This window comes from Anabrus simplex, chromosome 1, assembly GCF_040414725.1.
Source record: "Anabrus simplex isolate iqAnaSimp1 chromosome 1, ASM4041472v1, whole genome shotgun sequence".
Taxonomy (NCBI): Eukaryota; Metazoa; Arthropoda; class Insecta; order Orthoptera; family Tettigoniidae; genus Anabrus; species Anabrus simplex.
This window is the reverse complement of record NC_090265.1, coordinates 1,692,346,879-1,692,474,985: the sequence shown is the minus strand read 5'-3', so window position 1 is coordinate 1,692,474,985 and position 128,107 is coordinate 1,692,346,879. Positions and strand designations below refer to the sequence as shown.

The 128,107-nt window shown below is 40.8% G+C and overlaps 1 protein-coding gene across 3 annotated transcripts; it reads left to right on the top strand.

The window, feature by feature from the left end:
• The first annotated feature begins 16,321 nt into the window (after positions 1-16,321).
• On the top strand, positions 16,322-113,414 carry LOC136858690 (SET domain-containing protein SmydA-8). 3 transcript variants are annotated; one of them, XM_067138422.2, is made up of 6 exons: positions 16,328-16,583; positions 87,547-88,218; positions 92,336-92,921; positions 102,667-102,726; positions 111,143-111,327; positions 113,247-113,414. In XM_067138422.2, the coding sequence occupies exons 1-6, from the start codon at positions 16,578-16,580 to the stop codon at positions 113,364-113,366; spliced, it is 1,629 nt and encodes a 542-aa protein (XP_066994523.2). In that variant the 5' UTR covers positions 16,328-16,577; the 3' UTR covers positions 113,367-113,414. The 3 variants fall into 3 exon arrangements, with proteins under 3 accessions (XP_066994526.1, XP_066994525.2, XP_066994523.2); XM_067138425.2 differs by lacking the exon at positions 113,247-113,414 and having other exon boundaries at positions 16,322-16,583; positions 102,667-102,740; positions 111,143-111,285; XM_067138424.2 differs by lacking the exon at positions 102,667-102,726 and having other exon boundaries at positions 16,326-16,583.
• The last annotated feature ends 14,693 nt before the right edge of the window (positions 113,415-128,107 follow it).

The following is a 128,107-nucleotide window of genomic DNA, read 5'->3' as shown; positions in this document are numbered from 1 at the left end:
GCGCCTTAACCGTCTGAGCCATTCACCCCGGGACAAATATTTCTCACATAAATGCATATTTCGATCTTATTTTGACATTAGGCCATTTTTTTGATCATTTTTCGTACAAGCACCTTGTTTCAGTCACATTTGGATGGTTTGGCAGCAGTTCTAACTGTGCATTTAGAGAAATATGCAGGGGGGAAAAAAGAAACACCTTAAAGAATTTAGCAGTTGCGATTTTTAATTTGAAAAGATACTCAATTTTGGATTTTTGGGTCATATTTTATTTCTTTAAAGTCATTTTTGAGTCACATAAATTGATGTCATTTGAAATTACTTTATACGTCCCGCCCGCTGAAGCAATTCCTTTATTCATGAGACGGTGATTAACGTAATACAGTATATTTCTAATTCAGTGCCACCAGTGGAAGAAAATTAAGAACTTTTGAACTTTATCACAAAGCAATGAAAGGTTTTTAATTCGTTTAGAGATATGTTTCCTTTTCAATTTAACATTCAAAAGTTTTTCATCATCATCATCATCATCTGTTTACCCTCCAGGTTCGGTTTTTCCCTCGGACTTAGCGAGGGATCCCACCTCTACCGCCTCAAGGGCAGTGTCCTGGAGCTTCAGACTCTTGGTCGGGGGATGCAACTGGGGAGTATGACCAGTACCTCGCCCAGGTGGCCTCACCTGCTATGCTGAACAGGGGCCTTGTGGAGGGATGGGAAGATTGGAAGGGATAGGCAAGGAAGAGGGAAGGAAGCGGCCGTGGCCTTAAGTTAGGTACCATCCCGGCATTCGCCTGGAGGAGAAGTGGGAAACCACGGGAAACCACTTCCAGGATGGCTGAGGTGGGAATCGAACCCACCTCTACTGAGTTGACCTCCCGAGGCTGAGTGGACCCCGTTCCAGCCCTCGTACCACTTTTCAAATTTCGTGGCAGAGCCGGGAATCGAACCCGGGCCTCCGGGGGTGGCAGCTAATCACGCTAACCACTACACCACAGAGGCGGACTCAAAAGTTTTTACTATACCTTTATCATTCTAAAATTGTAAATATTAAAGTTGAGTTATAGTTTTCTTGAATCCTATTTTTCCTCAATATCAAACTTCCACTGCTAAATGTAAATATGTTCCGATATGTACCGACTTTCAAACATATTACGTAGTTTTCTCACAGGATTTACTTTAAAGGTCGGCTTACCGTACACAGCCTCAGATAATAATCTGTGTGATAGCTGAGCCAATGAAAATGTACTGTATTTAAATGCGTAAATTTAGACATGTCCGCCTCTGTGGTGTAGTGGTTAGCGTGATTAGCTGCCACCCCCGGAGGCCCGGGTTCGATTCCCGGCTCGGCCACGAAATTTGAAAAGTGGTACGAGGGCTGGAACGGGGTCCACTCAGCCTCGGGAGGTCAACTGAGTAGAGGTGGGTTCGATTCCCACCTCAGCCATCCTGGAAGTGGTTTTCCGTGGTTTCCCACTTCTCCTCCAGGCGAATGCCGGGATGGTACCTAACTTAAGGCCACGGCCGCTTCCTTCCCTCTTCCTTGCCTATCCCTTCCAATCTTCCCATCCCTCCACAAGGCCCCTGTTCAGCATAGCAGGTGAGGCCGCCTGGGCGAGGTACTGGTCATACTCCCCAGTTGTATCCTCGACCAAGAGTCTGAAGCTCCAGGACACTGCCCTTGAGGCGGTAGAGGTGGGATCCCTCGCTAAGTCCGAGGGAAAAACCGAACCTGGAGGGTAAACAGATGATGATGATGATGATGATGATGATGATGATGATGATGAAATTTAGACATTTCATATGAAAATGATCATAAATAATTAGTAAAGAATTTAGCCTAACGAATTTATCAGTTGTGATTTTTAATTTGAAAAGGGCTATAGATAATTTTGGATTCTGGGTCATATTTTACCGTTTTTAAGGTCATATTTGGAAGAATTTAAGGTCTTTAACTTCTTAGCCTTACTCATAAAAATTGCTCGGTTAGGGAAGCTTGATATTGAGGGAAATAGGTCAATAGTGTCTAGTGTCTAGTGATATATCCTTCAGGAGGCAGCGACCCTTCCAGAAGTGGTGGTCCAAAAGTATTGGTATGAAAGTTATTTTCTATTTCAAAAATCGTCATTTGCAATTAATTCTCTAAATGTTATTTTCATTACAAAAATCCTGGTTTGTAGTTTGTTCTCAAACCGTTCACTTTCGTAAACTTCCTGAAGATGGTTTTCCGTGTTTTCCCATTTTCACACCAGGCAAATGTTGGGGCTTTATCTTAATAAAGGCCACGGCCGCTTCGTTCCCACTCTTAGCCCTTTCCTATCCCATCGTCGCCGTAACACTTACCTGTGTCGGTGCGACGTAAAACAAAATTGTAAGAAAATAAAGAAACACGAATTTATTGTTTTCGGGAAGTCCATTTAAGGGGGGAGAGGGGTGGAAAGAAAGACTTGTAACTCTTCCGAAACTCGCAGACAGAATTAAACACGTACAGCTCCAGGATAACTCATTGACAAGGCTGCATTTATGCGAGAAATCCGGAGAAAGGCAAACCTATGTAGAACTCAAGTCAGTGCATCGCGTATTGAAAATCAAAGTCAAGCAAGCTTGTGACTTTTGAATCGCGATAGCAGCCACGACACCTCCACTTTTATATGAAATACGGATCATAGGGTCGTGAAATTTCATTTCAATAATCCCATGTTCATTTTATTATTAAGCATTGTCTAATCCACAGATATAAAATAACATGTCCTGACTGAGTGACTGACATATTCATCATCCCCGAGCCAAAACTACTGGACATAAAGAAATAAAATTTTGGGGATACATTTATATTAGAGCGTAGGTGTTCCCTAAGGGAGGATTTTTGCATATTCTGTCGCTAAGGGGGTGAAAAGGGGGGTGAAATTTTTAAATGAGCATATCTATATCTCAAAAACGTAAAAGTTTACAGACGTGAAAACTGGTATGTGGAATCTCCTTTAAAAATAAAGAAACACGTACTTTTTACTTTCGGAAAATCTCCTTAAGGGGGTGAAAAAGGAATTGAACACCTACCTTAGTGAAGATACTTATATCTCAAAAACTGAAGATGTTACAGACATGAAAATTAGTATGTTAATCTCCTTTAAAAATAAAGAAACACGATTTTTTTTGGAAAATTAAATAAATGGAGGGAGGTGAACAGGAGTGACAAGAGGGGTGAATTTTAGAAAAGACTATATATACAGTATATTTCAGAAACGTAAATTGCTACAGACGTGAAAATAGGTATTTAGAATCTCCTGGCAAAGTAAAGAAACATAAATAATTTATTTTCGGAAAATCCAATTAAGGGGAACTGGAAAAGGAGATGAATTTTAAAATGGGAATATCTACAGAATATCTCATAAACTTAACATGCTACAGACGTTAAAATTGGTACTTTTAATCTTTTAAAAATAAAGAAACATGTATTTTTTTGTTTTCCGAAAAGCTACTTAACGGGGGTAAAATGGACCGAAAATGGGGTTGAATTTTTTTGTTAGGATAGTGATAGCTCAGAAACTGAAGATGTTACAGAGGTGTAAAATGGCATTTGGAACCTCCTTTAAAAATAAAGAAATACGTATGCCTTTGCTTTTGGAAAATCCACTTAAGGGGGGGTGAAAGAATTGAAAAATTAGTTGAGTTTTTTTTTATATGAGGATACTTATACCTCAAAAACTAAAGATGTTACAGACTTGAAAATTGGTGTTTGGAATTTCCTTTAAAAAATTAAAAAATGTGTTTTTCAGAAAGTCGACTTAAAGAGGGGGGTTGAAAATATGTAAATAAAGAGTTGAATTCTGTTTATGAGGACACATATCTCAGAAACTGAAAATGTTACAGACGTGAAAGTTGGTATTTTGAATCTCTTTTAAAATAAAGAACCGGGTGAGTTGGCCGTGCGGTCAGAGGCGCACAGCTGTGAGCTTGCATCCGAGATATATGGGTTCAAACCACACTGTCGGCAGCCCTGAAGATGGTTTTCCGTGTTTTCCCATTTTCACACCAGGCAAATGTTGGGGCTTTATCTTAATAAAGGCCACGGCCGCTTCGTTCCCACTCTTAGCCCTTTCCTATCCCATCGTCGCCGTAACACTTATCTGTGTCGGTGCGACGTAAAACAAAATTGTAAGAAAATAAAGAAACACGAATTTATTGTTTTCGGGAAGTCCATTTAAGTGGGGAGAGGGGTGGAAAGAAGTGAAGAAGTTGAATTCCTTCCATGAGGATACTTATTTCTCAAAAACTGAAGATGTTACAGACGTGAAAACTGGTATTTAGTATATCATTAAAAAAACTCGTAGGCCTATCTTCTGGTTTCCGTAAAATTCACATAAGGGGGGGAAAATAATTGAAAAAGCGGGTGAATTTTTAAAATGAATACCGGTATATCTACAGTATAATTATGTCAAAACATAACATGTTACAGACGTGAAACTTGGTATTTGCAAAGTCCTTTAAAATACAGGAACATGTATTTTGTTTTCGGAAAAGGCACTTCACGGAAGTAAAAGAAGTGAAAAAAGAGTTGAATTATTTTTTATGAGAATACTTATATCTCAAAAACTGAAGATGTTACAGACTTGGAAATTGGTATTTGGGATCTCCTTCAAAATAAAGAAACATGCATTTTTTGTTTTCTGAAAATCCACTTCTGACTGTTCGCGGCTAATCTCACTTTTATATCCTGATGATGGAATACTAGAATCTTCGCGGCTCGATCAGATGGGAACATTCTTGTTTAGTGCTCCAAAAGGAGCACCGGGAACACAGACGAAGAGAAGAATAGAGGGCAGAGGCTGTCACCATGTCCTTCGGCTTGGAACTCCCAACTGACTCACTACCGTCGGATTCTAGAGCGATACTCGAGTTTTAAGCTTCTACAAAAACTGAATGAGCGCATCAATCGCTAACCTAATTGCACCAAATTGTAGCTCCATTCCTTTTTGCGTTTAACAGTGGTATACAACAATTTTTGTCTTGTGTACTTCTGCAGCTGTTGTCATCGGAATGAAAAATACCGTGTTTTCTGGCATCCTACGCACAAGCCTCGCTTTAAAACTACGTAACTTCAAAACACTTCATCCGAACCTAATTAAACTGCAACGTGTCAAAGCCTTAAGCGCCTTAAATAAGATTTCAAACTTACAAGATTTTATCACTATAGCTTGAGAAGCTGTTATCAATTTAATTTGTTTGGGATCTAAAAATCGCCCAAATATGCAGGCAAACAATATCCTAAAATAGCTAAATGTGACCCAAAAATATGACCAAACATATGTAATTCCAACGAATGAATTTCGCCACTATTTCCATTATATTAAAGATACAATTATTGCACTACTTCAAAGAATGTTCTTATAAGTTATTTTAGTTTAATTCAACCAGTCTCTATCATGAATTCATTATCAAGCATTAAACTGTGGTCAGTACCGAAGATATTTTAAATTCATTTTATAGTCTTACGGAATGGTGACAGAAACCACATCTCCGCTCCTGAAAATCAATGAAAAACGTATTAGTTAACGGAATTAATAATAATAATAATAATAATAATGTTATTTGTTTTACGTCCCACTAACTACTCTTTTACGGTTTTTGGAGACGCCGAGGTGCCGGAATTTAGTCCCGCAGGAGTTCTTTTACGTGCCAGTAAATCTACCGACACGAGGCTGACGTATTTGAGCACCTTCAAATGCCACCGGACTGAGCCAAGATCGAACCTGCCAAGTTGGGGTCAGAAGGCCAGCGCCTTAACCGTCTGAGCCACTCAGGCCAGCAGTTAACGGAATTAAGAATGTGCTGACAGTCACCATGGGCAAAAATATTTCATTAAAGTAAAATATAAATAAATAAAAAATATTTACCTCTTATTCCCCATTCATATCAGCATACTTGTGTCTATTTTTTTTGCCAGGGGCTTTACGTCGCTCCGACACAGAAAGGTCGTATGGCGACGATGGGATAGGAAAGGCCTGGGAGTTGGAAGGAAGCGGCCGTGGCCTTAATTAAGGTACAGCCCCAGCATTTGCCTGGTGTGAAAATGGGAAACCACGGAAAACCATCTTCAGGGCTGCCGATAGTGGGATTCGAACCTACTATCTCCCGGATGCAAGCTCACAGCCGCGCGCCTCAACGCGCAAGGCCAACTCGCCCGGTTATTTGTGTCTAGCAATGTCGCTATGCTGCTGGATATTAACAAGCTTTATAACACTTACTTCGTACAATTTGCAGGAGAGGATTTTTCCTTCGGTAGAGAAGCATTCCTCACCGATTTTTTTTTCCTTTTCACTATTGGCTTTACGTCGCATCGACACAAATTGGTCTTATGGCGATGATGGGATAGGAAAGGCCTAGTATTGGGAAGGATGTGGCCATGACCCTAATTAAGGTACATCCCCAGCATTCACCTGGCGTGAAAATGGGAAACCACGGAGAAATATATCCAGGGCTCCCGAATTCATTAACATCATTTCTGAATTGAACTCTTTCGCTACACTTTACCTTATCCTCAATCAATCACTACTGGTCTGTATTTAGGGCAATCGCCCAGATGGCAGATTCCATATATGTTGATTTCTTAGACGTTTCTTAAATAATTGCAAAGAAAATGGAAATGTACTGAACATCTCCCTTGGTAAATTATTTCAATCCCTAACTCCGCTTCCTATAAGCGAATATTTGTCCCGATTTGTCCTCTTGAATTCCAACTTTATTTTCATATTGCGATCCTTCCTACTTTTAAACACACCACTTAAACATATTCGTCTACTAATGTCACTCCACGCCATCTCTCCTCTGACAGCTCGGAACATACCATTTAGTCGAGCAGCTCGTCTCCTTTTTACCAAGTCTGCCCACCCCAAACTTTGCAATATTTTTGTAACCCTACTCTTTTGTCGGAAATCACCCAGAGCAAATCGAGCTGCTTTTCTTTGGAATTTTTCCAGTTCTTGAATCAAGTAATCCTGATGAGGGTCCCATACACTGGAACTATACTCTAGTATCGGTCTAACCAGAGACGTATATGCCCTCTTTTTTACATCGTTACTACAACCCCCGTCAGCTCTATCACTGTTAATGTAACTATGAGGCCTTGAAAATTGTTTTGGTTGAAAGTTTTGAGAAAGGTGAGGGGAGAAAGGTAATTTAGGCACTACCTGAAGTGGTTACGAGCAACAAGTACAAAGACAGATAAGGTGGTGGTGGTGGTGGTGGTGGTGGTGGTGGTGGTGGTGGTGGTGGTGGTAGTGATTATTGTTTTAAGAGGAAGAAAAATTAGGCAACCACCTACTATATAACACTAATCAGAGAGAAAACATGGAAAGAACCCGACACTCCGAAAAATGAAAATATTGGCCAAAGAAGACAAGGGCCACAAAGGGCGTGAAAATGAAAAAGAGCTTGCATCCGGGAGATATTGGGTTCGAGCCCCACTTCCCCCTGTGGGTGGGGCTGGTAGAATAATACCCACGGTAATCCCTGCCTGTCGTAAGAGGCAACTAGAAGGGGCCCCAGGGGCTCTGAACTTTGAAGCATGGGTTGGGGACCACGGGGCCCTCAGCTGGGTCTCGGCATTGCTTCCACTTACTTGTGCCAGGCTCCTCACTTTCAACTATCATATCCGACCTCTCTTGGTCAACTCTTGTTCTTTTCCGACCCCGACGCTATTAGGTTTGCGAGGGCTTGGGAGTCTTTCATTTTCACGTCCGTCGTGGCCCTTGTCTTTCTTTGACCAATATCTTCATTTTTCGAAGTGTCGGATCCCTTCCACCTTTCCCTCTGATTAGTGTTATATAGAGGATGGTTGCCTAGTTGTACTTCCTCTTAAAACAATAATCACCACCACCACCGAGCCCCACTGTCGGCAGCCCTGAAGATGGCTTTCAATGGTTTCCCATTTTCACACCAAGCAAATGCTGGGGCTGTACCTTAATTAAGGCCACGGCCGTTTCCTTCGCACTGCTAAGCCTCTCCTATCCCGTCGTCGCCATAAGACCTATGTGTGTCGCTGTGACGTACAACAAATTGTAAAAGAAAAATGAAAGACTCCCTAGGCCTGGCAACCTAATACCGTCGGGATCGGAAAAGAACAAGAGTTGATCAAGGGAGGTCGGACAGGATAAACGAAAGTGAGGAGCCTGGCACAAGTAAGTGAAAGCAATACCAGAACTCAGCTCAGGGCCCCGTGGTTGGCAAACCACGCTCCCACTTTGAGAGCCCCTCGAGTTCCTTTTAGTCTCTTCTTACGACAGGCAGGGGATACCGTGGGTGTTATTCTACCTCCCCCACTCACAGGGGGTAGACAGAAAAGAAGATAAGCCCTTCTAATATTTCCTTGTCTCTTAACAAGAGTGACATTCCAGTGGACGTAAATACCCGCAGCTATTCTAAAACAAGCCATGTAAACTCAGACGAGATACAATGAGCTTCAATTATTAAGCTTTGAGGCACGATCTTCAAGATTCGTCGCTATGCGACAAACATACTTACAAAAGCAGCATTGGACATCACATTCAAAGTACAGTGCATTTTTCCGTGCGAAATATAACCGAAATATGGCCTTAAAATGACCTGACTATGACCAAAACAATAAAAAATGGTAAAATATACATTTATATGCTCCATAAAATAAGACTTAATATACTCAGAAACGTGCAGTTCGTAAGTCCAACAAATACCTAAAACGGAAGACGAAAAAAGACATTTCCTGAAAATGGAATCGCCTGGTCTATAGACAACAGGCTGAACACGCCTGTAACTAAGGTTGCATCTTACTTTCTCAATTTTACTAAGAAAATGCCGAAGTCTACGCTTTCATTTGGTTTGTATAGTAAGTTTATACTGCCGTAGCTGTAAAAATCTACTCGGACTGCTTTCCTTTTCTGTTCTGATTTGTGATTATACTAAAGGATCGTTATCTAGTTTCGGAGGTCGAGTCATAAGTCTTTTTTTCTTTTCTTTTTTTTCGTGAACAGGAGACAACACGGAAAATCTAAGATATGCATTGGGAAACGTACGGTATGTACTTGCGTATGATGCCACTAGATGGTGCATGTAAACAACAGTGTGGGTCTAAGAATGCCCCCAAGTTCAGTGTGTGAGTGAGAGCGTCACAAAATGGAAGTCAACACGCAGGAGCAACGAGCGTATATTAAAATAGCAGTTCTCCGCGGCACAGTCCGGCTCCATGGCTAAATGGTTAGCGTGCTGGCTTTAGGCCACAAGGTTCCCGGTTTCGATTCCCGGCAGGGTCGGGAATTTTAACCTTAATTGGTTAATTTCGCTGGCACGGGGCTTGGTGTATGTGTCGTCTTCATCGTCATTTCATCCTCATCACGACGCGCAGGTCACCTACGGGAGTCAAATCGAAAATCTGCATCTGGCGAGCCGAACTTGTCCTCGGACACTCCCGGCTCTAAAAGCCATACGCCATTTCATTTCATTTCCGCGGCAGAAATGCACGTCACACCCACCTTATTCGCCTGATCTGAGCCCACGTGACTATGATCTAATCCCCAAAGTCAAGAATCCATTACGTGGACAACGGTTTGCTAACAAAGAAGACATCGTAACAGCATTTCGGAGAGAGGTGTCACATGTTAGCGATACACACGCAGCGAATGGTATTCAGCGCCTGCCCCACCGCTGGCAACGCACAGTGGAAACCTTGGGTGATTATTTGGAAGGTCTGTAACCAGTGGAGACCTGTCCTTTGTACATAGCCTTGTGTATTTGCTGCCCATACCATAATAAAACAATGTTTACCAATGACCTGTGTTCTGTCACTTTCCTACAAGAATCTCCTGAAGTCAGAATTTGTCTTCAGGCACTGTGCATAAGTACATGCGCTATATTTCCAAATGCATATCTTAGATTTTCCGTGTTGTCTCCTGTTCGCGAGAAAAAGAATAGTTGCCATGACTTATGACTCGACCATCGTATATTACCACTTAAAACAATAAAAAAAGAAGCCACTTTTGCTTTGCGAAAATCCAATTATCATAAATAGAATATATCCCTCGGTCATAGCCATGTATCAACGGCTGCTAATTTCAGATGACCATCAGCCATAAGACATATCCCTGCGCGGTTGCTAGGTAACATTGTTTGGCAATCCATCCATACTTTATATGACAGCCTGCACGGTTGCCAGGGTTACACTTCCGTCACACTAATTTTCGTAATGCGAATTCGTTGATGACACCCCCCCCCCAACCGCCAAACATAAGACATATGTCAAAACTAACATATTAGAGAGAGAGCGAGATTGGTTCACTCAACGCCGCAATAAGAGAGGGTGAAGTCACGCCTCCCATCGTCAGATCTGGCGTAAGCAGCCTGTACGCCAGACTGATATACGAACATAATTATAGCACTTTTGCAACTTAGTATTTCCTCATCCTTACTAGCTTAATTTCTTGAAAATGAAACAATACTACAGATGAGGCTATTTTTAGCTATTCAAATCTTCCTTCCTTTCTTTCTTTCTTTCTTTCTTTCTTTCTTTCTTTCTTTCTTTCTTTATCTGTTTACCCTCCAGGGTTGGTTTTTCCCTCGGACTCAGCGAGGTATCCACCTCTACCACCTCAAGGGCAGTATTGAACCATTCTGTTCATTACATAATAGGAGAAATTTAATGCAGGTGAAATATTGCGCAACAGGACGTCAAACATAAGGGCGTGACGCAGTATAGAACGCGGGAACTTGGAGGTGATTCCCTAGGCAGGGTGTGGCCATGCATGAATGAAACAGAAGATATGTTGGAGAAGGAAAGAGAGATAAGAATTTTGTTTTGGGAAGCACCATGCCACGCTAACAATATTCAAAGCGGGAATAGTCAGGTTCACCACATCACGGGAATCGAGTGATATCTCCTCTACCTGAAGGTTTTCCAGGATAATAAAATGATGAAAATTATCTCCAGAATTTTAGCAAGCTAATGATACGTTTAACACCGTTAATAAGTAACGAGATTAATAACTTCGCATTAATCCGACCACCGTGGGAAACTGTTTAGTGGCTGCATACCAAACTCAAGAGTCTTAGGAGGGAATTTCCCTAGCGTGGCTTCGCTTTTTGCTCCCTATAAGAGATGAGAGATGAGGGAGGAGGCAGCTCAATCGACGATAAGATTGCTGTTGGTGCGTGTCGCGAGTCTGTCTGTGTTGTTGCGCCATAAACCATTGTCTAAAACAAAGACTAAGATTACTTACGGAGTGTTGCGATGATTTCACTTTAACTGTAAATATGTGAGGAATAGTTCTCGTGAGATTAGCTTTGATTTGTTATAGTACGGTCGTGAACACTAATTAAATTACTATAAACTTCGCCAAGGCGTAGACTTCTTTGTACAATCGGGCTACAGGTCAATTTGCAGTAAGAGGTTGGTCGGCAAGTGAGCTAGTACAATCAGTGTAGCTCCACGAAACAGGCTAAGAACTTAGAGATAAGTAAGCCTTGACGCACCCCAGTACGTGTTTTATTTCTAACACTATACAAAACGATGGTGTAAATGCAGTACATTTCAATCTTGCCTAGTGTGCGCAGGAAACTGTATTTGTTTAGCGACTGTGCTGTGCGAGTTATTAACTGAACATCTCATTCCAGTAAGTGTCGTAACGAGTTCGAGGCTGAGTGCAAGAAATCTTCAGCTGGTCTTCGGGAAGACGACGTCCGAATGGAAACACCTACGCTGCTGGGAATAAGAGGATCGACCCAGGACGACATCGTCACCATGGGGCTGGAGGGGCACGGCCTAACCCTGAAGGAGTGATGAGGTGGTCACCAAACGTCAGATAGCCGGGCTGAGTGGCTCAGACGGTTAAGGCGCTGGCCTTCTAACCCCAACTTGGCAGGTTCGATCCTGGCTCAGTCCGGTGGTATTTGAAGGTGCTCAAATACGACAGCCCCGTGTCGGTAGATTTACTGGCACGTTAAAGAACTCCTGCGGGACTAAATTCCGGCACCTCGGCGTCTCCGAAGACCTTAAAAAGTAGTTAGTGGGACGTAAAGCAAATAACATTATTATTCAAACGTCAGATAAGTGAACCAGACTTGTAAGCATGTGGTAGGATTGGCGACAGTTACGCAGAAATTTAGTAATTAAGTATGTAAAATATATTAGTAGAGGAGCCCTCTTGGCAAGTAGAATACGACTTGGTCATAGCCCATCAGGCTATTTATTAAAATGGCTTTAAAATCACTAAAGTTTTTATGTACAATTTTTTTTTTTTTTTTTTTTATGTAGGGAATAGCGACGTGCGTTATATTATTTGGTGGGAAGAAGAGAGCCAGGAGTTACTTAAGGTTGTTTAGTTGAATATTAGATCAGTATATTCCTTAGTATTTGTCTTCGGGTTAAATTTTGTTGTAAGTAAGGATCATTTTACATAGTTTATCACTCTCTCTTATTTGGAAGGATAGATAGATCTGCGTAACGTAGTGTTTGTATGTTGCCCGAGTATGACTTATCTACATGTATCTATTCGATTAAATCCTGGTGAGAAATTAAAACCACGTTGTATGCAGTGCCATCAAAATCTCTGACTACGTTTCACACTGCCAAAATATGGACTCGAACCAGGGATCTAGAGGGTGTCAGACTACGCCATATGTATAGAGTGTCGTACTTTTATGAGAAATAGTACGGTATAGTACTCTGTATGAAATGAATTAGACCCGAGGCGTTCAGTTAAAGGAGCCAGATATGTAGAATGTGAATTGGTTCCTCACTTGTTATAAGAAGTTAAGTTACGGGTCATAGGTTGGTCGAGAAGACGGATATGAAGCCCCTCTTGTAATGTCGAGTCTCACCGAGCTCGATAGCTGCAGTCGTTTAAGTGCGACCAGTATCCAGTATTCGGGAGATAGTAGGTTCGAACCCCACTGTCGGCAGCCCTGAAAATGGTTTTCCGTGGTTTCCCATTTTCACACCAGGCAAATGCTGGGGCTGTACCTTAATTAAGGCCACGGATGCTTCCTTCCCACTCCTAGCCCTTTTCTGTCCCATCGTCGCCATAAGACCTATCTGTGTCGGTGCGACGTAAAGCAACTAGCAAAAAAAGGTCGAGTCTAGAGGCACAGTGAAAAGAGGTCAATGTCAGCTTTGTTTACGATTTTTTGTGCGATGGGGGCGGGGGGGGGGGGCTTTGCTGGCCAGACAGCCAGGTCAACGGCCTAAATACTCCACCCCAGGATGTCTCGGCCATTTATAAAAGCCATGGGCTGTATTGGATTCTTCCTTTCAGGCCGAGAGTTATTTGTTACAATGATTCTTTCTTTTTGTTTCTCTCTTCTTTTCCACTTGTCAATATTGATGTGTATCTTGGTACTCGTGGATTCTGATTATTAGATTATCTAGTAAGTATAAAGATTACCCAGATGATAAGAGTTCACATCCCTATGAATTTTTATATGATGTCGGGCAACATATAGCTTCAGTGTTTGGTTTATTTTAGTTGTCGATTATAACGTGCGGTATTGCTGTTTATATGTAAATATTTCCCCAAAATGTGAGAGAACCTTAGTAGTAAATCTATATCTGCGAAACGTGTTTTTATTTTGTTGATCCAATGGTGTTGTTCCCTAAAAGGTGATACATGTTTGGTTCACTAATTTGCTCATCAGCACAGCAACGTCACTTTATTTTTATCTTTGTAAATTACAGTAACGTCATTTTACTTTTATCTTTGTAAATTACATATGTAAGCCGTTTATGGCATTTTGTTTTTGCACCATGAGTGCAGTATATTATAAAAAGTTTGTGGCAACAGAAATTCATAAATTGACTATGCTTTGTCCATTAAATAGCTGAATCATTATTGAGATCCTCATTTCTTAAACTTAAATTATTAGAGTAGTATCCCTGTCCAATTATACCCTCGTCATAGAACCCAAAACGCCCATTTGCCGGTTGCAGCTAGGCTGGTGCAGTTTATTTTATGGACAGGTACCCAGGTAATTAATGTAACCTATTTTTGCTTTTAGGTATTTAGGCCCTATAGGGTATAGTATCCTGGAGCGTCAGACTTCGGGTCGCGGGATACAACTGGGGAAGGTGGACTAGTACCTCGCCCAGGCGGCTTCACCTGCTATGCTGAACAGGGGACCTTGTGGGTGATGGGAAGATTAGAAGGGATAGATAAGGAAGAGGGAAGGAAGCGGCCCTGGCCTTAAGTTAGGTACCATCCCTGCATTTTCCGGGAGAAGTGGAAAACAACGGAAAACTACTTCGAGAATGATTGAGGTGGGAATCAAACCCACCTCTACTCAGTTGACCTCACAAGGCTGAGCGGACCCCTTTCCAGACCTTATACCACTTTTCAAATTTCGTGGCAGAGCCGGCAATCGAACCCGGGCCTCTCGGGGTGGCAGCTAATTACGCTAACCACTACATCACAGAGGCGGGCTCAAATCGTCCTTATTGGAGTAAAGTGATGAAGATTGATCTATATATTTCCTTAATATGATGGTTCAAATATTATAAATATTGTAAGTTATTTATGGAGGACTATTTCTTCTATGCACCATCGACAAATGTACTCCAATCTCCACGGAGGACTTACACTACCACTCCTCCTATCGAATTGGCCTACTTGGGGCCACGCTTGTTCATCCGTCAAGCTTTGATCTTTGCCCAGTATCGCCACATCTTCTCCCTTTCTTCTTCAGAGGTTTTCCCTGAAAACTAGTGCAGTAACTACGAACTTTTTTCAGGATCTGCCCCAAAGCCTGTTTGTTTGGTAAATCTTTCAGCCTCACTTCTTTTATACTCTTCTCTCTCCGTCAGCCAGGTGTTATGGACTTGCTTATTTCGCCGGAAACTGAACAGACGGTTGTTCAGTCTGTTGAGAGGCAGTTTTCGCACATGACCATAGAAAGCTATCCTCCTTTTCCTGACGTAATAATACAGCCTTTCTATATGGGAGTAGAGTTCTAAATTGCGACGCCTCCTGTATTCCCCATCCACCATTACCAGAACTTGGGTCTTTTTGAGAATTCTTCTCTCCCTAACTTCCAGTTTTTCAGTCTATCCTTATTATTATTATAGGCTGTTACGTATTTCTCTGTGAATTAAATACGCGTCTCCACGATCTTGTATTTGCAATTAGCCCTGTGACCTCCTTTAGTTCCACACCTCTCATCTCTTCTAGTTATTCCTCTCTTTCTTTCTTAATCCGTTTAATCTCCAGGGTTAGTTTTTCCCTCGGACACAATGAGGAAACCCAACTATACCGCCTCAAGGGCCGTGTCCTGGACCGTGGGACTTTGGGTCAGGGGGATACAACTGGGGAAGGAGGAGCAGTACCTCGCCCAGGCGGCCTTACCTGCTATGCTGAACAGGGACCTTGTGGGTGATGGGAAGATTGGAAGGGATAGACAAGGAAGAGGGAAGGAAGTGGCCGTGGCCTTAAGTTAGGTACCATCCCGGAATTTACCTGGAGGAGAAGTTGGAAACCACCTAAAACCTTTTCGATGATTGCTGGGATGGGAATCGAACCCACCTCTACTCACTTTACCTCCTGAGGCTGAGCGGACCCGTTCCAAACCTCGTACCACTTTTCAAATTTCGTGGCAGAGCCGGGAATCGAACCCGGGCCTCCGGGGGTAGCAGCTAATCACGCAAACTACTACACCACAGAGGCGGATATTATTATTAAATATTATTATTATTAATTATTTTAATAATATTTTAATAATAATAATAATAAACCAAACCAAGCTCCATGGCGCCACAGCACCGAAGGGCCTTGACATACCAAGCGACCGCTGCTCAGCTCGAAAGCCTGCAGATTTTGAGGAGTCGTGTGGTCGGCCGTTAATTTTGGGTTTCTAGACCGGGCCCGCCATCTCGCCGTCAGACAGCTCCTCAATTGTATTCACGTAGGCTGAGTGGACTCCGAACCAGCCCTTAGATCCAGGCAAAAGTCCCTGACCTGGCCGGAAATCGAACCTGGGGTCTCCGGGTAAGAGGCAGGCACGCTACCCCTACACCTCGGGGTCGGCTAATAATAATAATAATTATTATTATTATTATTATTATTATTATTATTATTATTATTATTATTATTATGCGTTCACCTCCGATGCTGCAGTGTTCCCAATGTAGTCCTGTCAACAATGCGAACCCAAAGCCAGTCAGTAATAGAATCGAGGACAGGACGCTGTGGATACCCCTGACGCGCGCGCTGCTAAACACACTGGACAGCCTATTCTTTCCTCACAGAATTGGCTGGCTGCTAGCTATCCTAGAGCAGACCAGACAGAAATAGTAGCATGTCCTCGCCATGTGCCATTGAGAGTTGTGCTACACCTCTTGCTTTATTGCCTCTTCTTTTTAGTATTACCTCATTCTTCAGTTCGATCAGTTGACAACTGGTTAAATAACAAATAGAGAGATTTTTCGTGTATAAAGTATTGTCCTGCGCAGTCCTGTCTTCGACTGTCTGAGTTAGTGTATGCAATATTTATTTTTATTTTCTTTATACAAGAAACGGAGACAGTGACTTCGCGCTCCAGATTCGTGAGCTGCTCGGTTGGGCCCGTTCGACAAGATGTCCGTAAGTAAATTCTCTGAAAATGTTTCCCTATTTAGACAAATTCAAGGCGGTGAAGACTTATATGACATAGGAAAGTGTTTTCGCATGTGTTGTACTGTAGTTATTTCGTGATCCTTACGTCAGAACGCCAAGATCAGTGTAAAATACGTTAGTACGTAACGGTCCTGGCATAATCAAGAATGTTATCAGGACTGTTTTAAGATAATAGCGACCGGCGAGCCATTTTCTTATATTTTGTAAACAGAGAAACCAAACAAATGATTAAGGCTCGACAGGGGTGGGTTAGAATAACAGATATGGAAGTTGCGAGAATAATATTGCTTGTAGAAACAGGTGGGAACAATGGCAGCAGGGCGAAGATAAATTATTATTATTATTATTATTATTATTATTATTATTATTATTAACAAATACATCGCAATTGGGAAATATACCGGTGGCATTGATCACTTACAGTAGTGTGATAACAAAGGAAAGTTAAAACATAATTACTAAATAACAACAATAACAAAGAGTACAACAAGCAGCTCTCTGGAAAGAAATTATTACAAGAAATACTACTAGTTTAACAGTCTAAATCCAGCATCATCATATACAATTCCACATACAACTTAAGTATTCCCAGTGCTTAACACTACGGCTTACAATACTATAGGTTGAGCTTACTACTAGTTTTTTTTTTTTTTTTTTTTTTTTTGCTATTTGTTTTACGTCGCACCGACACAGATAGGTCTTACGGCGACGATGGGACAGGAAAGGCCTAGGAATGGGAAGGAAGTGGCCGTGGCCTTAATTAAGGTATAGCCCCAGCATTTGCCTGGTGTGAAAATGGGAAACAACGGAAAAACCATCTTCAGGGCTGCCGACAGTAGGGTTCGAACCCACTATCTCCCGGATGAGAGCTCACAGCTGCGCGCACCTAATTGCACGGCCAACTCACCCGGTACAACTAGCTTAACGTTACAAGTAATAATAAAGCAAAGTTAAAATTTAAATATCCAACAACAACAACAACAACAACAACAAGAAGAGTACAACAAGCAATTCCATCGAAAGAAAATATTACAAGAAATACTACTAGTTTAACAAAAAGGCTACGTTAGCAACAAAATCGATAGATGAAACTGTACGAATCAACTAGCTTTGATAATGGGGTCATGTGAGGCGAATGGAGGACGATAGTTTACCTACAAGAATAATGGACTCAGCCATGAAATAGGCTATACACACACACATGGCGTATGGCTTTTAGTGCCGGGAGTGTCCGAGGACAAGTTCGGCTCGCCAGATGCAGGTCTTTTGATTTGACACCCGTAGGCGACCTGCGCGTCGTGCTAAGGATGAAATGATGATGAAGACGACACATACACCCAGCCAACGTGCCAGCGAAATTAACCAATTAAGGTTAAAATTCCCGACCCTGCCGGGAATCGAACCCGGGACCCCTGTGACCAAAGGCCATCACGCTAACCATTTAGCCATGGAGCCGGACAAATAGGCTATGAAGTAAGTCGACGATGATTAGACTCATTATTTAATGATTTAATAATGATAGATATTGAAATAAGCGAGTCCACTGAACTAGTTGTAGATAGATTATGGAGACCCTCAGTTAATTCAGAGAATAAAATTGAAGACCCTAATATACATTTTAAAAGTTTACTTAAACAGATTTCTCCAGTCCGTCCGGCCGTTTACTGGACCTATTTGCTTCAATTTTGTTTTCTTCTCTCCGGAATCACGTGGCGATGAATTATCAGGCACTGATAGGTCTCTAAGTTCAATCGACTTTGAGTAATTCTAAAATCGAATCACTAAAGGACCAATCCAATAATTACAGGCGAAAGCTTTCCCTAGCCCGCAATACATACTTTACGTAGCGTATTGTACACAGGTAAGGAGCATATCTTTACGTAGAAACATCGGCAAAGCTAAACGATTAAAAGTGATGGGCGACTTTAGGCAAACCTATAGCTTCAACCAAACTTGGTACACATAAGATTTATCTGGAGAGAAATACTGTGTGGATAAGACATCCCTAGCAACCCTAGCTGCACGCGTGGCGAGGGGAGGGTGAGTGATATGTAAACATAATCGAAAACGAAAAATATTGGTGTCAAATCTATACTTGTTGGAGTAGCTGAGATGAATTGGGGATCATCATCATCATCATCATCATCATCTGTTTACCCTCCAGGTTCGGTTTTTCCCTCGGACTTAGCGAGGGATCCCACCTCTACCGCCTCAAGGGCAGTGTCCTGGAGCTTCAGACTCTGGGTCGGGGGATACAACTGGGGAGTATGACCAGTACTTCGCCCAGGCGGCCTCACCTGCTATGCTGAACAGGGGCCTTGTGGAGGGATGGGAAGATTGGAAGGGTTAGGCAAGGAAGAGGGAAGGAAGCGGCCGTGGCCTTAAGTTAGGTACCATCCCGGCATTCGCCTGGAGGAGAAGTGGGAAACCATGGAAAACCACTTCCAGGATGGCTGAGGTGGGAATCGAACCCACCTCTACTCAGTTGACCTCCCGAGGCTGAGTGGACCCCGTTCCAGCCCTCGTACCACTTTTCAAATTTCGTGGCAGAGCCGGGAATCGAATCCGGGCCTCCGGGGGTGGCAGCTAATCACGCTAACCACTACACCACAGAGGCGGACTGAATTTGGGATACTGGTCAATTCCAAGTTCAGCCTCTATCGGCATGGGGGCCAGAAGAGATGAAAAAGAAAATACCCAAAATGATCGGTATTAATATTTACTCAACAGTTTTCGGGTTCGCTAGGATGATTGGTGACAGTTCCAAAGACAATTGGAATAGTGTACAACATATCCATATAGCGACGCGTAAATACATACACAACTGACATTTCAATTATTTATTTCAAAGGATCAACTATGATGCCACTTCTTTACTCATATCATTTATATATATAAGAAAATTTAAAGGTTCAATAATACTGCTTTCAGGAATTTCCCTCTTAATTATTACAGGAGCAGATAAAGCTTCGCCTACTCTAAATCTCTGAGATCTATTTTCTAGAAATATGGCAACCCATTCAGTCAGTCTTTTTTCTAGTCCAATTGCACTCGTTTTTTTTCGGTAGTCTCCCATGATCCACCCTAACAAATGCTTTAGACAGGTCAGTCGCGATCTGTTTAGTAGTTTGTTCATTATCATTCCGCATATTTCTCTCAGCAGTCACCCTTGTATCTTGTTTCGGCAACATGACTCGTTAGAGTGATGACACAACAGTCAAATTCTTTACTGCTTACGTGGAACAGAAGTCCTTGTGGAACATAAATCTGCCCTAATACAAAGCAGCCAATGCACTGCAATCGATGGGTTACAAAAAGGCTAGGAGAATACCAGGGTTTCACGAGAAAGAAAGCAAACAGAAAATTAAAAACTTCCGACTAGAAGTGTGTATTTACACCTATTTACAATTATAACATTGTTATATGACGAGCAGCCTCCGTGGCTCAGGTAGCGCATCGGCCTCTCACCGCTCGGTTCCGTGGTTCAAATCCAGGTCACTCCATGTGAGATTTGTGCTGGACAAAGCGGAGGCGGGACAGGTTTTCTACGGGTACTCCGGTTTCCCTGTCATCCTTCATTCCAGCAACACTCGCCAATATAATTTCATTTCATCTGTCAGTCATTAATCGTTGCCCCAGGTGAGTGCGACAGGCTTCGGCAGCCATACCTGACTGGAAAACAGGTTGTAGGTTTAACATTCTTATATGACGAGGAGAGAGGTAATGGTGGTGGTGATTATCGTTTAAAGAGGAAGTGCAACAGGTCAGCCATTCTCTGTTAACACTAATCATCATCATCATCTGTTTACCCTCCAGGTTCGGTTTTTCCCTCGGACTCAGCGAGGGATCCCACCTCTACCGCCTCAAGGGCAGTGTCCTGGAGCTTCAGACTCTTGGTCAGGGATACAACTGGGGAGAACGACCAGTACCTCGCCCAGGCGGCCTCACCTGCTATGCTGAACAGGGGCCTTGTGGAGGGATGGGAAGATCGGATGGGATAGGCAAGGAAGAGGGAAGGAAGCGGCCATGGCCTTAAGTCAGGTACCATCCCGGCATTCGCCTGGAGGAGAAGTGGGAAACCACGGAAAACCACTTCCAGGATGGCTGAGGTGGGAATCGAACCCACCTCTACTCAGTTGACCTCCCGAGGCTGAGTGGACCCCGTTCCAGCCCTCGTACCACTTTTCAAATTTCGTGGTAGAGCCGGGAATCGAACCCGGACCTCCGGGGGTGGCAGCTAATCACGCTAACCACTACACCACAGAGGCGGTCGTTAACACTAATCAGGCAGGAAAAAGGAAGGGATCAGAAACTTCGTTTTTTTTTATGGCGCACTGACACAGATATATCTTATGGCGACGATGGGATAGGAAAGGCCTAGGAATTAGAAGGAAGCGGCTGTGGGCTTAATTAAGGTACAGCCCCGGCATTTGCCTGGTGTGAAAATGGGAAACCACGGACTTCAAAAACTGAAGGAATTGGCCAAAGGAAGACACAGACAAGGACCACGAAGAGCGTGAAAATGAAAGACTCCCTAAGCTCGACACCTAATACCGTTTGGGTCAGAAAAGAACAAGAATTGACCAAGAGAGGTCGGGTAGGATAGATGAAAGTGAGGAGTGGTAGTGGTAGTGATTATTGTTTTAAGAGGAAGTGCAACTAGGCAACCATCCTGTACTTAACACTAATCAGAGAGAAAAAATTGAATGGATATGGCACAACCGAGAAATGAAAGAAAGAAAGTCGAGGGCCACGAAAGGTATGAAAATGAGACTCGTTAAGATTTGCAAACCTAATACCGTCGGGGTCGGAAAAGAACAAGAGTTGACCAAGGGAGGTTGGGTAGGATAGATGTAAGTGAGGGGTCTGACACAAGTAAGTGGAAGCAATGTCAGCACTTAGTTAAGGGCCCCGTGGTCGCAAACCACACTCCCAAATTGAGAGCCTCAAGGGCCCCTTTCTGTCGCCTCCTATGACAGACAGGGTATATTGTGGGTGTTATTCTACCACCCACACCCAGAGTGGGAATGACGAGGAGATCGGATAAACATTATGAAATTAACGTTATTAACATTACTGCATCCAGTAGCAAGAAATGTTTCTAGTTTTGTTTTTGTAGGTATGAGTTTTCTTAGATGGATATCGGTACACTGGATTTTAGCCTGTACTTTTCTAATAGAAAATTTGAACAACCTTCCACTTTGTCAGCGAGGAAATGTTTTCATTTGGGTCTTCAGCTGGGAGTACTTTTGGAAGCGCATTGGTGGCTCCATCCACATTCCTTCGATCAATCCATTCCCGTATCCATTTTCTCTTGTTTTCACTTTTAATCTCCTCTTCCGCCTCTTCCAGGATAAACCTAGTTCTATTCGCCCTCTCTCTCTCGATCATCCTGCAGTAAAAATGATACGGGGTATGGCTTTTAGTGCCGGGAGTGTCCGAGGACATACAGTATTCGGCTCGCCCGGTGCAGGTCTTTTGTTTTGATGCCCGTAGGATGAAATGATGATGAACACGAAACATACACCCAGCCTCCGTGCTAGCGAATTTAACCAATGGTGGTTAAAATTATCGACTCTGCCGAGAATCGAACCCGGACCCCCCTGACCACAGGCCAGCACGCTAACCATTTAGCCATGGTGCCGGACATCCTGCACTCACACTCCCCAACAGTCGACACGTGAACAACAACTGGACCCTGTCTGAACTCAAACCACCCGCCCCCACCTACTTGCCTTGTTCTTCTTTAGTAGAGCTACTAAAAATCATTCACCACTGGACTAGTGTGAAACACCTCTTACTATCTTCCAAGCGCAAAGTTATTGGGGTGGTGGGTAGTAAACTAATGGATATTGTTCCTGCTGTCATCGACGTGATATAAACTACTCAGAGAGGAATGCCGCTACTGTCAGCGTGCACTAAGTCAAAATGACCAATGTTGTCGTGACAGTTGCTGTAGTTCAGTGGACTGTTTTTCTGACAGAATGTAGAATTATCTAAATACTAGCTTATATATCCGAGCTTCGCTACGGAATTCTACATTACATATGGAATTCTAGTGTACACGTTATGAGCAAGATTGTATTAAATTGCATAGCTCTTAACGTTACTCTAGGAACGCGTTGGGGAAGTCGCCAAACATCTTTTCTCATATGAAGACTGAGTTAGGGAATTTTCACTGTAATTGTAGACTCGCTTGCATACCATCAGTTACAATCAGGTTGGGGAGTTTTCCTTATAATGGTAGACACTCTCCACCTGCCCTTTTACATCCTCAGAAAGACTGTCTTAGTGGTTTTCCCAACTGAAATGAACATACATTACAATGACATCAGTAGGAATGGCGCGATTAAAAGCAATGCTTTCATATGATATACTCGATCAAATGAAACACCACATATTTTCTCACTTTTAACGAACAGTACTACACTGCCGATCTAACAGTCCAAAGTTCCAGAGCTGGAATGACCAAGCCGCAGACAGCCGTGATTCGTGAACACACTTCGTCTTTTATCGGCGGGGAGAGGGTCGAATAGTGGAGACTCCCAAGGCAAAAACTGTGCCCTTTTACTTATCTGCTTCCTAGAAATACCCGATGAGTAGAAAATATTAATTCACTACACTGGCGGCGGAAAAACCCCCTCTTCACTGATAATTTGGAATAAATTAAATATAGAATTATTAAAACTGAAGAGGAAGAAGCTTTTCTTAAGAAACGGCCCCTTTCTGGGATGAATTTTGAGTTATTTAGTGAAATGCGGTGCTATAATTTGGAATAGGCCTAAATTGTTATTCTAGACCAGGTCATACTACTACTACTACTACTACTACTACTACTACTACTAAGTGAACCTCTGCCTTAAGTGCACACTGCTCATTCGAAACAGCGCGTCAGAGTAGGGATCGAATAACTGGAATACCGTACTATGAAGAACCAGTGTGTTACGTACCAGCTGTATCAGAAAATGTTATGAACCAGAGGAATGGCATGCTAAAGAAGAAAGTTTTCTAACTCCCCGGCTATTTCCCGCCAATATTCAGTCAGTCTATTATACTCGATACGCAGCAATAATCCCATCTATCGGAGTTGAGAGGCAGCATAAGAGACAAATAACATCACAACAAACAATGGCCAATGTAATATTATTGTTCGTCAATGTTATGCACTTTCGATATTATAGGCCTTCACATTTAGTTTTCTTCCGACTCTGAAATACCACTCATCATAGTCGGTACGGTAAAACTGAATAAAACATAAATGATCGGAAATTGTATTCTCTCTAACTTTTGTTATCTAGTACTTTTCGATAGGACCAAAACCATAGGTATTTAAAAATTAAATTTTAGGCGCCTTCCCCTAAACTACAATTTTATCCGGGGTGAATAAAATTATTTATAGCTTAGACTGTAGTTTCTTATTCCCCGACTCTATATACCGATTTTCATTAAATTCTGTAAACCGAATTTCTCGTGGCTCGGCGTCGAAATGGACTTAGCAACAAAAATACAAATTCATGAATATCTGTGTTATGATAGCCGGTATGCTAAAAATGTATAAGACATAAATGGTCGGAAATTTAATTCTATATAACTTTGGTTATGTAGTATGTATCGATACGACCACTAATAATATAAATATTTGAGAATTATATTTTTGGCCTTCCTCTAAACTACCATTTCATTCTGCGTGAATAAAATAATTTATAGCCTAGATTGTAGTTCTCCGACTTCGTATACCATTTTTCAATGAGATAGGACCACTAATGACGTAAATATTTAAGAATTAAATTTTAGGCCTTCCCCTAAACTACCATTTCACTCAGCGAGAATAAAATTATTTATAGCCTAGATCGTAGCAACTTATTTCCTGACTTTGCCTACCAGTTTAGGACCACGAGTAATTTAAATGTTTGAAAATTAATTTTAGCCCTTCCCCTAAACTACCATTTCTATCAGCGTGAATAAAATTATTTATAGCTTAGATTGTAGCGGCTTATTCCCCTACTTTGCATACCAATTTTCATTAAATTCTCTTTATCTGTTTTCTAGTGATGCTTGTACATACATACATACATACATACATACATACATACATACATACATACATACATACATACATACATACTGACAGGCAGACAGACAGACAGACAGACATAAATTACGGAAAAGTAAAAAGTGCATTTTCTTGTTACTGTGGACACGACCGATACAGAAATACCATTCTTTTCAAATTCTGAGCATTGTACAGACAAAACTCGTATTTTATATATAGATTAAAAGAAATACACATCTGTAAATGAGTTTATAACGCATTCAAGAATAAAACATTGTAAACTTTGCAAACACTTGAAGATTTTTGCATTTTGTCTGGACATACATGGGTGACCTTCACGTCTGGATGTGGGGTGATGATATAGAGTGAAGATACCGGTGTCGGCACATAGCCTACTGCTATCGAAAAACATCAAGGGGTCTACTCAAGGCTTAACGTGGGACGAATCACCATCAACACCATCCAATGACCTCACTCCATATACTCACTGCAGAGAGATATTGCATGTTTTGCTAGTACTGTAGTTTAACGTCACACTAACACACCGAATATCCCGTGTGGGTAGGGGTGGTTGAATAACATTCTGTCGTAAGAGGCAACTAAAAGGGGTTCCAGGAGCTCTTAACTTGAGAGCATGGTTTGGTGACCACGGGGCCCTTAACTAAGTCCTGGCATTGTTTCCACTTACTTGTGCCAGGTTCCTCACCTCTCTTGGTCAACTTTTGTTCTTTTGCGACTCCTACCATATTAGGTTTCCGAGGCCTAGGAAGTTTTTCATTTTCACGCCCTTCGTGGCTCTTGTCTTGCTTTGGCCGATACCTTCATTTTTCTAAGTATCGAACCCCTTCCATTTTTTCCCTCTGATTAATATTAATTGAGGATGGTTGCCCGGTTTTAATTACTCTTAAAACAATAATCACCACTAACTCATCGACGATTTTTGGTGGCAGAAAGATGGGAAAGTGCTAGGATTGGGAAGGTAGCGGTTGTGGCCTTAATTGAGGTACAGCCCCAGTATTTGCCTGAAGTGAAAATGGGAAACCACAGAAAACCATCGTCAGAGCTGCCGACGGTGGGGTTCGAACCCACCATCTCCCGAACGCAAGCTCACAGCTATGCGACCCTAACCGGACAGCCAACTCGCTCGGTATTTGGAAATAAATTCATGCTTTTGGCACACAAGTTAGTGATTTGAAATTGTATACCACCACTTCTGCCACCCTACTAACAAACATTCTGATAGTGGATTGTTTTTCCCACCACCAGGGCACGAACCAGCTAACCAAGATCTCAGACCATATAGACTTGACGCCTGAACGATCAAGGCATCAGGCGGGCTAGGACTAAGATGATGGTTTTTGATAGAGGAAGGAATCTCAAATTTGGTGGGTGTCTGGGGGAAGTACACGTTATAAATGAATTTGTTTGTCTTGGCACCTTGCTGAGCAATACCGGCAGCTGTGAGAAGATCAGAAGAAGACTTAATTGCTCTTGGAAAACTTTCTATGGACAAGCTCCGAACGATCTGGCGAGATCGAGCATTTAGTAAAAAGACAATGAAACGTCTGGTTCTTCTTCTTTATCTATTTACACTCCAGGGTCGGTTTTTCCCGCGGACTCAGTGAGGGATCCCACCTCTACCGCCTCAAGGGTAGTGTCCGGGAGCTTCAGACTCTGGGTCGGGGTATACAACTGGGGAGGATGGCCAGTACCACGCCCAGGCGGCCTCACCTGCTATGCTCAACAGGGGACTTGCGGCGGGATGGGAAGATGGGAAGGGAGAGACAAGAAAGAGGGAAGGACGCGGCCGTGGCCTTAAGATAGGTACCATCCCGCCATTTGCCTGGAGGAGAAGTGGGAAACCACGGAAAACCACCTCCAGGGTGGCTGAGGTGGGAATCGAACCCAGCTCTACTCAGTTGACCTCCCGAGGCTGAGTGGACCCCGTTCCAGCCCTCTACCAATTTTCAAATTTCGTGGCAGAGCCGGGAATCGAATCCGGACCTCCGGGGGTGGCAGCTAATCACACTAACCACTACACCACAGAGACGGACACGTCTGGTTCATGTATTGTTATTTTCAGTCTTCTTCTACGACTGCGAATCATGGACGATGAAGACATCGAAATGTGGTGTTGGCAGAAGATATTACGAATATCTAGGACGGAGAGATCTAACTCCTCCATAAACTTAGGTCCCAAGCGACATTCAGCTCTTGTTAGATAGAGGACATTTCAGTTCTTTGGATACGTTGTAAGGAGAGAAGACAGCCTTGGAAAACAAGTTATCCAAGGAAGAGTAGTCTAAGAGGATCAGGCCACGTGCAAAAGATACCGCAAGGTGGATAGACCAGATCAAAGACGCAACTCACGCACAGTTGCCCCCCCCCTCCCCCACTCCCACTTGATGTAAAAACATTACATTTTTATTCAATTTTATCCGTCTTGAACTAGGAACTATTAAAACAAGCAAATTGTGCATGCCTTGTTGTGTTATCAGCTAATTATTTCCTTTACATTATTTCATTATTAACAAAATCATTAGCGATAATACGCACAAAATGTCATGTGTCGCGGCTAAGCGATTTGTATAGCGCCACAGCAAGTAGTGGACACATTGCATGAGCTCTGAGGAAGGGCAGCAGGGGTGTACTTTTTTGTGCCAAGATAATGGACAGAACGCGCGGCTGTGAGCTGCATCCGGGAAATAGTGGGTTCGAATCCCACTGTCGGCAACCCTTAAGATGTTTTTCCATGGTTTCCCATTTTCACACCAGGCAAATCCTGGGAATATACCTTATTTAAGCCCACGGACGCTTCTTTCCAACTCCTACTCATTTCCTATCCCATCGTCGCCATAAGACCTACCTATGTCGGTGCGACGCAAAGCCACTAGCAAAAAAAAAAAAAAAAAAAGAGATCATGGACGCTTGAGGTATGATTCACCCGCTTGCCGCGCGCATTCGTCAGTCTGGCTGTCTCTTTAGCGTCTGTTAGCTTTTTAGTGTGTGGTCAAATGCTAAACGATTTTTGAGTGTATAATCATGCCATACTTCTATTTAATTGTAATACATGGTTAATATTGTCCCTTTGTAAAAGTTTAATTGTATAGTATTGAATAGAAATCTCAAAAAACTATTTTTTTTTTTTGCTAGGGGCTTTACGTCGCACCGACACAGATAGGTCTTATGGCGACGATGGGATAGGAAAGGCCTAGGAGTTGGAAGGAAGCGGCCGTGGCCTTAATTAAGGTACAGCCCCAGCATTTGCCTGGTGTGAAAATGGGAAACCACGGAAAACCATTTTCAGGGCTGCCGATAGTGGGATTCGAACCTACTATCTCCCGGATGCAAGCTCACAGCCGCGCGCCTCTACACGCACGGCCAACTCGCCCGGTCAAAAAAACCTATTACTATTATTACATCGCTTAAGTTGTTAAACTCTCAAGCTTTACCACTCCGTTGAAATTCGCTCAGAGAGCATTAAAAACCGTACTATTTTGTAGCTTTTTTTCTTCAGTTTTTTATATTATACCCCGCCCCCCACCCCACCCCGCTATTACCCACAAACGTTTTGTTGTCTATACAGATTTTGCCCCCCCCCCACACACACACACACTTCTAATTCCCAATCACCTCTACTGCTTATGCACCTCTGCGAGTGACAATCCGGAAAGCAAAAGACCGCAGACAATGACGACTGCTGGTGAATTCTATTGAATAGAAAAGTAAAGAATATATCGCGATACTAAGACTTCAGTTGTGAGACTAAGGAGGAGGAGAAATTTTACAACTTTTCAGTCATAATAATAATAATAATAATAATAATAATAATAATAATAATAATAATAATGAAATGAAGTGGCGTGTGTCTTTTGGTGCCAGGAGTGTCCAAGGGCATGTTCGGCTAGGCAGGTGCAGGTCTTTTGATTTGTCGCCCGTAGTCGACCTGCTCGTCATGATGAAGATGAAATAAGAATGAAGACGACACATTCACCCAGCCCCCGTGCCAGCGAAATTAAACCATTGATGGTTAAAATCCTGGAATCGAACCGGGGACCCCTGTGACCAAAGGCCAGCACGCTAACCATTTAGCCATGGAGCCGGATATAATAATAATAATAATAATAATAATAATAATAATAATAATAATAATAATAATAATAATAATAATAATGGAGTAAGGGTAGCGTGCATGCCTCTTACTTAGAGAGCACTGGTTTGATTGCCTGCCAATCCAGAAATTTAAATTCTGGAGAGAGGGATAGAGCGTGGTTTACTCAGCCTCATCAACCCAAGTGAGAAGCTACCTAATACGAGAGACAGCAGACCCGGTCAAGAAAGCCAAACAATATGGCTTAGAATCTCTTCACGCTGACAACGTGGCAATCGAGTATATGCAGCTCATCTCGTTGGGCAGCCAAGACTCTAATGGGATGTTCCTCGAAGGGTTTGTTTTGTAATAATAATAATAATATTAATAATAATAATAATCATAATAATAATAATAATAATAATAATAATAATAAATACATGATTATTTTACGCGCCACAAACTACTCTTTCGGTTTCGGTAGATTCTGAGATGCCGGAATTTTGTTCCGCAGGAGTTCTTTTACGTGCCAGTAAATCTACCGACACGAGACTGGCGTATAATATCGAACCTGCCTAGTTGGGCTGAAAAGGCTAGCACTCTACAGTCTCTGAGCTACTCAACCCAGCAATAATAATAATAATAATAATAATAATAATAATAATAATAATAATAATAATAATAATAATCCGACGCTTTTTCTTCACCCTGATCGGTCGCGGATGTGATCTGTGTCGCACGTGAGAAACTAGCACAATTGTACGACCGAATGTGCTTTCTGACGCCTACTTTATGTTACTAATTGTACGTCCCGTTAACTATATTTATGGGTATAGGAGACGCGAGGTGACGGAATTTTGCACCGCAGGTGGTTTTTTTTTTTAGGTGACCGACACAAAGCTGATGAATTTGAGTGCTTACAAATACCAGCGGTCTGAGTCAGGTTCGAAGTGGTGGTGGTGGTCGTGGTGGCGGTGATTTTTGTTTTAAGAGAAAGTACAACTGGGAAACCAACCTTTATTAACACTAACGAGAGAGAGAAACAACTTGGAGGGGTACGACACTTCAAAAAATGAAGGTATCGGCCAACGAAAGGCAAGGGCCACGAAGAGCGTAAAAATGAAAGACTCCTTGGGCCTCGGGTGATTTAACACCGTCGGGGTCGGAAAAGAACAAGAGTTGAGCAAGGAACATCGGATAGGAAAGATGAAAGTCAGGAGCTTGGCACAAATAATTGGAAATAATGCCAGGACACAGCTAAGGGCCCCGTGGTCACCAACCCACGCTCCCAAGTTAAGAGCCCCTGAGGCTTCTTTTAGTCGCCTCTTACTACTGGAAGGGGATATCATGGGTGTTGTTCTACCGCCACCACCCACAGGGGTTTGTTATTATGTTTACACGAGCAGCTGATAGCAAGAGGAGGGAGGACAAAGCGAAAGCAGTGATGGATGTGCGAGTCTATTCCAGGACAGCCCATCTATAATAAGAGCAGCAGCGATAGTAGTGCTCGCGGTTATACTTGTAAACATGCCCTCATTCTGTGAGTTTTCTTTTGTGACCTTGGAGTAGTAGTAGTAGTAGTTGTTGTTGTTACTTGGAACGCCTTATCAACTGCTCCGAGTACTCGAAGTGTGCGTGACGTTTGGAACCTATAACAACAATAATAATAATAATAATAATAATAATAATAATAATAATAATAATAATAATAATAATAATAATAGCTTGCATCCGGGAGATAGTAGGTTCGAATCCCACTATCGGCAGCCCTGAAGATGATTTTCCGTGGTTTCCCATTTTCACACCAGGCAAATGCTGGGGCTGTACCTTAATTAAGGCCACGGCCGCTTCCTTCCAACTCCTAGGCCTTTCCTATCCCATCGTCGCCATAAGACCTATCTGTGTCGGTGCGACGTAAAGCCCCTAGCAAAATAATAATAATAATAATAATAATAATAATAATAATAATAATAATAATAATAATAATAATAGCTTGCATCCGGGAGATAGTAGGTTCGAATCCCACTATCGGCAGCCCTGAAGATAATTTCCGTGGTTTCCCATTTTCACACCAGGCAAATGCTGGGGCTGTACCTTAATTAAGGCCACGGGCGCTTCCTTACAACTCCTAGGCCTTTCCTATCCTATCGTCGCCATAAGACCTATCTGTGTCGGTGCGACGTAAAGCCCCTAGCAAAATAATAATAATAATAATAATAATAATAATAATAATAATAATAATAATAATAATAATAATAATAATAATAATAATGGCTCAGATGGTTGAGGCGCTTGCCCCTTCTGACCCCAACATGGAAGGTTCTATCCTGGCTCAGTACAGTGGTATTTTAAGGTGCTAAAATACGTCAGTTTCATATCAGTAGATTTACTGACACGCAAAATAACTCCTGTGGAACTAAATTCCGGCACCTCGGGGTCTCTGAAAACCTTCAGAATAGTTAGTAGGTCGTAAAACCAATAGCATTATTATTATTATTATTATTATTATTATTATTATTATTATTATTATTATTATTATTATTATAGCTGCCTCTGTGGATCAGTGGTAGAGTGTCGGCCTCCGGATCCCAAGATAGCGGGTGCAACCCCGGCAGAGGTAGTCGGATTTTTGAAGGGCGGAAAAAAAGTCCATTCGACACTCCATGTCGTACGATGTCGGCATGTAAAAGATCTCTGGTGACACATTTGGTGTTTACCCGACAAAATTCATTAAATCTCAGCCATAGACGCCCAAGAGAGTTCCGGTTTACTCGGTCTGCCATCTAGCGGGCCTAGAGTAAAATGGAACGTCGAAAATGACGAGCAGACAGCCAGATGGCGTCAAATTGAAATGTCTGCACACGGTAGCTGAGGCCATATTATTATTATTATTATTATTATTATTATTATTATTATTATTATTATTATTATTATTATTATTATGCTATTTATTTTACGTCGCTCCGACACAGATAGGTCTTATGGCGACGATGGAGCAGGAAAGTGACTTAATTAAGGTACAGCCCCAGCATTTGCCTGCTGTGGAAATGAGGAAACCACGGAAAACCATTTTCAGGGCTGCCGACAGTGGGGTTCGAACCCACTATCTCCCGGATGCAAGTTCACAGCTGCGCGCTCCTTACCGCACGGCCAACTCACCCGATTATTATTATTATTATTATTATTATTATTATTATTATTATTATTATTATTATTATTATTATTATTATCGAGATAGCTGTATGGTACGGACCACGGTTGTTTTTTTTTTTTTTCACACCAGCTATACTTTTATATTAAGGTTGCGGTCTCTTTTTTCCCAGTTCTATCCTTTCCTATCCCTTCTTCTTCTTTTCCTTCTTCTTCTACATCTGCTGCTAAGCGACATCCCGTATCATACGATTATGTGCGTCTTCAGGGCGAAGGCCAACAATTTTCTTTTCATCCTTCAGCGTGTCTTTCGAGTTTTGGTTTGCCATGAGAACGACGCGACGCCCATCGACCTGGCGGTGGTCGGCGACGCTGACAACAATGTTCTGTTCTGCGTGGACCACATGTCCGAACCACTGGACCTTCTCCCCTGCAACTTCTTTGTAAGAGACACAATGCCCATCTAGCGTCGTAGTGTGTCGTTGGGTGCCGTTGAGCAAGATGAACCTCCAGTGACCAGCAAGACATGCACATCTCCATCACGTGGAGACGGCGGTCGGCGGGCATGGTGGTTAGCCAGCATTCAGTCCATATAAAGCGGTTGCGTTGGACTTCGGTGATTGTGGTGGTGATTATTGTTTTAAGAGGAAGTACAACTGGGCAACCATCTATTAACACTATAATCAAAGAGGAAGAATGGAAGGGATCCGACACTTCGAAAAATGAAGGTATCGGTCAAAGAAACACAAGGGCCACGAAGGGCGTGAAAATAAAAGACTCCCTGGCCCTCGTAACCTAATAGTGTCATGGTCGGTATAAAGAGTTGACCAAGGGATGTCGGATAGGTTAGATGAAAGTGAGGATAGCAGTGCCCCAGGACTTAGCTAAGTGCCGCGTGGACCCACGCTCCCAAGTTAAGAGCCCCGGAGGTCCTTTTTAGTCGCCTCTTACGTCAGGCAGGGATAGCATGGATATTATTCTACCGCCCCCAGTTCAGTTGATCGTTGGTTGCAGAGCAAACTTCGGCCGACAAGTGGCCAAGGGTGGTTGTGGTCCGATAGCTCTCCATTCTGACCAAACAACCGAGCAGAGGACGGTTGACCATGGCTTTACCACGGCTCAACACCTCTGCATTTGGGAGACGGAGAAGGGCTAGTCCCCACCGTCGCTGTCCTGAGAATGTTTTCCGTGAGTTTCCATTCTCCTGCACTAAGGCGAATTAAGGGATGGTTCCTAGTACAGACCACACAGCTCCTTCACATTCTTGACACATCTCCATACCATCACAAATCTTCTGGCCGGAGAGACGGCGTCACTGTCTAAGAGACGCGCCTCCCCCTACAGGGGAGGAATGAAAACAGTTCAGTAGTAGTAGTAGTAGTAGTAGTAGTAGTAGTAGTAGTAGTAGTAGTAGTAGTAGTAGGCTTTCCAACGCAAACATGGTCGCGTTAACTCTCACCCGCACACTTAGGTGAGGTCACAGGAACCAGAAGCAAGTTGTCTTCATATTATCACCGTTTACTTTGATAGACCCTGCACTGGACATTATTTCCAGGTACTCGTGATGTTTAGACTGAAGCCAAACCGGCTGAAACGATCACACCAGGCCTGGACTTGTCGTTGCAGCTCGCCACTGGTAGTAGCCGCGAGCAAACCACATCTGCATAGAGCACCAACGTCCATAGTACATTCTGTTTCAGATCTCGCCTGATAGTGCCCATTATCAGAACACAAGGACCACGGAGGCCGTGAAAATGAAAGACAACCTAGGATTCGCAACCTAATACCGCCGGGGTCGGAAAAGATCAAAGAGTTGACCAAGGGAGGTCGGTTAGGATAGATGAAAGCGAGGAGCCTGATACAAATAAGTAGAAGCAATGCCGGGACTCAGCTAAGGGCCCCGTGGTCGCCAAACCACGCTCCAAAGTTCGGGGAACCTGGGGCCCCTTTTACTCGCCTCTTACGACAGGCAGGGGATGCCGCGTGTGTTATTCTACCGCCCCCACCCACAGGGGTTATATATAACACTAATCAGAGAAAGAAAAATGGATGGGATCCGATACTTCGAAAAACGAAGATATCGGCCAAAGGAAGACAAGGGAGGGCTTGAAAATGAAAGACTTCTTAAGCCTCGAGTGCTCTAATACCGTCGGGGTCGGAAAAGAACAAGAGTTGACCAAAGGGGGTCTGATAGAATAGATGAAAGTGAGGAGCCTGGCACAAGTAAGTGTAAGCAATGCCAGAACTCAGCTAAGGGCCCCGTGGTCGCCAACCCACGCCCCAAAGTTAAGAGCCCCTAGGGGCTAGGCAACCATCCTCATTGTAACACTACTCAAAGAGAGAAAAATGAATGGGAACTGGCACCGGAAAAATGAAGATATCGGCCAAAAGAAGACAAGGGCCACGAAGGGCGTGGAAATGAAGGACTCCTTAAGCCTTGAGTGCTCTAATAGCGTCGGGGTCGGAAAACAACAAGAGTTTTGAGCAAGGGAAATCGAACAGGATAGAATCAAGTGAAGAGCCTGATACAAGTAAGTGGAAGCAATGTCAGCACTTAGTTAAGGGTCCCGTGGTCGCAAACCACACTCCCAAATTGAGAGCCCCAGGGGCCCCTTTCTGTCGCCTCCTATGACATGCAGGGTGTTATTCTACCGCCCTCACCCACGGGGGATCCCCTCTCTGGAGTCACCGCTAATCGTCCTAACATTCTCTCTTCTTCCGTTAGAACACAACTACACCGTGCATATTTCCTCGTACGGCAATCGATTAATATTTCATTATATCCTTAATAATAATAATAATAATAATAATAATAATAATAATGTTATTTGCTTTACGTCCCACTAACTGCTTTTTAAGGTCTTCGGAGACGCCGAGGTGCCGGAATTTAGTCCCTCAGGAGTTCTTTTACGTGCCAGTAAATCTACGGACACGGGGCTGTCGTATTTGAGCACCTTCAAATACCACCGAACTGAGCCAGGATTGAACCTGCCAAGTTGGGGTCAGAAGGCCAGCGCCTTAACCGTCTGAGCCACTCAGCCCGGCTCATTATATCCTTAAGAATAACCCTATAGGTGACATTTCATATACTTCACGACCATTCTCTGGTCGTCATTATATACATATACACTGACTGACAGAGCAAATGCAACACCAAGAGGGAGTGGTCAGAACTTTATGCCAATTGCAGGGTAGACTGACGCCACTGAGGTATGCTCATGATGTGAAATGCGCCGCTGTGCTGCGCACGTAGCGAACGATAAATGGGACACGGCGTTGGCGAATGGCCCACTTCGTACCGTGATTTCTCAGCCGACAGTCATTGTAGAACGTGTTGTCGTGTGCCACAGGACACGTGTATAGCTAAGAATGCCAGGCCGCCGTCAACGGAGGCTATTCCAGCAGACAGACGACTTTATGAGGGGTATGGTGATCGGGCTGAGAAGGGCAGGTTGGTCGCTTCGTCAAATTGCAGCCGATACCCATAGGGATGTGTCCACGGTGCAGCGCCTGTGGCGAAGATGGTTGGCGCAGGGACATGTGGCACGTGCGAGGGGTCCAGGCGCAGCCCGAGTGATGTCAGCACGCGAGGATCGGCGCATCCGCCGCCAAGCGGTGGCAGGCCCGCACGCCACATCAACCGCCATTCTTCAGCATGTGCAAGACACCCTGGCTGTTCCAATATCGACCAGAACAATTTCCCGTCGATTGGTTGAAGGAGGCCTGCACTCCCGGCGTCCGCCCAGAAGACTACCATTGACTCCACAGCATAGACGTGCACGCCTGGCATGGTGCCGGGCTAGAGCGACTTGGATGAGGGAATGGCGGAACGTCGTGTTCTCCGATGAGTCACGCTTCTGTTCTGTCAGTGATAGTCACCGCAGACGAGTGTGGCGTCGGCGTGGAGAAAGGTCAAATCCGGCAGTAACTGTGGAGCGCCCTACCGCTAGACAACGCGGCATCATGGTTTCGGGCGCTATTGCGTATAATTCCACGTCACCTCTAGTGCGTATTCAAGGCACGTTAAATGCCCACCGCTACGTGCAGCATGTGCTGCGGCCGGTGGCACTCCCGTACCTTCAGGGGCTGCCCAATGCTCTGTTTCAGCAGGATAATGCCCGCCCACACACTGCTCGCATCTCCCAACAGGCTCTACGAGGTGTACAGATGCTTCCGTGGCCAGCGTACTCTCCGGATCTCTCACCAATCGAACACGTGTGGGATCTCATTGGACGCCGTTTGCAAACTCTGCCCCAGCCTCGTACGGACGACCAACTGTGGCAAATGGTTGACAGAGAATGGAGAACCATCCCTCAGGACACCATCCGCACTCTTATTGACTCTGTACCACGACGTGTTTCTGCGTGCATCGCCGCTCGCGGTGGTCCTACATCCTACTGAGTCGATGCCGTGCGCATTGTGTAACCTGCATATCGGTTTGAAATAAACATCAATTATTCGCCCGTGCCGTCTCTGTTTTTTCCCCAACTTCCATCCCTTTCGAACCACTCCCTCTTGGTGTTGCATTTGCTCCGTCAGTCAGTGTATTTGTCAGGGCGTTTTTCTGTTAGTAGTACCTCACTTGAATCTTTCAAGTCACGGTCCTGACATCATCTCCTAAACACGCACAAATACTTTCAAAAATGCCTACTACTTCAATTCTACTGATAACTGCTTGTCTAAAAATTTCGTGTGGCTATTTCTAGCCGAGTGCAGCCCTTGTAAGGCAGACCCTCCGATGAGGGTGGGCGGCATCTGCCATGTGTAGGTATATGTATGTTCAGTCCGTCAGCGATGCCGCTGGTGGGATCCTCAACAGCTCTGCCATCAGCTGTCATAGATGGCCTAGGCATCACTGAAGAGGCGTACTAGGAAAATGAGGAGTGAGATAGTTTCTCGTTGCTTTCCTCACCGAGCCAGAGTTGCTATTACATATCAGTTTGCCAAGCCCACTGAAATGCATACACCAACCGACCCTATGAGCAACGTTTTCACACCATTCATAGCAGGGACTGGCTGCATAAGGAATGACATTACGAGCATCACTCATACCTCAGTCACTTTCATATTGCCAAAGCCAAGGATAAGACAGATACAGATCAATGAAAGTAACAAAATTGCTCTAGCCTATACCAGAAGACATAGTGCACTGTAAACACTAGGTCCTGCCAGCAATGGCACCATGTGTAGGTAACTGGGTGTTATTGTAATGGAGGATAGTGTTATGTGTGGTGTGTGAGTTGCAGGGATGTTGGGGACAGCACAAACACCCAGCCCCCGGGCCATTGGAATTAACCAATGAAGGCTAAAGTCCCCGACCCGGCCGGGAATCGAACCTGGGCCTCTGAACCGAAGGCCAGTACGTTGACCATTCAGCCAACGAGTCGGACAAAACTCGTGTCCTCATCCCGAGGTGGTGCAGCTCTTTTCAGGCACACCACCAATGGAGGTGAGCTGCATGTACCATTTCAACCACACAACCTTCTGCCATTCTTAAATTTCTGGCAGTACCGGGAATCGAACCCAGGCCCCCGAGGACGGCAGCTAATAACACTAACCGTTACGCTACAGAGGCTCGGCTGAAATAAACACTATGCTGCATGGGTCAAAAACAAAAATACGCTCCCCTGTGGGAAACGTCTAAGAGGGTCAACATGGTTCGAATCTAGGCATGTGGCTCTACATATGGTAGGCCAACAACTGCGTGCATTATGCTATATGTAGTGCTGGTGATGATTGTTTTTTCATTGCTAGTTGATTTACGTCGCACCGACACAGATAGGCCTTATGGCGACGATGGGATAGGAAAGGCCTAGGAGTTGGAAAGAAGCGGCCGAGGCCTTGATTAAGGTACAGCCCCAGCATTTGCCTGGTGTGAAAATTGGGAACCACAGAAAACCATCTTCAGGGCAGCCGACACTGGGATTCTAATCCACTATCTCCAGGATGCAAGCACACAGCTGCGTGCCCCTGACCGCACGATCATCTCACCCGGTATTGTTTTAAGAGGAAGTACAACTAGGCAACCATCCTCTATATAACACAAATCAGAGAGAAAAAACAAGCGATCCGGATCGAAAAATGAAGGTATCCGTCAAAGGAAGGCAAGGGCCACGAAGGGCGTGAAAATGAAAGACTTGTGACGTACCCACTTGTCTCACAGATGTATGACAAAATTATAACGTGGCGGGTCACTTTAATATTAAAATAAATAAATGATATGTCATTGTTTCTCCATAAACAGTATCCCAAGGGCGCCAGTCTTCAAGCTTATGGCTTGAAAACAAAAGTAGACAATTAATAATAATAATAATAATAATAATAATAATAATAATAATAATACGTAATGAGACTCAAAAATCTCCCAGGGGTGAGGTGAACGGAACACAAATCATTAAGTACACTAACTTGGAATTTAAGGATCATTAATAATAATTTCATAAAATACAAATTAAAACAGCTATTTATTAAGATAAAAAAAACGTGACGTAACGTCGTCTTAACGACATCTGAACTTACGGAAGCAAAAGAAAAATTGAATGAAATTAATTTTAAAAATGAACTGTTGCGCGAAGACTTGCAGTAACTTATGCCATAAGCTCACCATATGTAGACTTTGTTGTCTTGAAGCTGATGATGTGTGGATCTCGTACCGGCTGCCTTCTCTGTTGTTGGATTCCAGTCCTACTTCTACATTTCCTGTCCTTAACACTTCCTACTGTACTCCTTACATAAAGTCGTAATGAGTCCTAATTTTAAATGCAAAACCACCATGGGTTATGTTCATGGAGAGAATAAACTTGTATTCTTCCGTATTACGGAACAGTAGCATAGCTAAATTCATAACAAAAGCTCTCCTCCCCTATACTAGTCAGAACCGGTCTCCCGTTCACTACCTCTCGTCATTGAGATAACAAGCCCCAATGAGAGTAACTTTTGAGTAGAATATACTTAGATGCGAAGTGAACTAAGTTAAAATCTTCTCCGATGTGCAGACGTAGAATCGTAGTAAGAGTGTCTTCCAAGAGTGAGAATCAGAATCAGAATGTCCGAAAACTAGTGACAATCTGCTCACGAGTAAGAATAAGAGTATGAATGTCCTCTCCAGCTCTTGTCGGTGGTATATATCGGTTCAAAAGTCTACTTCCATCAGCCATATCACATGGTCCAGTAAGATTCGAGGTCTCATCCCTTCTCCTATGTATTGCTGTGAGTCCATCACGTTGCTTCATTACGTTCATTCACATAGGCTGAACTTTCCCGCTGAAATAACGCGTCCCGAAGCGGAGTTTCAAAAGTGGGTTTTAATAATGTCTCTTCATGAGGTAGAGAGGGTAAGGTCTCTCGTAACCTAGATGACGTACTTTTCCTGGAATTGGGCTGAAATTAGCCTGCTGACTCTGGTCACCTCACAACGGCTATTGGAAAATTTACTGCAAGTTATAAATATGCATGATGTTGAAATACTTTACCCAATAATTTGTTCGTTCAGAATACGTTATAGCCGCGATACAAAGAAATGAAATGATGATTGAACTGGATGATAAAAACTCTCTCTCTCTATATATATATATATATATACATATTAATTTAAACATGACCTATCAGTGATTAAATATACACATCTTATCAATTAATTTCATAGTTCATTAATTAAAAACATGCAGTGATGTCCCAAACATCACAGACTCCCTAGGCCTCGAATGCTCTATAATACCATTGAGGTTTAAAAGAATAAGAGTCCAACAAGGGAGGTCGGATAGGATAATTGAAAGTGAGGTGCCGGGCACAAGTATGTGGAAGTATTGTCAGTACTCTGATAAGGGCCCCGTGGTCACCATACCACGCTCCTAAGTTGAGAGGCCATGGGGACCCTTTTAGTAGCCTCTTACAACAGGCAGGAGATACAGAACGATATTCCGTGATACCTGTCATGCGTTACTATGCTGTTGCTCACTCACTGAACTCTCTGGGGAAATATTCGCAACGTTAATTTACTCCCGTTTACCTAATGCACTCTCAAAATTCCTATTAATAACAATTTGTAACTGATCGAAATTGAAAAGAAATGGCTTCAGATAATAGAAACTGATGTACCCGTGCTTCGCTACGGAATTCTACATTTTCTACAGAATTCAAGGTTAGGTAGTGTACACGTTGTGAGTAAGATTGTATTAAATTGCATAGTTCTTAACGTTACCCCAGAAACACAACGGGGAAGTCACCAAGCGTCTTTTTTATGTGAAGACTGGGTTAGGGAATTTTCATTGTAATGGTAGGCCCTCTTGCCTACCATCAGTCGCAAACAAGTTGGGAATTTTCATTATAATGGCAGACTCTCAATCTCCACCTGCCTTTTTGCATCCTCAGAAAGACTGCCTTAGTTGTTTTCCCAACTGAAATCAACATAGGTCGTAAAAAAGACGCCAGTTGTTATGTCCCGATTATAAGCAATGCTATCATATGAAATACTCTATCAAATGAAAAACCACACATTTTCTCACGTTTAAAGAACAGTAGTATGCTACCGATCTGACAGTCCAAACTTCCAGAGCGGGAATTACCAGGCCGCAGACAGCCGTGAACATTCCTCTGCCATTATTCCGTTGTTCTCACTGCTCATGCCGATCAATACCTCAGAACAGGAGTTGAATAGCTGGAATTCCATGATGAACCAGTGTGTTACGTACCAGCAGTATCAGAAAATGTATGAACCGGAGGAATGTTATGCTAGAGAAGAAGTTATCTAATTCACCTGTTATTTCCCGCCTTCAGGCAGGCTGTTGTACTCGGTACGCAGCAGTAATCCCATCTATCGGAGAAGAGTGGCAGCATAAGAGACAAAGAACATCACAACAAACAATGGTCAACGTAATGTTATTGTTGATCAATTTTATGAGCTTTCTATATTGTAGGCCTTCACATGTAGTTTTCTTCCGACTCTGAAATACCACTCCATAGTCGGTACGGTAAAAACGAATAAAACATAAATGATCAGAAATTGTTTTCTCCATATATTCCGTTATGTAGTACTTTTTGATAGGACCAATAACATAGATACTGTGTTTAAAAATTAAATTATAGGCACCTTCCCCGAAACTATCATTTCACTCAGGGTGAATAAGATTGTTTATAGCTTAGAATGTAGTTTCTTACTCCTCGACTCTGTATGCTGATTTTCATTAAATTCTGTTTACCCATTTTCTCGTGGCTCAGCGTTGATATGGACTTAACAACAAAAATACAAATTCATGAATATATTTGTTATTATAGCCGGTAGGGTAAAAGTGTATGACATAAATTATCAGAAATTTAATTCTATATAACTTTAGTTATGCAGTAGACCTATTTATCGATAAGACCACTAATAACAAATATTTGAGTAGTAAATTGCTGGCCTTTCCCCTAAACTACCAATTCTCTCAGCGTAAATAAAATGATTTATAGCCCATATTGTAGTGGTTCATTCGCCGACTTTACACACCGATTTTCATTCAATTCTCTTCCGCCGTTTTCTCGTATTACATAGACTACATACATAGAAAAATGAAATGGCGTATGACTTTTAGTGCCGGGAGTGTCCGAGGACATATTCGGTTCGCCAGATGCAGGTCTTTTGAGTTGACACCCATAGGCGGCCTGCGCGTAATGATGAGGATGAAACGACGAAGACGACACATACACCCAGCCCCCGTGCTAGCGAAATTAACCAACGATGGTTAAAATTCCCGACCCTACCGGGAATCGAACCCGGGACCCCTGTGACCAAAGGCCAGCACGCTATCCATTTAGCCATGGAGCCGGACACAGGTACCCGTCGTGTTGTGTGTGCAGAATGGACTAGGCTCAACGACGCGTCAACTGGATGTTCACTCCAAATTGGAGGTGCGTGCAATGATCAGATTTCTATGCGATAAACGGCTCAATCGCAAGGACATTCATCGTGAAATCATTGCTGTATGGTGAACATGCAATTCCTCGCCCAGGTATTCTAAAGTGGTGTAAGCAATTTGACGCCGGATGCACGGATCTCACGGACGAAAATCGCGAAGGCAGCCCTGCAACGTCTAGCACCGCTGCAAATGTTGACCGTGTGGATGGGATCATCAGAGAGAATCGGCGCATAACACTGCAGGAAATTGCCAGCATGCTGAACATTTCGTACGGCAGTGTGTTCTCCATTGTTCACCAGCACCTTGGACTTCGTAGACAGACAGACAGACAGACAGACAGACAGACAGAAATTACGGAAAAGTAAAATACGCATTTCGTTGTTACTGTGGACACGACCGATACAAAAATACCATTATTTTTAAATTCTGAGCAATGTACAGACAAAACGTTTATTTTGTATATATAGCCTAGATTAATGACAGTGCCTTACGATTGGAAACTCCTAAATTGCAAATTACAAGTGAATCTTACATGACAATTACTAGCTGAATATTATTAACTTGCCAAAAACACTATTTCTACCCAAATAAAAGTAAGATATCCAGTTATAATATCCAGGAGCGTACAAACACGGGAGGACTGGGGGGGATGAATTCCCTCCCCCCCCACTCTAAATGTTGAAGTTCAGAACTTGTGATTAATTGTGGTAATCATGTAAATGAATATTTTAGGTACGGTAGCTCATTGTTTTGCTTTTAATTTGAACTACATACTTTATAACAATGTGTTGATGCTTCCATTAACAAATATAAATAAATATACAGTATATACGTTTTTCTTCTAAAAGCAAACTCCTGAACCAATGGACTTCATTTCTGCACTTAACATTTTTCGACAGTGATATTTTCCCAACAATACATCGAATACTGGAACTGTTTGCTGTCTTACTAGTAACCACTGTCACACCAAAAAGCTCTTTTTTTTATCTCCGAAATATTTAAAATCTAATTTGCAGAATATTACTGCACAGGAAAGATTGAATGTATATATACACAAAGAAAAACATGTGACAGTAGAAAATATAATCCATGAGCCAGCAAAAAATAACAAGAGACGTCTGCTATTGAAATCATCAACATTAATACAAAAGTGTCTTAATTAAATAATTGTGTAATTTTTAAAGTTTTAATTTAGTGTTTCTAAATTCACAATATACACCCAACATTACGAATTTTATCTCAAATTTTAATATTTAATATCCCCCCCCCCCACCGAAAATAATATCTGAGTGCGCCCCTGATAACATCCCTCAGCTTCCAGACGCTCTTTTTTGTTCAGCTGCACGATGTGACGCCGGGCTGTCGCTACTTCACACCCCATGCGCTCTATTCTACGTACTGTTGCGTAACATTATGCAACACATCTTGCGAGTCCTATTTCACTATGTCCACATTCCGCGGCTTTGAAATGGCGATCAGTTCTCGGTATCAGCCTGGCATTGTCCCATTGCTGATAGCGGCTAGTCTGATCCGACCTGAAGTGTTTTATCTAGCTTCCTTGACCGACTTCGACCATGCGTCGGTAGCTCTCATCTATTTTCCAAGTCGCTGGGGCGAAAACTGTGCGTGTCTATTAATGGTGGTGGTGGTTATTGTTTTTTGTTGCTAGTTGCTTTACGTCGCACCGACACAGATAGATCTTATGGCGACGATGGGACAGGAAAGGGTTAGGAGTGGGAAGGAAGCGGCCTGGTGTGAAAATGGGAAACCACGGAAAACCATTTTCAGGGCTGCCGACAGTGGGGTTCGAACCTACTATCTCCCGAATACTGGATACTGGCCGCACTTAAGCGACTGCAGCTATCGAGCTCGGTGGTTATTGTTTTAAGAGGAAGTACAACTAAGCAATCATCCTCCATATGCAGAACTATATGTCACAATCAATTATCAGTTAACATCGATCTGCGTTTTGGATAGTCGCCCAGGTGGCAGATTCCCTATCTGTTGTTTTCCTAGTCTTTTCTTTAATGATTGCAAAGAATTTAGAAATCTATTGAACATCTACCTTGGTAAATTATTCCAATCTCTAACTTCCCTACCTATAAACGAATTTTTTTTTTTTTTGCTATTGACTTTACGTCGCACCGACACGGATAGGTCTTACGGCGACGATGGGACAGACAGAGCTAGGACTGGGAAGGAAGCAGAACCATCTTCAGGGCTGCAGACAGTGGGGTTCGAACCCACTATCTACCGAATACTGGATACTGGCCGCACTTAAGCGACTGCAGCTATCGAGCTCGGTATAAACGAACATATGCCCAAGTTGTACTCTTGAATTCCAACTTTATGTTCATATTGCGATCTTTCCTATTTTTAAAAATACCACCCAAACTTATTCGTCTACAAATGTCATTCCACGCCATCTCTCAACTGACAACTCGGAACACACCATTTAGTCGAGCAGCTCGTCCCCTTTCCCCCCAAGTCTTCACAGCCCAAACTTTGCAACATTTTTGTAACACTACTCTTCTGTCGGAAATCACCCAGAAAAATTCGAGCTGCTTTTCTTTGGAGTTTCTCCAGTTCTCGAATCAATTCATACACTGAAACCTGCTATTTGCTTTACGTCGCACCGACACAGATAGATCTAATAGCGACGATGGGATAGGGAGGCCCTAGGAGTGGGAAGGAAGCGGCCGTGGCCTTAATTAAGGTACAGCCCCAGGATTTGCCTGATGTGAAAATGGGAAACCACGAGAAACAATCTTCAGGGTTGTCGAGAGTGGGGTTCGAACCCACTATTTCCCGGATGCAAGCTTACAGCTGCGCGCTCCTAACCGCTCGGCCAACTCGCCCCGTACACAGGAACCATACTCTAGTTGGGGTCTTAACAGAGACTTATATGCCCTCTCCTTTACATTCTTACTACAGCCCTTAAATACCCTCATAAACATGTGCACATATCTGTACCCTTTGTTTACAACCCTATGTATGTGATTACCCCAATGAAGATCTTCCCTTGTATTAACACCTAGGTACTTACAATGATTCCCATAACGAACTTCCGCCCCATCAACGCAGTAATTAAAACTGAGAGGCCTTTTCCTATTCGTGAAAATCACAACCTGACTTTTAAACCCGTTTATCATCATACCATTGACTGCTGTCCATCTCACAACATTGTCGAGGTCATTTTGCAGTTGCTCACAATCTTGTAACTTATTTATTACTCTGTATAGAATAACATCATCGCAAAAAGCCTTATTTCTGATTCTACGTTTTTACTCATAGCATTTACAGAGTGATTGAATGTGGCATGCATGAGCCTGTGTGTTTTTCCTATTCAAACTTCGTACTGATGCAAAAATACACGAACAATGCAGGATTCGATCCGCCATTTGGCACATTTCGTCGATTGCTAGGCGAATGTCTAACCACATCCGCTACGCTAGACTGCTGAAAGCATGCTGGTAGTACGACGAGAGCAGATTACATACGCCATCCGGTTGGGTGTTTAAGATATTAATTACTGCACTGTTACCTAGTTTTATGCATTGATTCCCCTTTTCGTTACACTCGGTCACAAGGGCACAAGGCACGAGATATTAACATAGTTACACGGTAAAATGACGTTGCTACATGATTTCGAGGCGTCGTGTTTTGAGAACGAATGACATAATATTTCGCTAGGGTTCAGAAAATGTGCTCACTGAACATTAGTACTATAGTACGCCTACAGGGGAATAGCACCCTCATAACCATGCGTACGTTAGTTGGGTTGCAGCAAACGATATTGGAAGGGGTTGCTGAATCTAACTGTATAAGAAAACATAAATGTCCAATAAGACTGCCTTCAAGAATTCCCCTCTTAATAATTACAGGATCATATAAAACTTCGCCTACTCTAATCCTCTGAGTTCTATTTTCTAGAAACATAGCCACCCATTGTGTCACTATTTTGTCTAGTCCAATATCCCTCATTTTTGCCAGTAGTCTCCCATGATCCTTCTTCTTCTTTTTCATCTGTTTACCCTCCAGGGTCGGTTTTCCCTCGGACTCAGCGAGGGATCCCACCTCTACCGCCTCAAGGGCAGTGTCCTGGAGCTTCAGACTCTGGGTAGGGGTTACAACTGAGGAGGATGACCAGTACCTCACCTACTATGCTGAACAGCGGTCTTGTGGGGGGTTGGGAAGTTTGGAAGGGATAGACAAGGAAGAGGGAAGGAAGCTCCGTAGCCTTAAGTTAAGTACCATCGCGGCATTTGCCTGGAGGAGAAGTGGGAAACCACGGAAAACCACTTCCAGGATGGCTGAGGAGGGAATCGAACACCCCTCTACTCAGTTGACCTCCAGAGGCTGAGTGGACCCCGTTTAAGCCCTCGTACCACGTTTCAAATTTCGTGGCAGAGCCGGGAATCGAACCCGGGCCTCCGGGGGTGGCAGCTAATCATACTAACCACTACAACACAGAGGAGGAACTCCCATGATCCCATGATCTATCTTATCAAATGTCTTAGACAGGTCAATCACGATACAATCCATTTGAACTCCTGCATCATACATATCTGCTATATCTTAGTGGAATCCTACAAGTTGAGCTTCAGTGGAATAACCTTTCCTAAACCCGAACTGCCTACTATCGAACCAGTTATTAATTTCGCAAACATGTCTAATATAATCAGAGAAAAAAAAGCTTTCTCAAAGCCTACATGCAACGCATGTCAAACTTGCTAGCCTGTAATTTTCAGCTTTATGTCTATCACCCTTTCCTTTATACACAGGGGCTACTATAGCAACATTCCATTCATTTGGTATAGCTCCTTCATTCGAAAAATAAAAAATAAGTACTTCAGATATGGTACTATAACTCAAACCGTTGTCTTTGGCATATTCCCCGAAATCTTAACAATTCCAGCTGGTTTTCTAGTTTTCAACTTTTTTATCTTACTGTAGATGTAGTTGTTACCATAGGTAAATGTCAATACTTCGTTGGTATTAATCACCTCCTCTATCTAGACATTAATGTTGTAACTAATAATCTTTACATACTGCTGACTGAATACTTCTGCCTTCTGAAGTTCCTCGAATACACACTCCCCTTGTTCATTTATGATTCGTGGAATGTCTTTCTTGGAAACTGTTTCTGCCTAAAAGTATCTATATATACCCTTCTATTTTTCACTAAAATTTGTACCTAATTTCACATTCCTCAACAATTGCTTTAAACCCATCCCAGAGTATGTTTACATTTTTATTTTCCACTTTCCACGGATCATAATTACTTTTTAAACTCCCTCATCCCTGTTTTATCAGCCATATGGTACTGCCTAAATAGTCCCACTTTTAAGACCTTCCTTTCTATCACATTTATTTTTAACTTCGACAAAAACAGCTTCGTGATCACTAATACCATCTATCACTTCAGTTTCTCTATTGAGCTTATTTCCTTTTTACTAGCACCACGTCCAGGATATTCTTCACTCTATTTGATTCCATCATTTTCTGAAACAGCTGTGCTTCTCGTATTAACTTATTTGCCATTTGTTGGTCGTGTTTCCTGTCGTTCCCATTACCTTCACAATTGACATTTGGTAAATTGAGATCACCCGCTACCAGGGGCGTAGCCAGGGGGGGGGGGTTACTGGGGGTTAGAACCCCCCCCCCCATTGAACTTTCACAAAAAGAAAATAAATAGAAACTGACAGTAAACAATAAACTTATTTTATGTGATCAAGATAAACTCCCTGCAATCTACTGCTTGTTGAGAGTGTTTGCCACCCTACCTTTCACCACTGCAGCCAGTGAGAGATCATTTTTAACATTAAGACGCCTTCAAACCTACCTCAGAAATACCACAAGTGAAAGTCGACTCAACGGGTTGGCTCCCTTGAACATTCACAGAGACATAGTTGTAAAACCAACAGATGTGTTAAATTTATTTTCTAGGAAGCCTCAAAAATTAGATTTTAGATTGTAAACTGAACATACCGTTTGAGATAAAACTGCTGACCTCGATCATATTGTTCTTGTTCTGTATTTTAAAATAAGAATGTTGTAGTGTATTGCAATCTGAATATCACATACAGTAATTCACTCTTGTATCGGTATCCTTATGACAGTCATGCATGCGCGTACCAGACACGCACAAGCACTTTAATTATGTTATATCTTAATTTTGTAACTGTAACCCCCCCCCCCCCCCCATTGGCCGATCCTGGCTACGCTACTGCCCGCTACAATCATATTCCTTTCCATATAGTTTCCCACATAGCTGATTATCTTATCAAATAATTCCGAATCAGCGTATGCGCCACCCTTTCCCTGTCTGTACACACCAAAACATCTAGTTGCTTATTATCTTTAGAGATAAGCTTTACGCCTAGAATTTCACGTTTGTCATCTTTACCTCTTTCGTAGCTTACAAATTCTTCTTTCACCAGAATGAATACCCCCCCCCCTCCTACCATTCATATCCTATCTCTACGATAAACACTCCAGTTCCGTGAGAAAATTTCTACATCCATTATATCCTTTCTCAGCCACGATTCAGCTCCTACTACATTGTCTGGTAAGTATACATCTCTTTACAGTACTTCTACAGTCCAACACATTTTCATGTCATCTGTACTTGACTTCGAGATCCCTGTACCCTTATCACCGATCCCTAGACTACCCCTATAACACTTCTAAACAAATTTCCTAACTTATACGTACCACTGCGCTTTGTGTAAAGGCCATCTGAGCGCAGATCTGTATCTCCTACCCACCCTTGGGATTTAGAAATCTCACTCCCATTTTCCCACATATCCACTCCATAGTCTCATTTAAATCCCCAATCACCCTCCAGTCAGTATCCCTTCTACACAGTATTCCACTGATAACAATCTGCGCTTCTTTAAACTTCACGTGGGCTGCATTTACCAGATCCCACATATCTCCAACTCTGTTGGTACTTATACCTCCGTGCCTTACGTTGTTGGTACCAATGTGAAACACTACCATCTTCTCTTTTCCCTCCTCCTCCTCTTCAACTTTCCTCAACATCTGCCTTAACTTAATTCCTGGATAACACTCTACAATGGTTCTCTTTCCTCCACACACTTTCCCCACATGTCTAACAATGGAAACTCCCATGACCAGAGCCTCAACCCTACCCACCTCATTTGATCCCCTTCACTCTTGGTCAGCCCTTTCGTGACGACTGCAGAAGCTACTTCCTCCTCCCTTTTCTCCCTCCCATGCGCCAATTTCGCCTTTCTTTTCCTATCGTACACTCTACATTTCCTGTTCGTACCTTTTCCTTTCCGGACTACCATAGTCTATTCGGTATCGGGCAAAGAAAGACAAGGGCCACGAAGGGCGTTAAAATGAAAGACTCCCTAGTCCTTGAGTGCTCTAATACCGTCGGGGTCGGAAAAGAACAAGAGTTAACCAAGGGAGGTCGTATAGGGTAGATGAATTTGAGGAGCCTGACACAAGTAAGTGAAAGCAATGCCAGGGCTCAGCTGAGGGCCCGTGATCACCAACCCATGCTCCCAAGTTGAGCCCTTGGAGTGGTGGTGGTGATTATTGTTTTAAAAGGAAGTACAACTAAGCAACCATCCTTTATATAACACTAATCTGAGAGAAAAATGGAAGGGATCCGACACTTCGAAAAATGAAGGTATCGGCCAAAGAAAGACAAGAGCCACGAAGATGGTAGTGATTATTGTTATATGAGGAAGTATAACTAGGCAACAATCCTCTATATAACACTAACGAGAGAGAAAAACGGCAGGGACCCGACACTTCGAAAAATGAAGGTATCGGCTAAAAGAAGACAAGGACCACGAAGGGCGTGAAAATGAAAGACTCCGTAGGCCTCGAGTGCTCCAATACCGTCGGGGTCGGAAAAGAACAAAAGTTGACCAAGGGAGGTCGGATCAGGTAGATGAAAGTGAAGAGCCTGGCACAAGTAAGTTGAAGCAATGCCAGAACTCAACTAAGGGCCCCGTAGTCACCAATCCACGCTCAGAGCTTTTGGGGCCCCTTTTAATCGCTTCTTACGGCAGGCAGGGGATACCGTTGGTGTTATTCTACCGCTCCCACGCACAGGTAGAGCTCAGCATGACCAACACCAGAATTATATTATCATACCTCTTCAGGATGGTAGGAAGAAGCGTGGGTTTATCGAGCCTCTTAGGTCCAATTAGGACTGTGTGAATGGAAAAGACCATCTCTACTGAATTACTTTATCGTAGTAGAAATATGTTGATGGTTTCGAATGTTGCCAAGTTGAGTTGATGTAAGTTTCTTTTTAACAGAGCTGAATTAGTGCCAAGATTTAAAACACACACAGAGAAGTAAATATCAAGAACCGTGTGCAACGAATTGAGTGAGGTAGATGCACCACGCAACTTTTGGATCCCGCGGTCATTATCAGAGGGGTTCATTTTTCGGTACCTACTACGTTTAATGAACTCCTCAGTAGTATTTCATGAAACTTGACATGTAAATAAATGAGCAGTCACCGAGCTCGATAGCTTCAGTCGCTTAAGTGCGGCCAGTATCCAGTAATCGGGAGATAGTGGGTTCGAATCCCACTGGCGGCAGCCTTGAAGATGGTTTTCCGTGGTTTCCCATTTTCACACCAGGCAAATGCTGGGGCTGTATCTTTATTAAGGCCACGGCCGCTTCCTTCCCACTCCTAGGCCTTTCCTATCCCATTGTCGCCATAAGGCCTATCTGTGTCGGTGCGACGTAAAGCAAATAGCAAAAAAAAAAAGGAGCAATCTGAATTAATTGAATTAATTAGTATTCTACTACCAAGGCAAAGTGACGGGTTAGTAATAAGTGAAATTATTCAATAGCTTTTAAACAACAACAAACGTAACTATATATTCTTTCAAAGAGAGTCTTATATACAAGACTAGCTAATGTACCCGTGCTTCGCTACAGAATTCTACTTTATATACAGAATTCTAAGTTAGGTAGTGTACACGTTGTGAGCAAGATTGTATTAAATTGCATAGCTCTTAACGTTACCCTAGAAACGCGACGGGGAAGTCACCAAACGTCTTTTCTCATATGAAAACTGGGTTAGGGAATTTTCATATTAATATAATGGTAGGTCCTCTTGCCTACAGTGGCGTACGCTGGGATCAAGACGTGGGCTTTCACTAGACTTAAGTTACCCCTTTTCGTTGGTTGGTTTAGTGAAGTCAAGCCTTCAGCGTTTTGACATGCAGCCAATAGCCAACGGAGAAGCCTGCTGTGTTGTCAAGGCTTCTTCACAAGCTACTGCCCTGGCCTCTACTACTGCCAATGCTCAACCCCTGATCAGTGGAGAAGGTAGCCTAAGGTTTAGCAAATTAAAGTCCAGCTTTGTGGCTAAATGCATAGAATGCTTGCCTTTGGTGCGATGGCCCCGGTTCAATTTTCAGAATCAACCCCCTCATACTGTTAATTCCCCTTGCTTGGGGACTGGGGTTTATGACGTCTCCGCCATTCATTTTATTCCCATTATGTCACCACCAAGCCGATACAGATGCCATGCACCATTATTATTATTATTATTATTATTATTATTATTATTTTTATTATTATTATTATTATTATTATTACCGGTACTATTAAATAGAAATGTTGAATTTTGCAGCGGTCGTACTCATCGTTCACCGGTAAATTAGCTTCCTCGGGAGATCAATGGTGGTGTCCGACCCATGATCACGGCTTCGTTTCCAACCAACAAAAGAGAACACTAAACCTGAAAAGACTGCATTTCATTTTAGGAGATCTACCAATAAAAATAAAACTGTATTGCAGCCCTGCAGTGTCTTCCTGCAAGGATGTAGAAGTAAACAGGAGTGAAATACCAGCACTCTGTTATCTATGTAATTTAAGTCAGAACTATGAGGTGAGGAAGTATATGCGATGAGTAACGCATGGTTGATAGCAGTGGCGATTCGACGAACCGAAGCCTAGCACACCTCTTCTTCCCGGTCACCGCTCCTATGTGACATACAGCAGCAAGCCATGACGGGTGAGTCGAGGGGAGAGGGACGAGAGTTTGGGCTGCGATATCACTCTCCGATGCTTTGCTCTCAGACACACGTGCGACGTTTTTTCTCACTGCTTTGAAGTTTTTTAAATGGAACAATGTGTCTGATGCTTACATTATTCTGTAATGTGCTTTAGCCTCCCATCATTCTCAATTGAGGTTTGGGCTTCACCGATAGCCTTGGTAGCCCTCAGTATACGCCACTGCTTGCCTACCATCAGTCATAATCAGGTTGGGTAGTTTTAATTATAATGGCAGACATTCACTCTCCACCTGCCTTTTTAAACTCTCAGAAAGACTGCCTTAGTGGTTTTCCCAACTGAAATGAACATTGGTCATTACAATGACGTCAGTAGGAATGACGTGATTAAAAGCAATGCTTTCTTATGAAATACTCGATCAAATGAGAAATCACACATTTTCTTACTTTTAATGAACAGTACTACGCTGTTGATCTAACATCCATAGTTCCAGAGCTGGAATGACCAAGCCGCAGACAGCCGTGATCCGTGAAACACTCTTCGTCTTGTTATGGCGGCGGGTGACGGAGGAAGTCCCAGGGCAAAAACTATGCCCTTTTACTAATTTGTTTCCTAGGAGTACCCGATGAGTCGGAAAACCTTAATTCACAACACAGCCGGCGGAAAAATCTATCTGACTTGGAGGCAAACTTTTCCTCCAAGCCAGAGGAAATCACCCCCCACCCCTCTCTCTCTCTCTTCACTGCTAATTTGGAATAAAATGAATATAGAATTTAATAAAAGTGAAGTGGAAGAAGCTTTTCTTAGAAACGACTTTTTTCAGGGTTGAATTTTGAGTTATTTATTGAATTGTGGTGCTATAATTTGGAATAGGCCTAATTTGTAATAGGGGATGCCTGGCCGAGGCGGTAAAGGCGTGCACGGTTCGCCCGGAAGGACGTAGGTTCGAATCCCCGTCAGGAAGTCGTAAAATTTAAGAAACGAGATTTCCACTTCCGGAGGTGTATGTGGTCCTGAGGTTCACTCGGCCTACACCAAAAATGAGTACCAGGTTAATTCCTGGGGGGCAAAGGCGGCCGGGCGTAGAGATTAACCACTCTACCCAATCACGTGCCAAGGGCCTTCATGGCCTGTACGGAGGTGACTCTGCTTGCTTTTTGCCTAAATTGTAATTCTAGACCAGGTCATACTACTGCTACTACTAAGTGAGCCTCTGCCTTAAGATTGCACACTGATCATTCACAACAGCGCGTCAGAGTAGGGATCGAAAAGCTGGTATACTATGATGAACCAGTGTGTTACGTACCATGAGTATCAGAAAATGTATGAACTAGAGGAATGGCACGCTAGTGAAGAAAGGTTTCTAACTCCCCAACTATTTCTCGCCAATATTCAGTCAGGCTGTTATACTCGGTACGCAGTAGTAATCCCATCTATCGGAGTTGAGTGGCAGCATAAGAGACAAAGAAAATCACAACAAACAATGGTCAATGTAATGTTATTCTCGATAAATGTTACGCGCTTTCGATATTGTAGGCCTTTACATTTAGTTTTCTTCTGACTCCGAAATACCACTCTTATCATATTTGGTACGGTAAAACTAAATACAACATATATAATCGGAAATTGTATTCTCTATAACTTTTGTTATATAGTACTTGTCGATAGGACCAATAACATAGGTATTTAGAAATTACATTTTAGGCGCCTTCCCCGAAAGTACAATTTCAACCAGGGTGAATAAAAATGTTTATAGCTTAGACTGCAGTTTCTTATCCGGCGACTCTATATACCGATTTTCATTAAATTCTGTTAACCCATTTTCTCGTGGCTCGGCGTTGATTTGGGCTTAGCAAAAAAATGCAAATTCATGAATATCTGTTTTCATAGCCGGTACGGTAAAATGTATAAGTCATAAATGATCGAAAATTTAATTCTACGTAACTTAGTATTTATCGATAGGACCACTAATAATGTAAATAATTGAGAATAAAATTTTAGGTCTTCCCCTATACCATTTCACTCAGCGTAAGAAAATGATTTACAGCCTAGATTGTAGTGGCTCATCCCCCGACTTTACATACCGATTTTCATTAAATTCTCTTCAGCCGTTTTCTCGTGATGCGTGAACATACAGACAGACGGACAGACAGACAGACAGAAATTACGGAAAATTAAAAAGTGCATTTCCGTGTTATTGTGGACATGACCGATACAGAAATACCATTATTTTCAAATTCTGAGCAATGTACAGACAAAACTCTTGTTTTATATACCAGGTGGCTCTCGAACGCCGTACTTTCTACTTATAAATACACCGCATGCACAAATGATGAATGGGATGTCTACCAACCCATTTTCACAGGGGAACTACTGCCAGCGGGCAGGTTCCGTCAGAATATGAAGATATAAGAAACGGAGTGTCGCTCGCAGCATGTTACTCAGCGCTACTGGTCTAATGCACCCTTTGCATTAATAAACATCGTTTTCGACGGCATAGTTCTAGGCTGGTGTATGGTAAAGCCGCACTATATTTGCTGTCTGCATATCGGCAATGGCTAGTGTGATCAGCAGCGGTGAATACACAGACATTATTTTAAGCTGGACAACCTGGTCGGAGTGCAACAGAAGCTCCAAACAGACGTACGCCTTCTACACACATATTTCGCCGAACAGTATTAGTTTTGTTCCATACAATCAACTCTTTTATCGAGTTGAATGTCTACACGTGTATAAATTAATAAGTTATTAGATTTCATTTACTGCATCTTTGGCGTGTCTACAAACAGTAGCGGCGTTTAGGGGGTGGGGTGAGGAGGGACAGTCGCTCCCACCCCCACTTTATACAGTAAATATGACATTTTATTCCACTTTAGCCAGATGGAACTAGGAATTATTTTTAAAAACTTATATGCTAAATCTTTCCTTTATTGTATAGCGCTCCGGCAAGCAGTGGAGACTTTGCATGTGCTGTGTGGAAAGGTAGTAGAGGTACATATTTTTTTGCAGAGGTCGTGGCCAAGGAGTTATAATTCACCCGCTTGCCGCGCGCGTACGTCAGTCGGGCAGTTTCTTTATTGTCTGTTAGTTTCTTAGTGTGTATTCAAATACTAAATGATTTTAATTGCATAATCATGCCGTGCATCTATGTAATTGTACCGGGCGAGCTGGCCGTGGGGTTACGGGAGCGCAGCTGTGAGCCTGCACTCCGGAGATAGTGGTTTCGAATCCCACTGTCGACAGCCCTGAAGATGGTTTTCCGTGGTTTCCCATTTTCATACCAGGCAAATGCTGAAGCTGTACCTTAATTAAGGCCACGGCCGCTTCCTTCCCATAAGTTCTATCTGTGTCGGTGCGACGTAAAGTCAATTGTAAAAAATATATATATTTAATTGTAATTTCAACGCGAGAGAATACCAACTTTACTTTCACCGGACTAAATTATTTCGTTTGTAATATGTTATTTTATATGTAAATGTAATTAATCTGCCCCGTGGATTATTCGTAATAATAGTTGCTTTGAGATTTTGATTCAATGCTCTATAATAACATTTTCACCAGGTCTCACAAATATACTACGGGGCATTTACTTAATAAATAACATAACAGAAAGAAATGGTTTTGGAACGTTGGTATTAGCTCCCGTTGAAATACGATTACAACTGAATATTTTTTTACAATTGGCTTTACTTCGCACCGACATAAATAGGATTTATGGCGACGATGAGACAGGAAAGGGCTACGCGTGGAAAGGAAGTGACCGTGGCCTTAAATAAGATACAGCCCCAGAACTTGCCTGGTGTGAAAATGGGAAACGACGGAAAATCATCTTCAGGGCTGCTGACAGTGGGATTCGAAACTACTACCTCCCGACTGCAAGCTCAGAGCTGGGCACCCGTAATCCCACGGCCAACTCGCCCGGTATAATTAAATAGAAGTGCGGCAGGATTATGCAATTAAAACTCATTTAGTATTTGAATACTCACTAAGAAACCAACAGACACTAAAGAGACTGCCAGACTAATGAATGCGCGCGGCAAGTGGGTGAATTATAACTCAGTGGCCACGACCTCGGTAAAAAAAAAAAAAAAATGTACCCCCACTACCCTTCCTCACAGCACATGCAAAGTCTCCATTACTTGCCGTAGTGCTATACAAATTGGTTAGCCACGACGAACAGCATTTTGTGCGTATTTCCGTCAATAGTTATGTTAATAATTAAAGAAAATAAACGAAGGAATTAGCAGATAAGATAACAAAGTTTGTACAAACAGCTTTTTTTAAAATAATTCCTAGTTCCAGCTGGCTAAAGTGGAATAAATATGTAATATTTACTCCACAAAGTAGGGGGGGGGGGCGACTGACCCTCCTCGCCCCACCCCCCTAATGGCCGCTACTGTTTGTAGACACGCCAAAGATGCAGAAAATGAAATCTAATAACTTACTAATTTATACACGTTTAGACATTGCACCCGATGGAAGAGTTGCTTGTATGAAACAAAAACTAATACTGTTCAGTGAAGTACGTGTGTAGAAGGCATGCGTATGTTCGGAGCTTTTGTTGCATTCCGACCAGATTGTCCAGATTAAAATAATGTCTGTGCTACTGATCACACTAGCCACTGCTGATATGCAGACAGCAAAGATAGTGCGGCTGTACCATACACCAGCCCAGAACTATGCGGTCGAAAACGATGTTTACTAATGCAAAGGGTGCATTAGACCGACAGTGCTGAGTAACATGCTGCGAGCGACACTCCGGTTCTTATCTCTTCATATTTTGACGGAACCTGTCCGCTGGCAGTAGTTCCACTGTGAAAAACAGTCGGTAGACATCCCATTCATCATTTGTGCATTCGGGGCTTTTGTAAGTAGAAAGTACGGCTTTCGAGAGCCACCTGCTATATATAGACTAGCTGATGTGCCCGTGTTTCACTACGGAATTCTGCATTGTATGCAGAATTCTAGGCTAGGTAGTGTACACGTTGTGACTAAGATTGTAATAAATTGTATAGCGACGGGGAAGTCACCAAACGTCTTTTCTTATGTGAAGACTGGGTTGGAGAATTTTAATTGTAACGGTAGGCCCTCTTGCCTACCATTAGTCACGATCAAGTTGGGGAGTTTTCATTTTAATGGCAGACTCTCGCTCTCCACCTGCCTTTTTACATCCTCAGGAAGATTGTCTTAATGGTTTTCCCAACTGAAATCAATATAGATCATTCCAATGACGCCAGTTGGTATGTCGCAATTAGAAGAGATGCTATCATATGAAATACTCGATCAAAAGAAAAACTACATATTTTCTCACTTTTAACGAACAGTACTACGCTGCCGATCTAATAGTCAAAGTTCCAAAGCTTGAATGACCAGGCCGCAGACAGCCGTGAGCCGTGAACCCTTCTCTGCTATTATTCCGTCAGGTGCGGACGCTGCTCATTCCAATCAGCGCCTCAGACTAGGGATCGAATAACTGGAATAGTATGATGAACCAGTGTGTTACGTACCAGCAGTATCAGAAAATGTATGAACTAGATGAACGGCATGCTAAAGAAGAAAGTTATCTAACTCCACAACTATTTCCCGCCATTATTCAGGCAGAATGTTATACTCGGTACACAGTAGTAACGCCATCTATCGGAGATGAGTGGCAGCATAAGAGACCAAGAATATCACAACAAACAATGATCAATGTAATGTTATTGTTGATCAATTTTATGAGCTTTCAGTGGCCTTCACATTTAACTTTCTTCCGACTCTGAAATAGCTCTCTTATCACGGTCGGTATGGCAAAACTGAATGAAACATAAATGATCGGAAATTGTATTCTCTATAACTTTTGTTATATAGTAACATTCGATAGGAAAAATAACATAGGAATTTAAAAGAAGCGGGCGAGTTATCCTGTGGTTAGGGGCGCGCAGCTATGAACTCGCATCCGGGAAATAGTGGGTTCGAACCCCACTGTCGGCAGCCCTGAAAATGGTTTTCCGTGGTTTCCCACTTTCACACCTGGCTGTACCCTAATTAAGGCCACGGTCGCTTCCTTCCCATTCCTAGAACTTTCCTGTCCCATCGTCACCATAAGACCTATCTGTGTCGGTGCGACGTAAAGCAAATAGCAAAAAATTAAAAAAAAATTATATTAAATTTTAGGCGCCGTCCCTTAAACTACCATTCCTTTCAGAGTGAATAACTGTTTGTAGGGTTGACTGTAGTTCCTTATTCCCCGACTCTATATACCTATTTTCCCTTTTTCTCGTGGCTCGGCGTTGATAGGGACTTAGCAACAAAAATACAAATTCATGAATATCTCTGTTATCATAGCCGGTACAGTAAAATGTATAAGACATAAGTGATTGGAAATTTAATTCTGTATAAGTTTAGTTATGTAGTACTTATCGATAAAACAATAAAAAACATAAATATTTAAGAATTCAATATTAGGTCTTCCCCTAAACTACCATTTCACTCAGCATGAATAAAATTGAATCGGTCATTGTTAGAAGGCACTAAGTCATTTTTGTAAGAATTGAGATAATTGACAAAAACTGTTTCTCTCACTTATTTGTAAAGCATAGTTGCTGTCACGTGTAAGTATCATTGCCTGCAATAATGCTGTTCTAGAGAGGTCTATTTGAACAGATTTATCCTTTTAAAAAGTGAGAAAATAGAAAAAGAAATTTATGACTTAGTTCCCTTTAACAATGAATCAGATCTTTAAACAGTAGTTAGTTCACATTTATGAAAAATATATACATTTATTTTTACCATTATAGCATATTACTATATTTTCAATGCTAGTAATACAGTAGTGGGCAAATAGAACCAAAACGTTCAGAAAGGAAGTTACAGTTTGTAATGCCTAGGTAGGTAATTGCCTAATAACCTTCTGATGATGACGCTGTGATATGTGTTAAACACTTTATTCATCATTATCGTGTTCCGTTGTTGGCCACACCAATATGTTCTTATAAAACGAAACGGCTTCCTCATCAACTTCAACATACTTGTACACTTTTTGGATATCCACAATCTTTTTCTTGTTAATGGGGACTTTCTCCAAAACATAAGCCTGAGGAATATTCATACTGAAGGTATCATATACGTGAGGTTTCGCAACGGGAAATGTGTATTTAACAAGTCCGTCAATGAATGGATATGCTTCTATAACACCTGGTTTCTCAACTGAATACCTGAATTCCTTGAATGACATGGGGGCGAAGGTGACCTTTTCACAACGAGGAGCAGTTTGAGTTTCATTAGCGATGCAGGTTTTCTTGTAGAAGGAAGGCCACCAGGCACTGAAATTTAGGATTTCAGACGATTCCACCATGTGCACAAGTACATTTGATTTACTGTTTGCCAGCAGACAACAGTATTCTTGTGGGGTATATATCCTATCAGTCTTCTTGATTTTTCTTCTGAAGATTCCAAAATCCCTATCACAAGGGAGGAAGGAATGGCCTCTCACAGGATACCGGTGAATTATATCCTTAAATCTTCCAGACTGTGTTAAACTCAGGCACATGCGAATGACAGCGTGGTTCTTATTTTGAGCTACGCAACCGTCTGAGTAAAGATGAAGTTCCGTGATTTCTGGAGTCAAGTAAGCATTAATGTAATGCATTAGAAAAGAACAAACCTCATTCGCACCTTTGTTTGCAATGCCTTCGTGATATAAGAAGAGAAAACTGGTTTCGGATTTCAAATCATGCACACAGAAGCAATAAACCCATAGCTGACGCAGATAGAAAATCTCCTGCACTGGAAGATGCGGGAGCGGTAAGTTCTCCATGAAATCAAAAACAAGCCCACCAATATGAGCGTTCATTTTGCAAGCTTCCTGTGTTTTCTTTAAAGCTCTATAAAACTTGGCACTTCGACGTTTATGAATGGCTAACTCGGAGGCGGCTGCGCGCTTCACATTCTCAGCCAAGTGTGGAGATTTCATTTTTACCTGTAGCTCTTCACATGTACTACATACGTCTATCTGTGGCCTTCCAAAGCGGAGAGCGAAGTTTTCATTATAATATTTCAGGTAGAATTTATATTTCACGTTCAAGTTTGGATGTTTCTCTCTGAAAAGATGGTACATCTGCTTCACATCTAACCTAGCATCCAAATATTTTATCTCAGAACCAGAATAGTGAGTTGATTTTACCGGAAATGTTTCAATGTGATTGTGTATGAGTTGCTCCACTTCCAATGGTGTTTTACGGGTACTTGGATGGAACCCACGCCTATCCCTTGGTGTTTCCCCTCTAAGCAGCAGACTGTTAATTCGGTATATTCTCTTTTGTGACACCGCATGAAGACTCAAGAATGCTCGCCTACATACCTCAGTTTTCTCACTTCCAACAAGAACATGATATTTGAATGCAGCTTGCCTTTCATTTGCTTTCCCATTGATATCTACTTTGCGTGGTCTGCGATGTTTCACCTGTTTTGCTTCTATTAGACGCTGCAAATGAAGATCTTGTTCGTTTTTAGTCTCAAGGTCATGAAATGCTGTAAGAATATTGATTTGGTTACACTCACTTATACGGAGGAAACATCTCTTTCGGAACCTGTAACAATACGCGAACGAGGAAAATTAATATTGGAGACTAAAATTTCCACCACACCTAGTATCTTGATATTATAATATGATGCTTTCCCTGCTCATAACCTATCAGTAAAATTAAGCTTCACCTTACTACTTACCGGCAATCTTCTCCAGTTTTCTTGACTGGCATTATTTTTCCTGTAGCTGTAACATATTCCGAACCTTTCACTCTTGCCTTCTTAACCGTATTTCTATGGTAATTACCAGTATTTATGCAACGTTTCTTGCCTTTCTTTATTCCCTCCATTATTACGTTGGGCAAACAAGCTTGTACAACACACTTCCGTGTTCTTCTGTGACAGAAGAACAACACTGCTTGCTGCCAACATAATCTGCTTCACTGTTAAATGGAACTAAGTCAATGACTTAGTTCTCTTTAACACTGAACGTTTAATTCAGCTAGTAGTTTTACAGCATACTGGACGGGCAGACTTAGTTCCTTTTAACATAGCTAGATGCGTCTACATACTTACTATACGTATCCATGGAAATCTCAATTTTGACAAAAATTGACTTAGTGCCTTCTAACAATGACCGATTCAATTATGTAGCTTATAGCGTACATTGTAGTGGTTCATTCCCCGACTTTATATACTGATTGTCATTAAATTATTTTCAGCTATTTTCTCGTGATGCGTGTACATACATATTATCCGCACACTTTATCTTGGTGCATTTGTGTACGGGGGTGAGGAGTAAGGAGGGAGCTGTCCCGGTATCGATAGTGCTGCCTGGTGCTGCCAACTGAATGAAAATGAAATCTGAATTGAATCGAGAATATGATCAATCGATATGAAATTTCTAAACCGTTATCATCTTAAGCCAACAACTATGTCACATACACATTATATAACATTATAAAACATTTCTCGATGCGAATCTTGTTCCTAGCATGAATTCTATACTTTGGCTTTGTTGTGTAAACAACAACAGTACTAGTACGTAAAGTGTACGCCAGATGTCGCACAACGATGCTTAAGCGATTCATAGTTTGTGTTTCAAAGGTTGCCAGTACGAATCTCGAAGATCGCCGAGGTCGACCGATTCAGCACTAGAGTGTAAATGCACCAAGATAAAGTGTGCGGATAATACCTACCTACATACAGACAGACAGACAGAAATTACGGAAAAGTAAAAAGTACATTTTCCTTGTTCCTGTGGACATGACCGATACAGAAATACCATTCTTTTTAATTCTGAGCAATGCACAGAAAAAAAACTCTTATTTTATACCGTATATACACAAAACACACGCAAAAAATACAAGTGCTTCTAATCCTTTAGAAATTAATGTAATCTAACGTAAGCCAACCTAATTCAACCTTTCTTAACCTAAAAGACCACGATTGAAGTTAAGCCATAATTTTTAACGAGAATAAAAGTAAAAGTAGGCCTATTAAAAATAGGCAAAATTGATAATATGGTTGTTCAGATTGACTGCAGTGAACGTAATTGGTCGGTCGGAACTAACTTCACGTTCTCGTAAATTGAAATAAATCTTATAAATGTCTAATCTAACGTATTCTATTACACCACAGATGAAAAATATTTTGTCCATGTTTCGTTGAATTTTGAAAGTCTCTTTTTCGACATAATACAACTTGTCCAAAAGATCCATTGTGAAGAATACTTTTATAACTATTTTCCGTGAATGATACATTAGAGAAGCACACAAATAAACTTAAGAACAACCAATGTTGAAGACAGATAATATGCAGCAACCACGTCGAGCACCGTGAAAAATATCTGCTTAGCAATAGTAACAAAAGCGGAAACACGTTGCTCCCAGGCGGAAGTAGATAGCGTTAGCGTAGGTCAAGCCTGTTACCATGACAACTTCCGGTAATGACGTTAGACTCTGCTTCAGGATGACCAACAAAAAAAATCCCATTTCCTTTCAAAAACATTTGAGCGAAATTTTAAATAATTTGCTCTGATTTTTAAAATTCATGGCATTTAGGGATTTTTAAAAATTCAGTCAGAATGTCGGCACATACTCAAATTCAGGACAATTCCGCTTTTTTAGGACATCCGGCAACCCTGGTCACAACTGATAAGCATTTAGGGCTGTCACCCAGGAGGCAGATTCCCAACCAATTGTTTTCTTGAATGATTTCAAAGGCATTGAAAATGTATCGAACATCTCCCTTCGAATCCATCATTTCTCTTCCTATAAACGAATATTTGCCCTAATTTGTCTTCTTAAAGATCAACTTTATCCTCATATTCCAATCTTCTCCACTTTTAAATACTCCATTCAAGCTCATTTGTCTACTAATGTCATTCCACGTCATCTCTCTAATGACTGCTCGAAATATACCGCTTAGTCAAAGAGTTCGTCTTCTTACTTCCTAGGGTTCCCAGCTAAAAGTTCGCAATATTTTCGTAATACAACTTACTCCTTTGTCGAAATTCATCCAAAACAAATCCTGCTGCTTTCTTTGGATCATTTCCAATTATCGTACCAAGTAATACTGTTGAGGTTCCCATACACCGGTGATGGTGGTGATTATTGTTTTATCTACATTACGGTGACGAAAGGACAGGAAAGGCCTAGGAGTGGAAAGGAAGCAGCCGTGGCCTTAATTAAGGTACAGCACCAGCGTTTGCCTGGTGTGACAATGGGAAACCACGGAAAACCCTCTTCAGGGTTGCCGACAGTGGGGTTCGAACCCACTATCTCCCAGATGCAAGCTCACAGCCGCGCGCCCCTAACCACACGGCCAACTCGCCCGACGATTATTGTTTTAAGAGGAAGTACGACTGGGCAACCGTCCTTTATATGACACTAATCGGAGAAAAATGGAAGGGATCCGACGCTTCTAAAAATGGAGGTATCCGCCAAAGAAAGACATGGGCCACGAAGGGCATGAAAATGAAAGACCCCCTAGCCCTTGCAACCTAATAGCGTCGCGATCTGGAAAGGACAAGAGTTGACCAAGTGTAGGTCGGATAGGATAGATGTAAGTGAGGATCCTGGCACAAGTAAGTATAATTCCAGGACACAGCTAAGGGACCCGTGATCGCCAAACTACGCTCCCCAAGGTCAGAGGTTCTGGCGCCCCTTTTAGTCGCCTCTTACGACAGGAAGGGTGTAACTTGGGTGTTATTCTTCCGCCCCCACCCACGGGGGATCCATACACTGGAACCGTACTCTAAATAATTGGGGTATTTCCAGTGACTTATACGCCCTGTCGTTTACATCCTTACCACAACCTCTAAATACCTACCCTCATAACCATATGAAGAGATCTGTAACCTTTGCTTACAAGCTATTTAATGTGATTACTCCAATGAAGATCTTTCCCCACTTGTTTCCAGTGGTCTCCAGAGGTACAGACGTGCACATTAATGGTGTCCCGACATAAACAATCAACACTGCCCCACTCCAGTACTGAAAAGAAGGGGTGAGAGTGAAGGGGTAGTGTTGAAGGCCAATCAAGTACAAACATGGGGGAAGGGAGTGAAGGGGTAGTATCGAAGGCACAATGACTCACGTCATGCATGGACTGCATGCAGACAGCCCGCTACAAGACTTCGTTGTGATCGAAATGGGCACGGTGGCGGATGTATTGAAGTACAGCATTAGGTTACCTACTCGTCCGGCCCCGCGGTATACGGGGCAACGCGTCCGGCCGCCCCGGGTTCGATTCCCGGCCGGGTCAGGGTGCTTTTATTGTAAATGATTAATATCCCTGGCCTGGGGACTGGGTATTTGTGTCATCCTTAACGTTCCTCACATTCAACACTCTACACTTCCGCAATTCCAATTACATGCAGGTTCATATAGTGTGCAAGTAGGGGCAAAAGAACTCTATAGGTCGACGCCCCGAACAAATAGCATTTTAACATAAAAAATTAAAAAGTAACCTACTCTGATAATTACAGTATTAAGAGGAAAAGGAGGTTTTTAACCGAAAAGTATTTTATACTAGTTAGGAATATATTGTAGCTGCGTTATATCGGGTATACCGATCTTTCTTCACCTCGTTCTTGCCATATTTCTATCCATCTCCAAATTGTCTTAAGACTGCATGGTATTGCTTGTGCTATTGCTTGGGGGACCATGTGAGCCTCCCACATGCCAATAATACGGCCTCGATTCACCTGTGATAGGATAGGAGCCATCTTATTACAATGTTACAGTATAACGCCGGAATACACAGACTGTGTATTCAGCACTACCTGTTCACTCCCTTCCCCTCCTTTTCAGTACTTGATTGGCCTTCAACACTATCCCTTTACTCTCTCTCCCCTCCTTTTCAGTACTGGAGTGGGGCAGTGTTGATTGTTTATGTCGGGACACCATTAATGTGCGTGCGTGTACTTTTACTCCATCGGGACTGGACACTCTAGACCAGGGCCTCTCAGGGTGCATGCGCGTGGTGCATGCACTGTGCACGGTGCAAAAGATGACTTGGCTTGGTTGACCAGAGTGCAGACCCCCCACTCCTCGATTTGGAGCAATAGCGCTTACTCTCTCTTTCCCCACGCCTCTCTCGCTCGCTCCGCCTGTCTCCCTCTGCCCCACTTGCGCCGTAGCGCTCCAAATCCGGGCTGAGTTGAGCCGAGTATAGCCGAGTAGAGCCGAGCTAAGCCGAGTAGCTAAGAGACGAAGCGTTGATCCGAGCTATACCGAGCGGCACCGATGCACAGTGCACGGAGCTCTTGCGCCTCGCTCTGCACGCGTGAGATTTTGGGCGTTTGAGAGGCCCTGCTCTAGACTTTGAACTCGAAGGGAGAGTTCGTTGAAATAAGGGGAATAACTACTGTTTCGCCTTCTATAACGCTTCTTTGTAAACCCGGTAACAATGGATATAATTTTTTAATTATTTTGTTACATTCATTTGCAAGGGTTTGGAAATGCTATGTACCTACAATGAAGACAAAGTTGGAGTTCAAGGGGACAAATTGCGGCAAATAGTTATTTATACGAAGAGGAATTAGGGAATGGAATAATTTATCAAGGGAAATGTTCGATAAATTTCCAATTTCTTTGAAATAATTTGAGAACAAACTGGATAAATACTGATAGGGAAGGAAATGTTACATTAGGAAAGGAGTCTTGTAGGAATTGGTTGAATGTTGTTCTTAGACAGTAGAAGACTGACGTTGGCAGGAGCAAGGGCATAAAAATGCAGACCAATACAAGCATGGAAGGCATTTCTTAAGAAAATAAATTTGCTCACTACAAACATTGATGTAAGAATTAGAAATATGTTTTTGAGTAATTTCGTCTGGAGCGTGACTTTGTATGGGAGTGAAACATGGACAATAACTAGGCCAGAAAGAAAGAGAATAGAAGCTTTTGAAATGTGGTGTGGCCAGTATCCAGTATTCGGGAGATAGTAGGTTCGAACCCCACTGTCGGCAGCCCTGAAGATGTTTTCCGTGGTTTCCCATTTTCACACCAGGCAAATGGTGGGGCTGTACCTTAATTAAGGCCACGGCCGCTTCCTTCCCACTCCTAGCCTTTCCCTGTCCCATCGTCGCCGTCGGTGCGACGTAAAGCAACTAGCAAAAAAAAAAAAAAAAAAATGTGGTGTTACAGAAGAAAGCTGAAGATGAAATGCGTAGATTGAATTACGAAAGAAGAGATACTGAATCGAATCGATGAGAGGAGAACGATTTAGCAAAATTTGACCAGAAGAAGAGATACCGTAGTGTGATAGTCACATCTTAAGACACCCAGGACTTTTTCAATTAATTTTCTGAGAGAAATGTACACGGTGAGAACGGTAAGGGTAGACCAAGGCATGCATGTGACGAACAGGTTAGTGTAGGATGTAGTAGTTACTTAGAAATGAAGAGGTTAGTATGGGATAGGATGGAATGTAGCGCTGCATCAAACCAGTCTGCGGATTGATGACGCAAACTACAACAATATTATCTTACCGAGTAAGTGGCAGCGTGATTTGATCATGTAGCTATCCACTCGCATTCGAATTCCACTGTCGGCAGCCCTGAAGATGGTTTTCCGTGGTTTCCTATTTTCACACCAGGCAAATGCTGGGGCTGTACCTTAATTAAGGTCATGGTTGCTACCTTCCCAATCCTATCCCTTTCCTATCCCACCGTCGCCATTAGACCCATATGTGTCGGTGCGACGTATAGCAAATTGTAACAATAAAAATAATCCTGCTTTCGAAAACAGTTTAATAATCACGTAAAGTATTGAAGAATCATATACTAATTCCAATAGATGTAACAATAATCGATTTCGTTGATCGATATTCGATTAGCAATGAAATTTTTAGGCTGAGTATAATATCTTTGTAACTGATGTGCTATTATCTTTGGACACTTCAGTAGCATTCTGAGAACCAGCGATCTAGTCATTGCTGGGAACAGTGGAAAAAGTGGTGGTGTTCAGTGTGTGTTGAGCACGCGAAGGAAGTAGGCATGTGCAGTGATGTTCTGTTAGTTTAAATAAATTACGTTGCTTACGAGAGGAGAAAACTGGGTATTTTTTTATTATCTTAACAACATAAAAACGGTGAGTGCGGCGTAATCTGTTAGCAGGTTTTTACTACGGCAGATGATCAGGTGAAATCACATTCCAAGATTTCTGTTCATCGTTAGGACGCGTGTTGTGTGCTAATTATGACCATGAAAGTGTTTTTAAAGAAAAGAAAAACAGTAAAACGGCCTTCCACACGATCTAGTAAGAATTTGGAAGAATCGGCTAAAGGTTCATCTTCTGGGAGGTTTGTTAGAACGAAATACTTTACGTTGGAGCGACTTGCCAGGGAACTGGAAACACCTCATACGGAGGTAGGTGTGCGCCATTTTATGGCAAGTTATTCATAACAACGACGAGTATCTGATCTTGTCATTATTAAGAGGGGAATCCCTCAAGGCAGTATTACTGCACCTTCACGTTTTCTTATAGGCCTATATATATGATATGAGTAAGGAACTCGAATCAGAGATAAGGCTTTTTGCGGATGATGTTATTCTGTATAGGGTAATAAATTAGTTACAAGATTGTGAACAACTGCAAAAAGACCTCGACAGTGTTGTGAGATGGACAGCAGGCAATGGTATGCTGCTAAACGGGGTTAAAATTCAGGTTGTGAGTTTCCCAAATAGGAAAAATCCTCTCAGTTTTTAGTACTGCATTGATGGGGTGAAATTTCCTTATGGGGATCACTGTAAGTACCTAGGTGTTAATATAAGGAAAGATCTTCATTGGAGTAATCACATAAATGGGATTGTAAATAAAGGGTACCTACAGATCTCTGCCCATGATTATGAGTGTGTTTAGCGGTTGCAGTAAGGATGTAAAGGAGAGGGCATATAAGTCTCCGGGTAAGACCCCAACTAGTTTATGGTTCCAGTGTATAGGACTCTCACCAGGATTACTTGATATGAGAGCTGGAAAAATCCAAAGGAAAGCAGCTCGATTTGTTCTGGGTGATTTCCGACAAAAGAGTAGCGTTACAAAAATGTTGCAAAGTTTGGGCTGGGAAGACTTGGGGGGAAAGGAGACGAGCTGCTAGACTAAGCTGTATGTTCCAAGCTGTCAGTGGAAAGATGGCGTGGAATGTCACCAGTAGACGAATAAGATTGACTGGTGTCTTTAAAAGTAGGTAAGATCACAATATGAAGATAAAGTTGGAATTCGAGAGAACAAATTGGGGAAAATATTCGTTTGTAGGTAGAGGTTTGAGGGACTGGAATAATTTACCAAGCGAGATGTTCAATAAATTTCCAAATTCTTTGCAATCATTTAAGACAAGGCTAGGGAAACAACAGATAGGGAACCTGCCACCTGGGCGACTGTCCTAAATGCAGATCTACGTTATCTGATTGATTGAGTATGAAAATGAATGCATAGGTATTGAAAAGTTTAGAGGGAAAATGCATTAAGATTGATTCATTTCAAATCTAGTATTGGTGCACCTTGCTTACATGTTCATGACCTACTCCTGGACAAAGGCTTAGGTTACCAAAGATTGAACAGCAACAGTTTGATGGTGACATAAATGATAGGTGAGTTTCTGGAGCCAGTTCAAGCGTATTAACTTAGATATCGAAAATGAGTAATGATGATAAATATCAGTACTGGCACCTGATACAGGCGTCCACAAGAGGCACTAGAGCTCGTGAGGTCGTAAATAGCTATCCTGTTACATCCAAAAGCTATGATAAGATGGCATGGCGAGTTTATAGAATAGATGAAGTTGAAAGGAACTTTTAAGTGAATTTTATGTTTGTTAACTGCCAACATTGGTTATAAAGAACGCAGTAGAAGTTAAAAGCAAGGACAGTATTGCAAAATTATATGATGAACTAAAGTCCCACCTAGAACACTAGAGTCCTCATGCAGGACATGTAATAAGCACACTGTCATGCTCTTCCCTTTAGTGGAGACATGAATCCCATAGTCAGCGAAGTAGGTTGGCTGGTGCAACCCGTGCACTGCACCTGCCTTGAAGTCAGGGGCTTCCAATTAGAAGCTCAATGAAGGTGGGGTTCCCATTCTAAATATGTATCCGTGGCAAAAATAAATCTATAACAAATTACACGTCAATCGAATATTTGTATAAGGTCATTTCTTATCATTGCTGCAATTGCATGTGAGAGGGATTTTTCGAAAAAGAACAAGAATATACTGGTGGGACAGTGTTTGAATGGGAGGGGGATTCATAGCTCGTCCGCCGCGTCATCTGTACGTGAAAAGTCACTTTGATGAGTTTTCTGAAGATCAATGACTTGGTACTGACGCAAAATCAAATTTTAAGGTGACAATACCTATGATGGATACTCTCACAACTTGACAACCAGTTTAAGAGCATGAAGCCAGCAGTGGACGCATATAGGTTAATTCAACCCTTCCTTTCAACATGGATAAGTTTTGGGGCTGTGGGTATATCTGAAAACCGACATCGTGGTAACCAGGCAACCAGTGTTCGTCATCTTCTTCCTCGCGTTATTACCGTGTGCCAGAAGACTGCCTACTATATACAGTAGGTGCAAATGGCTCCGTGTTTTCAACGAGTTTCCATTGTCTTTGACTGGCGTTCCGTTAAAGTTACAACAAAGCCCCTTGCACAAGGTAAAGTCACCAAAGACAGCAGAATTTTTCTCATAATACGTATTTTCCCAATTTTTATGACCATGAAATTGTGTGTTAAATCACCGACCATTTTGTCGGACGTAGGTCTTGATAGGTTCGATCTTGTAACATAGCATGGGAATGTTGTGTGCTCAAGACCGAATACAATATCTCAGACCATAATGCTATTATCGATTGACGGGAAAATGATGGAATTCGTGGTAGTCGTAAGGGATGTGTGATTCGCACATGGTTATGTTTGTCTACATTGTGTTATTGAAGTATAAAGTATATACACAGTCTTTAACGAATATTTCATATTGTGCTGTGTTAAGAGGTGTGCATAATTGAGTGTATTGTTGCAACGGCTGTAGCATTTTCCAAAATGGGTCGCTCGTGCTGCGTACTATCTGCGCACTTTTTAGCGATAGATTTGTGTACAGGTTTGAGGAGTAAGGAGGGAGCGCTTCCGGTTCCGTTAGTACTGCCAACTGAATGGAAATGAAATCTGAATTGAATCGATAATATGATCGATCGATATGAATTTTCTAAACCTTTGTTATTTTAAACCAACAACTGTGTCACAAACACATTATATAACATTTCTCGATGCGAATCTTATTCCTAGAGTGAATTCTATAGTTTGGCTTTGCTGTGTAAATAACAACAGTACTAGTATGTAAAGTGTACGCCAGACGTCACACGGCGATGCATAAGCGATTCATAGTTTGTGTTTTAAAGATTGCCAGTACGAATCTCGAAGATGGCCGAGGTCGACCGCTTCAACACTAGTGTGTAAATCTATCGCTAAAAAGTGCGCAGATAATACTAGGTTGTAGATTACTGCTGCAGATACTTCAATTTTTAAATTCCCTGAATATAAATCTTTAAGGGAGAAAAAGGTAAGGAATATACACCGGTAAAATTAAGTCAGGGGAAAAACTGTTTAACGTATCGAACCAAGATTTGTGGTTAGGGAATATCCCTTTCAAACAGAAAGTGGTGAGTAGGCCTATTCTAGGAAGACGAGTTAAATATTCCCAACTGCTCAGAACAAGATTTGATCAATTTTTGTTAACCTCAGAACAAACTTCTAGTTCCACTTAACGTAATATTGAAGGATGATAGCGTTCTTTTTATTAAAGTACGGTACCGTACACGATGATGATAGATTTGACGATATCATCAAGGAATGCCTATTTCGAACTGTCGAGTGCCTTGAATGTGAGGTGTTTTTTTTTTTAAGAATAGGCGTGTTACAAACGAGACCTTCTGTATAACAGTTGGGATAAGCTGTTCAATTTGGTGAGTCAGTTTACAATAAATTTTGAATATCTTTCCACCTCCAATAGGATTTAATCCTAGTGTGAATATTTTACAAGATGCCTTGATTCCTGTAGTGATATGGCTATAGTTAGATGAAGGCAAATAATATTTGCTTTGGTATGATATTGGCATTATTCTTTTCAGCTTAGGGCACGATATCCGCCAGAGTTTCTGATAGGGGTTGCTAAAATTTCTTACACGTATTCAAGAGCTTATCAATTAAATCAACGAACTAACATCATGAATATCTCATTATGTATATCTTTGATAGAATAGGTTGGTAAGAATGCTATTAAAGCTTGCTCTACATTTGACCAGGAACTCCTTATATCCCACACCTATCGAGAGGCAGAAAGTTGCCTTAGCTATGACCATTCGTGATAATATAATTTGGCATAAGAGATTTTACATAATTAATGTACTGTTATTTCTGGATGTAATATCTAAATGGTGGATCAACAGAGATGTACCAAGCCTATATGCTCACATTAACTTACTTTGAATTTTCTAACATAATTCTGTATTAATATTTCTGTAACTGCTCAGTTAGGATTGCATTAATGGATATCGTCAGATCTACCACCATCGTGTGTCTTAATGAAAGGAACGCTGTCATCCTTTCTTACTAATTATGTTAAGTGGAACCAGCTGGTTGATATATAAAATGTATCTATTGCATGTCACATTCATTACTTGTACATATGTTTTGTTATATCAGTGTTTATTCATATTTTAACCTAACTAATGCATTGTCCTACTACTACGTACATACTTTTGACATTAACCTTGAAGTTCCTGGAGGAACGTAATATAATATGCGAAACTTTCGTGTCGAAATAAAATTATTTAGATGACTCCCTAATCTTGAACAATCGGCAGCTGTTCCCGCTATGATGTCCACCATTTTGGTTTTGATATTACGGTCTGAGACAACGAGCTAGATATTGTAGTTGGTCTTGGTGTACTGCATCAGCTGCCATATTGTTGAACGCAGACCATTGTGCTACATATTTCTTTCTATTTATCGGAACTCTTTACCTCCCCTGTGGGTGGAGTGATGCATTATTTGTAATCCCTGCATTTTTAAGAGGCTGCTAAGATGGTGATGGTGATTATTGTTTCAAGAAGAAATACAACTGGGCAACCATCCTGAGAGGATACTAAGAGGGGAACGATCAAAGAATCTGTACCCACTCTCTCACCTTAAGTCCAAAAACATATCCATGGTTCTATACTTTACCGTGTAGCGAAGAAATTTGCATACGGTATATCTGTTTAGCTTCTTCTACACGAAGCGTTTGGTAGTCGCAGTTAGGGGCCCCATTTGGACCTTCTGCACCGGGGCCTCCAAGAACCCAGCTATGCCAATGGCCAGAGAGCATCCTATTGGAAAGGCTCAGAAATCCTGCCGTATCAACAGAGTCTGGCCATCAACGCGATACATACAATAACAGGAAAAAGCATTTGTTAGCTTTTCTTCCGGCTAAAGTTGAAAGTGAGTAAAGAATCTCTATGGGAAAGGCAAGTTTAAACTTACGTATCGTATGCTACGAAAGGAGAAGAAACGCGCAAAGAAATCTGCGCTTAGGAGGTACCGGTGATTATTTATTTTTAAGGGAAAGCAAATTCAAGAAGGGGCTACATTGTATATATTGTGAAAAGAACCATGAAATCAGGGAATGTTTGCAGGTCCAGGAGATGGCTTGGGAAGAGAAGCGAGATATCGTAAAGAAGAAAAACTGTTACTGCACATGTATGAGAGCAGGGAATCGACCTAGAGATTGCAAGACCAATGTAAGACGTATAGTTTGTTCCAAAAGATACTGGGCTATTAAGTGTCCTGATTTGTCCAGGCATGAGATGAGCTACAGCAATGAAGTGAATAGCAAAATATAATTTTATACAGTCACTGTTGTACTGATGAATTATTGCTCCAGATGTTACTAGCGAATATCGAATCGAATGGAAGGAAGCGAATGGCAAGAGTTTTAATAGACGCCGTTTCTCAGCTCTCTTTTATCTTGAGGAAAACTATACAATAATGATGATCTTTATTCGAGATGTCATTTGTGTAATTATTTCCAGAGAATTTCTGTGTTTTTGTTTTATGGGCGAGCAAGTAAAGGCTATGCTGTTTGCTGATGACATTGTAGTCTTGGGGAGATAATGAAGAGGAAGTACAGACGCAAGTTGATTTATGGAATGAGAAGATAAGAAATTTTGGAATGAAGATTAGTACTGCGAAAAGTAAGACTTGACTTTGATCATGACGAGAGGTAACAGAAAATCCAGGGGGGAGATAAAAATAGGAAAGGGACCTCTTGAATTAGTGAAAATTTTTAATATTTGGGCAGCATGATGTTACAAGATGGAAATTAGGATGGAGAAATGATTTAAGAGTACAGCAGTCTGCAAGTTTCTACCAGTGTGTGAGAGACATTGTATGGAACAAAGATGTGCCTATGAAGTGCAAGAAGGTTTTATACTCATGCTATTATAAACCTATACTGACCTATGCTTCAGCAACCTGGACGTTGACTAAGCGGAACAAAAGTAAGATACAAGCAGCCGAAATGAGGTTCTTGAGGAGCGTACAGGGAGAGACAAGACGAGATAGAATACGAAATAAGGAAATATGGAGAAGCGTGGGAGTGTGTAAACTTCAAGAAGAGATTGATATAGCAAATCTAAAATTGTTTGGACACATGATGAGAATCCCAAGAGAGAGAATACCAAAGAGAACTTTCATGGATACAGTGACTGCAAAGAGGCCTTAGGGGACGACATAGAATGAGATGGAGGAGCTCTGTTGCGGTCTGTATTGCAAATAGAGGAGTTGGTAGCAATAAAGTACTAGAAGAGGAGTGGCGGAAAGATCGAGTAAGGTGGAGGGCTTTCGAAAACTATCCCACCCAGAGAGTTGCTATAGTAGCCCCGGTGTATAAAGGAAAGGGTGATAGACATAAAGCTGAAAATTACAGGCCAGTAAGTTTGACATTCATTGTATGTAAGCTTTGGGAAGGCATTCTTTCGGATTATATTAGATATGTTTGTGAAATTAATAACTGGTTCGATAGAAGGCAATTCGGTTTTAGGAAAGGTTATTCCACTGAAGTTCAACTTGTAGGATTCCAGCAAGATATAGCAGATAACTTATCTTGGATTCTGGAGGTCAAATGGACTGTATCGCGATTGACCTGTCTAAAGCATTTGATAGGGTGGATCATGGGAGACTACTGGCAAAAATGAGTGCAATTGGACTAGACAAAAGAGTGACTGAATGGGTTGCTATATTTCTAGAAAATAGATCTCAGAGAGTTAGAGTAGGTGAAGCTTTATCTGACCCTGTAATAATTAAGAGGGGAATTCCTCAAGGCAGTATTATCGGACATTTATGTTATCTTATATATATATATAAATGATATGAATAAAGGAGTGGAATCGGAGGTAAGGCTTTTTGCGGATGATGTTATTCTCTATAGACTGATAAATAAGTTACAAGATTGTGAGCAACTGCAACGTGACCTCGAAAATGTTGTGAGATGGACAGCAGGCAATGGTATGTTGATAAACGGGGTTAAAAGTCAGGTTGTGAGTTTCACAAATAGGAAAAGTCCTCTCAGTTTTAATTACTGCGTTGATGGGGTGAAAGTTCCTTTTGGGGATCATTGTAAGTATCTAGGTGTTAATATAAGGAAAGATCTTCATTGGGGTAATCACATAAATGGGATTGTAAATAAAGGGTACATATCTCTGCACATGGTTATGAAGGTGTTTAGGGGTTGTAGTAAGGATGTAAAGGAGAGTGCATATAAGTCTCTGGTAAGACCTCAACTAGAGTATGGTTCCATTGTATGGGACCCTCACCAGGATTACCTGATTCAAGAACTGGAAAAAATCCAAAGAAAAGCAGATCGATTTGTTCTGGGTGATTTCCGACAAAAGAGTAGCGTTACAAAAATGTTGCAATATTTGGGTTAGGAAGAATTGAGAGAAAGAAGAAGAGCTGCTCGACTAAGTGGTATGTTCCGAGCTGTCAGCGGAGAGATGGCGTGGAATGACATTAGTAGACGAATAAGTTTGAAAGGCGTTTATAAAAGTAGAAAAGATCACAATATGAAGATAAAGTTGGAATTCAAGAGGACAAACTGGGGCAAATATTCATTTATAGGAAGGGGAGTTAGGGATTGGAATAACTTACCAAGGGAGATGTTCAATAAATTTCCAATTTCTTTGAAATCATTTAGTAAAAGGCTAGGAAAGCAACAGATAGGGAATCTGCCACCTGGGCGACTGCCCTAAATGCAGATCAGGATTGATTGATTGATTGATTGATTGATTGATTGATTGATTGATTGATTGATTGATTGATTGATTGATTGATTGATTGATTGATTGATTGATTGATTGATTGATTGATTGATTGATTGATTGATTGATTGATTGATTGATTGATTGATTGATTGATTGATTGATTGACAGAGAGAATCTAGAAAAGGGAATGAATGAAGAAGAAGATGGTGATTGTATTCAAGTGTTATCAATTTTTGTTGTATTTAGGGTGTATATTGGCTTAACTTTATTGCCCTAAGTTCCTCCATATTGGATTCTATATAATGGTTCGATAGATTAATCTGCTAAGAGTCTTATTTCTTGTTTTTTTTAAATCTTGCCCTAACTGTCACCATATTGACTTTTCTCGATTAATAGCTATGGAAACCACTATGTAGATTTGCTCTCCACTTTGCGATGCTTTACTTGCGGGAGCGATTTGTCGAACGGGCAATCTCTATCTCTTGCCCTATTGAGGTTGCTGCACGTCCGTAGCTATATAGTTGGGAACAAAACATGACGGCCTCAGTTCCTAGAAGCGAGCTGGAAGCCAGTAGTCAATCACACCCTGCACCCTGCTGAGTTAATGAGTTCTAAGCAGATCCTTGTTTGTTTTGGAGAGGCTGCCAAACCACTTTCTTCCTCACTGTCGGTAGAATTTACCCTTTCTTCGTGTAGAGTGCAGTAGCCGATTTGGCAACTCTGGCTGCAGTAGAAGTAGTAAATCCTATAAGTCGCTAATAGACACCGAGCTGCCGCTGGAGAGTAGTGGTGTGAGGCGAGGTCGTCATGATTTGTCCCCAACTATAACTTTAAATTGCTCTGCATGTGAACCCTGGGTGTTGCCAAGATAGCTAAGATAGCAACTCCATTGGCCGCTGGGACCAGAGCTTTGCTTCATGGATATCCCAGCCATCGGAGGATACTCTAATATGAGGTGTGGGGGTGGGGGGGGGGGAGGAGGAGCTACTACTAATGTGTACATGTAAGAGTGTATCCTCTTGCCACACGAAATAAATAACCTAGTGAATTCCTTGTTAGGTAGACACACATCCCAGAACGAGCAACACCACTGGTATGAGGTAAGGATTAACAATCTGACTGATGATTATCCTGCAAGTTTCACGTTCTGGATCAAGCAGTCATATGTGGTTCCTTACCGAGAATAAGATCAAGATCTTAGTTACAAGAAATGGGAATCAAAGTTACTGGTACTGAGAAGGAAGACCACCTATTGAAATTCTGATTGGAGCAAACGTGGCCGGGAAACTCTTCACTGGAAAAGACGTGTAGATCTTCACTCTGTATTTGTGGCAGTAGAAGCACAAATGGGCTGATTGGTCATGCAAACGATGCATAACAACAGGTTGACTCGTATGACCTTTGACTGCCACTGTTTTAATTAATTGTGATAAGTTGGCCGTTTTATGGAAGAAGTTATTAGAATCAGTGGGTCTCGTGAGAAGAAAACAGACTGAATTGGAAGACGACGTGATCGACTATTTGTGAGAAATTTTTGTAGAAGGCTTCAGACAGGAGATACGAGATATGCTTGACCTGGTTATACGACCATGACAATTTAGGCCTACCTGAATACAGAAACGCAGCTAAAAGAAGACTTAAGTCTACTATTGAAAAATTAATTTCTACAAATAGATTCGAAGATTACATATGACTGTGTTCCTGGAATGGGTGAAAGAAGGAGTAACTGAAGAGATCCCCGAAGAAGAAGGAGAAGAAGAAGAAGAAGAAGAAGAAGAGAGTAGCACTGGCCAAATTTTGCCTCACTGCATAAGGCCAGTGTATGATGTATTCTACAAAGCAAAGGGTTCCATTTTGCTTTATGATTTTCTGCCAGAGGGTCATATCTTGATTGAAATTATTCCCTTAGTAACGCTTGGATATCGAGAAAAATTAGGCGTTATTTCGGACATGCGGAAATCTTCCATGCTTTCTTTAATGACAAAGACCATGAATTCCTCAAGTTCCTTTGGTGGCAAGATTATCTATATATATATAAAAGTGTCCTGACTGACTGACTGACTCATCATCGCCGAGCCAAAACTACTGGACGTAAAGAAATGAAATTTTGAGGATACATTTATATTACAATTTAGGTGCTCGCTAAAGCAAGATTTTTGGATATTCCATCACTAAGGGGGTGAAAATGGGGGTGAATTTTTAAATGAATGTATCTATATCTCAAAACTTTAAAAGTTTACGGATGTAAAAATTGGTATTTAGAATCTCCTTTAAAAATAAAAAAACACGTATTTTTGTTTTTGGAAAATTCCATAAGGAGGGGTGAAAAGGTGAAAAGGGTGAAAAAGGGGTTGAATGCCTTTAATAAGGATACGGTACTTATATCTCAGAAACTGAAGACATTACAGACCTGAAAATTGGTATTTGGGATCTCATTTAAAAATAAAGAAATACATACTTTTTTTTGTTTTTGGAAAATCAAATTAATAGGGGTTAAAAGGACTGACAAATTGGAGTGAATTTTTAGACTATATCTACAGTATATCTCAGAAATGGAAAATGTTACAGACGTAAAAATTGGTATTTGGAATCTCCTATAAAAGTAAAGAAACATAGATGATTTGTTTTCGAAAACTCCACTTAAAGGGAACTAATAATAATAATAATAATAATAATAATAATAATAATAATAATAATAATAATAATAATAATAATCGTATGGCCTCAGCTACCATTTGCAGACATTTCGATTTGACGCCATCTGGCTGTCTGCTCGTCAATTTCGACGTTCCGGTTTACTCTGTCTGCCATCTAGCGGACCTAGAGTAAACCGGATCTCTCTTGGGCGTCTATGGCTGAGATTTAATTAATTTTGTCGGGTAAATACCAAATGTATCACCAGAGATCTTTTACATGCCGACATCGTACGACATGGAGTGTCGAATGGATTTTTTTCCGCCCTTCAAAAATCCGACTACCTCTGCCGGGTTTGAACCCGCTATCTTGCGATCCGGAGGCCGACACTCTACCACGGATCCACAGAGGCAGCTCAAGGGGAACTAAAAAGGAGTGAAATTTTAAAAGGAGCATGTCTACAGTATATCTCAAAAAGTTAACAGGTTCCAGAAGTGAAAAATGGTATTTTTACATCTATTAGAAATAAAGAAACATGTATTTTTTATTTTCGGAAAACCACTTGCGTAGGGGGTAAAAGTGACTGAAAATGGAGTTGACTTTATTTTAATTAGGATACTGATATCTCAAAAACTGAAGATGTTACAGACGTGAAATTTGGTATTTGGAATCTCCTCTAAAAAAATACGTATTTTTTTGTTTTCGGAAACCTATTTCAAGGGAGGCGGGATGAAAAATTAGTTGAATTATTTCCATGAAGATACTATTACCGTATCTCAAAAACGAAAGATTTTGCAGACGTGAAAATTGGTATTTGGAATCTGCTTTCAAAATAAAAAACATATTCTCGGAAAATCCAATGAAGGGGGTGAAAGAATTGAAAAATTAATTGAATTAATTGTATGAGGATACTTACATGTAATAAAAACTAAAGTTATTACAGACGTAAAAATTGGTATTTGGATCTCCTTTAAAAACAAAGAAAAACGCTTTTTGGGGTTAAATTATCTTGGGGGGAAGGCCGACGGTGGAAAGGAGTTGAATTCCTTTTATGAGGACACATAGCTTAAAAACTGAAGATGTTAGAGTAGTGATAATTGGTATTGAGAAGATCCTTTACTATTAAAGAAACAAGTATTTTTGCCGGAAAATTCATGTGAGGGAGGGAGTGTGAAAGGTTGTGAAAAAAAATTATTTCTTTTTTATAGGGATACTTATATCTCAAAAGAGAAGGGAACAGTTATGAACATTGGTATTTGGAATAAAGAAACATGTCTTCTTTTCTTTGGGGTGGGGGGGAATCAACTTAACGGTGGTGGGGTGAAAAAGGAGTTGAGACCAATTGATTTTACTGTTCATAATGTACTACTCCTTTGGAGAACTTAAAGTTAGATTACAGTAGATTCTCCTGACATATAAATAAAAATTTAAACATTTGAATTAAACGATAGGAATGAAATTGACCGTGCAGTTATTCACCTCTTTAATAAGGTCAACAAAGCACGGAAGTATCATTCGTATCGCCAGAAATCCCACGCACTTGCCTGCGCGGGACAATGGTGCTGGTCACATTGACAGCAATGACAATGGTAGCAGATGTAATTTACCGCCAAGTAGCGGTCTTGCATCTTACTGCGCGGTCCAGTTCAATAATAATAATACTAATAATAATAATAATAATAATAATAATAATAATAATAATAATAATACAAGGTGTACAACTTTGCTTCCACCGTTTGCCGATGGATGGCGACAACGGCACGTAGCAGTCGAACGAAACTGATCGCAGACGTCAGGCAGTTATCTTGGACCTCGGTCAACATAACCCCATTCAAACTTAGTCGATGTGTGTCTGCATCATAAAGTTGTTCTCGATTGAGCATGGCAGTGTACGAGCCAAATTCTCGGCATTTGCGGGAGGTGTTACTGTTTTGTTTCAATATGAAGAAAACAGCGGCTGAGTCTCATCGAATGCTCTCACGTACGTATTGTGAGGACGCTATTAGTGGAAGAACGTGTCGTGAGTGGTTTCGACGCTTCAAGAACGGTGATTTTTAACGTCGAAACCGGCATAGTCGTGGAGGAGAGAACGTTTTCGAAGATGCAGTATTGGAGACATTGCTTAGTGAAGACTCGCATCAAACTCAAGAAGAATTGGCACGATCAGTGGGAGTGACACAGCAAGCCATTTCAAAACGTCTCAAGACCATGGGCATGATTCAGAAAGAAGAAACTTGGGTCCCGTATGAGTTGAAACCAAGAGACTTTGAACGGGGACGAAAAATGGGTTCATTACGATAAACCTAAACGCAAAAATCCTGGGGATATCCCGGCTATGCTTCAACGTCGACGGCAAAACCGAATATTCACGGCTCCAAGATCATGCTCTGCATTTGGTGGGACCAGGCGTCGTGTACTATGAGGTATTAAAACCCGGTGAAACAATCACAGGTTCTCGTTATCGAAGGCAATTAATGCGTTTGAGCAGAGCATTGAAAGACAAACGGCCGCAATACAGCGAGAGGCACGATAAATTGATTTTGCAGCACGACAACGCTCGACCCCACGTTGCAAAAGAGGTCAAAACATACCTGGGTATGTTAAAATGGGACGTCCTACCCCACCCGCTGTATTCTCCAAACATTGCTCCCTCTGATTATCACCTGTTTCGAACAATGGCGCATGGCCTGGCTGACCGACACTTCCGATCTCATGAAGAAGTCACAAATTGGATCTATTCGTGGATCGCTTCAAAAGATGAACAATATTTTCGACACGGGATTCGAACACTGCCCGAGAGATGGGAAAAAGTCATGGCCAGCGATGGACACTACTTTGAATGATACATGTGTAAGTAATCTGTTTCATTAAAGCCTCCAATGTTGGGGACAAAACGGCGGAAGCAAAGTTGTACACCTTGTAATAATAATACTAATAATAATTTTCTGGACTGTAAATTTCAATATTGTAAAATATTAGTGTAATAATCACATTAGATTTAACATTTAGTTGTCATGTATTCTTATCTTAGATTTATTACATGAAGACAATTAAAACGACATACATAAAACAAAAATATTTCTTTTTCTACTGCTTTTCCCAGATCTGTGGGGTCGCGGGTGCGAGTTCTCTCGAACATGCGTAGCAGCTTCTGCTTTGTGCTTCTATCTAGCGAATAATTCTTGAACTACTACAAATGAAGTAAGATATATCTATAGACGAACCATGGATCTTTTATTTGATGTGCGTATCTATCGAGTTTTTATCGATTATGTATGATATATCGTCAAATACACTATACAGTAAAGGACCCGTTTTCACCCCTCCATATAGAGTTGGTGTGAGGAAGGGCATCCGGCCGTCGACAGATAGGCCCTGCTATATTGTTTTCGATTTTCAGCAGTGAAAATCTCAGTTGTACACTTCTATCAACGTCGGCTTGTGCATCCTGAACCAGAGCTTCGCTTGCGAAACAATGTTTCAATCAATACTGATCTGCATTTAGGGCAGTCGTCCAAGTGGCAGATTCCCTATCTGTTGTTTTCCTAGCCTTTTCCTAAATGATTTCAAAGAAATTGGATTTTTATTGAACGTCTCCCTTGGTAAGTTATTCCAATCCCTAACTCCCCTTCCTATAAATGAATAGATGCATGCAGGTTCTTGGGTATCAATTTCGATAAGAGACTAACGTTGCAGCCATATTTCAGTCAATTGAAGGTAGCTTGCTTACGTTTCTTAGCGTCATCTCATGGGGGGCTGACCGTGAGGTGCTGTTACGTTTCTGCATGGCTACGGTCCTTTTTCGTATTGGCTATGGTAATGCGGCTTATGGTTCAGCATCAAGGTCTACGCTAAACCTTTTATACAGTATTCACCATAGTCGAGTTGGCTGGCAAGGGGAATTTTCCGTACTAGGCCCATTCCAAGCCGATTCGCTGAAGCGGGAGTTCCACCTTTACTAATAAGGCGGCATCAGATACTCCTTATATACGCTGCCAAAATTCGCAAAATTCCGCAACATCCAAGCTATGAGGGCGAATCAAAAAGTAAGTTACACTAGCTAGTCGCGAGAGCACGCTGTGTGTTGTGATCGTGACCAATGCGGAGCAAGCTACGGTAACTGCTGACACGTCCAATAGGAAGGTTGGTGTGGTATCCTGTCATGTTGTGTGTGTGTAGAGTTGGCTAGACTTAATGGCGCGTCAACTGGATGTTCATTCCAAATTGGAGGTACGTGCAACGATAAGATTTCTAGGGGTTAAACGGCTCAATTTCATCGTGAAGTCACTGCTGTAGATGGTGAGCGTGCCATTTCTTGCCCAGGTATTGTAAAGTGGTGTAAGCAATTTGAAGCCGGACGCATGGATCTCACGGGCGGATATCGCGAAGTTAGGCCCGCAATGTCCAATACCGTTGCAAATATTGACAGTGTAGATGGGATCGTTCGAGAGAATCGGTGCATAACACTGCAGGAAATAGCCAGCATGCTGAACATTTCGTATGGCAGTGTGTTCTCCATTTTTCACCAGCACTTTGGATTTCGTAAACTATGTCAAAATGGGTCCCACGTCTCCTCACCGTTGTTCACAAGAGACGACGTTTCCAATCGTTACTGGCATTTTTGCGACGGTGTTCTGTGAAGAGCAACGATTTTCTGCGGCGAATCATCACAGAGGACGAAACGTGCGACCGCCACATCACCCGCGAAACAAAGAGAACATCGATGGAATGGGTGCACAAGGCCAAGGTCGAACCTTCAGCAGAAAAGGTAATGGCGACAGTGTTCTTTGACATGGAGGGTGTGGCGCACGTGGAATTTATGCCGAAAGGCATGACAATCAACTCGGCTTCATATTGTCAAACGTTGAACCGGTTGCGTGAGGCAATTAAAGAAAAGCGGTGGCGGAAATTGAGCGCCGGTGTAATTTGGTTGCACGATAACGCAACACCTCACACGACCCGTCAAACGTCCGAATTGCCGCAGCGATTCAAGTGGGAGGTATGGCAACATCCTCCATACAGTCCAGAGTTAGCGCCATGCGATTATCTTGTATTCGGTAAGCAGAAAAAGGATCTCGGTGGACGACGATTCCTAAACGAAGAGGTGAAAGCTGCTTTCTCCAGGTGGTTACATAGCGCTGGAGGTGATTTCTATGCATCCGGAATCGTAAAGCTGGTTGACTGTTCCAGGGAATGTGTACTGTCTCTTGGGGACTTGGAAAAGTGAACTTACATTGTATATTGTCTTAGCCGTGTTGCATATGTATAGGTGGTTTCATAAATGCCCATAACTTGGAAGTGCAGCTTGCTTTTCAATTCGCCCTCGCATCAATGCATCTTTAGTACCCAATACCACCAGCGGTACCAAAACGGACCGAATGCCACACGGTCGAATTGGTAGATGAAACTATATTTGCACCAGTCTATTTTTAGTACAACTTTACTGTACGCGAGTGAAAGCTGAGTGGACCCAGGCTATCTTACTCGTAAGTTAGAAGTAACAGACATGAAAATAGCGAGAATGATCGTTGATACAAACCAATGGGAACAATGGTAGAAGGGTACTTGGAATAAGGAGATAAGGCTAAGTCAGGAATGAACTTGATAGATGAAGTGGTACACATAAACTGGCTTCGGTAGTGGGGTCATAAGTGGCAGGCTCCAGGGGTTCTCAACCTGGGAGCATGGGCTGGTGACTGCAGGGAACTAGTTGAGTCTTGGTATTGCTTCCACTTACTCATGCCAGGCTCCTCACTTTCATCTATTCTATCCGACCTCCCTTGGTCAACTCTTGTTCTTTTCTGACCCCGATGGTATTAGGTTTGCGAATCCTAGGGAGTCTTTCATTTTCATGCCCTTCATGGCCCTTATCTTTCTATGGCCGATACCTTCATTTTTCAAAGTGTCGGATCCCTTCCATTTTTCTCTCTGATAAGTGTTATATAGAGGATGATTGCGTAGTTGTACTTCGTCTTAAAGCAATAATCGCCGGTCTGAGTGGCTCAGATGGTTGAGGCGCTGGCCTTCTGACCCCAACTTGGCAGGTTGGATCCTGGCTCAGTCCGGTGGTATTTGAAGGTGCTCAAATACGTCAGCCTCATGTCGGTAGATTTACTGGCACGTAAAAGAACTCCTGCGGGAATAAATTATGGCACCTCGGTGTCTCCAAAAACCGTTAAAATTAGTTAGTGGGATGTAAAGCAAATAACATTATTATTATTAAAACAATAATCACCACAACTGCCACTCATAGGGTTTGCCTGCCGAGGCGGTAAAGGGGTGCTCAGTTCATCGCCCTGTGGGTGAGGGCGGTAGAATAACACCCACTGTATCCCCTGCCTGTCATAAGAGGCGACTAAGAGGGCCTCCGGGGGCTGTGAACTTTGGAGCATGGTTTGGCGACCACAGGTCCCTTAGCTGAGTCCTCGCATTGTTTAAACTTACTTGTTCCAGGCTCCTCACTTTCTTCTAACCTATCTAACCTCACTTGGTCAACTCTTGCTTTTTTCAACCCCAATAGTATAAAGTTGTAAATCCTAGGGAGTCTTTCATTTTCACACCCTTCATGGCCCTTGTATTCCTTTGGCCAATATCTTCATTTTCTGAAGTGTCAAAGCCCTTCCATTTTTTCTCTCAGGCAGACAGACAGCACAAATGCACACATACGCATAACATAGATACAAATATATATATATGTGGACCCAGAATAGTGTGAATAGAGGATGGTTGCCTAATTGCACTTCCTCTTAAAACAATAATTACCACCACCACCACCAACACCACCACTCATGAGAGGCAAAAGGAGGAGGTTACATAGGAAAATAACGGACTCAGTCATGGAAGGTAAAAGAAGTAGATGGAGAACAAGATGATGGCAGTTAGATTCAGAGTTAGTTACAAATAGAGGATTGTGGTGGTGTTTTACAAATTCACAGAGGCTTGTAGACTAAAACCTGAATAGCGTAACAGTCCATAATGAAGATCAATCAATCAGTCACTGCTGATCTGCATTTAGGGCAGTCGCTCAGGTGGCAGATTCCCTATTTGTTGTTTTCCTAGCCTTTTCTTATATGATTTCAAAGAAATTGGAAATTTATTGAACATCTCCCTTGGTAAATCATTCCAGTCCCTAATTCCCCTTCCTATAAACAAATATTTTCCCCGGTTTGTCCTGTTGAGGGTAGAGCAATAAACAGCTCAATCTTTATAATGAAGTAGAAATGTGTTTCCTTGAATACTCTTATTGGAGGATAAGAAAAAGTAAAGCTGATAGACCGGTAAAGATGTTAATTTCGTATGTTCAGATAAGACAACAGTCTTCTTTAAGTAGCAGTTCAGCTGTCTATAGTGGTATTTAACTGGCTTGAAGGAGTGAAAGTTGAATGTGTTAAGATAACAGTCTCCTTTAAGTAGTTGTGAGAGCAAGGAAAGGTATTTGGCTATCTATAGTGGTATTTATCTTGCTTGAAGGAGCGAAAGTCGAAGGTATATTGACGTTGGTTAGAGCTTTTGGTGTAAAATCTGTAACAAGAGGTAGCGCTCCGGAGAGTGTAATCTTGTGAATTTATAACATGCAGCTTGATACTACGATTTTAACTAAGGACATTCTAATAATTTTATGTTAGACAAACACCTACATTGATATCCTCTTTTTACAATTTGTAAGATCAATCAGGATCCTGATTATTCACCTTACAGGTTTGAGTTTGAGGCTGATGATGCCCTTAAAAAGGGCAAAACATGTCCCTTGTAACTTTTTATGATGTGACAAGTGTCAGTCAGTTCAATGCTCCCATAGCAACTGATTAACACCATAACAGTCAAGAAAATAAATGAACATACACATAACGTTGTTTTTCTTCAACTAACCTTTCCATAACTGATTTACGTCTTTAGAGATGAAAGGGTAAGTGTTTATACATTTTCCATTTTTTTCTTTTTAAACCCACATTCTCTTCAAAAATACCTTTCGTAAGCATTCACTCTCCTCTTGTTACAGACTTTACACCAAAATCTCTAACCAACGTCAATATACCTTCGACTTTCGCTCCTTCAGGCAAGATAAATACGACTATAGATAGCCGAATACCTTTCCTTGCTCCCATAACTTCTTAAAGAAGACAGTTATCTTATCTTAACACATTCGACTTTTACTCTTTCAAGCCAGTTAAATACGACTATAGACAGCTGAAAAGCTACTTAAAGAAGTCTGTTGTCTTATCTTAACATACGAAATTAACATCATTAACAGACCATCAGCTTTACTTTTTCTTATCCTCCAATAGGAGTATTCAAGGAAACACATTTCTATTTCATTATGAAGATTGAGCTGTTTATTGCTCTACCCTCAACAGGTTTTGGGCGCATTGACTCAGCGCTCCGGAGAGTGTAATCAAGGAAACACATTTCTACTTCATTATAAAAATTGAGCTGTTTATTGCTCTACCCTCAACAGATTTTGGGCGCATTGACTCAGCACTCCAGAGAGTGTAATCTTGTGAATTTGTGACATGCAGCTTGATACTATGATTTTAACCAAGGACATTATAATAATTTTATGTTAGACAAACCCTACATTGATATCCTCTTTTTACGATTTGTAAGAACAATCAGAATCTTGATTATTGACCTTACAAGTTTGAGTTTGAGGCTGATGATGCCCTTAAAATGGGTGAAACATGTTCCTTGTAACTTTTTATGATAAGATTTAATTCTTAATTTACAAGATCTCTTTGTATTGAATAGGTGGATATTAAAAATAACACTTGTAACATACTTTGTATTTACATACCACTTAGTCAAGCAGCTTGTCTCCTTTCTCCCAAATCTTCCCAGTCCAAACTGTGTAACATTTTTTGAACACTACTCTTTTGTCAGAAATCACCCAGAATAAATCAAGATGCTTTTCTTGGGATTTTTCCAATTTACGAAACAAATAATCCTGGTGAGAGTCCCATACTCTGGAATCATACTCTAGCTGGGGTCTTACCAGAGACTTATATTCCCTCTCCTTTACATTCTTACTACAATCCCTAAACACCTTCATAACCATGTGCAGAGATCTGTGCTTTTTATTTACAATCCCATTTATGTGATTACCCCAGTGAAGATCTTTCGTAATATAACACCTAGGTACTTACAATGATTCCCATAAGGAACTTTCATCCCATCAATGCAGTAATTAAAACTGAGATGACTTTTCCTATTTGTGTAACTCACAACCTGACTTTTAACCTCGTTTATCATCATACTATTGCCTACTGTCCATCTCACAACATTATTGAGGTCATTTTGCAGTTGCTCACAATCTTGTGACTTATTTATTACTTTGTACAGAATAACAACATCCATAAAAGCCTTATCTCTGATTCCACTTCTTTACTCATATAATTTGTATATATAAGAAAACATAAAGGTCCAATAATAGTGCTCCTAGGAATTCTCCTCTTAATTATTACAGGGTCAGATAAAACTTTACCTACTCTAATTCTCTGAGATCCATTTTCTAGAAATATAGCCACCCATTCAGTCACTCTTTTGTCTAGTCCTATTGTACTCATTTTTGCTAGTAAGGATGTGTGTGTGTATATGTATGTATGTATAAATGGGCTTATTTCTTTTCTGGTCAAATGTATATATTATTAACATACTTATTATTTGATGGAAGGCTGTGTTCGATTCAGCTTACCCATAAAAATTTTCCGAAGTTCCCCACTGTTGATGAGCATTTGTCAGTTGATTTCCATTAACAGTTACAAATGTTTTATTTCTCTTGCAGGCACCCACTTCAGGAACATGTGCTGTATGTCAATCTCCAGCTACGCAATGCTGTTCTGGCTGCAGATGCGTGTTCTACTGCGGCAGAGATCATCAGAGACAGCATTGGAAGATGCACAAGTCTCAATGTCAAATGTACAAGATAGCTACAGATGAAACTCTAGGACGTTATCTAGTTGCTACACGAGACATCAAGCAAGGTGAAATGATATTTCAAGAAACACCCATTGTAACTGGTCCTAAGGTAGTGACATATCCTGTCTGCTTGGGATGTCTTCATCAGATGAAACCAGAAAGTGAGTGGAGGGCTTGCTCAGGCTGTAGTTGGCCTATGTGCAGCACAAAATGTGAACTATCACCCCAGCACTTGTCAGAGTGTAAACTAATGCAAGAGAAAGGTTTCCGTGCTAGTATTGATGTTCAAAAGAAGAAAGAATCAGCCTATTGCAGCATTGTCCCACTACGTTGCCTCCTCCTCAAAGACAAAAGTCCCGAGAAATACAAGACTTTAATGAGCCTCCAGTCCCATCTGGAGGAACGCCGTAACACGACACTCTACACAATTTTCAGGACAAACGTTGTAGGTTTCATCCGCACTGCACTCGGTATGGAGCATGTTGACGAAGAGACCATCCTAAAAATTGCTGCCATTTTAGACACAAATTCGTTTGAGGTGAGATAAATCTATATTGTCACATATAACAATTGTTCAGTTGAAACAAGGACTGGTGTCTAGAAACATACACTATGGCCCGGTTTATTCAACCTCAGTTAACATTTAACTGCATGTTAAGACAATTTAACAGTGAACTTAAACCAAATTAGCATTTAATCAACATTAGTTAAGAATAACAATCTGTTAAACTCTCAGTTAAATTAACTATCCAGGTTCAACCAGTTAAATTCTCTGTTAGCTTAGAATATGGCAGATGCATTTGATGCAGAACTTCTGTAACTTAAATATTTGTAATATGATAGGCCTTTTCCAGAAAGAGTTAGAAACAGAAAAGATGATTTTAATACAGTTCTTTCAGTTGCTTGATCGCACGTTACCTAACATCAATATACACAGTGAATTCGCTACAAATTTTCTTTCAAGTACTACTATTACCTTAAAGCAAGGATCCATTAGTTTGCTTACTTTTTATAATACTGTAGGTATATACAGTACTTTGAAATAATTTCCAAAAGAATAGAAATTTGAATTACACATTCCCTTCTCAGATTTTTCCATGTTGGTCTATAAAGCATCAGAAAATTCATGATCAAGACAAAAGAACTATAAAAAATGTTGACTTCAAGCACCTTGGTTTACAACTGTATTCAAACAAAAGCGCATTGGAGTGTGCTCAGAAACTGCATGGTTCTGCCACTACCTTCTAGATTCTCACTGATTGTGTTCTTCTGAGAGTTAACACCATGTCAGCTAACAGTCCCTGGGAAATGTTTGGATAAATGCAAGAATTTTAACATGCTGCTAATGTTTAACTCTATGTTGACAAACAGTGTGTTAGTGTTCTTTTAACTGAGATGAATAAAGCAGGCCTACATGTATTAGACAACATACACTATATCAAAAAGACAGGCATAGGAAAGGATCAAACAAGGGTCAAATCAAGTCATATGTAGAGACAGAGAGAGAGGAACAAGACAGGAACACACAATACGACAAACACAATGGCACATCAGTGTGGGAAGAGAGAGCAACAAAAATAGAAGACAAGAGGAAACCTGGAAACACAAAAGGCCAAGCACAAGCTCCACATCTGCGTACACTGCCATCTTCCAATATGCAGGCTCTCTCCTTATCAGCCACAGGTCCTCTACCCTCAATGAGCTCGTTTCTGCTTCCGGAGAGTGGCCATCAACACTCATAATATCCCATTTGGACCTTTTTCTCCTTTCATGTTTATCCTTTGTCCTAATCTTTTACCAGCTGTATTCATCTTTGTTAACATTGATGCTTTCAAGGCCCGCACTTACCCACACTAAACACTATACAGGAAGCTGTAGGAATACATAAAAATCCTAGCAATTTCGACAGAGGCACTGGCTATCAATTTAGTAATACATGGTTGTCAGCCAGTAAGGATTTACGTAGGTAGTTCCCTTTCCTATCTTTTCTATATTGTTATTTTGTTTTGGTGGTTTTTAAATTTGTATGTTCATCATTACCAGATGGTTCATTCCAAGAAGCTAGATGTTTGTGTTGTCATACTTTCAAACGTATGTACATCAGTTATGCCCCCTTTCCACAATGTCTCACATCATTATTCATCCTCTGGTTTTCTTCACAAACTTTCTTTTCCATTCTTCAGCTTTCTATTCTACCCTGGCAATTTAATTTATTTTAATAGTTTCTATTTATTTCTTCTACCACATTCATCCCAGATTCGTCTATGCCCTCTATGTCACTTCTCATGCACACACGGTGTGATAGAACATCTTAATTGGAGCTTTTTTTAATGCTATTTATTCAGGGTGTCGACCTAGAAAGACCTTTTGCCCCTACTTTGCACCATATGTTATGAACATGCGTGTATTTGGAAATTGCGGAAGTGTCAAGTGTTGAATGTGAGGAAAGGAACATTAAGGACGACACAAACACCCAGTCCCCAGACCACTGACCCGGGAATCAAACCCAGGGCCGCCGGGCGACAGGCAGACATGTTGCCCCCTACACCATGGGGCCAGACTTAATTGGAGCTTAATGTTGTCGTCAGTTCCTGCTTGGAGCGCTGTGCCACCATACAGCGAACCACCTGGTGACAAATGAGTGTACCACTACAGCCCAGCGGTAATGCATTCTTAAATTAAAACCATCATTTTGTAGAAGTCTTCCTCATGAACAGTTAATATTTCCTTCTGAAGACGCAGAGCAAAGTTCTCTGCAAAACGTAGAGTTCTTTTTTTCTTTTTTTTTCTCTACATCGCGCCGACACAGGTAGGCCCTAGGTCTTATGGCGACGATAGGACAGGAAAGGCCTAGGAATGGGAAGGAAGTGGCCATGGCCTTAATTAAGGTACAGACCCAGCATTTGCCTGGTGTGAAAATGGGAAACCACGGAAAACCATCTTCAGGGCTGTCGAGAGTAGGGTTCGAACCCACTATCTCCCTGATGAGAGCTCACGCTGCGCGCTCCTAACTGCACAGCCAGCTCGCCCGGTACGTAGAGTTTCACCTTGTTTTCTTGACACAGCACAAGCTCAAAAGCCCATATCATGTCTGTATTCATCTTTGTTTTATGTTTCTTCCCTTTTCCCATAACTATCCAGCTTTCTTCTTATCTTACATTTCCAACATCATGACTGAGGATCTATCAGGATGACCCCTCAGTGAGTGCTATCATTATGTTGCTTGGCTATTGGCTAAGACAAAGTTAATGTACTTCCTTTAGAGGTGGACAATGTAAAGTACAATGCAGAACTTGAATGTACTGTATGTATGTCCAACACTTATACCGTTTCTTTATTGGGTCAGGTGTAAAGTGAGATGAATCTTTGGAGCAAATTTTCACAGCTAGATGCCCTTCCTGATGTCAACATCATCAGAGGAGTTAATGACGCGATATATGATAGTAGGAAGGGAGAGGGTGAAACCCGGTGCTGGCACAAAGCCTTCTCCTGTTGAATAGCAACGAGGGGTTTGCTCAAGGCTTTACATCTCCATCCGACAGACAAATCACCATCAACAGCATTATATGACCACCCTCCATAAGAGCAATGCGGAGAAGTTTGGAACTTAATCCAGGTTTTTGGAACACATTCTTGTGATTAGAAGTTGTATATACCACCCTGCCAGCCAACATTCTGATGGTGAAAAGTTTTTCAACCAATGGGACTTGAACCTGCTAATCACAGTGTCAGACTATATATAGACTTCATGCATTAATGATCATGGTCAGCCGGTGGGCTACAATGCAGAACTTGAATGCTGATGTTATGTGCAGAGGATGTAGTCTGGTATTTAATGTCATTTAATAACAAGTTCCACTCCACTGATCCATGAAATTCAATAACACCAATAACACATAACAATTCACAACATGTCAAAGGAGTTTGTTTAATCAGAGGTCATTTTTGCACACGAGATGTTTTTATTTCAAAAAGTTACTTCTGGCAATGCCGATTCTGTTTCTACATCCAAATCCCATTCCTAGGTAGTTGAAATGTGACACCCTTTCAGTGGTATTTCTGTTGAGGCTGATAACAGTTTCTGCTCACTAGAACCCATGCATTTTGTTTTCTAAAGGTTTATTTTTAAGGTCAAATCACTATTTACTTCAGTGATGCTGTTCAGAAGGAATTGAAGCAAGTCAGCAAGTATCATGGTTTCATCCACATAGTGGATGGTGTTCATTTGGTTCCCATTGATCTTGATTCCTTTATTAGATTTATCATAACTGTTCAAAAAGTAATTACTTAGTGGAGATAAAAGTATACCCCTAAGTACACTGTGTTTGCTAAACTACACTACAATTCTCTGCTTAAATTCTGACCTATCACACATATCCTTCCAACAGCTAAAATAGCAAAACAGTCTTTAGATATAATTGGTTCTTAAATCATTTAAGACAGAAAATGATAACACCAATTTATTAAAATGAATTAAAATTTTATGTTTCAAGGTACAGTAATGAGGAAATATTCCCCAAAAGTAATACTCTTATTTAGTAGTTCATTCAACAGCTGGGAGTAAAATAAGACTCCCTTTTTCACATTAGACTAAAATTTGTATTTGTGGTCCACAAATTTGAAAAACTCTTCATTTTCTATTATTACATTTTTAGGTTCGATACAAGGAAATGAAGGGGAGAGCAGTGTATCCCACAGCTGCGATGATGTCACATAACTGCAAACCAAACACAAAACATATCATCTCAAGTCCAGACTTCACATTGCAAGTGATCGCTACTGTACCCATTAAAAGAGGAGAGATTATAAGTGTTACCTACACACAAACATTATGGGGGACCCTAGCTCGGAGAGCTCATCTCAAAATGTCCAAATGTTTTGACTGCCATTGTGAGCGATGTTCAGATCCTACGGAGCTAGAGACGTACCTTGGTGCCATTCTGTGTTCCCGGTGCAAAAGGAAGAAAGCGGACTGCAAAATTATATCTACAGATCCATTAGATCCAGCTGCTCCATGGAAGTGTCAAGCTTGTGATCACACCATTCCAGGAAGACAAATAGCGTGGGGAAATGATTCAATACGACAAGAAATTGAAGCACTGGACAAAACAAAGATGGAAGCTCTAGAAAATTTCTTGGAGAAGTATAGCAATGCACTACATCCAACAAACAGCCATGTAGTGGAGGTGAAGTATGCTCTAACTCAAGGGTATGGCAATCTTGTTGGCTACACGCTCCCAGGTAAGTTACTAGCCGGTAAGAGTGCAGCATGGAGGCTTCACGTAGCAGCTTATTGTAACACCCACACCCTTACGGCAAATAACTACATGTATGTGTTGTTTCAAGTGATAGTATGGAATACAAAACACTTATGAACATCATAATTAAGTGGATCTCATTATTAATATCAAATTCATGAAGGTTTTAAAATGTCTTCCTGCATGAATAGTCAAGGAATAGCCATGCATGTAAGGAAAACAGACATTCTCATTCTAGAGTTGTCATTCTAAGATTTCTGGAAGTTTATTAGAATATATTTTCATATAACTAGAGCATTTTTTATTTATTCATTCTGACACTATATGTGTGTGCCAAACGACAAAGAATAGATCACAGGTTGTTTTTAAATAATTGAATTGTAGGTTTTGTAAAACAAAAATCAATGAACTTAAGAATATGAACATTGTTAATGTTTTAAAATAAATTTACCTGAAGGAAATTTAGTATTATGCTTTCCATACAAATGGTTCCGCATTATTGCCACCGAGAATTTTACAATTTTAGTAACAATTTTATCTTGTATATTTTTGTCCAGACTGTATGTTTGCTGCCATTTAACAAACTTTCTGAGGATGGTCCCTCATATGTTGCTGACATTGCAGGCTCTCTGGAAGTAGCATATTTTTGGCATATATGTCCTGTTTTCTCTATCTCATCTGGCTGCAAAAGAGAATCTTCAAACCTTATCATAGGGTTGATGATTTCTGCTTTCTGCTTTATCCAGTTAATTACAATTACATCAATACGACAGTTATGTCCACCTTCTACTAAACAGTGAACTTCCTCATGGACCTCAAGGCTTTTATCCTTTGAGACTGCTCACTAATAGGCCTAAAGATCTTACAGTGTTATGGCACTTAATGTGAAGTAACTTTTCCTGAGGGCAGTTCCCGAGCACAGGTGACAGGGTTTGAGACTCACTGTAGTGCCTGTGCTGGCCTGAGCTCGTGGAACATCCAGGTGGAGTATGCACTGGGGTGAACATTCCCATAATTTTCAGCATGTCTCTCCATTCCAAGAACAACAGCCCATTGCATTTTACCATGCATGAGTTGACGGATGGTACTACAGTGAATAAGGGAAGTCCTCTACCTTTGTGCAGGTAGTTACTCCAAGCATGAATTTCCTTTAGTCGTAGAATCTCTTGGATCTTCTTAACACTTATTTATGTTATATGAGAGTAAATTGCAAGTTTAATGACAAGTGGAAAGTTTAGTGCCCAAGATAATGGGAAGGAAACTAATTTCCATGAGATCATAAAGTCTTTTTACTCTCATGTGACATACAATCATTTTTCCATTTCTAGTACTATTTACATCACTTACTAAGTATTTACTTTTTGAAATTTGTATAGTTTTCATTGCATGAATAGGAGTCTGTTGTTATCGATGGCAATATTGCTGGCTGACAGAGAGATACAGAATGAGTAAATTGAAATATTTGAATGTGTTTGTGGACACGTAAGCACTAGAGATGAAAATGTTAAAACAAACATATATTTATACCAGAAACTGTTATTATCTAAACAGTTAATATTGCGTTGAATACAGTAGAACATATTTATGGGCTATACATGCATTCTCTCAAAAGACTTTGCTGTTGATAAAGTGTATGACTTTTCAATATGAAATCTGAAAATTATTTTTCGCTTCATCTGGTGTATGTAATGAAATTGACAATAAACTTTCATAAGTTATAGCCTGTATCTATCACACAAGTTCCACTTAATTTGGTGCTGTTTCATTTATTATACTTGTTAAATCTGCTACAAAATCTCAACACAAAGACAATTCTTTACACTACTTTTACTGTCATGTCTTCAAATAAACAGCTTATGGATATGCTGTCTCATTCCAGCTTGATCGGTAGGAATAATATGATACTGTTTACTATTGCAAAACTGTGGTTTTCAATCAGTTATTTATTCTCAAGTAGTGACATTGTTTTGGTGACAAATTACAAGGTCATGTGAGGTGAATGGACGTGGATAGGTTACCCAGGAGAATATCAGATTCAGCTATGGAGGGTAAGATAAGCTCTGGAAGTCCAAAGCAATAAAGGTTAGGCTCTATTTTTAACCTTTTCACTCCAGTGGACTGCTGTAGCAGTTAGGAGAGAGAGCCATGTCGGGTAGCTGATGGACTGCTGTAGAAGTTGTGCGGAAGTCATGCCACCTGGCTGGAGGACTGCTGTAGCAGTCAAGTGTTATTCGGCTATTATATGCTTTGCTACGGTAGACCGCCGGAGAAGCTGGACCTTCATGATGTCTCACGGGTGTCTTGTGAGTCTATAGTTACTCACAGAATTACCAGATGTCAGGCGTAATCAGTTTTAAGGTAAGGGTTCAAGTGACCTCTCTGCTCATCACGTGCCATGTAATAATTACTGTTCACTGCCAACGTATTAATGCTTCCATAGGTAGCTTCAGTGCATTGTGGTACCATACTTCATAAAGCATGAGAGTCCAGCTCCAAGGTTAAATGGTTAGCATGCTGGCCTCAGTCGGGAATTTTAACCATAATTGGTTAATTCTACTGTCACGGGGGTTGGGTTTATGTGCCATCCTTATCATCAATTCATCCTCATCACAACACGTAGGTCGCCTACGTGCATCAAATCAAAAGAGCTGTATCTGGCAAGCCAAAATTGTCCTTGGACATTCCCGGCACTAAAAGCCATATGCCATTTCATTTTTAATGCATGAGAAATTATACACTGTGGATGAAGCTCTTAACCTCATATCAATAATGGTTTTTAAGAAAATGAAGAAGGGAAATATTTTACCCTATCAGTGCTCTGTCCAAAGCCACAGATCTAAAACAAGGACTTGAAGGTTTGCATGAATGAAAATGACTAATACATGCACAATATTATTTGACCTGTTGTGTCTTAACAATATGAACAAATGCGAACGAGATAGGGGAGAGCGGGAAGTATCCCGTACAGTGAGCATGGCCAGCTGCCGTAGGGATCCGTCCTCAAGGCCTCGCACTCCCTCTTGCTTTGCTGGAGCAAAGAGGTTAAATATTAAGAGGTATAGAACTGTCCTAGATATAAACAGAGGTTCAGTCAGAGAGCTTTGAAGTCTGAACAATGAGATACATAACACTCTACAAGGTGTAAGAAAAATGCCTTCCAATAATCACAGGCTGTAGCTGACTCAGATCTTTGGTAGAGAGTCCAACTCATTATCCCAAGTTCATGGGTTTGATTGCAGCTGAGGTACAGTAGTTGATTTTTGAAGGACGACTAAAAATCATTACACTCCGTGTCATTGGCATGTTATTGAAGATCTCTGTTGACACACTCATTGATACCTGACAAACTCAGCCATAGTATCCATTCCAGTAGAATTCCGCTTTTGTTGCTAGATAGCACAGTTAGACTGTTGAAATTAATTGGCAGGCCACCTAGATGGCACTGCTTCAGATTGTCTGCAACTCACTTACTGAGGCCATACAATTATTATTTATTTATTATTCACTAATCAGCCAACTAGGGGGCCTGAGAAGTTTCGTTATACACTCTGGCATTTATTAAATTTTTGTTTGATCCAATGGGTTTTTGTTAGCTTGCTGTTTCGAGCATGGTATTCATCTGAACTCTTGCACCAGTTGTCCATTTCTGATCTCAGGAAGTCCCAAAAGACACAATATTTGTTCTGAAAAGGTCTCATTGGGCACATCTTCTGATCATAAGCCCATATCTTTGAGGTCTTCCTTGACGATAACATAACAGGGAATTGTTGTATCCGGTTTTGAGTCAAAAGACAGGAAACATAATCTCAAGTTTAAAAGGCATGCTGAAGTGCATATCAGCGGCAACTTATCGTGCAACTAAAAAGACAAAAGTTACCATAATGTCCAAAGTCACCCCATTAGATGCTATTGGGCACTACCAACATCTGCATTACCTTACTGTTGATTAGATGATGAGCTGACACTATAACTCTAGCTCAGGGTGCCTGATCTGTGGTCCGTAGCTTAACTTGAGACATTGACTATGTTCCAATGCCCAGATTAGGATCAGGCACTCTGGTTTATTTTACTGTTTCATTTGCTACCAAGGTTATGGACTACTTGCAAATAAATCAATTTGATTTGATGACCAGGCCTTAAATTAAAAACTACAGAAACAGGATCAAAGTTCCATTCTCCCTGCAATGTACTTCAAAACTAGCAATTACCATTAGTTTAAAGTAATCATGACCTTTGAGGTGTGAGGCAGGGGAGCCAACTTAATCAAAATAATAATGTTATAGGCTTTACATCCCATTAAGTATTTTTTCGGTTTCCAGAGACGCCAAGATCCCAGAATTTAGTCCCGCAGGTGTTCTTTTATGTGTCAGTAAATCTATTGACACAAGGCTGATGTATTTGAGCACCTTCAAATAAAACCGGATAGAGCCAGGATCGACCCTCACCCCCTACAAACTTACTCAAATAATTGTGATCATTTACACACTCATATAGTTCAGAATTTCTGCTGGAATGAGGCCCGTAATCCATAAAACATACACACATAACAAAACATAACTAAGGCTGTAGCAGCATGTAGATTTTAATTCCTGTAGCAAGTAGCTTATGTAGAATATGTAGATTGGTAGAAAACTTAATCTCTGCAAGTTTAACATGACCTAATATCGTTTTTCTTTATGGAAAAGAGGGTTCATTTAGCAATTCAAACTCTCTGTGCAGTCCTATAAAGCCAGGGCATTCTGAATGTAAGAGATAATAATAATAATAATAATAATAATAATAATAATAATAATAATAATAATAATAATAATGTTATTGGTTTTTACATCCCACAAAGTAACATTATGATTCTGGAGACACAAAGATCCTGGAAGATCAATGTTGTCACTTGTTTGTTCCTTTCTATAACTGGTAGGCCTACTCATATTATAAAAGGAATTATGTAGCTCAGTAGTCCATCTGTTATCACCAGTAGCGGTGATTGGAAATTAAAAGTGTGGGGGCAAAAAAATATGCAGACAACAAACAGCACCCAGGTTTATGGGATATAACGGAGGGGGGGAGGAGGGGCTTATATACACCAAAACTAAAGTAAAGGCTACAAAATGGTAATTTGTTTAATGTTCTCTAAGCAAATTTCGACAGAGAGGTAAGGATTGAGAGTTCATCAACTTAAGTGCGGTAATAATAGTTCTTTGAGATTTCGGTTCAGTACCGTACAATAAAACTTTTCACCAAAGGAACAATATTTCACATTTATTACAATTCAAAAGAAATACGGCGTGATTATACAGTTAAAATAATTTAGTATTTGACTACACACTAAAAAACTAACAGACACTAAAGAGACTGCCAGACTGACGAATGCACGTGGCAAGCGGGTGTATCATACCTCAGTGTCCATGACCTTAGAAAAAAAATATACGCCTGCTACCTTTCATCAGAGCACTACTTGCTATGGCGCTATACAAATTGGTTAGCCGGGACGAACGACATTTTGTGTGTATTTCCGCTAAAAGTTTTGTTTATGAATAAAGAAAATAAAGGGAGGAATTAGCTGATGAGACAACAGGGCTTGTACAAATTGCATCATTTTTATAATTCCTAGTTTCATCCGGCTAAACTGGAATAAAAATGTAGTTGTTTCTCCACAAAGTGGGGGGGCAACTGCCCCCCCCCCTCCCCCTCACTCCACCTAATCGCTGCTACTGGTTATCACTGCAACCCAGATTTACATCGTGACGAATGCAAGGGAAATGATTTGGGAAAAATATGGAGGTAAGAAATTCCCTCTTGGGTCTTATCTCATACCTTGTCTCCTTTATTGAATAAATGTTATAATAATATTGATGATCTGAAACAAAGATTTGAAAATATTATAAGCCACTAGATTTTTTTTTTTCTACAATCGGCTTTACATCGCACCGACACAGATAGGTTTTATGGTGATGATGGGATAGAAAAGAGCTAGGCATTGGAAAGAAGCGGCCGTGATCTTAATTAAGGTACAGTCCCAGCATTTGTCTGGTATGAAAATGGGAAACCCTTAAAAATCCCCTTCAGGGCTACCAAAAGTGGGGTACAAACCCACTATCTCTCGAATGCAAGCTCACAGCTGCACACACCTAACCGCATGACCAACTCGCTTGGTCACTAAGTTCTTCTAAGTATCAGTGGCTTAATGACATTTTATGATAAAGATTTGAGGGTAGACTGAGCAAGCTGGCTACCTGACTTGGGTCAAATACCTCTGAGCTTGCATTTGGGAGATAGTGTGTTTGAACCCTTCTGTCGGGAGCCCTGAAGATGGTTTTCTGTGGTTTATCATTTTCATACCAGGAAAAGGCTGGGGCTGTACCTTAATTAAGGCTACAGTTACTTTTTTCCCAGTTGAAGCCCTTTCCTATCCCATCGTCACCATAAAACCTACCTAGGGTGCGACATAAAACAAATTGCAAAAAATAATTAAAAGTAAAAAAAAAAAAAGGAAGGGAAAAAATTCTGTATAAAGTTGTGACACAACATAAAAATGAGAATTTGAAGTGCTCTGCAAATTAAATGACAATTAGTAGGTATCAATTCATTATCTTTCATACACATAATTTGAGATTATATTCATCTTTTGTATTTTATTTAATTCCCATACTTCACAGAATATCATGTTCAATTGAACAGCCATATTCTTCTACTCTGTATTGTTTCCTTGCAAGGATGAAGATTTGTAGAGAAATAAATTGCTTTGTAAATTGCTTAATAGCTTAATAATAACAGTTTTAATAGTTTTTACTAACTGTTGTAATAAGTGTCCTTATTATATGTTGATAACAAGTGTGTATAGATCTGGCAGGCATGAGTAATACAAGACCATCCTTGTCATATCATTCAAATGGCACATGATAAAAGTATAAGAACTTGATGCAAATAACTGATGCTGAAACCAAAAGTCCCCCACCAACAAGCAAACTTTACTGACATTCCCAGTTAAGAAAGTCATAGTTACAATATTTCATTCTCATGCTGATTTTTGAGATGTTGAATGTTCTAGGTCAAGCTGTATGAATGTTTTCAGGAACCATAGTAAAAGCAAGTATTCACTTCCCCACCTTGTGGCACATTTATTTGGAGTGAGCTCTACATACAAATTATTTTTGAAAGAAATGAATTTCATTTCTAATGTCTTTCCAGGTGCTTTCTTTATTCATGATTGATGACAAAAGAGAGACAAAAGTTATTGCAAAAAGAGGGTAAGCACAGGAAGATAAGATATGATCACCAGCTTATTACCTGAATGCTGATAAGATGTGAACTTATTCTTCACTATTATCAGTTCTGTTAGGTGGGGTCTCTGATGCAGATTATTTCTACTAGTGTCTGTCACTGTCGTGTACCATATCCTCTATGAGTCTGCTTATTTTAATACTGCCTCAAGTGCTGGCTATCTTCTGGGATGCCCTATACTCCTGTGGTAGCATTTCTAATAGCCTCCTTATTTCATATTCCTGGTCCTTTCCGTAGATATGTTTGTACCATCTGAACCTTGCTTCCTATATCTCTTTAGACACTTCAATCACTTTCAGCCTCCCTCTCATTACCTCATTTCTTACTTTATCAAGTCTTATATGTACTGTACTGCTGCAAATTTCTGCCACATCCAGTTGATCATCCCATTTTCTTGGAATCAGTAAAATTTCCACTCCATAAATCACAGCTGTTCTCGTGAATCTTCCCTTTTAATTTTTCTGGCAACCTTTCTGTCACACAACATGCTGGACACCTTCCTCCATTTTTACCATGCAGGTTGTATCCAGCTGTTTATATCTTCCTCTAATCCCCCATCTTGTTGGATGAATGAACAAAGGTACGTGAATTTGCTTGTTGTTGAGATCGCCATTCCAGTCATCTTCACACCTAACTCTTTCCCCTTTTTGGTTCTTCTTATCCTCATTCCTCCACTTCAAAATACATCAAAACTTTATTTTCATACAAACTCCATTTTTGAACTTTCAAGATCTATCCATAGACAGTGAGTGAGATTTTTTTTAAAATACCAAATACACTTGTTGATTAGACTCATTTATTTGAGGGCTTGGATTGTTACATTCACCAGCTTTTTGTGAAAACTCGGTAGATTTTTGTAAAGAAAATGGTTTGTCATCTTTGAATAGATCAAAAGCAAAGTATTTTCTGAGTCTGGTTTGGTTTTATCATCTTAAGTACTGGCTATTATTATGATGGGATAGCTACTCCCAAAGGCAATAAACTCCTCTATTGTGCCTTCATATGCCTCCTATTGAAGTTACATTTTAAATTAGTATTTATGGGTTTGTGGAACAATTTGAAAACCACGTTGGAAGGACAAAGTGTCATTGCACACATTGTATTAACTTAAGAAAGGTACTGAATATTGCATAAATCATGACTTATAACATCATTTAGAGTTTAGACTACTCTTGCCCCCATTGTGCATTTCTGGACCAATGTTGTATACCTTTTTTTTTTTTTTTTTTCCTTCTCTATATACGAGGTTATACACTGTGTTGTGTTGTTTGGATCATCAGTCCATAGACTGGTTTGATGCAGCTCTGCATGCCATTTTATCCTGTGCTAACCTTTTCATTTCTACCTAACTACTTCATCCTACATCTGCTCTAATCAGTTTGTCATATTGATACCTTGATCTACCCCTACCGTTTTTACCACCTACACTTCCCTCAAAAACTAACTGAACAAATCCTGGGTGTCTTAAGATGTGTCGGATCATTCTCTCTCTTCTTGTCAAATTTCACCAAATCGTTCTCTCAACAATTCGATTCAGTATCTCTTCATTCATGATTTGATCCACCCATCTCACCTTCAGCGTTCTTCTGTAATACCACATATCAAAAACTTCTATTCTCTTCCTTTCTGAACTAGTTATAACCCATGTTCCACTTCCATACAATGCCATGCTCCAGGCGAAGGTCTGATTTCTGATTCCTATATCAATGTAAGAAATGAGCAAATTCCCTTTCTTAAGAAAGGTCTTCCTTGCTTGTGTTAGTTTTGCATTTTATGTCCTCTTTAATTCTGCCATTGTTAGTTATTTTACTGCCCAAGTAACAATAGTCATCTACTTTCTTTAAGACTTCATTTCCTAATGTAATATTTCCTGCATCACCTGACTTTGTTCGACTGCACTCCATTATTATTGTTCTGGACTTATTCATTTTCATCTTGTACTCTTTTCGAAGACTCTATCCACACCATTCGCAATTTTTCCAGATCTTCTGCAGACTCAAATATTGTAATGAAATGAAATTTCCTCTTGTCTGTATAGGAAACAGATGAACAGCAGTGACTAGCGTGTTGGCATACTTGAATTAAAAAAATATTATTTTATGTGTTTCCTTCTATTTCTATACATGTATATTTTGCTCCCATTAGCTGTCTTATCTGAACATTTACTCTTGTTTATGTATCACATTTGGACTGTTTCTGATTTGCTGTTTATGAAGAAATAAACTCTTGTTTACTTACCTACTGTTTTCTTCATGAATTTTTCTTATAATTTGGTTCAATCAGAGATCAGTTAGCTTTTTTCTTATGTAGTTGAATTAATCACAGGTCCTTATTTACTCATGACTGCTCTAGTTAAAATATTCTTGAATAAACTAATGTGTAAAGTGGTTTTTTTTTTGTGTGTTTTTGTGTATTTGAGATGTTATGTAGCCTGGCGAAATCCTCTACAGGTTGGCATCAGTTCGAGGACCAGTGGTCAGAAACCACTTGGACTGCTGAGAAGAACAAAGGTTTCTGTTATATGGTATTATTTTTATGTTGTAGCATGAGATGTGAAACCTCAGTTAACTCTTTTTATTTGCCAAGTTATAGCCAATTTTCAGTTTTCAGCTCAGGGGAATGAAATTACTTCGAACTTCTCTGTTCTGTTACACTAAAAAATCACTTCAGCTCTAAGCATGTCACAAATTATTTTTTATTCTTTTGCCTTTCCTTATTTATTGATAAATGAATCATAAGATGAAATTATTTGAAGCTGAAGCATGAAGTATCAAAAACAAAGTTAACACCACTTATTTGCTAATCTGTAACCACATTTTCAGTTTCCAGCTTTATGAAATTAAAATCAATAGATTAATTTTCTCACACACTTATAATACATTAAACATTCAAGCATGTATCTCTTTTCAGTTTTGAAAAGCTCATATAAGATATTTGAACACCTGATTAATCCTCAGGATTGTGTTAAACTACTTCTAAGCTAAAATTCAAAATATCAAGTTGTGCCTAACAGACTTCCCTTACTAAAAGTGTAAAATGTAAAAATCCAAAATTGAACAAGCACTATCCACCAAAGAGGCTTAAGTTCTTATCACTATAATATCTTAGTCATATATTTTTATAATTGGTTGGAACATTTAATAATAAGCTACAACCTAATGGAAATTCTCAAAATATGAATAAATACCTTCAGCTTTGTAAAGAATGTTGGGGTCATATTAATGCATAACTCTATCAAGGAATACTGATACAGATGTCCTGTCCTGGAAAGTGAGGACCAAGTGGAAGTTGATGAGCTAGGACCACTAATACTCAGAGAAGAATTTGATACAGCATTCAAGAGATTAAGACACAGAAAGGCTTCAGGACCAGACGAAATCCCTGCAGAGATTTTACAGGCCATAGGAGACAAAGCCAAAGAAATTTCTACGAGCTAATAAATAAAATGTATGTAACAGGAGGAATCCCAAAAGATTTTGACCAAACTATCCTTGTTCCTATCCCGAAAAAAGCATAGAGCATAGATGTGTGAAGATCATAGAATGCTGAGCCTCCTCTCCCACACCTCCAAAATCATAACTTGAATTATCTACCACCGGATAGAGAGGAAGATAGGTGATAATATTTCAGAAGAACAGTTTTGATTTAGGAAGGGGAGAGGCACATGCGAAGCCATTCTTAGTCTCAGAGTCATTATCAAAAAATCTCTAGAAATAGGCAGACCAATGCATTCATTGATATATAGAAAGCCTTTGATAATGTAAACTGGAATGTACTGTTTGGTATCCTAAGAAAGCTGAAAATAGATTACAGGGACAGAAGAATACTCTACCACCTTTACAAGGAATTTCCAGCTTCCAACAATCATGGTGTACATGTTAATGGCAAACTGTACAGTACGATACGATTTGCAGATGATACAGCACTGATAACTGAAGATAAAAAAGATACGGAAAAGGCACAAAATCACATGAACCAATTGCTAAAAGAAAGGTGCGGTATGAGAATAAATGAAATGAAGACGAAGATAATGATCTGTACATTACCAAGTTGCCAGTGTGCTGATGGATGGAGGAAAACTAGACCAAGTAAAGGAATTCACACATCTAGGAAGTCTGATGATATCTGATGGAAAATGTACAAGAGAATTAAACACCCAGATTACACAGGAACATTCTCAAAAAAAGAACTCTACCAACATCTAAGACCACAGAGGTACAAAAACAGTTTGTGAAAGGTTTTGTATGGAGTGTTGTAAGCTCTGACTCAGAAACATGGACCTTGCAAAAAGCAGAAATAATGAAACTCAAGGCCTTTGAGACATGGTACTGGCATTGACTATTAAGAATACCTTGGACTGACTGATGGAGTCACAAATGAGAACATTCTCAAAAGAGCGAATGTGACATGTACCTTGGTTGAAGCCTTGAACAAAAGATAGCTTCATTCGTCACTTGGTTTGTCATTCTGACTGGTGCACCCCCCTGTTTGAAGGGAAAATGGAAGGTAGAAGAACCAAACAAAGACCTAGACTGCAATTTATGGGCAACATTAAAGGCAAGAACACTTACTGCCACTTGAAGCTGCTGGCCAAAGAATGGAAATGCTTGGAAGACATGGTTGTTACCCACCAACCTTAGGGTTGAGGAGAAGAAGAAGAAGAAGAAGAAGAATGCATAATAGGGATGTATCACACAAAGATTGTCCGCTAGGTAGCGTAATGGTAATAGACGGTATGCGCTTTCTGCTTCTCGATTGTATTTCATGAGACTTATATGAATGGTAATAGACGGTATGTGCTTTCTGCCTCTCAATTATTTTTCATGAGACTTATATGGAGTATTTCTAAATTTTAATTGAAAAGAAACTGTTACTTTAAATGCATGAAAATAAAATCACCATATTCTGCGATGTTTTGAAAGAGATGGGAAATAATATACATAGGTGCAATGACTCTTGGGGATTTGAAAGCGGCATTGAGGGAAAGGGGCAGAAAAATATCCGGAAAGGGCAAGAATTGATTGAAAGGTAAGGACTAAATATAGTAACTTTTTATTTTAGTGTTTTTATTAGGGTCGAATTCTTCAAGTGCAAATAGCCTTTTGAAAACATGCGTGATATATATATTTTAGGTTTGAGTCATAGAGCTACATAAAATACAGTATTGATACAACTGCAGTGTTAGAGGCTATCCAGTATGACTGAATTGAACTTCCCTTCAGTGCATGAGTTTCAAGGCCTTGTTCCACGTCATAAGACAGATATAAATATTTCAAATTTGGAATTGATGAATTACTTTGTGTTCAGGAAATCCAAAATGGATGCCAAATTATAGGTCACTCTGTGATTCAGGGCACACCCCCGCACATGGTGTTATGACTGCTTCCCTACTTCTAAACCTTCTTACTCTCGGAGTTATTTCCAATGGTACCGGTGCCACTCCATGAAAATATCGAAGGTACAACATTCTCCTTGTGTCTTTGTTTTTCACTTAAAATTATTGAAATAGATCATATTAACTACTGAGAATGTTACTGACTTATTATAAAATTATTCCTTAATTAGAACTAATCAGCTTACCCATTTTTGCCCAACTGCAAAATGCTTCGAGCAGACCTTAGGAGTCACACTTTCATTTTGTAGGTCCTACCTAAGAAGCGGACACAACTACTCTTTATGGAAGGGCTCCTGCTTAGGAAATTGATGGTATGAATATGCTTGACCTTGATTTTGGAACATTGGAACACTGCAATAGTCAGGCATGACAGTTTTTTTGTTTCCTTTGCTGTCGCTGCAATAAATTGAAACTTAAAATGCATCAATTTACTAGGCAACTTTCATTAAAAACATAGAGGAACAAATGATCGACAAGCACATACTGTGTACTACTAGTGAGACATCTGTCGGCAGTGTTTCAATACATCCCTATTATGTTTGAAGGTGGTGGTGGTGGTGATTATTTTTTAAGAGGAAGTACAAATTTGAAGGGAGGATCAAGAAAAAGAATGCATAATAAGGCAACCCAATGACAATGAGGGAAGAAGGAGCAACAGAAAGTGGAGACAAGGACAAACATGAAAATGTGACAGGGCAAGGACATCTTCACAAACTGCCATCTTCAAATGGATAGATTCTCTCCTCACCAATCACAGTTCAAGGCCTTGTTTCACGTCATAAGACAGATATAAATATTTCAAATTTGGAATTGACCCAGTGAGCTCATTTCCGCTCCCAGCTTCATCAGGAGGGTTGACATCAACACTCATTGAGGGGCCTTGTTGATAGATCTTCAATCCTGGTGTAGGAAGTGTAGGAGAGAAAGAAAGCTGGATAAATACAGGAAAATGGAAGAATGTTAAAAGATAAGGAACATAAAGCAAACATGAAAAGACAAATAATCCCAACGAGACAATGTAAGTATTGGAAAGAACCAAGCAGGTTTCAAATCAAGTTTTATATACACTCACTGGCATAAGAAAACACTGGTAATAATAAAATATTATGACATTGCAACAATATGGCAATTACAGACTATAAATCTCATTTTTGATCTGTATTGATGGTTGAACTTCTTACAAATTGTCAAATTGTGTTTAATTATCCTCCTAGTCAAAACATAAAATACATCTAGTTAAGATGAACTTTCAATTAGACATGTTTCAACCCTAAATATGTAATTATTTCTTGGCCATGAGTAACCATCATGAAGACCATAATCATAGTTATACCACAATAGATCAACATCTAAATATTCTACATGTGAAAACAAAAGTCCACTACTCAATATTTTAGAGAATTTTCACATTAGTATGGATCAATAAAAGAATCCAGCCACAACCTAAATGAGATCAATGAAAAGAAAAAAGAAAAAAAAAAAGAGAACATAATATGGGAAACTTTCATTCCGTTGATTTACAGTAAGAAAACAAGATCAGAAGAATATTCACAATTACTACACTCAACTTCAGTTACTATCCCCACACTCCTGCAAGTCCCGCCCCATCTCCCCATTTCACCTGCTCCTAACAGCACGTCCCACATTTTGAATGCGGGAGCAGATCAATCGAGAGCTGGACTCCACTGTCAGCAAACACGGGAAAGTCAAGCGGGCCATATAACGTAAGTTATTTTCCTCATCAAAACTTACCTTAAATGCTCCTGTTAGCCACATTCTTTTTATTCTTTGGTTTTCATTATCCATATTACAGATTATGAATCAGATGGTTTAACTTCACTAGCAACTCACATAATGTTGGCCTCTGACTTAACACAATAATTGAGAGTCAACAGTGTACAGATATATTTGAACTTCACCAAGGGGCAACAAGGAAGTTACAACAAAAAGACCTCCAGCACAAATACTTTTATAATACCATCACCTCATATTTTAATTTCGTCATGATTTTTAATGAAAAACTTTTTTAACACATTCCCTGCAACAGTGAATTTTGATGAATGGAACAAGTGTTGTGTGCATTATTGTTGAGGAGACATTCCAATGTATTTACCTCTATGACAGTTTTCCAATCCAACAAGTTTGTGACCCAGAAATGACCCCGGAAGTAAATGTTAGTTTCTCGTTCATTGATCTGTTTTTATAGGAATATGATAGGCCTATGTTAATTATTTTTATATTATGCTCAGTAACAAAATAATATCACAAAAGATGAGGCTGCATGTAGGGTTATCATCAATATACTGAAAAGAAATCTCCGCCACTGTCATCACTTTGTTCCAAAAAATGAGCAATTCGTCCAGGATTAAGTGCCATCCTAAATCTTTTTCTTTTCCATGCCACCAGTGTGTCAGAAGACTTCATGCCTGAAAAAAGGGCATGAACTTGCTTGTAAATATTATCTGTGGAAGACCTATCAATAACTACTCAAATAAATAAAAATTTGAAAACTTATATTCACTTACCTGAGAGCAATGTAGAAAGGAATATGTTACACGAGATGTCAGAAGGGTGGCACTCCTCATATTAAACAACAATCTGCCATCTGAAGGCAGCAACATTGTAGGCTTCATTCACTATAACCATGCAAGTAATTCCCACATAAAAATGTAGGGTAGACAACAATCCGAGTACAGGGTGACCTGAGGCAATGTGAATGTAAGATGCAAACAAATTCCTTCGGATCACTGGTAGGCTGATCAAAACTAGTAGTATGCCTCGATCCCTTACTTCAATAGGAACACTATGTTGCCATTAGTCATCGGAAATTTGTAACTAGGACGTACTTACTCCACAATTTTGGGAAGTTTGCACCAACGGATAAGAGTAACATGCTTCGGGACACATGGTTATCCGAACAGTGAAGAACATGTTAACAAACACTGTATACAACCGTGTGCCTTGTGTTTTTAGATTATTATAATTTATTTTATTGAGTATGACCCTATGTTTTAGGTTGAAATGAAAGCTCATCTTAAGTAGATGTATACTATGTATTGACTTAGGAGGATAATTAAACACAGTTTGACAATTTGTAAGGGTAAAAAACAATACGGCAAAGTATTTTAAATTAAATAGCCCATTTTGAAAGTTTCAGCTCAATAACTGAGAAACATTATTGTTCGTGACAATAACAACAGTCCACCAACACGAATTTGGAGCTCTGCACTGTTTCATATGCAGTCCACTTGTCCACATGTTTTCATCACATTTCCATTGTCTCAGTAAGGGGTACTACAACTTCTAGCCACAGTTACAGCTGTGATTCGATCAGGGATGTTCAGCATGCAATCTTGAATGTTCTCTTTTGGTATGAGCTCCCATTCTGCTTGGAGCGCAGTCCGAAGATGAATGACTGTGTCAGGGAAATGACTCCTAGAACGTCTCCCAAGCATATCCCAGACATGCTCTATCGGGTTTAGGTTGGGACTACAAGCAGGTCTCACCATGCGCTCAATTCCGATTTCATTCAGGCACTCACATACACATACGGCAATGTGTGTGCGAGCAATGTCATGTATCAGGATAAAGTTCTCGCTGATGACACGTGCAAAAGGCACCACGTGATCCACTAAAATCTCCTTGATGTATCAGTGGATTGTCAGACTTCTATTCTTGATAAACACAAGCTCCATGCATGCATCAGTGGTAATCCCAGCCCAGACCATCACAGACCCTCCACTGACCCATGTCCTTGTAGAGAAAGTACAGGGTGAATAACATTACCCCGACCTTCTCCATACTTTCTCTCTTCCATGCGGTGCCCTCAAACAGAATCTGGACTCATCCGTAAACAGCACTGAGCTCCACTGCCTAGTTTCAATGGGCTCACTCTGAGTCACGTTAACAAAGTTGGCAACATCCATTTGTTTGTGTTTTACTGTATGAACGTGATTATTTTGATGCAATCTGCCACAGAAAGAGCATGCTGAGGCATTTTACTGTCTATTAGACATGAATGAAGCACAAAAAACTTACCTGATAGTGACTTCAGCACCAGTGTCGTGTGTGTGTGTGTTAATAGGCTTATTAAACAGCACTTGATGGTGACATGGGCAAAATGCCCAGGACTATACCGCAGTCCATATTCCCCACAACATGCATGACCCCGGTATATTCATCTGAGGTTAGTGCAATGTCAGTATGCTACACTATTTTTGAGGAGTGCATTATCATTGCCACTTCCGGAGGTGTATATAGTCCTGGGGTTCACTCAGCCTACACTAAAAATGAGTACCAGGTTAATTCCTGGAGGTAAAGGTGGCCGGGTGTAGAGTTAACCACTCTACCCCATCGAGTGCCGAGGTTATGGACAGTGGAAGCCTTTATTTTCCACCCCTCCAAGGGCCTTCATGGCCTGTAGAGAGATGATTTTGCTTTGCTCTTTGCATTATTATTGCAAGTTGCTTTTATGTCACACCAACACAGATAGGTCTTATGGTGATGATGGGATAGGAAAGAGCTAGGAGTGGGGAAGGAAGCAGCCCTGGCCTTAATTAAGGTACAAACCCAGCATTTACCTGGTGTGAATATGGGAAACCATGGAAAATCATCTTCAAGTCTGCTGACACTGGGGGATTTGAGGAGTGTAAATGATATACATTATCATGCAAAATTTCATACAAAAAATGTATTTTTGTTTTGTGAAAATCATGAATAAAAGTTATAGAAAATGAGCAACAAATGCCAGAGTAATGTAGGAAATGAGATGCTGTACATGGACATTTACAAACATATATTTTGATGTAGTATACATAATTACACATACTGACTCATAAAAGTATTACTTCATTTCTGTTTTGACCACCCCAAGCCTTGCCTGGCTGTTCCTCTTCTAGAAATCACATTTTTGTAACACTGTTTGGGTACATAAATATCTATCTGCATGGCAGTACAGGCCTGAAAGGCCTTGACCTACCAAGTGACCGCTGCTCAGCCCGAAGGCCTGCAGATTACGAGGTGTTGCGTGATCAGCACAACAAATCCTCTCGGCCGTTATTCTTGGTTTTCTACACCGGGACCGCTATCTCACTGCCTGATAGCTCCTCAAATCTAATCACGTAGGCTGAGTGGACCACAAACCAAGCCACAGATCCAGGTGAAAATACTTGATCTGCCCTGGAATCAAACCCAGGACCTCCAGGTAAGAGGCAGGCATGCTACCCCTACACCACGGTGCCGGCTGTTTGGGTACATAGTCATACACAATGTTTGTAATCCAATGACCATTTCTTGCTGTAGTCTCCTAAATATTTTCAGCTATGTTTACACTTGCTAGATAATTATCTTGTTTCATTATGTAACCATTTGTCTAGTTCTCTTTGGAATACACTGAAAACTCAAAAATGTTCATGGGTACCAAATTAAACCATTTGAGTGGGCACATTCATTGGTGAGAGAGGCTATTAAGTCTGTATATAAATTACAAGGGATCACCCTAAAATGTGACATGAGTTGAAATATTCTTTCAGAATTAACAGACAAGCAGCTGGCTCGAAGGATTGATCTCTGTCATGAACTGCTGGAGTTAGCTGATATCTTAGATCCAGGAGCATCACGACTGAGAGGGAGCTTACTGTTTGACTTACAGGCAACGATGGTGGTTAAAGCCAAGAAAGATTTCCAAGAAGAGAAGATAACCAAGTCTGCAGCCGAGGTATGACATCTCAGCATCCTTTAGACTTTTACTTTAACTTGATCATTCCCTTCTATTACTCATATTGACCTGCTGATCATCTAATCTGTCAGTGGCTGCTCAGTAGGTGTTGAAACCCAGCCTCCTGCTGAAGCTGGGAGGTGTCTGAGAATAAGTTCATGTGTGGGAATTGGAATTGATGAAGAAAGAGCCTTTCAATATATGAAGATGTGGAGATTGTTCTTGTCCTTTGTATTTTCATGTTTGCCCTTGTCTCCTTTTCTAATGCACCATCTTCAAGTTTATATTCCTATCTGTCTATACAAGATTTGATATTTTACCAAGAAAAAGATATGAAAGAATTTACCACTTTTAGTCTCTCACAAAATGTGACTAAACTTTTTCCTTGTGTTTTAGTATAGTTAAATCTTTCACTTTCATTTACATCCATAGAGTCCAAAATTGAAGTAATCTATTCCTCACTGACTCTCTTCTTACTAGGTGGTGGTGGTGGTGATTATTGTTTTAAGAGGAAGTACAACTAGGCAACCATCCTCTATATAACACTAATCAGAGGGAAATTATGGAAGGGGTCCGACACTTCGAAAAATGAAGATATCGGCCAAAGGAAGACAAGGGCCACGAAGGGCGTGAAAATGAAAGACTCCCTAGCCCTCGCAAACCTAATAGCGTCGGGGTCGGAAAAGAACAAGAGTTGACCAAGAGAGATCGGATAGGATAGATGAAAGTGAGAAGCCTGGCACAAGTAAGTGGAAGAAATGCCAGGACTCAGCTGAGGGCCCCGTGGTCGCCAACCCACGCTCCAAAGTTCAGAGCCCCTGGGGCCCCTTTCAGTCGCCTCTTACGACAGGCAGGGGATACCGTGGGTGTTATTCTACCGCCCCCACCCACAGGGGGATCTCTTCTTACTAACCATGTCACAAAATAGCTATATATATCACAAAAAGCCGGTCCCAAAACTCGCGACGCAGCTCGACTGAACATGGTAACCTCTCGCAGCTTTTAAAAAGCTAGCAGAGAGATAACGCAACTCTATTCAAGGATTTTTCTTTCAACCAGACCTATAAGTGTCATTTATTGCCATCAGTTGAGGTTTTTGATTACTACATCTGCCGGTGATGCTCTATCTCTAATCATTTAATATATTAAATTCTGCTCGCGGGCAACCTATTATGTGATTTAATGTATTAAATTCCTCCCTCTAAGATTGCACGTTATGAACTTCCCTGTAAGAGTTAAGCCATGGAATGTAAACTTTCAAGACTTTCTGTCAGTATTTTGTACTACTGTTAATTCTTGGACAAAGTTAGAAAGGCTTGTCATTCCAAACGATGCAAAATCCCCATCCTCAGTATCCTGCTTCTTCATGATAATGCTAGTCCTCACACTGCTGCTTTACAAATACTAAATTAGAATAAATGCAGTGGATTGCTCTGTTATAATCCCCCTTCAAATCTGTTAACTTTACACTAATGCTGTAGTTGAACGTCCTGTTCCTTTCACCTTAGTCTAGATTTAACTCTTGTCAACTTTTTTCTTATTTCTTTTGGTCCTTTGAGATATTTAATCTGTGAGAGGAATTTCAGAGGTAATGAATTTGTGAAAAGTACATAAAATTGTCCACACAGTAACATAAGAAAGGGATGCAAGATCCTAACTAACAGTGAAGAAAATTCAATAATAATTGTAGAAATTTAAGAGGTAAATCTTTCTGTAGGAATGTAATTTATTTGAAATTCTACATTTTAATGACATCACCAGTGAGTGATGATAATGTGCTACATTAATTTCTGGATGGCTCTGATATTTAAATTACATTCAGACACCTTATTCTTTAATATAATACTTAGCAACAAAAATTTGTCTTATTAGCCTATATTTTCTTGGTTATTATTTCTCTTTCTCTTTTTTTTCATCAGGATATATTGGGAAGAGCAATGATATTCCTACAAGAAGCAGCTGAAATATTCCGGCAAGAACCAGAAATGGTAGAAAAATTGCAAGATATGTTGGAGAATTTATCAAAAGAATTGGAATAAAAATGAAATAGTGTGTGAAACTAATAAAGGTAACTTCAAAAAAGGGAATGACCTTTGTTTTAATCTTTTATGCAGTAACTAACTGCTCCCAATTTGCACAAGTTTCAAATTATTATCTTGTATCAGTTACATCTGCCTTTGCTGGCAGGACCTAGTGTTTACAGTGCACTAATGTCTTCTGGTATAGGCTAGAGCAATTTTGTTACTTTCATAAATCTGTCTCTGTCTTATCCTTGGCTTTGACAATATGAAAGTGACTGAGGTATGAGCGATGCTAGTAATGCCAATCCTCATGCAGCCAGTCCCTGCTATGAATGGTGTGAAAATGTTGCTCATAGGGTTGGTTGGTGTATGCATTTCAGTGGGCTTGGCAGACTGATTTGTAATAGCAACTCTGGCTCGGTGAGGAAAGCAATGGGAAACTATCTCACTCCTTATTTCCCTTGTATGCCTCTTCAGTGATGCCTAGGCCATCTATAATGGCAGAGCTGTTGATGATCCCACTAGCGGCATCGCTGACGGACTGAACATGCATACATCAGTTACATCCCTGGTCATTCTCATGAAGAACCATGAAATCACATGCCTTGATCATTGATACCAAAGCTCAGGTAAGAAAGCTGATAAGAACAAAATACAGTTTATTAGAGGGCTATTCCTTTATTAGAGGCAACACTGATGTATGTACACCAGGAAACTGAACCACTGTTTCTCACATATTGACATGTTAGGGTGGTATCCAGCCTATCTCGCAATGACATACACTTGTCCATCCAATGCTCTGCACATGCACTGTGAGAGACCAGTTGAATAGTTAGTACTCAAGATGTTCATAAGTTTCGAATTTCATTATGGCCCGTACTGACAATTGATCACTATCAAAAGGTAGAGAAATGGTATTCAATACCATTAGATTAATGTCGTTATCCTTTATTAATGTTAGTGCTAGTTTCGACCTAGCTATTATAGGTCATCTTCAGCCATGATCAAAATTGGAAATAGCATGCATATATATGAACACCAATAAAATATTACAATTGGTATGTCTTAATTCATATTACATAATGTTGAAAACATTCGTAAGCCCTTTCCAAACTGACGTTGTTATACACATATCTGAGGTCCAAAAGGTCAATGATATCTTGTCTTCATTGGTAAGTAAAGTCCTGATGAAATGATCTTTAGACATGATGCTGTATAGGCTTTTGGGCTTATGCCGTATCAAGAAAATAAGGTGAAATTCTTTGCGTTTCACAGGGAATTGTGCCCTGCGTCCTCAGGAGAAATCTCGACTGTCCACAAGAAAGGCTTCCTAAACAAGCACAGTTCCCTGAGAAACGTAAAGAATTTCACCTTATTTTCTTGACACGGCATAAGCCCAAAAGCCTATACAGCATCATGTCTATAAGTACGGGCCGTGAAAGCATCAATGGCAACAAAATGATCTTTGTTAGAATTCACTGTGAAGTCATGTCTCCACACTCCTCGTAGTTTATGTGCACTCAGCACAAACACCATCTGAATGGAAAGGCCACTTATTCAAGTTATGAATATCCCCTTTAATCATGTCAGCGTTTTCCGGGCTTGTAGGGCACGGTCCAGGAGCGAGTGAATGTCCCGAAGTTTCACCGAAGACTGCGTTCGGCATTACCAACTGATGAGCCCACCCTGGCACATGAGGGCGAAACGCTGGCAACCAAGAATGAGCTAGCTGGAAAATTTATAATGTCCAATAACGGACCATTTATATTGGTATTATAAATTTGCTCATTCAGGACAAATATTTCAGATTCCCTATGGGAATCAACATCTATATCATCTGATGGCCAAGCAGGCATCAATTTTCAGTGATGAGACAAAGTCTCTTGGTGCATTGGCACTGCCGGTGGCTCCAGTTGGCCTACGCAGTGGCCTCCACGGTATGCACTAGCCAGCGTATTGGTAAGTGTGCTAGGTACCAACTGATGAGCCCACCCTGGCACATGAGGGCGAAACGCTGGCAACCAAGAATGAGCTAGCTGGAAAATTTATAATGTCCAATAACGGACCATTTATATTGGTATTATAAATTTGCTCATTCAGGACAAATATTTCAGATTCCCTATGGGAATCAACATCTATATCATTGTCAAGGGTTCCGACTGACTTTGATAGCAGTGAAGCTCTCAGTGGAATGAAGTGCCGTTGTAATTCCACCTACTTATATAGTGCAGAATACGGTACGTTGCTCGCCTATTGGCCGCTATGGTGGGGGGCGGTCGCTGATTGGCTGTTTGTCGGCCAATGGTTGAAGTGTTAGGGAACCCGATGTACACTGACCTGCCTTGGCGGAGACAGGCAGCTGATCACCCGTTGCTTTCTTCTGGTCTGCCGCGGCTATCGTGTCCTTCAGGGTTAGAGCTTTCAAGACTGGAAACCAGGCTTTGTTTACCCGTTCAGATTCCTCCTTACAGTTGAAGCTGTTGGTGTGCTTTAGGATTTCAATGGCTTCCCTCTGTAGCCGGGCGTGATAAGGCACAGTAGTCGACAGTACTTCGGTGTTGCTGTACTGTATGTCATGGCCTGCTAGCAGCAAGTGTTCAGCGACTGATGATCTATCTGTCTGTTCCAGCCGGCTATGTCTGTTATGCTCCTTCAGTCGTGTGGCGATGCTGTGTTTGGTAGTCCCTATGTACACCTGGCCGCAGCTGCACAGGATCTTGTAGACACCTGCTGTGGAGAGAGGATGGCGCTTGTCTTTGGCAGACCTAAGCAGTTCCTGGATTTTCTTCGTCGGCCTGTATATGGTTTTAACCCAATGGAACTCCAGTAGCCTCCCTATTCTGTCAGTTACTTTCTCGATATACAGCAGAAAGGCTTTAGCTGCCGTCTGCTCCCCTTCTTTTTTCTTGGTTGTTGGATGTCTGGGATGGAGTGCTCGCTGAATATCTTTAGAGCTGTACTCATTAGTGAGTAGAGCCCTGTTGAGGTGGCTGAGTTCTTCGTTTAAGTGCTGAGGTTGACAAATTCTCTTAGCACGGTCGGCTAGCGTCTTAATCACTCCGTATTTTTGTCGTGGGTGGTGGTTGGACGTCTTCTGAAGATAGCAGTCTGTGTGGGTCGGCTTGCGGTATACTGTGTGTCCCAAGTTTAAATCAGCAGTCTTCATTACCAGAACATCGAGGAAAGGGAGCTTTCCCTCGTTTTCTGTCTCCATAGTGAACTGAATACTGGTGTTAATACTATTCAGATGCTGTAGAATCAGCTGTAGTTATTCCTTTCCGTGGCTCCAGATCACAAAGGTGTCATCTACGAAGCGCAGCCACACCTTAGGTTTCAGCGGTGCGGTCTCGAGTGCTGTTTTTTCGAACCTTTCCATTTGCTATCACCGGACTCAGAGGACTGCCCATGGCAACACCGTTTACTTGTTCGCTGCTATCGAAGTCAGTCAGAACCATTGACAATGCCGAACGCAGTCTTTGGTGAAACGTCGGGACATTCACTCACTCCTGGACCACGGCCTACAAGCCCGGAAATTGCTGACATGATCTGTAACGTCGGCTGTGAAAGCCTCAATTGCTACATCCCCTTTAATGCTATTTAAACTGTTACTCATATATTTTATTCATTAAGGCATAATTTGTGAATCAGATGGGTCCACAACACACACAAATGATGAATTATCAGCTCCATGATCAATTCAAGACTCAAGAAAAAAAGAATGAATGAAAACCTACAACCTGTTTTCCAGTCATTGACCGGGTCAGGGATGTAATGAATGAATCATATATAGGCTATTATTACGATGGGGTCGCCACTCCCAAAGTGATATATTAATGAATGATAGATGCTACGAAATGAGAATGGAGAGTGTTGCTGGAATGAAAGATGACAGGGAAAACCGGAGTACCCGGAGAAAAACCTGTCCTGCCTCCGCTTTGTCCAGCACAAATCGCACATGGAATGACCGGGATTTGAACCACAGTATCCAGCGGTGAGAGGCCGACACGCTGCCGTCAAGACTCAAGAATATATGTTTATTATAAGGACATTGGCATAGTTCAACAACACCAGTAACAACAGTTCTAAAGTGTTATTTTTATTCCAATTTTTAAACATGTCCTGTAGTCTTACATTTCATCCACACTGTTTTAGATTAAGACTTTACTTACCAATGAAGACAAGATATCATTACCCATTGGACTTCAGATATGTGTATAACAACATCATTTTGGACAGGACTTACGTGTGTTCTCAACATTATGTAATACAAATTAGAACATACCAATTGTGAAATTTTATTGGTGTTCATATACATATGCTATTACCAATTTTTATCATGGCTGAAGATGACCTAAAATAGCAAGGTCGAAACTAGTACCAACATTAATAAAAGATAACATTAATCTAACTGTATTGAAAAAGTAGATTCCCTTGATAGGGAACTCAAGATGTTCTCGAAACAACATGCTGGGTTAACACATTGACGATGGGCTCCGAACAGAGGCTGCCACCCCATGTAGACTGGATAGTTCAACCCTCCAAGAAAAAAATTACACTGCTTCATTGAAACTACTGTAACTTGAAAGGTATTTGAGATATCAAACTGAAACTTGGAACACATATTCACTGGGTTGCTTTGTAGTCTGTATGGTGTCATACCTTTCAAAGAAGCACTGTTTTTGGCTCCATTTAATAGTCTTTCTAAGTACAGTGTAGCAGGAATGCCCTGTTTGTGCCTTTCGTGTAATTGTATTCAATTATGCATGGGACAAAAAGTCAAGTTGTAAGTTTCACCAAGAGGAAACATCCTCCCAGTTTTAATTATTTTGTTGATGAGGTGACAGTACCTCATGGGGAACAACATAAATATCTAGGTGTTAATATAAGGAATGATCTTCACTGGGGTAATCATATTAACGAGGTAGTTAGGAAAAGTTACAGATCTCTTCACATGGTTATGAGAGTATTTAGAAGTTGTAGTAAGGACGTAAAGAAGAGGGCATACAAGTCTCTGGTAAGACTGCAGTTAGAGTATGGCTCCAGTGTATGGGACCAGGATTACTTGATACTAGAACTGGAAAAAATCCAAAGGAAGGCAGCACGATTTGTATCTGGGTGATTTCTGACAAAAGAGTAGTGTTACTAAAATGTTGCAAACATTGGGCTGGGAAGACTTAGGAGTAAGGAGATGAGATGCTCGACTATGTGGCATGTTTTGAGCTGTCAGTGGTGAGTTGGCATGGAATGACATAAGTAGAAGAATAAGCTGGAGTGGAATTTTTAAAAGTAGGAAAGATCATAATATGAAGATAAAATTCAAGAGGACAGATTGGAGCAAATATTCATTTACAGGATGAGAATAAGGGACTGGAATAGATTATCAAGGGAAATGTTCAATAAATTTCCAAGTTCATTGAAAATATGTAAGAAAATGCTAGGTAAACAATTATAAATAAACTAGCTGTTACCCACGGCTTCACTCGCATTGTAATTTGATAAAAGTAATCATTCCCCGGTACAGCACTAAAGCATTATCTTTAAATCCCTAAAGCATAAAAACTCACTGAAAAATTGAGTTTCATTTACCCCAGAACCTATTTTAAAACCACGTTTTTGGTATTGGGTTTTGGGGCTAAGATGATCGTGCTAGTGGCAGAGCTAACTCTGGGTCATGCGACATAGAACTGTACATGTGAGAAACAGTCCTCTCTCAAGTCAAAAACAAAAAAAAATGTGTAAAAAATGTGTTTCTTTATTATTTAAAGGAGATTCCAAATACCTATTTCCATGTCTATAACATCTTCAATTTTTGAGATATAAGTATCCTCACAACCCTCCGAGAAAAAAATTACACTCCACTTCAACTCCTTCTTCACTTCCCTTCAATCGGTCCCCCCCACTAAAGTGGGTTTTCTGAAGCCAAAAAATGCAGGTTTCTTTACTTTTAAAAGAGATTCCAAATTCCAGTTTTAACGCCTCTAACATCTTCAGTTTCTGAGATAAAAGTATTCCTATTAAAGGATTCAAGCCCTTTTTCTGTCCTTTTCACCCCCCTTAACTGGATTTTCTGTAAACCAGAAAATACATGTTCATTTATTTTTAAAGGAGATTCCAAATACCAATTTTTATGTCTGTAACATGGTAAGTTCTTGAGATCTACTTATTTTAAAAATTCACCCTGTTTTTTGCTTCTTTTCACTCCCCTTAAGTGGATTTTCCAAAAAACGAAAGAATATTGTTATGTGTTGGCGGAGTAAATAAATTAGTACAGAACCTGGTAGCATCCTATTTCTAAGATTTATTAGCTAAGCACTAAACTGCACAGAACTATGTACAACTTTCGCTCATAACACACACTTACACAGTTCACGCACGCGCTCTCTCTCTCTCCCCCTTGGTTTCTCACTTGTTCTCACATTACACAGTTTTACATTCACACACAAGATCCCACGTCACATGGCTACACGTTCTCTCCTTTGCCGTCAGTCTGCACTATAGCACGCTAGTCCGACAATCACAGCAGTTCACGTGCTTCACAGCACTGGCAGTCGCTCACGACTGAACCACACCAACTGCAACCCAGGTAAGTCACTCCTCCCTTATATATCTGCATCGGTCCTTCCAGAACAGTCCAGAACACAGAACTACATACAACTTTTGCTCATAACACACACTTACACAGTTCTCTCTCTCTCTCTCTCCCCCTTAGTTTCTCACTTGTTCTCATACTACACAGTTTTACATTCACACACAAGGTCCCAGGAACTTCACGAGATGGAAGACTCCAGATTAATCGTCTGGTAATTTCCATAGTCCATGCCGCGCTACCATGGACGGAAGCAACAGGAGGCTGGTCTGGCGCTTAAGTCTTGTTTGTGATTAGTGCGGTCAAAGCATAAGCGGGTGGGCCAATACGGTGACGTCCCCACCCACAGCAAGTTGGCATGGCAGATGCTATAACCATTACAATATGTTTCTTTATTTTTAAAAGAGTTTCCATGTACCAATCTTCACATCTGTAACATCTTCAGTTTTTAAGATATATCCTCATTAAAAGGATTCAACATCTTTAACATTTATTTTTACCCCAACCCCACTTAAGTTGGAATTTCAAGAAACAAAAAAATGCATGTTTGTTTTTTAAAGGAGATTCAAAATATCTATTTCCACGTCTGTAACATCTTCAGTTTTTGAGACATAAGTATCCTTGTATAAAGAATTCAACTCCTTCTTCACTTCTATTTACTCCCTTTCCCCCTCAAGTGGGTTTTCCAAAAACAAAAATATATGTGTTTATTTTAAAAGGAGATTCCAAAAACTAATTTTCATATCTGTTACATTTTTGGTTTTTGAGATATAAGTATCCACATTAAAAGGATTCAACACCTTTTAAAATTACTTTTAACCCCCTTAAGTGGATTTTCCGATAACAAAAACATTACATGTTTTTTAACTTTGAAAGGGAATTCCAAATGCCAATTTTCACGTCTTTAAACTGTTAGTACACTCATTTTAAAAATTCACCCCTTTTTTCACCCTCTTAGCAATGGAATATCCAAAAGTCCTTCGTTAGTGAGCTCCTACACTGTAATATACATGTATCCCCAAATTTTCATTATTTTCTGTCCAGAGGTTTTGGCTCGGCAATGATGAATCATTTATTTTTAAAAGAGATTCCAAGTATGGCCTACCAATTTTAACGTCTGTAACATCTTCCGTTTCTGAGATATATGTATCCTAATATAAAGAATTCAGCTCCTTCCTCGCTTCTTTTCAACCCTCACGCCTTAAGTGGATTTTCTGAAAACAAAAAATTGTGTTCTTTTATTTTAAACGAGATCCTAATTACCAAATTTTATGTCTGTAACATGTTAGGTTTTTGTGATATATTGTAGATAATCTCGCTGCTGTAAGTATACTGGAGCTGACGTTGCCATGGTTACGGCAGTTCATTTTTTTTCCCGATTCCTAGAGTAGGGGTAGTGAGGTTCCAATATCTCAATAATGGTTGATTTTAGGGCCTTAAAACATGGTTTTTCGGCCCATAGGGCTTACCGAGTTTTGTTCTTTGCATCAAGGGGCTTAAAATGGGCTTTGTCTCGTCCTTGTGTGACAAATTCGATATTTCGCCTATATTAGCCTAGTATTTTTATATCTCCCCACGTTGCCTCAACTCTCGAATTGTTTTGAAAATAAAATATAGCCTATAGGACTCAGGGATAATGTATCTTTCTATTAGTGAAAGAATTTTTAGAATCGGTCCAGTAGTTCCTGAGATTAGCCTTTACATACAAACAAACTTTACCTCTTTATATATTAATATAGAGGCCTGCTGCCATTTCTTGACCCCCTGTGGGTGGGGGCGGTAGAATAACACCTACGGTATCCCCTGCCTGTCGTAAGAGGCGACTAAAAGGGGCCCCAGGGTCTCTGAACTTTGGAGCGTGGGTTGGCGACCACGGGGCCCTTAGCTGAGTCCTGGCATTGCTTCCACTTACTTGTGCCAGGCTCCTCACTTTCATCTATCCTATCCGACCTCCCTTGGTCATCTGTTGTTCTTTTCCGACCCCGACGCTATTAGGTTTGCGAGGGCTAGGGAGTCTTTCATTTTCATGCCCTTCGTGGCCCTTGTCTTCCTTTGGCCGATATCTTCCTTTTTTGAAGTGTCGGTCCCTTCCATTTTCTCCTCTGATTAGTGTTATATAGAGGATGGTTGCCTAGTTGTACTTCCTCTTAAAACAATAATCACCACCACCACCTGCCATTTCTTGATGGATACAGTACTTTTGTATCCATCTCTTGGCACAGGCCAGAGTAAAGTGTAGCTTCCACTGAAGTCCCAGTCTCATCCATGGCTGTGACAATGTGGAAGCTGCTGGGGTATGGGTGGTGCTGAGTAATGACATTCAGAGCACGACTAGTGCATGAGTGTTATGAAAGGTGTTGCTCATAGGGTCAGTCGTGCTGCAATAACACTTTCTGACCCAGTGAGGAAAGCAATGGCAAACTACCTCACTCCTCATCTTGCCTAGTACGCCTCATTTTGGTGCTGCCATTGGTTTTTGCAGTTTCCTTATAACCGCATAACCTTTGGTGGTGCTATTTGAGGATCCAACCAGCCTCTGGGCTGATGACCTAACAGACATATTAGTATAGATTATTCTCTGTACCTGGTGGTAGAAGGCACTCCCCAGTTGTATCCTACTAATTTCTATATTCAGTCTTCCATTTTCTATCAGTTCACTTTCAAAATATTTGAAATGTTCTACTGTTTCCAGTTCCTTGTCTCCAATTTTGATAGTTCATTTTTCTTCTTAACTTCCTCTACTCATTACCATCTCCACATTGATCCTCAATTCCCATTGTTCAATCCTTCTATTCAGTACATTCAGCTGTTGTTGTACCTCCTCCTTCTCATCTTGTCCTCATATCACATCATCTGCAAACATCCTCTCCTGTATTAATGAAAATTTGAACAATGTAATGATTTCCTTCAATATGTGTGCTATGAATTACATATTTTATTTACCTGGTAAATTTATCCTCTCCATCCAATTTCTTAGTATATAGTTTTACTTATAGTTAATGTTCCCACCAGAACATTTACAATTTAAAAAACTATGGCTCCTGCAGCCCTTGAAGGGCCCTAAGGCTTCTGCCCAGCCAATGGACCTACAGATATTAGAATGTCACATGGTCAGCATGGTCATATTGCTTGCTTTCCTAATCAGTTAAAATAATTTAACTGACAGCATTTACTTATGAAAGAGTTAGCGCAAGTTGTTTATTTATTTAATTTATGGTACAAGTTAAGCCAAGCACAAATTTAGTACCATAATGAAAAAGGATGAATAATTTAGAAAACAGAATACAAAACAAAACAGATCAGAGAAGAGCTAAATATAGAACCATTAGTACAGAACATACAGAAAGCAAGACTGAGATGGTTCGGGCATGTAAAAAGAATGGGAAAGGAATAGGTAGCAAGGAGGGAATTGGAAAGAGAAGTTAAGGGAAAGAGACCAGTTGGAAGACCGAGAAGAAGGTGGATGGATAAGATTTGGAAGGACATTAGAGAAGCTTGATTGGATGTGGCGAAAGTGATGGAGTAGGAAAAGTGGAAGGACAGAAAGGAGTGGAGGAGGCTTGTTAACCACACCTGGGTGACTGGAGTGGGATATTGATGATGATGATGATGATGATGATGATGATGATGATGATGATGATGATGATGATGATGATGATGATGATGATGATGATGATGATGAAATATAAAAAGTCAAGATAAAACACAAAGTAGTTGAGAGAGATATGTGCAATACAGAAAAATAGAATGGAAAAAAATACAAAAATATGAATACACAGAAATTATGCAAAAGATAATTAAGTACATAAATTAACAAATGAAAAATGTTTGAAACTAGGATGTCTAGTTGTTGCAGCCACTGAATAGTCATTGTTGAAGTTGTCAGAAAGTCATCGATAGTTTCATGGAAGGCTCTATATGGGCATCTGAAGGTGATGTGTCGCATTGTCTGGAATTCTTCACCACAGTCACAACTATGAGAAGGTTGCAGGCCCCAATAATGCATTGTAGAGCTCCTTCTTCCATGCCCAGTGCACACTCTGTTTAGTGAGACCCATTCACTCCGCAGAAGATGAAATCAGGGCGGGGGCTGTGTAGGGTCAAAGATCAATCTCCATTCATCGGGCACCTTAGCAGTCCATTCTTAATTCCAGGCTCACAGTCCACAGCAGTTTTCTTTCATCTGCTTTTGGAACCAGCAGCAGGGAAGGGTGTCTGAATTTCAGCTGGGTTGAAGCGATTCTGTGGATGTCTTGGTGAACTGGAAGTGTTTTATTGGCCTGTACTTTATTTGCTTCTTGGACAAGATTGTTCATGTAGTGTAGATCTGGAGGAAGGATGTAGCTAAGAACTGTAAGCCAGTACAGTGGGGTTGATTTGATGACGCCGCTGATAATCCACATTGTCTGATTCGGGATGGTGACGATATTCTTGGTATGAGTGCTATTCAGTCCGACAAAAGAGCAGTATTCAGCTGTTGTATACACTGGACTAAATGCAGAAGTACATAAAGTTACCACTGTGGATCCCCATGTGCTGCCAGATAGCTTAGATAAGATGTTGTTTCTGTACTTGGTTTTGCTGCAAGGTTGGTGAGAGTTTAGTGGAGGACAGATATCCACTCTCACTGCAGAGAATTTCTTTTCACAAACATTTTCTCTGTATACCATTACAAATACTAATACTACATATAGCACTGTAGACAATGTCTTCACTTTGGGTTTGGGTTGAACGGTAACATGATGTCATGGAGAATCCAAGTTGGTCTGAGCCAGTATGTTACTCAAGTTGTGATCATGATTTGAAGTAAGTTGTGGCTTATGTGAAGGCAATTGCTGCATGAATATAAAGATGCAGATATTTCATGCCACCATCGTCAATTGCATCATACTTTAAGAACATGCACATGTTCACTCACCAAATTCAAGAAAATGATACAGTTGTGGCTTTCAGTGCAAAATTACAAAAATGCACATGTACACAGAGTATAAAATGCTGGAGATGGAGTTCCTGATAATACTGTAGTAAGCTAACATAAGTAACGTTTGATGCAGACAATCTTCCAAAACACACTGCTTTTCAAAGGAAAAATCTGCCACCTTTATCACAATATGTCTAGAGCGTATTAACTAGAAGAATATACTCTTTTACTGGGTGGGTACAGGATGTCTCAAAAGGACTTAATCATGATGTGTTTCATGATAAATACTTCGAGGCTACTTAAACCAAAATTTGTGGCTTTAGCATGTGTTCTGCTGCTAGCACCCAAAATTTGCCTTTAAGTTCCTGGTGAATCATCAGCATCCTGAAACACATATCCACTAGCTGAGGATTGAATTGTGTATGCTGGGCTGAGTGGTTCAGATGGTTAAGGCACTGGCCTTCTGACCCCAACTTGGTAGGTTCAATCCTGGTTCAGTCCAGTGGTATTGAAGGTACATCAGCCTCGTGTCAGTAAGTTTACTGGGATGTAAAAGAACTCCTGCAGGACTAAATTCTGGCACTTTGGTGTCTCCAAAGAACCATAAAAGCAGTTAGTGGGATGTAAAGCAAATAACATTATTATTCTTATTGTTATTGTTATTATTATTATTATTATTATTATTATTATTATTATTATTATTATTATTATTATTATTATTATTATTATTATTATTATTATAAATTGTGTATAAGTGGGTTGTTGCATGGTCACTCCTCACCACTCCTCTCGGGGCACTCACAATTAGTGAATTCCTTCCCTTATACCATTTTGATGGGTATTATAAATCTGGTTACGCTGTAGGGTGTTCATTAATGGTATCTCATAATTCAGAAATTCATTGCGCCATTCATTATACCGCCTTCTTTGTGCCAGATTTTAATCGGTAACACACTCTGTTATCACTCAGGAGCTACTGTAAGACTGTATTGCTTTTTATATCTCACTACACCATCTATGGGTAGATGCAGTGGATCTCTGTCAACAATAGCAGACATATTTTCTGGATCAGCTCACTTCAAGATGTTTACAGTTTCTATGCAAATTTATTGCATTTATGGTAGTGGAGCCTGCCGTGAGCAACAACATTCAAATATCTTGGTTTCATGATCGCTGATGATGGCTGACTTGTCGAAGAGGTTACTGTAAGGATATCCGCATCCTGAATGAAATGGCCAACAATGGCTGACATCATTTGCAACTGGAGGATGAAATATAATCTCAAATCAAAAATATTTTGTACTGTCATCCGACCTGTTGCACTGTATGGTTGCAAATGCTGGCCAACTACAACTGAGACAGAGCGTCGACTGGGTGTCATGGAGATGAAGATGCTGAGGTGAACAGCTTACTTACTTACTTACTGGTCGGCGCTACAGTCCTTGTAGGTCCTTGGCCTCCTTTATCACCTGCCTCCATTCATCTCGGTCCTCAGCTTTTCTTCTCCAACGTTTAACTCCTAACTTTCTAAGGTCATCCTCAACATCATCAATCCATCTTTTCCTGGGTCTTCCTCTCCTCCTCCTTCTATCAAGTTTCCCTATAAACACCTTTTTTACGGTGCAGGTTTCTGCCATTCTCTGAACATGACCGGCCCACCTAATTCTTCCCTGCTTAATTTTAGCAACAATATCTGGCTGGCCAAACAGTCCTTGCAGCTCTACATTTGTCCTCATTCTCCACCCATCCTGCTCTCTTACTGCACCGAATATCTTTCTCAATATCTTCCTTTCCCACCGTAACAGCCACTGTTCTTCTCTCGCGGTCATCACCCAGCATTCTGAGCCATACATAACTATTGGTCTTAGTACTGTTGTGTATATTTTAATTTTTGTATTCCTGCTGACATTCCTGGATTTAAACATATTTTGCAAGGCGTAAAAGCATCGGTTTCCACTTGTTATCCTCTCCTGTATTTCCACGGAGGTTTTATTGTCCTCTGTTATTATAGAGCCTAGATATTTGAAAGATGTGACTCTTTGATATTCCTTCCCATTTAATCTTACTGGGGTCCTTCCTCTTACTCCCTCTGTATCTCCCATCTTCATATATTTTGTTTTGTTTATATTCACTTCTAGTCCTAGGTCCCGTGCTTTCCCTTCTAATACTGAGTAGCTCTCTTCAAGAGCTCTTTCATTTCTTGCAATTATTGCTACATCATCAGCATATGCTATCACTGAACAGCTGGCGTCACTAAATTGGATCACATCTCCAATGAATCCATCAGGGAGAGATTTGGTGTTGCACCGATTCAAGTCAAGTCAAGTCAAGTCAAAATATGCGACAGTTGTCTATGATAATTTGGGCATGTAGTAAGGACAGGGGCCGATACTATCATGAAGACGGGTTATATGTTAGAAGTCATCTGTAGGAGATCAAAAGGACGACCAAAACAAAGATCTAAAGAGCATCAATCTCCACCCTGACATGACCCAGGACAGAACTAAATGGAGACAACAAATCCATGCAGTGGACCCCACCATCAGGTGGGAAAAAATGCTGCAGAAAAAGAAGTTAGGCGTGACCCCTTGTGAGTGAAACACCAAACAGTGGAAACACTCAACATAATTGGAAATGGCACATAATGTCTTGTGCATTTATAAGACACGTCAATATTATGGGGTGACAGTGACGAAGAAGTAGTCTCCATATATGGAATGAGGATTTTAGCAAAGAAGAGTGAACATGAATTAAGAATATACCATATATGGAAGTAACCTGTGGAGGAGATAAACTATGGAAGATAGACAGTTTTAAATATTTGCAAAGTGTCACTAAGGAAAATGGGAGAAACAGGAGAGAAATGAATGAACAGGGCAAAGAGGCAGAGCAATTCTTTAACCGTGTAAGAGGTTTAACATGGAGTAGAGAAATGCCACAGAGGTGCATACAATTTTATACAACACCTACTGTGTTCTCATACTGACTTACACATTAGAGACATGGGTAATGAAGGAAAGAGACAAAAGTAGGATACAGGCCTCTTAGATGAGGTTCCTTAGGAGTAGGATTGGGGTGATAAAATTGGACAGATGGAGAAATGAAATAGTGAGAGAGACAGGGAACTCATAACAGCTAGAGTAGAAAGATCAACATCATAGTGGTACGGGTACATGTTGAGAATAAATGAGGAAAAATTGTCAAGAAGGATGTTGGATGTGAGAATGGAAGGAGACCTAGAGACAGATGGCT

What these genes read in the sequence shown, in the direction of transcription:
- LOC136858690 (XM_067138422.2), top strand. An exon ending in TAGACACAAATTCGTTTGAG is followed by an intron (nt 88,219 to 92,335) that starts GTGAGATAAATC and finishes TTACATTTTTAG; the next exon opens with GTTCGATACAAGGAAATGAA. An exon ending in TGTTGGCTACACGCTCCCAG is followed by an intron (nt 92,922 to 102,666) that starts GTAAGTTACTAG and finishes AATCCTCTACAG; the next exon opens with GTTGGCATCAGTTCGAGGAC.